This window comes from Nannobrachium achirus, assembly GCF_963921795.1.
Source record: "Nannobrachium achirus genome assembly, chromosome: 20".
NCBI lineage: Eukaryota > Metazoa > Chordata > Actinopteri > Myctophiformes > Myctophidae > Nannobrachium > Nannobrachium achirus.
This window is the reverse complement of record NC_137827.1, coordinates 23,479,526-23,623,704: the sequence shown is the minus strand read 5'-3', so window position 1 is coordinate 23,623,704 and position 144,179 is coordinate 23,479,526. Positions and strand designations below refer to the sequence as shown.

Sequence of the window (144,179 nt, the reverse complement as noted above, 5' to 3'; positions counted from 1 at the left end):
TTCACAGAGTTAAACCAACAATTAAACCATAGTGGAATGGAAACCTTTCATTGTCATTTCAAGTCAATGATTTACCTCTATGTGCAATGATGCAGATCTGTTCTTTGTGTGACTAATTACAGTATTTGCTTCTAATCACCACTGTCATTTTCCATAGAGGCAACACAAAAAACAAAATAAAATATTAATTTAATTTTAAGTATGGCAGGGGCATGATAAAAACAAAAACATGTTAATAATTGATGTACTGAGGGTGTCAAACACCCTGTCTACAGTAGATGTTATCATGTTTCTTTTCCAGAGCAACAATATGGATATTGCAATATAGCTATTGGTCAAGGCCAAGGAGAGATTAACATGCCTTTATTTATGAATTACTCATTTATATACATACATTGACCCTTTTAAAACCTTGTGGTCAAATTAGATAACCATGTATTTAACATTTACTCTCTTTACCACCAAATTCAAAAGGTTTGGAGGAGAAGAAAAGTGAATTATGCTATTTAGAAAAAGTATTCTGTAAATCACCTGTTGTTTATTTTGGCATTTGACAATCTTCCTTGAGGGATCAGTCACCAACAATGCCTCCCCTCTCACTGCCATACATGCATTGTATCTGTGTTTGCTGTGGGTGGAGAATGTTTCTTGTTACCTAGCAAGCCCAGAGGCATCAAATGCACCTGCTATCAGCATGTTGACATTGTGTTAGAAGTCAGAGAAAAGGATAGGCAGTGATGGAGATAGGTTTATATATGAGGTTATTTCCACCTGGGTGACTACCAGAGAGACATTATGTACTTTGGTATTTCATGGAGTAGAAATAATAATATTGTCTGACTAAGACTTAATAAAAGGAACATCAGAGGATGACACTGTACTAAGCCTACACATTGAGACTTTGATACTAGGCTAAACAGGTTCCATTATGTTATATGATCTTGTTTCATCCTATTCTGTGACAGGAGAGGAATGCCCCGCAGGGATGTCTAGTGTCCTTTCACTCATTCAGGGATCATCATCAAAATGTCCACACAGAAGGCTTGATATATAATTATATTTATTTAACATTGACGTGTCTAAAGTTTTTCTTTTTAAGAGTTGCACAATGACTGCTGTTTTCAACCTGATGGTGAAAATGAAAAAGGAACTTGGAAAGACCCTTGTGGATCAACCATGGGACCAACCATGGGACCAACCATTTGACTAAACACTTCCAGCAGACAGAGAACTGAGAAGAAATAAACTAAGGAACTGAGATTGAATTTTTTTTATACAGTATATAATAGCCTATAATAGGATTTTAAGTTGCATAAATCATTTTTGTATTCTTGTTTGATGTGCAGAACACTTTTTTCAGAATTTATCTTTTTTCCCCCCATTCATATTAAACCACCTGAATCTTTAACATTCAATTATAGTAGGCTAAGGCTACAATCAATTTGCCTCCCTCAACTTCCAAATTATGGACAGTCAGAGCATTAGATGGAACAACATTGGCCGTTTTGAGCTATAATTTGAAGGATAAAACGTCGCATGGAATTGTAATCGAAATAGTTTAATTTACATCCACCACTGATTTCTGGAGTTGCGTTTTGAATGCATGAATTGGCTATAATTGGCATGGCGGTATCCTACTCGTCGTATCATCTATAATGAGTCGAGCCTACTTCAAATCCATTGTGGACAGGTGACTGGTTCAGCAATACAGTGCGTAAACTGGTTTAACCGGCTACGCTTTATAATTAGGCTGGAGTCAGGGAAGAAATACATCTTAAATAATGGTCAAGTGAAAGAAGACTTGTCTAGTTGTCTTTACATTGTCATGTTCATCATCTTACCCAATATTTCTTTTCTCCTGGATGTGTGAGGCTGGTCATTGTAGACCCATTCAAAGTCCTGTCTTCTACCCGTCTTCCCCATGTCTGTCCTTGCTGTGTTGTTTGGAGGAACAGACGACTGGCTGTGTAGTGTGGACTGAGTGTGTGTCTTGTGTCATCAACCTTCAGTTTCGGGTCACACCCACAGACACACACACAGGTAGCTAAAGGCATGGCTAAAGGTGTAAGGAGACCACATAAGCCCCTCCCATTAATAGGGAACAGGTGACAGTGGCACCTGTTGCTGTTCATATTTATGTAACTTGTTCTCTGCATGGACCAGCAAGACATTTGCATTAGCATTAATAATTTGTATTTTGTACCTCTGAGTTGGAGAAGGAATTCATAGTTTGTTTTTGCGTTTTTGTTGGTTATATAAACATCAACATGCTTCTAAAGCCCGCATAGGCTACCCTAGAAAAACAACTGTGTGTGAGAGAGAGAGAGAGAGAGAGAGAGAGAGAGAGAGAGAGAGAGAGAGAGAGAGAGAGAGAGAGAGAGAGAGAGAGAGAGAGAGAGAGAGAGAGAGAGAGGGGTTTATACAGTTGATGTTGAATTTAACTAAATGGGATTTAAACACAGAAAGCTCTATGGCTTTGATTGATTGAAGACTTTATTAGAAGTTTGCATAGGAAAAGGTACAGTTTCATGACGGTACAGTTCACTGGTACAAGGTCTACTAAAAGGAGATCCATGAAAAGACTAAGCTTATTTCCACTGGAAACCATTTAAGTATCTCATATAATGCTTGTTTACATTGGGGTCCTTTAAATTGGATGTGAGTGAGTAAATTGAAATCTACATAGAATACAATAGTAAATACTCAAAATAATGATATATCTTTATAACCCATAATGTTTTATGGTCATTATTAAAACGTGTTTTTTTTCCTTCTTTTTCTTTTTTTTTTGGGGGGGGGGGGGGGGGGGGGGGGTCAAGCCCATCATACCAAACACTGTGAAATCACGCGAGAGCTTGGAACTGGAGCATAGTGGCGACGAGAGCAGAACAACAGTGTGTGTGGACTGGAGTTGTGTTGTGAGAGAGGAGGAAGGAGGAACAGACAGGGCAGGCTGAGTTAAAAGAACGGGGGGGAAAGAAGGCAGCACACAACACAAAAACATTGAAAGTGGCGGGGGAACAAAGCACCGGGGATTTCGACATGATGGCGTCGGGGGATACTCTGTACATAGAGACGGATGGCTCGGAGATGCCGGCCGAGATCGTGGAGCTCCACGAGATAGAAGTGGAGACCATCGAGACGACCGTGGTCGGGGAGGAGGACGACGACGACACCGAGGACGATGATGATGATGAGCACCAGCCCATGATCGCGCTGCAGCCGCTGGACACGGACCACCACTCGATCCACCACCACCAGGAGGTGATCCTGGTGCAGACCCGGAAGAGGTGGTGGGCGAGGACGACTCGGAGCTGCACGACGACGGCTACGGGGGACCAGATCCTCATCCCCGTGCCCGCCGTGGAGGACGACTACATCGAACAGACTCTGGTGACGGTGGCCGGCAAGAGCTCGTCGACGGGCCGGGGGGAAGAAGGGGGGGAAGTGGCAAGAAAGCGGGCAAAAAGACTTATTTGAGCGGGAGCGAGATGGGCCGAAAGTGGGAGCAGAAGCAGGTCCAGATAAAGACTCTTGAGGGGGAGTTTTCAGTCACGATGTGGGCATCTGGTAAGTTAGGAGTCCGGGGTTGGAATTCCTCTCGCATTGTTCTCTGGTTGTGTCTGCACCCCCGCCACTGGGCCGCGTCTGGGCCTAGTCTTTTCCGAGCAAATTTCGAATCGTTTACCACGTCGGAACCACTTTATACAGCCCCTGAAATGTTTTTGTTTTTATGGGAAGCCATGTTTTATGTGTTGATGGGCGCCGCCATATTTCCCCGGTTTAGAAAGTATGGCGGCCCGAAAAAATGGCGTTTATTTGGGCAGAGGAAGATGGCGGACGGTGTGGGGAGAGAAGTGCACCGCTGCTGGCTGTGGGGCTGCTGCTAGGCCGCTGTGGCGTAGTTTAACATGAGAGTCAACGGGAGGGGGAGGGGCCTGCTTTAACATGACTGTCAACGGGAGGGGGAGGGGCCTGCTTTAACATGAGAGTCAGTGGGAGTGGGAGTGACTGGTTTAACATGACAGCGAGTCAATGGCAGGGGGGCGTGCTGGTTTTAACATGAGAGTCAACGGGGAGGCAGTGAGGAGGAGGGGTCGGGACGGTTTCCACGGTGTTGAACTGCTGTCTACTGCAAGCAAACAACAATCACAAGGCCCGACGCCCGCCCCCCAGACTTAAACTGATTCAGATCCTGAAAAACAGAACTTGAATATTGTTAAAATAAACGGGTTTGTAAAAAAAGAAAGAAAAAAAAAAAAGATGTCAAGAGTGTGGAAATCAAGAAAGATTTCACCAATACTTGAATCTTGGCTGAATTACCCAAACGTGCCTGCATCCTTTTTATTAGCCACAGATCTGAGTTTAAAGTGTGTAATCCTCTATAGATGCATATCTAGACACACAGCACAACCGCTTAGGGTCACTGTAGTGGCAGTGGTCACTGTCTGTCACTATTACAGGGTTTATTGATTTAGATATTGAGTGTGCTGTGCAAACGAAGGAGCCAGAACAAGGGTTCAACATGTGTGTGTCAACTCTGTCATTGCACATCAGTGCAAGTATTCTTCACTACTTTTGCATGTTTGCCCCAGAATAATAAGGTTGCTGGGGATCAAGTGGTTAAGTACTGTAGCCTATTATTTCCACAAATTATTAGGAATTATTCGCCTCTATAAGATTGCAAGTTAGATTTGTTACACGATCAAATGTCTTCAAATATTCAAGTGTGAAGGTGTCAAAAGCCAATGTGTGCACATTTGACATCATATAAACAGGTGTGTGAAAGTAAGTTCCAGAGCTGTGTGGCCTGGCCCATAGGTCAGGAACCTATCTGCTGTTTACATTGCTGCATGAGGCAACGTGATGTACAAGTACACCCCTTCCCCAGGGCCTTCCCTCAATCCAAAGGAAAGGAGGCATTGGGTAAATATTTTCTGAAGGAACCCCCAACCTCCCAGTCTAAGGGCAGACAAAGTGGTTACATAAAATTATAAATGGGAATCACTGTCAAAGGTAGTGAAAGTGATATTTTATAGTTAAAACAAAAAGGTTTTCATGAAAAAGTTGAAGCTCTATATTGTAATGGTAATATTTGCTATAAGTCCTTTGTTCATTAATAGAGGTATCTGCAGTCTTTGACACAGAAAATGCCAGTTATAATCCTTTCGTTTTCAGATTTACCCTTTTAGCATCCAAATGACCTTTTCCCACATGTCTCAAATATTGCATGTTATTCTTTTTCTTCTTCTTTCTTTAAGGGAAAAAGGACAGTTTTTGAGTGGTGGTCTCACCGCCACTCCTGTAATTGGGTTTCACGATGTCGTGTCTGTCTGTATGTCTGTCGCCTGTCATACCTCTCTTGACCACACACACAGACCACAAACACACACACACACACACACACACACGTTGAAGGAGGGGCGCTATTGAGCAGGCTCACACACGTAGCAAGGAGGGCACGCACGCACACGCGCACACACACACACACACACACACACACACGTCCGCGACTGGGTGGCTGCAACAGCACGCACAACGTTGTGTGTGTGCTCGCGCTAATGTTGCAGCCGGAGACATAACTCTGAGCACGGAGAAAAGTCCGACGCTGAGGTATACGCAATGTTGTGGTTTGATTGGAAGTGGCTGCCGCTGAATGGAGCTTCCTGCTTGTGTTCCCACTACTTTACCTTTTTCGGCGCTGTTGTGTGCAGTCTGCACTGCAGCCTCGTCCGTCCGTCCGTTCAACACACATCACATCACCCAAGTAAATCCTGGCTTATACTTCTTCATCACGGCGTGTTCCGTGACAAAATGTGTCTGATCTACAAGCTCACAACGCGTCGCGGATTGCAATCCATGTATTTGACTCTTTTTATTTGACTATTTTTATTTGACCACCACTCAGTTCACAACAAGGTGTGATTTTTATATACCTGACCCAGTTTTTGTCTCTTCTAAAATATTTGGTTCCATTCACAAGCCTTTTTTAAACCTGAACTCAATCCCATTGAGAACACATGCAAGAAGTGGAGAATGGAAACCTTTCGGGAAATGTCTGGAAGTCATTGCCAAATTTTGTGCAAAGAAGTTGTGAAAGTGTTTATAATGTAATTTTTCATCAGTGGAAAAAAACAATCTATGGATAATGTATAAAGTTTTATTCTGCAACTGAAAACAAAAAAATCTGTTTGGTGACCCAATGGCTAATGGTGCATGGTATAAATAAGATTCAGAATTAAATTCAATTTCAACCTTGATTCCTCACACAGCTTTTTAAACGCGTATTATTCTGCAACGGAAAACAAAAAAATCTGTGACCCAATGGCTAATGGTGCATGGTATAAAAGATTCAGAATTAAATTCAATTTCAACCTTGATTCCTCACATACAGCTTTTTAAACGCGTATTGGGTAGCAAAATGGTTAGGATGGGTGGACTGCTAAATTGTAACTTAATAGCAATATACGATACACATCCTGATACATGGTTGACGATACGATACATGGATGATATTGGTTCATTCATGGTGATACGATTCGATTCAACGACGATTGAGAGATGGAACATAAGGTCCAATCTGCTCAGTTCAAAGCTTGTTGGATGTGTGACTTTGAGGACAATAAGTGCATAATGACACCTTGGATTGGCCCAGTTAGGGCTGGACCTTAGTTTTCAGGCCTGTTGAGAACTCTAGCCATGCTTATAAATTCTTAACTTATTTGTTAAATTCAGTAGACCTATGGGAAAAAAAGATCATTGGTAAATAAATTAGTAATTGGTAAATTAATAAATAAGATGAGTTGAATAATCTTAGTGTTATTGTTGATGTACTTACCTGCAAATTGAACTTTTTATTATTATTTTTATTTAAAAAGATCTTCTCTTCTACCTCATTACTAGATGACAAGAAGGACATTGACCACGAAGAACAGATCATTGGTGAGAACTCTCCTCCAGATTACTCTGAATACATGACAGGGAAGAAGCTCCCTCCAGGCGGCATCCCCGGCATTGACCTGTCAGACCCCAAACAGCTAGCAGAGTTTGCACGGTGAGTGATAACTAGAGAGAAGCCTTTTTGACGGATAGCTCAGCTACAGCTAGAGGTCATTTAGGTGCTTCTGTGTGCCAGCACTGATTTGGAACCCAATCTTAGCCAATGGGAATGGAATATGACAAATTTGACTGATACGTCTTGATTACATGACTCCAAAAAGAATGAGTTGGCCTGAAAACCAGACAAATCTGTAGGGCTGTCACGATTATGACATTTTACATGGCTATATTAATTGTCACTCAAATAATTGCGATTAACAATTTAATTGTGTATTTGTCGTTGAAAATTACATTTCTGTTTGGCTTTTAGGTTTTGAGGTTGCACATGGCAGTTACGACATAACTTAAATATACAAAAAAAGATATTGACATATTTGACAACTTTATACAACGTGTCGCGATGCGAGCTTGTAGATCTGCTATTTCATATTTTGAAATTCTATTAACATTTCTCAACATGGAAACAATTATGACGTTTATGCAAAATAATTGCGATTAGACGATTATGTAATAATTGTGACAGCCCTAGAAATCTGCCATTGCATAGGGAAAGAATGGTACTTATTTGATTGTGTGACCCATGGTTTAAGAGTTCTAGGCTAAAATGTGAAGTGGCTTGTTGTTTTGCATGATGCATCCATAAGGCAGATTTGAAAAATGTGGGTGGAGTTTTTTTTCCTCCTACTGGGAGTGTCAGGTCCAGTCTGTTCTAAAAGTAAGATAACAAAGGTAAATGGTGTGTTAACAAGTTCTATTTTCATTGTAGAATGAAACCAAGAAAGATCAAGGAAGATGACGCTCCCAGGACGATAGCGTGCCCACATAAAGTAAGTTAATTGTTCTCCATCTCACCAGCATTTATTGTAAGGGTGACCGTGTAACAATACATGTATTCATATTGAACCGTTTAATACAAGGGTGTACCGAACCGAACAACCCTGTACCGAACAATAATAAACAATACCACTCCATGCACATCCACATTCTCCCTCAAGGACCCCTAGGGATCTGCAGAGCCCACTTAGAGAACCACTACCCTAGAGGTTGGGCACCGTATTGTTCAAAGTTAAAACAAAAAAAAAAATACGTAGTTATAAAAATACATTTATAAATCAAGGACATTTCTGTTTATTTTTTGTATCGAAAAAGTATCGAACCGTGACACCAAAATATCGAACCGAACCGTGAATTTTGTAAAACGTTGCAACCTTAATTTATTGTATAAGAATCGTTTGATTTATGCATTTGCCAACCAAGATTTTCTATGATCACTCATAAATGAAATGGTTATGACTCATTCATACCATTAACAAATCTTGACAGGTTTGTTTTTAAGATTGGTACCGCTGCTGGCAAGATAACATCAGAATCAAGCGGAGGCTCTATGCACTGGCAATTGAATGTCCTTCTTTTAATGTCCTCCTTTTTACTCAAGGGTTGCACCAAGATGTTCAGGGATAATTCTGCGATGAGGAAGCACTTGCATACCCATGGACCACGCGTACATGTCTGTGCAGAGTGCGGAAAAGCGTTTGTGGAGAGCTCAAAGCTGAAGAGGCATCAGCTTGTACACACTGGAGAGAAACCTTTTCAGGTGGGTTCCTTCTCCCTGCCATTGCAGTTTGACTCCTCCAGGGTTTCATGTACTGAACGTCTTTATATTCTAATGTAACGTGTTTCACACATTCTATGGTCCTTGACTGTCTACCATAACTACTTTGAACCTGGTATCCCTACTTTGGGCATGTCATTATAAATTTGTAATGTAGCAAAAATCTACAAGCTCATAACTTGTAGCCATTTTGCCATCCAACGAAATATACTGTATGTGGTTAAACTGATTTTCATCTCTAATCTCAGGCTACTGCCTTTGTTGTTGGACCGATCTGAGTTGAGAAAATAATTGTTTCAATATTGCTTTTTTCTTTTCTCTCTTTTGTCTACAGTGTACATTTGAGGGCTGTGGCAAGCGGTTCTCTCTGGACTTTAACTTGCGCACACATGTGCGTATTCACACTGGAGACCGACCCTATGTCTGCCCCTTTGATGGCTGCAACAAGAAGTTTGCCCAGTCCACCAACCTCAAGTCTCACATCCTCACACACGCCAAAGCCAAAAACAACCAGTGAATAAACTATTGCTGACGTGACGAACCTAGGAACAGTGCATCGGAGGACCTGTATGTCCACTCCCTCACAGATGACAAAGTCCTGTTGTGAGATATGAAATTTCCCTTTGTATTGTTTCTAGGTAAAAAAAAAAAAAGGTTTTAAGAGAGAAATTAACTTTTGTACAGAGGTGAAGATGAACTCTTGAGATGCCCTGTCCCCCTCCTACTTCCTACCCTGCAATGACATTACCTGGAAGGAAAAGCTTACAGTTTCTTCTTGTGAAGATGTGATTTCATGGATCTGTACCCGAAACATTATTTATACCTTAACAAGGCAATTTCAAATACAATTTTACAGAAGTTTAGTTTCATTCATCCCAATCAATAAATTCATTGTTTTTCAATTTTGTACTTTTCCTTAAGTGTGCATATTGTACACTTTCTTTGGCTTTGTGGTAATAATGTACGTAATGTTTTTCCCTGTTTATCTCTTCATGGAGGAGATTTGTATGTCGCACCCTCTCCCTCCTTTTCCCTGTTTGGAATCCGGGGTAAATAGGGGTGTTCTTTACAGATTTTCATTTTGTAATATGTAATGTTCAAATATATCAGAATGATGTAGATAATAGCAATGTGATTTCAATAGTGTTGATTAAAACTTTTTCCTGCACTATTTCAAACATGTTGTGATTGGCCTTATAATGTGTATCATCTAGTCTGTTAGTTATAGCAGACTAGATGGCTAGTACTTAAAGCCTGAGTTGTAGGCTTTCTTTATCTTTCTTTCTTTATCCAGAGCGACTTCAGTAAGAAAGGTAAACACATGTAGTGCCTCAGTAATCAAGGATCATGCGTAAACCAAGAACAAGGCATGACCATTTCCGATGTGCAGATTTCAGGCATTCGGTGTAAAGCTTTTCAGAAGTCGCGAGTGGCGTCATTTTGTAGTCGAATCGGACCTTTCTGATGAAAGGTTCAGTTTCGAAGAGACTATGGAGAGGCCTTCAGTCTTGACAGCCTGATTTCTTTTCATATTAACCGTTACATAAGAAGGTCAGCTAGGTAAAATGTATTTGCACATAAAAGCCTCAGCATATTTTAAGGTTTTCAGAAAAGAAGGGATAACAAATTCCTGTATCTGCCCAAGTCATCTTTTGACTTGGGCAATTATGAGGAAACACATTTTGCTTAAGTAATATTTATGTGCCAAAGCCCAACTACTCTCCTAATATACACTGCTGATTCATCCTGCATTATTGCCTGTGTCCTCAGCCTATCCGAATGCTTTTCACATTACAAAATAATTTCCGCCTAAGCCATCCTTTTGACAGTCAGATATAGTGACAGGGGAGCACCATAGATGTCCACCCATTGTTCAAGGCTAAAATACAGAAAGAAGAGCTCAAAAGCGCTAGAAGAAACCTGTTGCAAGTCCGAAGGCGCCATGGCGCAATGGTGTGGTGCGCCTGATCGGTTGCCTCTGCTAAAGGTTCAAGTCCCACTGCCATCAAGGTACTTCCTGAGTGGTGAACACAGGGGATTATGCCTAGAGAAAGATCTTTTTGCCTTTTGTAGTCAAATGTATCTCCATCAACCATGTTTATGTAGTTTAACTAACACTTCATTTTCAGTAATCCCTTCAGCCTTCACCTTCTATTTGTGACTAGGACTGACTTGGATGTTGTATGGATGTCGACTCTTTTTGACGGAATTGTTGCGACGTTTCGGTGGTGGTTATGAGAGAGCCTTTACAGGTCTGACTTGGGTGTCTTATGGATGTCCGTTGGTTGTGCATGGGGCCACTCTTCTAGGTGCCCAGTTATTCAGGTTGTAAAAGGGTGTAGCATATTGATTTACTAACTTAACATAAATCGAGCGCAGGATATTTTTAGCCTACCTGTTACATTCAAATCTACTAGTATTATTATTTTCATATTAATTACACTTTAAATGTAGTCAGAGTGTTTGATCTCTTAACCTTGAGATCATCAAACATCAAAGACAAGAGGTTTGTCATTTCACTGGCAGCTGCACTAACCAGTTGTCTAAAGCACCGGGGGGCAGATATGCAGCTACTTGGTCAGATATGTGTTAGATTTATACCAAGATCATGGAAGCAATGTCATTTGGTATCCAGGTGTCAATCAACTCTAGACAACCTAGCAGGTATAAGAGGGGGTGGGGCTGAAAGAAGCAGGAAGAGAAACAGTCTGTGAGTGAGAGAAACAGGTGAAAACAGAGTTGTTTTTAATAATCTGTTAAATGTTGTCACCAAATGAAGAACCAGGGATAATATATATCAGTGTGGATATATCAGCATGTCTGTGTGTTTGGAGCTGGGTTGTCACTCAGTATTTCTACCACAACCAGCTGACATTAATAACTACCAGATGGACTGTGGCTGGTCAACACACTAGCCTGGAGGAGAAGAGTGTGGGAGACATTTCAACAGGTTTCTGACTGAGTGAGTATGAACGCTATCTGACAACTTTAGCCCTAGAATGGCTGTTATGATTTCACTTACATTTCAGGAGGGCATAGGAGTGATCTATGGCTTTATACTGTATATGAAATACATAAATTAAAGGAATCAGTGGGTCCTTTAACAGTGTTGTGGTGATTTGGATAGTGTGCTTCAGGACCTGCTACCAAAGCTGTGCAGTAGAGGTGATCAGGACTTGTTACTGCACACCAGAGTATCCAGGCAGGGGCGTCACAGGGGGGAGTGGGACTGAGTTACTAGGGCCCAAGGTGGAGGGGCCTTAATTATTTTATGCTTTAGCTATTGAAAAATAGCAGATCTGCTATTTTTTACAAGTCGTGAAAATGTGTGCAAATCTTTGAATATATGTGTGTAACTGAAATTTTGATTCTCGGGGGTCCCTGGAACTAAATATTTTGAGATGAGGGTCCGTGGCCAAATACATATCATTTTGGAGGTCCTTCACATGAAAAAGCTCAAAGTGATTCACTACTTCTTTGTATGATGTATGCAGCATCATGTATGATGCTGCTTTAATGATAGGTAAATTAGTCAGTTTGATGTTATTGTTTTGTTACTATTGGTTGGTTGAAATGTCACTGAGGCATGTCACAATTACGATATGATAATCGCCATCATAATCGTCTCCATGTTGCAAAAAATATAGCTATGTATATCTGCAGCGCAATGCGACACGTTGTGAGCTTGTACATTGTCTATTTCCACAACTTTTAATTTTGACTATAACATTATTAAATATGGCATATAATTGATGTATTCCTTCCAATGTTCAAAGGACAAATTAAATTAAATTGTTGTGCAATTATTTGTATGACAATCAATCAAGTGAAATATCATGATGGTGACACTGATCTAGGATCTGATATTTATTTTACTCCTTATTAAGACACCCTAAGGGCGAGAAGTGAGCTTGTGCTGAAACAACAGATTGACACAATATGTCCATACATCGGCATTCCTAGATATGGGCTTAATATTGATGACATCAGTGACCTCCATACATGGTCATAAAAGGGACTGTCTTGGCCACATATGGATTGTGACTGACGCATGCACGCACTCACATGATCTGCAGGTTTTCATACTACTAAGACGCCTCAGGGCGACATGTGACCTCAAGGTCGCACCAATTCTTGGCCATCTGGCCAGTGATGTATATCAGACCAGTTACCCATATATGGAGACCCCTGCATGATGGTCAACAATGTTATGTCAAAACATGCCCATATATGGGCATTACCAAATATGGGCATTCCCAGATATGTCCTTAATATTGATGACATTGGGACAGGGATCTCCATATATGGGCATAAAACGTATGTTAATTAGTAAAGCCAAGTAGGGTCTGGGTTTGATGCCTGGAGATCTCCATATATGGGCATAAGGGGGTACCCTAACAGGGCATCATCTGGGAATGCCCATACTGTATATGGACATTTTATTTATTTTACCCTTTATTCATATACATAAACACATATGGACTTAATATTAACGTTTTCAGGGAAGGTAGGGTGTAAATCAGAGTAAAGCAGGCTCTTGGGCCAGTTAGGGCCTGGGATTGATGACATCAGAAATCTCCATATATGGGCATAAAAGAGATTTTGTTTCTGGGAATGCCCATATTTGGACTTTTTATTTAATTTTATCCTTTATTAATTATAAAAATATGTATCCATATACACATACAATATATTGTATGCCCATACATGGAGATCGCTATCTGAACCAGCCACACAGATATGGGCCATGTCTTGGCCATCTGGCCAGTGACATATATATATATATAGATATATCGATGACATCAGGGATCTCCAAATATGGGCATACAAGGGATTCAGGGGAATTCCCATATAAGGACTTTTACATAGGTGATGTAGGTGATGTCACCTGTGATATCACCTGTGATGTCACAGTGACAAGGGAACCAACCCATAGACTGTAAAAATGTGTACTTACTGACTGACTGACACAGACAGACAGACGGAGACAAGCAGCGAGATTTCTTATGGTAAACTGTGACCTTCGGTCGCAATTAAATGTGACCTATGGTCGCAATTAGTTGATTGTAACCCTTTCTCTCTCCACTCCTCTGTCACTCAGGTTGAAGAGGGCATCGCTGCATGTCTGGCTGACATCTCACAGTGGACGTTTTCTTCTCGCCACCTCAAGCTGAACCCAGACAAGACTGAGCTTCTCTTCTTCCCAGGTAAGTCTGCCCCATGCAGGATCTCTCTGGTGACTTTGGTTCCAACAACGTTCAAGGCACACATCGCAGACTCTATATATCAAGGGTTCCCTAACTTTTCAGGCTGCAAACCTCAAATAATCCCCCCACCACCCTGACAAGCACTTGGAATTGCAGGCATTACATTTAGTTTGACTCGGTTCCACAGATAAATATTGTGAAAATAGCCGATCTACAAGCTCACTTGTATTATGCCAGCTAACTAGAGGCAGAGCTTTCGTCCTACTCCTCCCGCGTAAAGCCTCTGTCATAGTCCAAGGTGAAGAGCTATCACCTCACCACGGTGTAGTTTTCTAGCTATCACCTAAAGATGTCTAACAAAGCCTAGGTGATAGCTAGAAAACTACACCGTGGTGAGGTGTTAGCTCTTCACCCTGGACTATGATAGAGGCTTAATACTCCACGCTGACAGGTGTGTTCATGCAGACGCTCGGCAAAGCCGGATGCACCGATGTGGATTCAAACCCACAACATCTGTGGTGGTGGATGGTTGCCTCTTTCATGTGTAATATTTGGCCAATTTGGTATTTAAAAGGCCTTAAAAGTCATTACATTTTAACTTATGTAATGTGCCGATACCACTGTATACACTTTGTATGTTGGTTTGTTTACTGTTGAGTAGGGATGGGACGATACGCAATATTATCGTTTATCGTGATAAAAAACACTCGATAATCGTATCGTGGAGATTTAATTTATCGTGATATCGTCCTCCATCATGCACTGGGATCAATTCACCTTTTATTTGCAGAGCTGTTTATCCGGTAGCCTACCACTTAAACCCTCTATAATTGGTAAAAGGTACTTATAATATACGTACTTGATACAGTCTTTTTTTCACTCTCTATCAAATGCCTTTGCCAAAAAAAAGCCCATCTACAAGCTCACAACGTGTCACAATGCGACACGTTGTGAGCTTGTAGATGGGCAATTTTTTGGCAAATGTTCCGCCCCAGAATAATGGATTTTGATTAACACAATAATATCGTAAACCGCGATTTATTTTGTCACAATAATCGTGATATGAAATGTTCATATCGTCCCATCCCTACTGTTGAGTGAGAAAACAACATTTGGGGGCCCGGCTGGGGGTCCCGAACATTGTAAGGTTCAGACCCTTCCTCACCCAGGAGTCAGCCTAGCTGACCAGCTTCTTATCCAGACCTCAGTCTCATCAAAACTACTGCTACTCACTATCGCGAGGCGTTGTGTGCTTGTAGATCTGCTGTTTTCACTAGTTTTGTCACTTTTGTGCGATGGTCTTGTGTGATGAAGCAGGGCTTTGCTTTACCAAAAAACGTACACATTTGAAACTTGGAGATGCAAGGTTTCTGCCCGACAGTGACGATATCTGAACTGTCGCTGGAGTAGAGGGAACGCCGCCGTCGCCCCCTGCAATGTTGTGGCCCTTGGCTTGGTACCCTAGAAATAATTCGGCCCTTGGGGAAAACTAATTTTGGACCCCTGCTCTAGGACAACATCAGGGACAACGCTCCACACGTCCCAGACTCTTCTACCTGTCCTGCTCAAACTGTGGATCTACAGTAACTCCCCATTGCAGTTTGAACTGCAGAATCACTCCTGACTTTCCATCATAGTCTGAAGACTCATCTTCAGACTCCACCTCAGCCCGTAACTAGGGGTGGGCAATATGGTGATAAATATCGCTGAGACGATACAATATCTCCATAATATTCCTTTTCAGAGATATCTGTTGAATTGTTAATACAGAGATTCATTGCAGAATGCATTTAAACCTACATTTTGGTCTAAATCAGTAGTTCTCAAACTTTAAAATGTCAAGGTCTCCCCTTAACTTTGACAGTATAAAAATGAAACCAAATGGACCTATTATAAGGGTCCATTTGGTTTCATTTGTACACCAAATGGACCTATAAGGGTCCATTTTGTTTCATTTGTACACAGTCAGAGTTACATACTTGTAAGGGTCCATTTAGACCTCCCAAAAGGAACCCATAGTGTCCCTGGACCCCACTTTGAGGATGTAGATGGTTGTACTGTTAAGTAAATTTAAAAATAACCATAAAAAACAACATGAAAAAGAATCATAATGAGATTGTTTATTGTGATACAGCTTGGAAGAATATTGTGATATTGTATTTTTCCATATCGCACACCCCTACCCGTAAAACACTTCACTCTCCCTGTAACCCTTCACTCAGTGTTTCCACCATAACAGCTGACATTAGTGACTACAGAGTGGGCTGTGGCTGCTCCACTAACACAGTGGTTCTCAACCTGTGGGTCAGGACCCCCAGGGGGGTCCCCACATGATTTTGGAGGGGTAAAAAAAAAAAGACAAAGCCTATCCTTACCTCCGGCTCCCCCCTGACCTGTCTACTGTAAATACCATTAATTTATAAGAGAAATATCATTATTGTATCAAAATTAATTAACTATACTATTTTGGCCAAATTGTCAAATAATATAAGAAAGAAGCAAACATTTTGAAAATGTCCGATCTACAAGCTCCAAGCATTTTGAGCTTGTCGATCAGCTATTTTCACAATATTTAGTATCTGTGGAACCGAGCTTGTCAGGGTGGGGGGTCCCCACTCCCCAGTTCAACTATGATTATTTTGTGTGTCACGGGTGAGAACCACTGGACTAACAAACTAGCCTGGAGGAGAAGAGAGCGAGTCCCTTCCACATTGTGCTGGATTGATGTTAGTGACTGACCTAGATATGACGACCATGCAGATGTACTGTACATATGCTGGTCATTCTTGTGTTTTTGTTACTTAGGCAAAACATGGTTGCTATGGTATGAGCAACTTATGTCTCCATATATGGAGATTCAACTTCAATGAGTAACCATGGCAAACTGTCAACTGCCCGTATGTCTTGATAATTGGTAAAACAAACTTTTGGCCTATTTGTGGAGATAAGCGACCAACGGTCCCTTATCTCCCGATTAGGGAGTCTTACTGGTATTCATGTTCATGTGTATTTTCAGACATTTAACATGACCTTTGGCTACTTGTATTGGTTATGACATTGGTTTTCCCCTCTTCACAAAATCACTGTGACGTGTTGTGAGCATGTAAATCGTCTATTTTTGGCGAATGTTCGCACTAGAATAGGGATGCTGGTTAAGTTATTAAGTGGTTAATGTAAAAAATAAAATAAACAAAAAGGGTTCCTATATTGTTTGTGACCCCCTCAGCAGTATGTGATCATATACTGAAGTACTAACGCTGTCTCTATGTGATCCTATAGTTTACTGAGGCACTACACTATCTCTCTGCATTCTATGTACTGTAGGCCTATGTGTTTACCTTGCTTAATGTAAGTCGCTCTGAATGGAGGATCGTCTGCTAAGGGGGGCGCTCTCCATTCCGACATGTCGCCACTCCGACAGCGGGTTTCCGAGGCTACTCCGACAGTGACTTCTTATTGTCGGAGTGGCAACACTTCCATAGAGGTTAGGGTTAGGGTAAGAGATAGGGTTAGTGTTGGAATGGAGACATGTCGGAAAGGAGACATGTCGGAATGGAGAGATGCATGCCTTTATTGTAATGTCTCTGATGTAGGTTTTAATCTATTGTTTGATTGGGATGTTATTTATCAGTGGTGTAGCGTTACAGCCCCAGTGCAGATGGGACAGATGTTGTTTATAAGCGTGCTCCTGGAATGAGCTAAGCTCCAACATCTAGCTTTGTCCGGGCTCTGAAGCGTGGCCTACATCTGGCCTACATCTTGGCACAAAGCGCGCAATGTGTGTTGTACGCCCAGGGTCACATTGGCCAAGCTTTGCAGGACACTTAACTCATACCCTGCCAAGCCCGAGGAACCCGAGAATTTTGGGATGTCCCTCCCTGCCACGCCCGAGGAACCCGAGAATGGCCGCCATTTTGAAAAAAAAATATATTTTTTTTAATTTTTTTTAATTTTTTATTTTGGACCCCAAAAACGTTAGTAGGCATGATAGCGATCGCGAAATTGCTTGTTTAACCCCCATACAACCCCCATACAACTCAGGTAGCAGACCTCCAAGCTCACAACAGTGTAAAACATAGTGGCTGCTATCTCATGAATGCCTGAACGGATTTCCATTCGGATTCTTTTGTTTGAAAGCTGTGAGCAATGTGGACACACGTGGTGCATTATCTAGGCATGGGTGTGCATGATCCGTGCACTATGAATTACATGGAAGTCTATGGAGACAGTTTGGCAGGATTGGAGTACGAAGGTATTGTTAAATGGCAGCAAATGAGTTAATGAGAATTAGCTCATAAATAGCACAGCTCACTTCACATTGTGTGCACGTGTGCGCATGTACGAGTACAGCTCAAACTTTGCACCTCTGTATATACTCTGTAGTATTTCTGCTTGTGTTTGACTTGATGTAGAGATACTTGTTGCACTAACTAGCATTGACTGTATGGTCACTTTGATTTGGGCACTGTATTATTTTTTGATAGTCGTGCTTTAAGACACTTTATGTATATATATTATTCGTTCCCTTTCCTGTTGTACCTTGCTCTTACTGTACTTACTGTACTCTGTACTCTGTTCTTGTTTTTTCTTTTTATCTTTTTCATACTTCTCTGTAACTTTGTAAATAACCTTATACTGCTGTGCTGCCTCTGGGCAACAAATTTTCCCCCTTGGGATAATAAAGGTATCTATCTATCTATCTATCTACCTCTGCCCCAAATTGAGCATAATTTTGTTGTTATCAGACTATCTATACTATAATTTTGCGAATGTCTGAGTGTCTGTCTGAGTGAGTGTCTGTCTGTCTCAGCGTTTCTCCTCGGTGGCTGGAGCAATTGATCTGAAATCGCATCACCATCAGCATATGAACACACCTGACATAACTGTGAAGCCCGTTTGTCACTTTCACGAATCGTATGCTGTATAATAGCATTTTTATGGTGTATCTATATCTATTTACAGTACCTTTTGTGACCACACATGTTAAGGGAGGGGCGCTGTTGTTCAGGCCATGCACAATCACACACAAACCCACACACAAAACACACACACACACACACACACACACACACACGGGGGGGGGGGGGAGTGTGTGTGTGCAGGCGGGCGGGCGGGCGGGCGGGGGGGGGGGGGGGGGGGGGGGGGGTTCTGGCCCTGTTACAGATGTTGTCCAAAATCATGCAGATCGGTACACAGTATCTCTGTAGCCGTTAAATGGAACGGGTATTTACATTGATGCTCCTACATATTAGCATGCAAGCACCAGTTAAAGTACTTCCATCCCTCATATATTGTGTGCACAGTGCACATCCCATAATCCACACACTGCACATCATTTCGGAGCTCATATCTTTGAACGGGTAAGGGCTAGTTTTACTAAAACAAAGGAAAACCATGGCTGAGTGTTCTAGGGTATATGCTGTATAGCAAATGGCAGTAGGTCACTGATTATAAGTGAATGTGAGTTATAACTTCTTTGAGCACAGGCGTACTTTAGAGTTACAATCTGAATCACTCACACAGGGCCGTTCTCCTCTCATTAAGATTTGAGGCAGAGTTAGACCTCCTAAATCAGGGGTGTCCAAACCTTTTTCAAAGGGGGGCCACATTACTTTTTCAAAGGGGGCCACATTAGAAAATATTAAAACACCCAAGGGCCGACATATCTCCTGACAAAATGTGAAAGAAAGGCTACTTTGACCCCTTCAGATTGAGACAACAGGGAACAAGGAATCCTGAGTAATTATATTTGTCCTCGATGGATTATAGATATAACTGTCTATATCTATAGTATCTGATTATTATTCTACTGTTGAAATGAATGGATTATAAATATAATTGTGCATCAGTTAATGACCTTTGTGTTTGACCTTCAGGGTGGATCCACTGTTGAGGAAGTGGATCAGGATCCTGATGCACAGAATTCCACCTTCTCTACTAGACCACATCCTGTTAGAGTGTTACCAGACAGTAGAGCCCGACCGATACCATTTTTCCGACCGATACCGATATCCGATGTTGGAGAGTGCTAGAGCACGATACCGATACCGATACCGATGTTTTGTAAAAATCATTTTTTATCATTTAAGATCATTTAATTGACTGCTCGCCCCTCGGATAAATGGTCAGATTATTGCTTTTTTGTGCTTTTCATGTCAAACTTTGAGTTTGGTCGCAGTTATCAATTTCTATTGCTTGTTGGATAATAATACTCTTTTAATTTGGGGGTTCTGCTGTGTTTTGTCTCGTTTATGAATTAATATGTGTCTTTTATCCAAACATTTAATATATCGGATATCGGTGGAATAATTCACCGATGTCCGATACCCTTCGATTGCTCCAAAACGACCGATATAACGAATTGACCGTTATATCAGGTCGGGCTCTATACCAGAGGGTAGGAACCCACACACCATACAAATATATCCTAACACCACAAGAATTGACCAGAGGGTAGGAATTTAACCCACACACCATACAAATATATCCTAACGCCACAAGAATTGACCCTAACATCAAGGGCCATTCACACTATAACTATGACTATATGGTTCACCATTGTATTTTATAGTGCTCAGTGTGAACTGCGCTCAACCCCACAAATCAACACCATTTGGGACATTAAAAACGGGTTCTATACACCCATATTGTTTTAATGTTATTTTAATTAAATGGTCAATTGAAATGTTATTAATTAATGTATTGTTGATTTAGTTTTCCTGTAATAATTATATCTGCTCTCCTCCAACAGATACACCACACACACACACACACACACACACACACACACACACACACACACACACACACACACACACACACACTCTACTCAATGGAAATCCTTTTGACAGGTGTTTATTAATATACATTTGTGTCAATAAAGAAATTAAATCAAAAACCCACCTTGCAGTGTTTTTTGACGACATACAGTAGGGTTAGTTAGGTTCATGTTTTTGATAGTATTATTACAGTAGCCTATATGTTGTGTCTTATGATATAGCCTATATGTTGTGTCTTATGATATGTGTTTTCTTTACTATATATATAGAGGGTATGTGCGTGACATCATCATCATACCCGGAAGTTATGTGGGAACACCTATTGAGTGGCAAAAACGACTTTCTGCCCTTGACAGCCCATACATCCAAACAGAAAGGTCCTATCTGATTGCATTAAATGATGTTAAACAATGTTAAACTCACTTTGCCAACACCACTACCGCCAGGGGGTGTTGTTGTGTTCGGTTTGGTTTAATAACCAGGCAATCACATTGACACTCGATTTGCCGCTCAATTAGCCATTCACTTTATGCATGTGCATAGCCTTTATTAACACTTTGTAAGCCGGGCCGTACTTGCCCGTACTTGTCCGGACCACCCAATGCGCCGCCTGTACATTCCCGGACTTTTGATATAAATGATAATTATCAAAAAGAAAAACGATCGGCCATTCTTCTCTGTGTCTTTTTGGAGCCATCTGAAATGGTTAACATCCTCCTCACTCCTTTTCTGGAAGTGGGTGTGCTACTCGTAGCATCCAGCAGGCCGCGCCGTTCACTTACATTCTAGCTGCATGGTTGGCTCAGAAGCCACTCCTTCACTCCACGGAGTAGAAAATCAACAAGAAGCACAAACAACATGGCTGGATTACAAGTGTCTAGGTCTCTGTACGTGGATCGCGGACTCAATCACGCTCTGGCGCCGCTTCCCTATCGCTCCTTTCCCTGCTTCGCCGCACGGAAACGAATGGAGGAGATCTCCCCGCCGCGTCCTTAAAGTAAGAACGTCGACCTCTGCAGGATGAATATACACACTGTACCGAGCACTCCATTACGTGTTGTTATCATGTGTGCTTTGTTTTTTTAAAACATGTTTGTAAATAAATAGCTTATTTCTTCGGCAGTACCTCTGTTCAGGGGGTTCAGGCGCGGCTGCCATAGTTAAATGGTTGAGGTGAGGTTTTTATGTTGTAACAAAAACATGGAATTCAAGTGGTTGGAATCTATTTTATGTAGGTTTCAAGTCAAACAGGCAGAATGCTGTCTAGAATCAGTTAAAAGACAGGATGCTGTCTAAAATCTGTTAAACTGAATGCAGTTGATAACTATGTGTCTCAGCTTATAATTGTTCATTAATGTGATATGCTGCATGCCGTGTCTCAGCTTATAATTGTTCATTAATGTGATATGCTGCATGCCATGACTGGGTGTAGTACGACACTTTATAGCCATTAATTATTTTAATGTAAATACCAAAATGAATGCTTTATGATGGAAAAAACAGAACAATACATTAAATATGCGAATATTTAAATATTTGTATGTTTTGACCTGCCATATGTTGCTTCGACTTTAAATATGATCTAAAAAAAACTAAATGAGCTAAAGTGTGAGCGACCTGGTGGTGGAAAGGTAAAGAACAGGTCTTGTAAGCAGAAGGTTGGGGGTTTGAATCCAGGTGACAGCATTTTCAACTTTTGTCCATAAGAAGACTCCCTCAGGTGGGGAGGGGCTTAAAATGTAAATACATTTAAAAAAAAAAAGTTTTGTTTGCTTTTCCCCTTCTTCGCCTCCTTTCATCTCCGTGCACCTCGAGCGATTGCCGTCGCCACCAATCTCGAGCTGTTGCCGTTACGGTTCATCTCGAGTCATTGTCTTCTCTAGCCGTTGCCGTCACTGCCCATCTCGAGCCGTTGCCGTCCATCTCAAGCCGTTGCCATCCCTGCCCATTTCAAGGCGTTGCCGCCCATCTCAAGCTGGTGCCATCCCTGCCCATCTCAAGGCGTTGCCGCCACTGCCCATCTCGAGGCGTTGCTTTTGGAATTTCGTTAGTGTAGTATACCTTACATGCTGGTGTTTACTGTCTTTTTCCATTTCTCGGTTTTGCATTTTGGGAATTTTCATTTTACAGGATTTTCCCTTGTGCCATCTTTCGCACTTTTCCTTCACCATTGGTGAGGTTTGAACTCGCAGTCTTTGAACTCTGAGGCAGTTTTCTTAACCACTTCACCACTGTGGTTCTTAATAAATCAGTTCTCTTGCATGCTGTTAAGTGAAACATTAGAGGTAACGGTACAAAGAGCCAGGTAAAACTTTGAAAAATCCCTATAATAGGTTTGAACAAGGAACCTTCTGCTTGTTGGCACTGTATCTACTCCACTGCACCACCATGGCTCTTAAAGCAATGGTTCTCTTGCACGATTTCAAGTGAAGATTAGTTAAAAGTACAGGAAAAACTTTGAGCAACAACCTTGCCAGGTTTGAACTGATATCCTTTTGGCCTCCAAGCCTTCACTTGAACCACTACTCCATGAATGTTTGCACGAATCTTGTTCTCTTGCACATTTTCAGTAAAAGGTTAGGTTAGGTAAAGGTGCAAGAGTGAGATAAAAACTAGAACAATTCATTGCTGGATTTGAACTAGGACCATATGAATGGCCAGTCAGGGATCTTACCACTGCACCACTGGAACCATATAATGTCTTATTTCAAGGTTATATAAAGCTTAAAGAAGGAGATGAAATACAGAGAAAATTCTATGCTTTTTTTAAACCCAAAACCTCCTGTTAACTAGGGCTGCATCTTAACCTCCACACTATTGAATTTAATATCAGGTCTGTCCAATTTTGCAGTTTTTAATGAAAGATCAAGTCACACGAGCCAGGCAAAACATGGGAAATGTTCTTGCTGGTTTCAAATCAAGAACATCCTGATTATCCACTGCATCAAAAAGCCAAATAAAAAGAAGAAATAAAGAAAGATAGAATAAATAAACAACAAATGGTTCTGCTTGTGGTAATGCTGGTTCAAACTTGAAAATCACACCTGATGGTTTTAAACCCAGAACCTTCAGATTGTAAGACCTGTTCCTTAACCACAGCTCCACCATGGCTCAACCTGGTCAAATTTCTTGCATGTTCTTCATTAAAAGATTAGATAAAGGTAACAGAGCCAGATAAAAGTGACAGAAAATCTTTAGGATTGAACCAATAACCTTGTGGCAGCAAGGCCCATATCATAACCACTCCTCCAACTATGGTTAACTACTAATTGAGTCTCTTGCACATCTAACATATAATTTTCCGAATGTCTGTCTGTCTGTCTGTCTGTCTGTCTGTCTGTCTGTCTGTCTGTCTGAGTGTCTGTCTGAAACCGCGTTTCTCCTCAGTGGCTGGAGCAATTGATCTGAAATCGCATCACCATCAGCATATGAACACACCTGACATAACTGTGAAGACCGTTTGTCACTTTCACAAATCTTATGCTGTATAATTGCATTTTTATGGTGTATCTATATCTATTTAGCCTACAGTACCTTTTGTGACCACACATGTTAAGGGAGGGGCGCTGTTGTTCAGGCCATGCACAATCACACACAAACACACACACACACACACACACACACACACACACACACACACACACACACACGGGGGGGGGGGGGGGTAGTGTGTGTGTGTGCAGGCGGGCAGGCGGGCGGGCGGGCGGGGGGGGGGGGGTTCTGGCCCTGTTACAGATGTTGTCCAAAATCATGCAGATCGGTACACAGAGTATCTCTGTAGCCATTAAATGGAACGGGTATTTCTTACATTGATGCTCCTACATATTAGCATGCAAGCACCAGTTAAAGTTACTTTCCATCCCTCATATACTGTGTGCACAGTGCACATCCCATAATCCACACACTGCACATCATTTCGGAGCTCATATCTTTGAACGGGTAAGGGCTAGTTTTTACTAAAAGACCAGAAAAAGGTTGCATGAGTAATGTAAAAGGTGGAGAATATCTATGCTGGGTTTTAACCAAGGACTGTATTTGTCTGATTTGGTCTCTTGTGTGTTCTTCAATGTAAGATTAGATAAATGTAAAATATCTAGGTAAAAGTTGGAGAACAGTCAACAGCAGTTTTGAATTCAGGACCTTTTACATTGAAGGTTTGTATCTTAACAACTACACCATTAGCTAAAACAACCGTTCAGACATTTAGTCTGTCTCTATTTCCAAGCCATTTCAGATGCTGTACCAATATGTCCTTTTTTGGCCACCGAGCGCTGCCTTTGGTCTAAAATTGGAACGATACAGAGAAGATTCGCATAGTATCACAATGAGGACCATGTAGAGTCAATCCAATTCAATCCAATTTTAGTACCACTTTACCTCATGATTCCAACTCATATATATATCGTGTCAATAGAATATAGCCTCCCAAAAAGTACCGCCCCTTCTCGAGGGGGCCCAATAGGAAATGAGCTCGATTTCAAAAGAGTACCGTTCAGACCTGCCCATTCAGAAAATCACTGAAATGAAAGGTAAGGCTTATCTCTAGAGTCCAACATCTGGATGAATATCATCTTTCACTTTATCACTGAAGCAGGGAGTTCAAATCTCCCACAGGATATTTTTGCTGTCCATCTAAATTCTAATAGTTGGATTAAGTATTACATTCGCCATTGTGCAATCCATGCCAGCGTGGCTCAAAGGTTAAATCCAAAGCTTACAAATCAAAGGTTCCAGGTTCAAACCTCAAATAAAACTGAAATATCTCAACCAACCAAACAATTAAGATAGCTGGTAAATCAAACTGAAAGTGCACTACAATGAAACTCAAATGTCTCAACAAAACAATTATCAATTAAAATGGTAATGGGAAAAATCAATGACAGTCACATATAAACTGAATAAATACCACAAAACTGCTGGGTAAATCACTAACATAATAATACAAAAAAGCCCCAATAAAGACAATGTTGAATAAAATGATTTAACTTAATATGTACATTTCTAAACCTTCTCCCTCTTCCACCGACGGGGCCTAAACGAGGGCGGGAGCTGGGTTGTCTCCGTCCTTGTTGCCTTAAAAACCCAGAAATTGAAGACATAACCTGACCAAAATTCAAACCCTCAAACTTCGAGTAGTGAAACATCTACTTCACTCATGCACCACCAGGGCTTTCACACTAATGCAATCTTGGAGCTTATATCTAAAGTTGAAATGAGAGGTGACAGGTCAGAAAATGAAAATCCACTGCAAACACCTCTACCCCTCTACCCCCCCCTATAGAATAACTTAAATGATACTGGCCATGATACTGACCATAGTTATTACTGACATGATACTGGACATGATACTGACATTATTACTGGCCATGATCAACATAATACTGAAGCCTGAAGAACCCACCGTGGGTTGAGTATTACGTTCTCTGACATAAAGTTCTATGTCATTGTGGCTCAAGAGATGAACACAGGTTTAACAAACCAAAGGTGTCAAGTTCAAGTCTCCACTGGATATTTACGCTGTCCATCTAAATTCTGAAAGTTGGGTTAAGTATTACGTCCGCCTTTGTATAATCCATGCCAGTGTGGCTCAAGCGATGAACAAAGGTTTAACAAACCAAGGGTGAGGAGTTCAATTCCCCACTGGAACTTTTCACTGTCTATCTAAATTCTAAAAGTTGGGTTAAGTATTACATTCGCCCTGATATCATCCATGCCAAAGTGGCTCAATGGTTAAAACCAAGGTCTATAAGTCAAAGGTTCCAAGTTCAAACCACAAACAAAACCAAAATATCTCAAGTCTCAAAACCACATCAAAAGCCAATAAACCAACCCAAAAGGTGCCTACAATGAACTCAAATGTCCCAACAAAAAGTGAAACAATAAAATAAAAGTAAGATCACCAATATATAAACTGAAAAAAATAAAATGATAAATAAAATGACCACTTACAATTACTGGGGATTACTAACATAAAGAAAAACACAATAAATTAGAGAAAATGTTGAATAAAAAATATATTTAACTTAATATGTAAATTTCAAAAGCTCCTCCCCCTGGAGGTGTGGCACCTGCAGACTCCTCCCTCTTCCACCGGGGCTAAAAGAAGGCGTGAGGAGGGAGCTGGGCTCTCTCTGCCCTCATTGCCTTAAAAACAAGAAAAATGAAGACATTCCCTGACCAAGATTCAAACCCTCAACCTTCAGGTTGTGAGGCATCTGCTTTAGTCTTGCACCACCAGGCCTTTCACACTAATATGATTTTGGAGGTTATATTTAAAGTTGAAATGAGAGATGACAGGTCAAAAGATGAAAATCCATTGCAAACACCTCTACCCCTGATAGAATGACTGAATCTACTAGATCACCCCCTGATGATCAGGGTTCATTTTGACACTCTATTCCAGGTTATTGTTTAAAACCATTTGTACTTTTACTGAGTTTGCACCTGCATTTACACTTGAAAGCACTTTAAAGCAAACAGAGACGTTTCATTTTAGCCCAAGTAATGTCATTCAAATTCATACCCTTTTTGTCATATATGGATTTCTTAGTTTCAGATGATCAAAAGTTTTTCTTGTTTTGCCCTTCACTTTAGACAGTTACATTAAAAAAGACACTTTACATTTGTGACAATCTCAAAGTGCTACATAATACAAGTATCATCACACCATAAACTTTAAAGTTTAACTAGTTTCTCAATTAAATACTACTGAATTATTAAATATATAATTAATAATTAAATGTGTATGTGTCACAACCCGGCCTGTGGGGCCATGACAAATTGAGGAAGACACGTGGTAGTGGTTTTAAATGTAACAATAATTTATTAACAAAATGTTTAAGTAATACTTTCAAGAGTTTGAGCTGTGTGTGTAGGTCAGTAATCAGTAGTGTCAGCAATGCATGGATGTGTGGTAGGTGTAGTTAGCCGGGGACCCAGTCACCAAAATGGGAGGGGACCTGTGATTTTCTGCTGTACTTTTTATTTGTTTTATTAGTTTGGTCATTAAGGTCCACAGAATGAGAGGCCTGCTCTGCTGGAAACATCGCAAAAGTATAGTAAGTTATGGCCATTTGTATATTCACTTTCCCATTGACTCCACTAGAAATGTTTAAAAAAAAGGAAAAAAAAGTCTGCTTTAATTAGCATGTGAGGGGTCAAACTAAGGGTTTCTAAATCCATTGCAAGCATCCGTTTTGCATGAAAAACATTCCTAGGGCTAGATATCGGCCCCCCAAAACAGTCAAAAGTGAGAGTCATCACTTCTTTTCCACTTTTCACAGTTTTGGGCTGCCGAAAGTTAACCCAAGCAATGTTTTTTTATGCAAAACAAATGCTTGATATGGATTCAAAATCATGAAGAACCCCTAGTTTGACCCCTCACATGCTAATTAAAGCAGATGTTTTACCTTTTTTTTAAATATTTCTAGTAGAGTCAATGGGACAGTGAATATACAAATGGCCATAACCTTTTTTTTGCGATGTTTCCGGCAGAGTAGGCCTCTCATTCTGTGGACCTTATAATGACCAAACTAATAGATAAAACACAAATAAAAAGTACGGCAGAAAATCACAGGTCCTACCCTATTCCTTGAGCTTTTGGGCATGTGGGTCCCCAGCTAAGTGTGGGGTGTTGAAGAATGTGCAAACTCAAACATAAGGGAAAGCACACAAAAGAGGTGCTGTCGTCTGGACAGGGAGAGAGAAACTAGCTTGCCACCCAGTATTATGTAGGGCTCCAGGGAGTTCTGGCCAGTTGCTCCCAATGCACCTAATCATCAAGCTCATTGGCCAACACCCATAGGCTCTGTGGGAGAAGCACACGTACAGGAAGTACACCATATATGGACACCACAGGCCCTACAGGCCAGGTCAAAGGGGCTGTGGCATATATAATAAATAATATGTAGATGATTATTTACAAAAAATAGAAATCTCCTGGATTCTGACAGTCCTCTGTTGGCAACCCTGACACACACACATTGATTGATATCGTTTGACAGAGACAGAGGATAAAATCATGACTCTACAGCAAATTAACAGACTTCTCTTCTCTCACAGATTATAGTGAGAGTTATAATTATAATAATTATAATGCCAGTGCTGTCAGTTCTCTTTTCATGACCAGGATTTGACCGAGAAGAGGCAGGCGTGCGTCGACTGGAGTGATTACCGTGGGAGCCTCTATATATGCGCAACGGACGTCCAAATGTAGGTGCGCATATATTCTGAGGTGGCAAAGGTGCATTTTTTTCCAACTGGCACAGCCTATTGCAACAACTGTCAAGATATACAGTCTAATCTTTAAGACTGTTCCGCTGCACCACTGGAACTTGCCACTCCACGCTGCTTTCAGTGCTGGTAAAGTTCTTCTGGAAACCAGCCTTCAAATTTAAGAATCGAGTGAGGTTTGAACCCAAACCTCCTGATCATGGAGTCAATGACCCAACTCAGTCCCTTGGTCCCTGCTCAAATCGCTCTTCCTTCTGATTACATAAACAACCAACAATACGAAAGAAGAAGAAAAAAAAAAAAAAAAAAATTAACAGCATTTGTCTACTGTTTGTTGTCCAGATGTTTGAAGGTTTATGACTGTCATTATCCATTTTGGAATTTGGAACTATTAGAAGCACAGTGGCTCAAGTGTTAGAGAGCATATGGGAGCAGGAGGTCACCGGTTTGATTCCCCAGCATGTCTTTTTGTCTCCATCTTATATTTTTTATCTTTTAATACAAATCTTTCTTATAGGAGCTCCTGGCACTACGTTTTCAGATGGCGTCTGATTAGCTTTTCCTTGACAAAAGCTTGAGAACTGAGGTTTGTCAACAACCACAGTATGTGCACAAAACAAATAGTCAATTGGATGTAATGCGTGCATTTTCCATGTAATTTGAAGAGAAGGTATAAGCTGACAATTCAAAATACATTTAATCTTTATTAAATGTGGACAATCAACACATCATACAGTACATAATTTTGCAGAGTTACATTATTTACAGTATTAAAAAGTAAAAAGAAGTGCAACAATGCTGGTGGATTGATCTACAATTGCATAAAGTTTACTTGTAATTACATTTGGTAGGCTAACCACTGCAACAGTACCTGATAAACATGGGGTCTTAAAAGTACAAACCAATTTAAAATGACATTGATCCTACTAAAATATTTTAATCAACAATTAATTGAGCAATGTTCAAATGTCAAAGTCAGCATAGCATTTTTAGAATTGAAATGTCACAGCTCACACATGCAAACATTGTTACATCGAGTGATGACTATAGGAATAATGCTACCTAACAATATTGCTGGTTCATTAGGCTGGTTTAGTACAGCAAATAATTTGGGAGTAGTCGCCACAAGAAAAGTAGTTTTGACCATTTTAACGATCTACAAACCCAACCTGAGAAGGACTGCATGCTAAAAATATGAAATCGCACTTGAAACAGATTATTCACATAACTATATAAATAGTTATAGGCAATAATATAGAGTATTACATTATTGAAAGAAGCAATAGTATGCCAAATCGTATTGCAGTTGTGAGTTACTTGATGCAAAATAATTGTTCGAGTCATCACAGCAGTAATGACCGAATAGATTCAATAATGATTTATGGAGACCGTATTGCAATTCCAGCCTAAGCATCTCCAGGGAGAGTGACAATGCCATAATGGTGTTAAATAATGGAGCCTTGGGCCAGAGGAGGAGAGGCCATGTGACAATTACAAGCAAAAGTTCACGAGCAAAATAAGGCATGGAGAGGAGCTTCCTCTGCATTTAAAAATCAAGAAAAAAGCCAAAACAATTTCTTTTCTGCGTTTACAATGAGGCCGCAACTATGAGGCCGCAACTATGACAACAGATGAAGATGGGAGCTTGGTTTGGGATTCAAGAGCACTTTCACAAGCTATTCTGCTTGGTACTGCTGACATTTTGGCTTCAAAATTCACAGGCCAGGGTGAAGAGGGTTGGGGTGCAAGTAACCATAGTAGCAGGCAACAGCAGTAGTAGGGTATAATATTGATAGAATCAGTAGTATTTTGAATCCCAGCTCAGTTGTCAGCTACTTGATTAAAAAAGGTGGGGACAAAAGAAAATCACAGAGGACTAGTGGAAGCAACTATGATGAAATCAACCCAAGCAGACCTTAACTTCTATGTCAACAGACCAGGACAGGACCTTGGTTTGGGATGCAAGACCTCTCTGCCATTCCTTTAGCAAGGTTTCACTTATCCAGCAGGGCAGCCAGCAGAGCAGGGTAGTTTGGAGTTCCCCAGCCTGTAACAGGGTCCCATGACGGGGCAGCACAGAAACCCTTCCCCTGAACCTCTTCATCCAGACAGCTCAGGTGACAGCCCTCAGTCACCTGTGAATAGGAAACATAATTCACTGTTTAGTATAACTTACAACAGCGCTACTCAACCCGCAGCCCGCGGGCCGCATGCGGCCCTTTCCGCATGTCTGTGCGGCCCATTATGTTCATGCCAATAAAAATATGATTTTTCTAAGCCTGTCAAAGTTAACGCGCAACGCAAAATGCGGTGATGTTTGAGCCTCGATCAATGCACAGAACACAGCCTGAACACAGCAGTGCGGAGATGCTGGCGGCTACACTAGATCTATTGTACAACGAGACGGTCAGACAGACAAATCTGCTGAGATTTTGCAGCAGACAACCATAGTCGGGCTCACTGGAGTGTTATTGGCATGAGAAAACATACCTTTATATTGCCAAAGTTCACTAACCTTGCATACCCAGACATAGGGGCGGTTACAAAACGATTGAACCAGTTCTGTTAATTTTCACTTCACATTTTGTGAATAAAGCCTAATTTGATCAAATTCGATAATTTCTTCATTCCATCCATAATCTTTTGGTTCAATGAGGTTTGGCCTGGCTTATATAGATGGAAATGTGGCTGTTTTCTGTGCGTTTCTTAATTATTAGACTTGTCATGAAGTGTTACAAAATCATTGTAAATGTCCAAAATGGGACCGTCATTTTTAGCTTGCGGCCCTTTGGACTTTTGGTATTTTGCTGAGTGGCCCCTGAGCCTTCTTAAGTTGAGTAGCCCTGACTTACAATATATGTTTAAAATAAAACATTATGAAATCACAGTAGCCCATGCATAAAAGTAAGACTTAAAATGTGTGTACACACACACACACACACACACACACACACACACACACACACACACACACACACACACACACACACACACACACACACACACACACACACACACACACACACACACACACACACACACACACACACACACACACACACACCTCTTTTGATGATACAGTACGATTTAGTTTCTTTTATAACATGTTACTAGGACATATATATAGTGTGGAAAAGGCAAAGTGCATTAGTGTATGCCCGTGACATCAAATGGGTCATTTGGCAGCACTGGGCATGTCGTTTCTTGTCAATGGCTGTACATTTCATATGCACAATGATGCGAAACGATACATTTGATGCCAAGGGTACTTTCTTATAAATGTAACAGTATAGTTAAAATAATATGATACAGTATTCAGTATGTGTGCCTCCAATAGGAATCATATTGTAACCCCAAACCACGTGTTAAAGCCTTTTTCATTGAGTTACATTAGGAATCAAACCCAAATAGTGTTAAAGCCCTTCTCAATGAGCTACAGTAGGAAACTAGAAAGTAGCAGAAAGTATAATAATTACATCAAAGAGGGCCTGTCCCTTCAACTGGTAGAGGCGAGGGTTGAGGAAACCTAGCACAGGTAGGCCTTTCAGCAGGCGCTGATCATTAATCAGAGACAACATTCCTCCAACCACAGGGGTCGATGCCTGGAAGGTACAGTAGACAGTGTGATTTGAACGGGGAAATCAATATGGGAAATATTACAACAATTCCAATTCTTATTATGGTGAAGCCACGCTATAATACAACATCCAAAATATGACATATGATAAGCCACCCAAAAGACAGAAGTATGCTACTTACTGAGGTCCCAGAGACCCAGGGGATGGGTATTCTGTTACTGACCACCCAGTAGTTATCAGACAGAGCAGCCAGATCTGGATAGGCCCTTCCACTTGTGTTGAAGTAGGTCTGTGGCGGTAGGCCGGCTGCTGTGGCCTTCAGGTAACTGTCCACTGCACTGGTCTATGGGAGCACATGGACACATGAAACACACTTATACACTTTCATCCTGGTGTGCATATTGTGGCCATGACAAAAACAGCGAGTGTGCACTGTGAGCTTGTATTTTCGTGTTAGATTATGTGAAACACCAAAAATATGCGAAACACACCAGTAAGACTCCCTTATTGGGAGACAAGCGACCACATTTTAGATCAACAGACATCAGCATCTTGTAGAATGCCTAGGCCATAGATAAAACGCTGTGGAATACAAGTCTTGGCAGTTTTAATAGTGAGAGTTACGTTTTCCTCTTCGCCTCCTTCCTCCTTACTTTCATTAATATATTCATTTCATTTTTCACTTTGTCTTCCGTCATGTTTTTTCCTGCATTGCTGGTTCCTAATGGAAATTAAATACATTTGTAGGCTATATGATGCTAGATTATTAATTTAAATATCGTGTCGGTGTCAGGTGGAAACCTTTTACATTATGTCCAAAACTGAAAGGAAAGGGAAAACTGTACCAAAGGATCTAATGGAGTTATGAGATGTAATCATAAGCTCTCAAACTTTTCATTTATTAAATATTTTTGTAAAACCCACAGAGAGAGACAAGACAAAGTGTGACCAATAGCATTGATCTATTTGAGGGTGGAGATACGTGGTTTCCACCCGACAGTGAGGACATGTTACATGGTTCAGTTGTTGCGGCCAGATCGCACCAATGCAACTCCTTGCAACTGCCAATGGGGATAGAGGTTGCAAGTAGCTGCATGCAACGGTTTTGTTGCAAGGAGTTGCGACTATTTGCATTTGTGTGGACCGGCCTTTAGAGTTGATACCAATGTCTAGCAGACTGTACCTGGTAGTCGGGCATCTTGAAGATGTTGCTGAAACCTCCTCCACTAATGTAATCGGTTACTTCATAAGTCAGTTTAAATGGGTTCTTGAAGGAAGTTCCTCCAACCGTGGTCACATATGGACTGGGAGGACATGGAGAGAAACAGGTTATTATTATAGAATTACATTCTGACCCAAACACTAGAGGGCGCTCTCCCACAGCGAGTCTTCCAGTGAAGATAAGAAGAACAGTGTAGTTATTTCAATCACAAGCTCTTGTTAATACTTTTCATTGGTTCAATGTTCATAAAGTCCATAGACAGACATAACCACTTTCAATTTAAAACAATTTAAACAGGGCTCCAAGATCTTGTATCTCATTGGGATTTTTCCTCTATAAAAAATAAAGTTAACAGATTTTTCTAAATAGGTTGAAGTGGATCCACGATTTCTGCTACTTTTGAGTGACCCTGTAGTATTCCGAAGTATAGGGCATTCATCTAGGAAAAAACATAAAAGGTTGAAACATGGAGATGCAAGGTCTCTGCCCGACAGCAACACTTTTCAATTATTGTAGGCCATTTTTTCCTCTTTTTAACTTCCAGTCTTGATGTTTTACCTAGATGCAGGGAAGCTTGGCCTGAAGGAGTTCCCTCCTCTGGTCAAATGTCTGCAGCCAGCACCACTGTCACCTACGTGAGATTAAAGTAAATAAAACATTAGGCAAAACACTGGTTTTGAGATAAGAAATAGTAGTCACTGCTATAGAATGTTTGTTTAGTAACAGGGGTCCCCAAAAGCAAATAGACAAGTGGGTGACCCTGTCGGATGGAGGACGGTGGAAGCCTACAGTACATTGATGGAAAATGTGGTCTGTGTGCAGTTTCCCAAAGACTAACCTGAAGCAAAGAGCAAGGACACTCCCCTGACTCCAGCCTTCATGAACTCTGTGCTAATGCGTGTCATGTACGCCGCAGACAGGCTGTCTTCATCATCGCCATAGCTGATGGTGTGTACCCAGGGCAGGTCAGACATGTTGCTGAGCAGAACCATCCACTGGAGGAAAGGCTCCTGGGACTCATGACGACCTAGAGGATAAGGGAACAAGAGGAAAAAACTAACTTCCTGTATACTATAAGTAGGGCTGTCACAATTATTACATAATCATCTAATCGCGATTATTTGACATAATTGTGATTATTTTTCATAATCGTTTCAATGTTGAAAAACGTTGATATATTTAAAAGAAATGTCAAAAAATAGTGGAAATAGCAGATCTACAAGCTCACAACGCGTCGCATCGTGACACGTTGTGAGCTTGTAGATCGGCTATTTCCATTATCACTGTTCTTTTTTAAGTATAACGTTGTCAAATGTCAGTAATTTCATTGTAAGCCTAAAAGCCAAACAGAAATGTAATTGTAAACGACAAAAACAAATCGTTAATCGCAATTATTTGAGTGACAATTAATCGTCATGTAAAATGTCATAATCTTTTAGGGTTAGTCATGCCTCAAACCCGATTTGGTCAAAAACTATTTTGGTCATGCCCTAACCTTAAAGTTTTATTTCTCCCTCATAAACAATAAACCCTGCTGAATAATGTACTGTATAGTTCAGCACGAGTGCTAGAACTACAAAAGCAGTATCCGTGGAAAAAGACGGCACACCACAACTGAATATTTAGTCTGTATTGCCAACATGCTGTGTTGATCATCTACTGTAATACAGACAAACCTACTTACCTGGGTTTGTGAAAACCCATGTAGAGATGTTTGCCCCTGTACTCATGATGTATTCTACGTCCAGGCTAGCCTCCAGACCAGCCCTGCCTTCTTCCTGGGTGCCCACAACCCGATCCACTTTGGACAGGTGCTGGAAGCTCTTGCCAAACAAGCCCATGAACTCAGCCAGGTCTGCAGGATGGTAGTATTGCTCCAGGAACTGGAAATTATCATGAATTCATTAACATTAAATAAGTGGTCTGGCATGTTTAGCCCAGTGTCTACTATTCACAGTATACTTGACACTAATCGACCACTTTTCGTTTGAAAATCATCAGTCCAAGTTGTCAAAGATGTGCCATTACATTTTAACGCATTGAAAAGAGAATTCTAGACAAATTCCAGGAAAAACAGACATTTTATGGTGGGGCTACCCATTTATTTAATAATGATTAAGCCTTCAACAACTTAAGCATAATTTTCCAAATCCTTCAAAAATAGTGATGTTTGTAATTGTAAAATGTTTTCACTAAAAATTAAATGTCCAAAAGAGCGAGGCTAGGGTTAAAGTGTTAAAAGCGCAGGGCAAATGCAGACGTGCAGTACCTGAGCTACAGCCTGGCTGTTGTTGTGTCCTGATCCCACATCAGCTGCAGTCATGTTGTAGCGAGCTCTCAAAATGGCAGGAGTCACACCAAGGTGCATCCCTGGCTTATAGTGTTTGTGCCTCCTATTGGATAAGTCTGTGCTGAGGCGCTGTCCTTTGGGTGGGAAGCGATGAACCCCTCCAACTGTATGAATTTTTGAAAGATTTACCGAAATCAAATTATTAAATAATGTTTTAAGTTACAATCTGTAAGTTGTTAAGTCCGCTGTCTCCCTCTCCCGATGAGAGGCAATTACAACAATGTAAAAATGGTGCATTTATATAGCACCTTTATCCAAAGCGCTTTACAGTATTCATTACATTAACCATGCAATACACCAACTAACCTGCTCATAGGGAGCAGTTAGGGGTTCAGGGTTTTGCTCAAGGACACTTCAACACTAACCCAGGGGAGCCGTGGATCAAAACGGAAACCTTTAGCTTCCCAGGTGGCCTCGCTACCCCTGAGTCACTATCGCTCCCAATGTCTGGACTATAGGTAGAGATGGCCATCTATGGCTTTCTGATATGAATGTCACACCTGACAGACAGTGGGGTTGACATTTCTCAACGAAACCAATGACCAACTCCAACAACTGCAGATATACCAGTTAGTGGTTTTCAACCTTTTCTGGATCAGGGCCCACTTCTCCCAAAAGAGGCCAAATCTCAAAAGAGGGGCGCCCGCTGGCCTACTGGTCCAGGCGCATACCACTTAGGCATGGATGCCTGGCGGCGGCGCCGGTTCGATTCCCGATGGGGACGACCTTTGCCGCGTGTCACTCCCCTTTCTCTCCTCCCATTTCCTGTCAGTCTACTGTCCTATGAATAAAGGCATAAAAGCCCTAAAACAAATCTTTAAAAAAAATATTTTGAGTTTATTTGAATGATCAATCAATAGTTTTTCATCTTGGCGTTTTACCAGTTATTTGGGGGCCCACTTGCAATATCCACACAGCCCACAGGTTGACAATCACTGCTTTACAACACACTGTACCTCATTTGGTTAAAATAATGTTTCATTCATGAAAATACAAGACAGGCGCTTACCAAAGTCAAGGTGCTGATGAACAGTATCAGGGACGGAGTATGGAGATGATGACCTCACCACAGACTGACCGTCTCTGGCGTAGCGGTGGAACTTACTGCCTGGAAGCAGCGTCTCTGCAACCCTGAAACGGGACAAACAGAACCACATAGCAAGTTAACAAAATCAACTATTTATGTACATCCAAGAGGATCGGTTTAACACATTCAATAATATATACGGATACAGATCAACGCTGGAATTAATAATTCAAGTCTATTTGTGGTCTCATTCCATCTCATTTCAAGGTTAGCCATCACAGGTTAAATACGGTCAGAGTGCAACACGTGGGAGCGTCAGGAGTTCTACAGTTTTGTTTATTTGAGATTCAGGGCATACAATAAACCAAGACTTGTTCGCATGCGTCAGGAGTTCTTATTGAGTGATCCAGTGTATTTCATAGGTATTTCAAGTTGAGGAACTTCAATTATATGCAGAAGATAGCGGTTTCCCATTCAGACACAAATCACTGAAAGGGGGAACTACCTCACATGCTCACATAACTGCTTTCATTGTGGTTCTTGTGTAAGCAAAATAAATTATGTTTAAGGTTATGCACTTACTCTGCACTCATGGTACACTGCAGGAAGTCCTGGGTGTGAATAGTCAGGCAGTTTGTAACCCCATGACTCTGTAGCCAATTATGGATCAGCTTCTGAGTCAAGTCAGATGGACGCACAAGGGAAGCGACTTCATTTAGGCTCAGGTGCTTGCCTGTGGAGGACACATTTTAAAGTATGTTTAATTTAGTCATTGTGCTCTCCCAACAATTAAAGTGGGGGACAAGGGCAGGTGTTTTTCACCTCTGAATTAACTGGGGCAGGAAGATAAATGAGTTCAGGTCTAGTGGAATAGCACTGCACAGCTGTTATGCTGTGTGGAATTGGGTCAACACAAGAGAATAATTGTGCCTTGTCAGTATATGCAGATTATACACTGTACAAACAACATCTATCTATAAATGCGAGAAGTCTCTGCGTGCGTGTGTGTGTGTTTGTAATCCGCGTATCTCGAGAACCGTTCGTCCCACCGGCTTCAGATTCGGCACGCGCGTTCCCCGCCGCGGCACGGAGTGCAGTGCCGGGTCTCGACCCGACCCGACGCGCGGTTTTCCCGAACCGGCGCGAAACGTTCGGAATCTCCTTATGCGGGGTTGATTGTTGACATCAGGCTGTTTCTGAGGAAATCGGCGAAAGCTCTGACTCATTGTGACATCACTTCATAAAAGGCTCTGACATCACGTACGCCACATGAGTCAACAAAAAATATCTGTGAGTGTGTATGTATGTAGGTAATCCGCGTATCTCGAGAACCGTTCGTCCCACGGGCACGCGCGTTCTCCATAGACAGATATCTCCATATATGGGCATAAAATGGACCCAGAACTATAACTGCAGTGATCTCCATATATCCATATATGGGCATAAAATGGACGCAGATAGCCAGATATCTCCATATATGGACATAAATGGACAGAGGCAAACAGATGGTCAAAGATCTCCATATGCAGTGCCGGGTCTCGACCCGACCCGACGCGCGTTTTTTCCGAACCGGCGCGAAACGTTCGGAATCTCCTTATGCGGGGTTGATTGTTGACATCAGGCTGTTTCTGAGGAAATCGGCGAAAGCTCTGACTCATTGTGACATCACTTCATATAAGGCTCTGACATCACGTACGCCACATGAGTCAACACAAAATCTCTGAAATGGGCATAAAATGGACGCAAATGGCATATATGGGCATAAAATTTACGCAGAATCACAAAAACTATATGGACGCAAATGGCATATATGGGCATAACATTTACGCAGAATCACAAAGATCTCCATATACGGGCATAAAGGGACACAGACAGACACACAGACAGACGGATACAGAGATCTCCATAAATGGGCATAAAATGGACGCAAATGGCATATATGGGCATAAAATTTACGCAGAATCACAAAGATCTCCATATACGGGCATAAAGGGACACAGACAGACAGATTCAGAGATCTCCATATATGGGCGTGAAATGGACGCAAATAGACAGATATCTCCATATATGGGCATATATGGGCATAAAATGGACCCAGAACTATATCTGCAGTGATCTCCATATATGGACATAAAATGGAGGCTGACACAGACAGATAACAGATATCTCCATATATGGGCATAAATGGACACAGGCAAACAGATGGTCAAAACGGGTCCTATGACAACAGGTATAATGGGGTTTGCATTAAAGGGCGGGGCATTCATTCCCTATTTACATTGTTCCGAGTTGGCCAGGTCGCCGACTAGACGCTGGGCCGCCCGAAGGGCGGCCCAGCTTCTAGTCTTATCAATGAGACAAAGATGGTGCTTGCTATTTGTGGGTGAATTTTGTCAAAACAGAGGGAAAAGAACATTTTCTTAAACTAAAGCCCTACAAGTCACAACCCAGATCTGGAAATCAAAAGAAAAGTGCCAGAATAATCACCCAGGCGTTTTCAGCGTTCAGTTCAAATTCACACGTACCGACTTAAGAATTTTGAGGATTGTTGCTCAACAAGCGCTTCCCTCTTTCACCCAAAATGTGCTTTGAAAAATGCAACGGCGAAAAAGCAGAGTCCTACCATACAGTGGTGATTCTGGGTCCGATGCCAACAGGAGGGTTTCTTCCAGCAGGTCAACATTCTCCTGCTTCAAGGCAAAGGTTAACTCCAGCTCCTCAACGGGGCTGACTCTGCCCACATGAGTCCATTCCTCTGGTACCCTAAAGGAAAGGGAAGCCATTTCAGTAATATCCTTATTCCAATATCAGACTCAGTCTACCCCATAATATCTGTAAAACAAACCTTAAACCAAATAGTGCCAACCCTAACCCTAACCCTAACTAACCCTAACCCTAACCCTAACCCTAAACCTAACCCTAACCTAACCCTGCTTCGGAATAGCGGTGTTTCGGAATGGCGGACTGTTGCCATAGCTATATTGTGATTGTCTAGTAGTGTGTAAACATTCTGTGGCATCAGTGCTTAGGAGTCCACACATACCATTACTGGATCCATTTTCCAGACAGAGCAAAACTATTTGGTTAACATGTATCCTCTAATTTGCCTCAAAACCAGTTTGTGAAAATATTTTGGACCTTTGATATTGCACGCGTTTTAAAAAGAGGACAAAGAAAAAGGGGGTTTGCTTACAGGACATCTTGATCAGCCTCAAGGTATCCACTCCAAACCAACTTGCTGCATATCAGGACAGTGGTAAAGCTCAGCCTGCAAGCCACATAAATAAAACAACACATAAACAAACCAACTCGCACAGCCACACAATCAAACACTTAACGCGTTAACATTTCTTCAAAGCAGGAAGTGTTTACTCTTCCAAGGTTATGACAGGCAAAATCCTTTGTGTGATTTAAGTAGGTCAAATCTATACCACGCAAATAAACACTCATGCTGCAGGCTGTTACCTACTCACCTTCAGCTGGACTCGAAGTTAAAACACTGTTTACTTATACAAATATACTTATTATATAGTCATTAACTCATAACAAAAACACCACGAGTGATAAATACCAGAAATAGTAGGCCTACAGTAGCGATGTAAAATACATGTAAACCCTATTTGAGGAAAAATCACAGAGAAACCAGTTCTACTTAAACATTTGCTTTTTTAAATCATTAAAGAGCACTCACAGGATTGTCATTGTATTCCATGCGTTGTCCGCTTATCCAAGCTGTTGCAGTCAGGCAAACAAGCCTGATATAGAGCTATGGTCACATGACAGCTTTGTCGACATGAATCACGTGACAAGCTAAGAGAGCTCTGGTTCGTGTTCTTTTAAGATATCCAATTTCTTGGCTGTGATTTGTCTAGACCTAAGGCACTGTTTCCCAAACACTGTCCCTTAATTTCCTTTCCTAAAATTAGTTTAATTATTTCAAAATCATTTTCAAAAACATTCCTCACAATTATTTTCATGAATTAAACACATTCAATGATTTTTCAAAGTAATTTCATTAATAAATAAAAGAAAAATCAAAGGAATTCCTTAAATTAGAAAACAAAAGTTTGGGAACCACCGGGTGCACTGTGTTAAAATAATAATGAAAAGACCATAGTCAATATAGACTATCTGACTGTAACAGTCTGGGGTGCCGAGCGACCCTTCATTATTCCCACCATGACACCAAACCTCGCAAATTCGATAGAAATGTAATAACTTTTTGCTGTGAAATAAACAGTTAGAGGGTGCAATGTGCTTTTAGAACAAGAAACCGAGCATTCAGATTCCAATTAACTTTATTCAACTTTTTTTTATTAATTTGAAAACATTCAAGTAAAACAATACTCCCCTCAACTTTTAAGCAACGCTGAATTGTCTGAACTCCCAGACAAGGTGTCATTTTCTGGTAGCAAAGACAGTATCAGGTTTAACATGGCTCATTTTACAGTCTGTATCATATGTAGAATTCCAGTCTGATGAGATGAGTTTGACATCAGAGATTTCCACCTCCTCTAACAAAGAGGGGTATGATGAGGTTATACAGCCAACACCATTTCAACTAGGCTACCCTGCTACAAATGTGCAGGCTCTTCTTTCTTCCTGCGAGGTATTAGTCGGTAAAGTTCAGTGGCTTGTTGTGTCCTCCCCGTTTGTTTACCAGGTTTGGCCCTGGCTCTGTCACAGTGGCGAGGTGATGTTTTTCCCTTCCTTAGAGGAACCACCTCACTGCTGCTTCTTTCACTCCGTTCTTTCTCTGGATATAGAAGACACAGGGTCAGTGTAAGGCTTAATTTATACTTTACTGCACAACCATTTTGACAAAATGTCACAAGAAAAGTTTCAGTTGTTGGTCCTTCCATCCTCCCAAACACCACATCTTGAACTCTACAATCTACACTACACTATGGCTAAACCCAACCTTAGGCCATGGCTACACAGAGCTGGATATTTCTGAAGCTAGACATTTTTTTGTGCTGTTGGGGCTTGCAGCCACATGAAGCTGGATATTTCGGCCACAAAGCTGGATATTTAAACCCAGTGAAGACATTGAAAAATATCCGATTCACTGGATCCGTGTAGACACGGTACCCGGATATCTCTGAAAACTTTACTGTGTGTGTGCGCGCTTGTCCCTCAGTGGAGGTCTGGGGACTCAGATTATTTAGGGCTGCGCTCACACATGTGCGTCACGCATCATCATCTTATCGCCTGAGAATGGCCACTGGGGGCGCCGTACTAATGCATTGTCAATGGAAGGTCGTTTGGTTTTTTGTCGTTGCCGTGTCTCTAGCTCAACCGCAGCCTGTACGCTCTTGAAGAGACACGGCAACGACAAAACACCAAACAACCTTGCATTGAGAATGCATTAGTAAGGCGCCCCCAGTGGCCATTCTCAGACGATAAGATGATGATGCGTGACACAGATGTCTGTACGGCGCCTTAGACCTAGATATCTTTCTTGTGTGTAGCCATGGAACCTCACAGAAACTTAAGCTTAAACCCAACCTCGAAAACACACCCACCTGTACGAAACACCAGGAAAAGAGAATCTGTGAACCTTCATCTCCTCAAGAGGGAGAAACCCCGATTTTGGTGACCCCATGGCCTTTCCTCTAGTATCACCCTTAGGCTTTTAGGATCTTAAGGTCCTTACTGTCTGTAGTCGTCTGGACAACAAAGTTTGGTGTGTAGCCCACTTAAACATGCATCCAACAACCTCTGACACCATACTACAGTACTTGCATGCTTACCTTCACAGTTGGGTCGGGAAACCGCCACCCTTGTCTCGTTGTGCTGCAAAACGTTTACATAAGCCATTGTAAAATCAATACATTTACTTACTTAACTTTATTTGTTTATTTAGTTGGGGCACCACACACATTACAATAAGCTAATTTACATCAGCAGTCCCCACATCATCAAGCATGTATGTGTCGACATGAGGGTAACATCTTGAGCAAAGTGTGTTCAATGTGAAGTTAATAGTAGCTTACTGGGAGAGAAACGGTTGTCTCATAGGAATTATGAATTGTCATGTTCATGTCTTTGTCCATGATGACCCGCCCACCACTCCAGTAATCTAGAGGTGGCTTTATCATACGGCCACTTCGAGACACTTTAGTATCTGCCTCCGAAGAGGAAGTAGGACGACAAGAGACAGCTGGAGAAGAGAAAATAGAATTAAAAACTGTCCTTAAATGTTACATGTGACATACAGACATAGCCTGTATTGGTTAAATAGTGGAGCACCTCCATCTGAAGTACATGTAAAAGTGTGTATGGGGCTCAAGATACAGAACATTTTGAAAAGATTTTATAATCTGTCCACACAATGAATACTGATTAAAAGTGAAAACCTAATTTTCAATCAAAAGCATTCAAGGTTCGATTCTATTGAATTCAATATTAGAGATCTTTATTTCTGACAAGTGACACTTAAACATGCACCCAAAAACATCTGACAATATACTAGAGCTACATTACCATGCATGCTTACCTTCAAGTTTGGGTCGGGAAACCGTCACCCGTGTCTCGTCTTGCTGCAAGATGTTTACACAAGTCATTGTAAAGCCAGTCAATTACATCAAGCAGGTACTGTATGTGTCGACATGAGGGGGTAACATCTAAGAGCAAAGTATGTTCTATGTCGAGCTTTATTAGTAGCTTACTGGGAGAGAGACGGTTGTTTCATAGGACTCATGAATTGTCATGTTCATATCTTTGTCCATGATGATACGCCCACCTCTCCAATAATCTAGAGGTGGCTTTATCATACGACCACTTCTGGACACTTTAATATCTGCCTCCGAAGAGGAAGAAGGATGACAGGAGACAGCTGGAGAAGAGAAAATAGAAATGGAAAGAGAACAATGTACTGTAATGCCTCAAAGAAACTAGGATACCAGGTTAACATTCTAAATAACATTGTTATTATGATATTTGCATGTCTACTAAACAAGCCAATTTCTCAACAGAACCAGATTTCAGTTTGCTTTACTCTAAATTATAGCCTAGTTAGTATATCCTTACCTTAAATACTGTAATATTGTATGGGCTAGCACCAACCCCTCTCACCTCCATGAATTACATTTACTTCAAAACGGTTTATCAAATAGCAACCAGTTCAAACTACAGGGAACCTTCCTCGACACTATTATGTATTAAGTATTAACAGTCTAACAATTTTTAACAAACATCCTTCAAACATGCATCTTCATCTACAAAATAATCACTTAAAATGTCCACAAACTCCAATCTCCATTCCCAGAACACCAGACAGGCAAATCTCCTGCTTGCCCCCAGATGTTACACCACTAGGGGGCAGTTCTGTGTCAAATACTGAGGTGTCACATTATGGAATGCCCTACAAGTATTTATTGGATCTTTGTAAACCTTGATTGTAAAATGTGCTATTAAATAAATTGGACTGGATAGATACTAACAGTAATAGTTTTAAAACAGAAACAAGTTTCAGGTATATTTCTTTCAGTGACTAATGAGGTGTTCTGCTATATTTTATAAATCTTGACACATCTTCTGTTACTGTACGTGGGTCCCTGGCGCAACAAATGGGGGTCCACAGTCAAATATATATGAATTTCAGAGGCCTTGACATGAAAATGTTTGCGAACCACTACTGCAGAACAGTAGTGCGTGTATCAGCTTACTGAATGTGGGTGTTTTGTACTCTGTAACTTGAAATTGTGTACAAGGCCCTAGTATAGACAGCAACTCCAATTCCTGAATATGGCCTTTTATTTAAGCATGTCACATTCAGATTTTATCATGCTATACTTACATGTGTTGACAACATTTCGCCTCTTGCGTTCCACAGACACAGAGTGGTTGGTGACTGCTTTCTCTGATGGTCTCTTGACGACTCTGACTTTGCGATCTTCTTCAAAGCTGGATTAAGCATAGATAATACAAATAAATGTAATATTTGTGACAGAAATCGCACATCATTAACACAGGCTTAACCCATTTAGGCCTAACCTATAGAATAGGGCTAAATCAGAAATTAGCCTACAAAACAAATATGTTGCTACATACTGTACATGTACTGTAAGCCCCTCCCAAACAGCAAAATGTGTTCCCGGCCTGAATAGTTGAAGAACACTTTGATCAAGGTTTGGGTTGTGTATTTATTTTGTCATTATTCAACTAGTGCAATTGGCGCGATATTGCTCTATGGATTAGAAATTAAAGATCACTCTTTTAGAACATAGACAAAAGCAAATAAAGCTGATTCTGCCAATATAGAACTTCACAAAACATTGTACGGATCCAGTCCGGATTTCTTTCCTAAAACAAATATCTAAATCCACTCCGCCCCCACCCACACACAGACTGTATTCAACTTACCTTATTGACTCCGACATGAACTTTTCATAAAACATCCTCCAGTCTTCAGGGAATCCATACGCGAACTTCTCTAAAAACCACCGAGGGAATTCTATAAAAGACAGATAAAACAGGACAACATTATCATCACCAGTGGCAGCTCCACAAATCACGTCAGCATCCAACCCAGATTTGGCTCAAACAAAGGGTTAAGTTCGTTCTCCTGTTATGCCGCAAAAAAATTGGAATTCCCTACCGATGGCCTTAAAGGAGTGTAAATCCCTTCCCTCTTTTAAAAACTGCTCTGAAAAGTCACTTGCAGGTGGCTGCAACTCGAAACTGTTTTTAGACAAACACCCATGTTTTTACTGTAAATACAAATTGTTTTGTATTAAAATATCTTTTGCATACTTCTGTGTTTTATTTGTCTGTAATTTAATGCTGTATGAATTGGGGAAAAAAGGGAGTCGAATTTAAGCCCAAAAGCTTTCTTGCGTCTTTATCCTTTTAGTTGACCTTTTATCAGTGAACAGTACCGTCTTGTATCTTTTCCTATATGCAAACTTCTAATAAGGTAATAAGGTCAAAACCTTCATTTCATCCACTTTGCAGTCACATTTCCTTGGTTTGTTTCATTTCTGTTTTGAACTGTTCTACAAGCTCACAAAACATACAGAAACATCACAATATTTTTACATAATGATATCTGAAAGGTTCTTTGGTGACTTACCAGAGTCCTTCAGCATGGTCATCTTGCCCACCAAATGATATGTCGTTCCAGAGAATGTCTTGAGCACAGAATTGGAAACCCTCTTTACAATGCTACTACTCTCCCAGTGCACGTTGTCCCTGTGTAGGAATTTAAGTTAAGAATTTACATCATTTAATTAGTCGAAATCCTAATAGTGTATGCCTGTGTCTGTACACGTGCTTATGTGCTGGCAGTTTGAAAAATACTATTCTATCAAAGATGGTAGGGCAGTTTATACTTACCGGTGCTTGCGGATTCCACTAACATGGAGGCCATTGGAATCAGACTTCAGCACCCACTTTGTCAAATAAACCCCAGTGACCTACCAAGCAGGACATTTTTAAATAGATTAGCTGGAACTTGCAATATGTCAGATTGTGACGCATAGTGAGCTTGTAGATCTGCTATTTTCAGTAGTTTAATATTACTTTTGGGTCTCGAGCTAAAAGGTTTGGGAACCACCGTTCTAAATGATGACCCGGATGAGAACAATCTTTTAAAGTGTTACACACCTTGCCCTGTTGGTGTGCGTCTTCAGAGGGCTTTGTAGGCACTTTATGCACATCCCGAGTCTGACACCTCTTTCTGAAGCGGACGCGTGGTGAATTGACAAGTAGTGGGTCCACCACAAAAGGTCGGACATCCCCACAAGGGTCATCTGCTCCTTCCAATCTGGACTCGACAACAGGCTCAGCACTTTCAGGAACACTTCCGACATCATTCATGGAGGTTTTGAGCTCCATCGGATGATTAGAAAAGGCTGTGAAGGTTGACCCGTCCTGGGTGCCTTGGGATTTTGTGACAAGACAACCACACATTATTATGGCAATATATCACCATTCAAAAAGTTTATGGCTTATTTATTTATTATATCGTTAGTTTGTGCCTTCTTCCAGTCATATGGAGGATTTCAAAAACATAGATCCTATTTAATCTATACATGGGACATCCTTGTACGACGGATCAGGCTTTACACTTCATTACATGCCATAAATACCTCTCTTTTGGATCATCATTGTGCCATGTTCAGCTTTGCAACCTTTTTGAATGTGTCTGTTCCTCTCCCTCTCTTTAAGGTATACAAAGAGCTTGGCTGGAGACTGAGGAAGCCTCTCCAAAGAAACACACACCCCTGTTCAAAAAGTAAACAAGAAAATATCAGCGAGTTCCATCAGACTGACTGTGGCATTGCTGTGTCAAAAGAAAAAACAAAGCGATGTCAATAAATAAACAGGAGTTGTATGAGGGTTTGCCCAGGGAGGGAGCATCATAAATTAAGTAATTTCTCTGGCAGCATAGCTGATTGATAGATTAAAAACAGTTTGCAAAAAAAAGAAGAAAAAAAAAGCACAGAAAGTACAGTAGAATATACAAAAGATTCTAAAAGTATTAAACCCAAGAAAGCGCTATGGCTTGTTTTCATTGGGGTCCAGTGTATTCACACAAAACATTTAAATGACAAACAAAAACAATAGTACAAATACAATACTATGCAAAAACTCTACTTGGCATTACTTGATGAAAGAACAGCCTCATGATTATTTGAGATGCGGGTCCGAGGCAAGTTGTGGCAAGGAAGAGGGTCATCTACAACTGTTTGGCAGTCAGCAACATCAGCTCGACAATTGGTTATGTCCAAATCGTTGTCAGGGAGCGAATTTCTAACAACGACAAAATCTTCCATGCTGGTGTCCTGCACATCATTTTCATCGTAAATGGAGGAGGATGGCTTTTCTAGTAGATGAGAGCAACCTAGGAACAGATAAAATCAAACGAAACACAATAGCAGATTGGACACAAAACTCAATATTCTGTGTACACAATAGGACATTAACGACTTGTGATTTTTGCAAGTCGACTCGACTCAGTAAAAAGTTGAGTTGAAGTCGACTATCGGTTGATGACGTCATCACATCACACAAGACGCCCCAATTATTTTGGCGGGTCCCCAGATGATTAACTTAATGTGCAACATTGTTCTCTCACTCAACAGTAAACAAACAAACATAAAGTTTAAATATATAGAGGGTAGCTTCACATTTCTAAAGTGACAATTTAAGGACTTTTTAATACCTCTAAAATGACAAATTAAACATTGTCCAAATTGTCAAATATATAGAGGCTGTAGGGTGTAGATCTGCTATTTTCACAATAGAACCATGTTATACCAAACGTAATGTAGCACTAATATTGGATCAACTTTTTTCGACTTTCTCTGGTGGGAGTCGACTTATGTAATGAAGTCGTTAATGCCCTAGTACACAATGTACGTTAGACACTGGAAAATATAAAAAATAATAATTGTGATTTACCAGGATTTGTTGGGCAAGCAGATGACTGCAACTGCAAGTATTTATTTAGGCAATAATGATTTCATACAAAGTAGACATTCCCCTTTGACTACATGCTCACCTTGGCCATTGATCTGTCTTCTCCTCCCACTGCCGACATTTTTGAGCACCTCATCTTTCTTACAGGAAACACGAGGGTCTGACTCTGTGAAACCACCAATCACAATATAAGTACTTATTAATTAAGCTAAAATGTGATTATTAGTTTGCATGGAAATGTAACAAGTGAGTCCTGTCTAGATGAGTCTACTCTAGATCAGTTTACATCGATGGACAACATTAAGAAATAATGAGTGACAACTTACTGTGAAATGAATTGAACTTTGAGGCGACTTCATGGAGAGGATGACGCTCCCTCTGAAGTTGGGATTTCAGCTTTGCAAACACCTTGGCAGGAGAGTCATGTTGTGCCACGGTGTGTTGCATACGTTTTGTGGTTTTGGGGGGAGGCATATGATCTGCCTGCCTGATCTTGTGCCAGTCTGGCACAATTAACGACCCATCATCATCCAACACCATAGATATAACTTCCCTGGGGTAATCTGGAGGATCTCCATTTACATGCCAGTTGCGGGTCGTCCGGCTTCCCTGAAGCTGCCTGAAGTCCATGTTCGACCGAAAAACACAATACCTGCAAGTGACAATGACATCAACAGAATTATTGATTGCTTTTGATTGAATATGTTATTAGACAAAAATGCAGAACAGTACAAGTATAAAAAAAAAGTAGTACAGTACACATACAATTAAATAAACACCCTGCCTAAAAGGAACATCACAAATAAGTCCTTAACGGTCTTGTTTACGTTGGAAGTCCTTGGTATTCAATTCATGGACATGACAAATAGCAAGCAAAGAAAACATTAATATGTCATCACATTGATTGATTGAAGAATTTATTAGAAGTTTGCAATAGAAAAAAGTACAGTTTCATGACAGTACAAATCACTGGTACAAGGTCAACTAAAAGGAGATCCTAGAAAGCCGAGGCTTATTTCCACAGGAACCACACTTTAAGTATCTCATATAACATTGAAAGACAGACGGATAGAACATAGTACTTTATCTAGGATAATATCAGTTTCAAAAGCATAACATCAAATACAAAAGGCAGAATACAAAGAAAAAGGGGGGGGGGAGCATGGGGGCTTAGTCTATTTACAAGTCACGGGTAGCTGCTGTCTGAAGGTGACTTTTCATACCAATTTTGAAGGAGGCTAGGGATTTGCTCTCCTTTAGGGCTTGTGGAAGGGCGTTCCACATGTTGATGGTATAGCAGGAGAACGAGTTAGCGCCTTGTTTAGTGTTAAATCTACGCTGATGATGATTAGTGGAGCTGCCTCTGGTGTTATGATCGTGAACATCCTTGACCTTTAAGAAGTAGTTTGTCAGGTACATGGGAATCTTGGAGGTGTAGTGTATCTTGTACACCAGGCCCATTGCAAGATGCTGTACTCTGTCAGCTACTTTGAGCCACCCCACGCTTTCGTGGTGATGCTCGGTAAGGTGGGTCAGAGGAGGGAGACCAAGCACAACCCTAATTAGTTTGTTTTGGGCTGTTTGGAGCTTTAGCTTTAAGGCAGCTGGGGCGTCGCGATACCAGACAAGGACTCCGTAATCAATGAGGGGCCCAATAAGAGCACCTCCTAGTGTCTTTCGGGATTTAATATTGATCAGTGGGGCAACTCTTTGCAAGAAGCGAATTCGTTGATTGACTTTATTGATTACCTTGGTGGTCATTTTTTCACTGGATAGGTTAGCCTCCAGGATGAAACCCAGGTAGCAGATGTGGTTTTTTCTTTCTATCACAGTGTCACCTACTTTAATTGTGAAGTTCTCAACTAGGCTAAGTTTCTGACTAGATCCAAAGAGGATACATTCAGTTTTGCCTAGGTGAATTGAGAGTCTGTTGTCATTGAGCCAGGTGCAGATCTTGTTAAGTTCACAGTTAAGGGCCTTTTCAACCTGCAAAATGTCTCTGCCTGAGACTAGGAGAGCCGAGTCATCCGCGAACAGAAACAGATTGCAGTCACAAGCAGATGACATGTCGTTTACGTATATTAAGAACAACAGTGGTCCTAGTATACTCCCTTGAGGTACTCCACAGTTTACTGGGAGGGGGGGGGACAGGGTTCCGTTGACTTCCACCATCTGTTCCCTCCCCACCAAGTAAGAGTGCATCCATCTCACTGCTGTGCTATCAAGACCAATAGCTTTGAGTTTTTCGATCAGAATAGAATGATCGACGGTGTCAAATGCCTTCTGGAGGTCCAGCATGACCATGCCACAATATTTGCCATCGTGAATTTCACGTTTGATGTAATCATTCAAATAGATGAGGCATGTATCTGTGGAATGGGACTCTCTGAAGCCAGACTGGAACTCGTAGATCAGTTTATTCTCTTCAAGATATCTAGCCACCTGTAATAAAACATGTAATAATAAAACATGTAATAAAACACCATGTACAGGACAGGGGAAACAAGGGGGTGGGGCTACGGTAAGGGTCACTTCTCGCCTGTCTATTCATGGGTTGCATTTGCACATTATGCCAATCAGACAAATTGAAACATCTGTGTTGGTCCTCAACATGGCCGTTTAGGACTAAAATGCAACCCAGGACATAATTAATTACCTCCGCCTCTGGCCTCCTGAAACGTGAGATTTCAGGGCAGTTTTTTGAATTTGAAGGAGGCCAGCTGGTTTTGTGGCTGTGGGTGTTGCTAGCTTTTTGGAGAAGTTTGGTCAGATATGTGGGTACTGAGGGCAGATTTGCATAGACTATTTTGAAAGTCAATCCCATTTTTAGTTGTTTAACCCAGTCTTCAACGCTGAGCCATTTTAGGCAAGCAAAATGTGTGGGAGAAACGTGGGCCATGGGCCCCTGGTCGAGAAGTAGTCGAATCAGTTTGTTTTGGGAGGTTTGGAGCTCAGTCCTTAACATTATTCCTTATGCCTGGATAGCGTTCTACATTCGTTTACCTTAACATGTCATAACTCTTGCTTGCACTTTCTCGTGCTCGTCTCAGTAACCCAGCTGTATTCGTTTAAAGTGTAAAGTTTGAAAACTAAACCTAATATTTTATTCCACATCTCTTTGTACGAACAGAAGTAAATAGATCTTCATCTTACCTTAACACGCCTCACCAAAGCAAAACACCGCGGGAATCTTTCAAATGCCCACTGTTTATATTGTGATGTCACTTCCTCCATATATAATTCACTCGCTTTTTTGCGGGTTTTATGGCGGTGCATTACCGCCACCAATTGCACCGGAGTGGAACCTTTCCACCTATTAATAGTAGGCCTACGTTTTCTGCTTCTTTTTGCAATTATATAGTGGCCAGAGCCACCCTGACCCACCCAATATATTCCCATCAAGTCCCCCTCTTTTTAGTTATGACCCAAATTAAATCGAGATCCTTGATAGTAAAGTCTTCTCCTCCACTTCCAAGACAAAATAAATGCATCAAACATATGGCTCTCAAACCATAATATAATTCAAGTCTGATGAGTCGAGATGAGTTTGACACTACTTCCACCTCCTCTGAGTGGTAATGGTGGCGTGTTGGAACTTGGTGGGGGCCTGGGGGGGCATCATGATCTGCCTCAACCTCTATGGTTTGATTGATTGATTAAAGCCTTAATATTGGAAGTTTGCTTAGGAAAAGGTACAGTTTTGACAGCACAGTTCACTGGTACAAGATCAACTAAATGGATAAACACCTCAAGAAAGCCTTTGGGCTTGTTTCAATTGGGGTACATTTAATTCACCTCTGCATCTGCATTCTGACAAATCCTTTACTATCACTGTCATTACTTTCAATTACCTATTTTTCAAATTTCAACAGGACTTGGAGGGTAGGGAGTCATGTAGGTATACTTAAAAAGGACAGGGGTAGGCAACAATACATTCCAGAGGGCCATACTGACTTCTATAAAGTGAGCGAAGGACCTCAAGTTGGAAAAAAAATGTTTTATTTTTTTTTATTTGTAAAAATAAAATAAACAGCAAAAAACCTGTGTATGTGACCGTTCACAAATGTCCACAATATAGGCCTACTGTAAATTAGCAAAATATATCAGTAGTAGACTCTTGAATTAATAGTGCTATATAATACAAAATATCTGGTGCTTCAATCTCTGATCTAATGGCATTAAGCAGTTAAACCTTAAATACATGCATACATTAATTGGATTATTGTGAACTCAATTAAGCTGTGGGTGGAGCCATGAGGACCCAAGAAAGATGTCACTGAATATTGTATTTTCACTCATCTTGTAGTGCAATTATCACACAATTTGGTTTGTTACAAATGTCAGACTGTTTTCATATCGGATACTCGGTCACATAAACAGCGTGGGTTTTCATACCAAATCAACTTATATCTTTCATAGATTGTTTTAGGTTTTAGTCTCGGGTTCTTTAATACTACTCAGGCAGGCAGTGTTGATGTGCAGCCCAGTGGCCAACATAGGCTGATGACCCAGTGGTCATCAGCCTATGCCTGATGACCAAAATCCCAATATCCACTTCCATTAGGCCTACTGATCCGTTACTTAGCATGGCCAACTCGTGATTCCATTTCCTTCCTTTTGTGCTTTGATCACAAGCTATGCTAAATTCCAGTCTCACCATCCCTCATTTATATGTACACAAAATTGGAAATGGAAACCTTAGTTTGCATTACATTAAATGTACAGCTAATTATCCTTTAAGAACCAAAAAAATACAATTTGTCAGATTCCATTTACAATAATGAAGAAATTCTTTATTTTGACTAAAAAAAATAAAAAAGTTAAACAGTTAGTTAAATTTTCAATCTTTAAAACATTTCAGTCGTCCTCAAAGTAAAAATCCTCCTCTCCACTTTCAGTCCTCAAAGTAAAAATCCTCCTCCTCTCCACTTTCAAACGATGCGGAATCTGGTCTTGTCTCCCAGACTAGGAAGGAATCATTTTCTAGTAGAAAAGGACAGCATTATGTTAACGTCAGACTGAAATTCTACATATGATAAACAGTTTTACCTAGATAAGATTACCACTACCTCTGACGTATGATATGGATATGAAGCTGACAACACACTTCAACAAGGTCACCTTGCAGCCATTTATGTTGGACATGAAAACCCACCTCCATTAAGACGTCTTTTCTCAGATCGTTTCACTGATGGTTTGGTATCCTGAAAGAAGAAATGCACATTAAGAACTTAGCATAAGTATGCATCCTAATTCAACTCATACTTCACACAGTGATGAAGTATTCAGCGCTGACAATGACAGATTTTTAAGTCAACAAAACATTTTCAGTGAGCAACACCACCATGAGATTAAAGTATACATGGACAGTGTTAGATTATTCTCATTATCCTAATGTTGTACCTTTACAGTGCGTCTATCAAGGTGGACATTAGCCCGGCTTTTCTTCATTCGTTTTTGAAGTTGAAAAACGCACCGGTCATCATCATCCCTTCAAATGGAGAGAAATCCAATTACCACATTGTAATCAAGTCATTAACTAAAAGCCGTAGGGTGCAATTAGATCATAAAAAAAACTACCATTATGAGTTTGCATTCTGGACTAATCATAAATGAACCACTGCTTTTACGCCATAGAAAGTCAGCAATTAAATAGACTCTCTGGCTTCATAACATTGAGATATTAGACGGCCCCTCAAAAACACTGGCAACAGACAGAATTCAGCTTCATTCACCTGTTGACAGAGCGCAGCATATCTTCAGTGTCAATGTGGTGACACTGAGGGGTCTTTACTGTAGGGAAGCCTGCTGTCCCCGGAGTCACAGGCTCCATATCTGGAAACAACTCGTCGTCCGACTCCTCACAAGACAAGGTGGTAGGGAACTATGCAGCAAGACAGAAAGGTTCATGTCATATTACACTATCATACATATAATAACCACTAGAAAGAGCTACTTTGTAAATAAATACATAAACATAAATAAAGTAGCCGAAGAAATTATAAGTTGAGAGCCACAAAGGGAAAGCCTGAAACAGAAAGTGATACCTGGAAACGATTAGCGAACATGGAAGCGTTGGTAAAAGCGTCATCATAGTCTTCTTTGGGCATGGCCTTCATAAGCTGACGAACTTGCTGCTTTCTCTTCAAGGTTCCAACTCCGGCAGTTATCTTGGGAGGTTCTGGGAATAGGTCGACAAGAGGCACAAACATTAACATCTCGCCAGTTCCTCCATGTCCTTTAAAGAAAAAAGGACTCATCATTGCACAGTTTGCAGTTATGTTCTAGTCCAGCTAGCCATTGCAGCTTGCATTGTGAGATTTGCTAGTAAAACGGAGGCTGATTGTGTCTCAGTCAATCAGTCTCAGCCGACCGCCCCGCCACCTTGGGCTACGATCTAATGCAACGGCACTGTCTCGTGTTGGCTCGTGCACCGCGATCCATCCAACACAAGGCACATTTCCTACCTCAAAATGTCTTCAGATATTTTAGTGTACAGTTTAGACCACAGGATATGAAAAATATGCATTTTGTGGACTCAAGGAGATATAATAATAAAGTAATTAACACTGGATTCCCAAATATTCTATCAAATCACTTCACGAGAAACATTACATCAGCAAGCCCCCATGAATAATCATGATTTTGTTCACCCGTGTCACCAGCTTGTTTTTATGGAGACCGTACAGGGACTGCTAAAAATATAGCATTTCATTTCAGCTCGCCATTAAGCTGCAATCCCTATGTTGAGTGTAAAAATGGGTCCAGTCTTACACTCAAGTGGGTCGGATCGGATTGATGTCAATAGTGTTAATCGAGCTTCAATAAGCAACCACAACCTGGCTCAAACAAAACACTGGTTATGTTATGTAGGAACATGCGTACCTGGATCATTTACAGGCTCTTCCTTCTTCTTGGAGGCTTTGGTTCTCTTGGTCGGGACCTTGACAATTCCCTGTGGCATGTGCTCTCTCTGGCACTCTTCAACAGAGCGTGTTCCAACCATCTGGGCCACAGAATCCCAGAAACTCACCAAATGCTTTGGGAACTGGTTGACAGCCCTACACAATACACATGCAGTGTTAGGTACATACTTAAGTTAACAGTTGTTGGTCAGCAAAAATGGCAGCTTCAAACAAACACGATGTAGTGATTTTCTGCCACTAGCACCGAAGTACAACAAAGTATATATTATATATATACATTATTACTCATTCAGTAATACGCAACTTTGGGCCTTGGTACAACAGTTCTATCACAGCAGATACTTTGATAAGGCTACAGCCAAAATGTAGACTGTAGTAATAAGTGTTGATATCTGAAGCATCGACTAAAGAAAGCCTATTGACAGAATGTGCACCCGATATTCAATCCACATTATGTGATTTCAAGCTGAACCATTTATTTTTTTAATTTAGTCTTTCTGCTATAGTGTTGCTATAAGTAATTTATTGTAATACATTTTATTTGTTCCCTTCAGTCGACTTCACAGATCAAAAAACATCTGCATGACTTTTAGTGGTTTTGTTCTACAGTGTGCAAATCAATATGAAAAGGCACACAGATCCAAGTATTGGAATTCATTATCTGGGACAAATCGAGGGACTCTTGGACTCAAAATTCATGACTATTACGTTGTTTTTTTATAGGCCAACTTTTCCAGGAACAAAAACAAATAAGAGTTTAAGAACTTTTGTGAACGAAAACATACTTTTGCAGCCTTGCAAGCTCTGCCACAGACCACTGGTCCTCATCATCCTCCTTTAGTTTGCCTTTGTTCACATTTTTCCTGGCCTTCGATCCAGTTTCTTTGAGAACTTTGGCGCGCTTTCTTTTCACCCGAGATTCATCACTTGAAGCCACCCAAGATTCATCACTTGAAGCCGACGATCCAGTTTCTCTGAGAACACTGGTCCTCTTCTTCTGGCTGTTCCTTTTCACCAAAAAGTCATTACTTGAATTTGACGCATCCTCCTTTAGTTTGCCTTTGTTCACATTTTTCCTGGCCTTCGATCCAGTTTCTTTGAGAACTTTGGCGCGCTTTCTTTTCACCCAAGATTCATCACTTGAAGCCGACGTTTCAGTTTCTCTGAGAACATTGGTCATCTTCTTCTGGCTGTTCCTTATCACCAAAAAGTCATAACTTGAATCTGACGAATCCTCCTTTAGTTTGCCTTTGTTCAAAACTTTCCTGGTCTTCGATCCAGTTTCTTTGAGAACTTTGGCGCTCTTCCTTTTCACCCGAGAGTCATCACTTGAAGCCGATGATGCAGTTATGCTCTTCTTCCGGCTGTTCCTTTTCGGCAAAAGGTCATAACTTGAATCTGACGCTTGGTCGGCAGTGGAAGGATCTGAGCTTGCTGGAGGATTGCATTTTCTTGGCAACCTCGGCTTCTTTGGGCTTTTAGATCTCTGCCTTGAGCTGCGATTCGAGTTTGCTACAGATTCAGGTACACCACCTGTACACAATGCAGGCTGTGTGGCCGTAATTTCTGCAATGGATGTTGATCTGCGAGAAAATCCCTCTGGGATGCTCAAGTCAGTGTTCAGTGGCTTGTTGTGTCCTCCAGTTTGTTTCTCAGATTGGGCCTTGGCTCTGTTACGGTGGCAAGGTGGTTGTTTTACCCTTCTTAGTGGAGCCATCTCACTGTCGTTTTGTTCCCGCCGTGTTTTTTCTGGATATAAATGACACAGTATCAATGTGAGTAACTAAGGCTGAACTCATACTTAGTAACACAACCACTTAGACAAATGTCACTTAATGTCACTTAATGTCATAAAAAATATAACATCGTGTTCAGCACAGTGAGGATGGCAATTTTGGTCGGTCCATTCGCCCAAACAAAAGATCTTTCTTGAACACTGACTGGATTATCATGATAGTAGCTGTGCACCTTCACTGAGACCAATTGTTATTAGTGACCCCACTGTCTTTCCTATAGAGAACCACCCATAGGCACAAAAAGAAAATCATTTTAGAAACTTAAGGTCCTTACAATTCGGCTGACAATATGCTTGTTTCTATTGACTTTATAGTTAATGACCTCAAACTAGAAGCCATGGTCTTGCTTTAGTTCATTTTCACAGAGCAAAAGGTTTATGCAAAAAAATAATTACCGTACTTCCATACATGCTTACCTTCACAGCTGGCCTGGGAAACTGTCATCTCTGCCTCGACTTGCTGCAAAGAGATGTTGAAATAAGTCAATTGTGCATCAATTGTGTATCTGTCGACATGAGAGTAACATCTAAGAGCAAAGTGCGTTCAAGGTATTAGTAGCTTACTGGGAGAGAGAAGGTCGTTTCATAAGAATCATGAATCGTCATGTTCATATCCTTGTCCATGACGACCCGCCCACCTTTCCAATAATCTAGAGGGGGCTTTATTATTCGGCCGCTTCGGGACACAGTCATACCGACATTTGCAGAGGTAGTAGGAGAAATGGACGGGACAGCTGGAGAAGAGAAATAAACTGTAAGACATAGACAACACTGTTCCAGTAGTGCAGTCTCCAGCTACATGTTCTTGAGTTTTAGAATACAATTCATGAGTTGAAGTGCAATGTCATTCTTTTAACTTTAAAAATAATCTTGTCAAGACATTGTCTTTTCAATCTGTCCAGATACTGTATCAGAGTACTAATCCAAGCCTAGTCAGCCTATGCCGTAAGGCCCATTCCCACTGGGCCAGATAACAGATTTTTCCATTCAAAGTGGATGGTAGATACAGATAAAAAAAAGTATCTACCACAGATATTTGCGACAGATACTTTTATCTGTGGCAATTTTTTTTTTTATCTGTATCTACCATCCACTTTGAATGGAAAAATATCTGGAGAAAGAGATTTTTTTTATCTGTTATCTGGCCCAGTGGGAATGGGCCTTAAGGCATATCAAGGTTCCAGTCTGACATATAACTCTGATATTGCACACTCTGGATAAGAGTTTCTGTCAGAGTAAGCATGAATCCTAGTTGACAAACAGGGTAAATGGACAAAAAAAAACGTATTTCCTTAAAGAAAAGAAAAAAAGCTAATGCCAATAAAGTACACAATTGACCCAGCATCTGTCCACACAACATGCCATCTACAGGTAAATAACATTCATGGACAATAAAAACAAACCTAAATAATACAAACATGAAAGTAAAAGACATTGCATATAAACTAGCGTCTATCAAAAAACAGGATACAAGGTGAGGGGCAAGGTGCCATCTGAAAAGGTGAGTCTTCACACCACAACTTAAATGTATATTTTAAGAGTATATTTCACAGTTTTGGGAGCCATGATGAAGAAAGGTCTAGAACCAGTGTGGGGGAATTGTCTACATTGTTCTATTAGTTGTCATACCACCCTCATTAAAACAAATTCCTGAACTTTACATTTCCTGCCAATGTCAACCAACTCACAGAAGCAACCATTGTTCCTTTAGGCAATCCTGTGCTTACCTGTGTGGCGACCATTTGGCTTCTGCCATGTCTGGTTGGCGACGGCTTCTTCAGACGATGACTTGACAAGTCTGACTTTTTTGTTCGTCTTTCTGTGACAGGAATCGAGCATCATTAGCCAGGTTAATAACTGGTAGGTTTTGAACAGCAAATCAGCAGACACTGTCATATTTAACAAAAAGCCAAAACACAAGTGAATTACCAAAAAAAGGATACTATTCAGAGATAAACATGGACCGAATTAAACTTACCTTATGGTCATCAGAATTAACCTTAAACGTAAAGAAAACAGTGTCAATGTGTATCTCAATACGTAACAGGCCTGTTACGGATCCCTTTGAGGTAATAATCAAAAATGAAACAATCTCTGAAATGAGTGAAGTCAAATATTTGGGCATTATACTGGACAAACATTTGAAAAACAGGTAAAGCACATATGCAAGAAGGTCAAACCAAATTTAAACTGTTTCCGTCACATAAGGGATTTAACATGTCAACATGTTAGGCATATACAGCACAGCTGTATATGCACGCAATGATTTTCTCACATCTCTCATACTGCATCACATCATGGTCACAAGCTTCCCAAACTGCATTAAAACCATTAACATCAATATACAAACAAGCTATAAAAATCATGGATCAGAAACCATCACCACTGTGGCATTATAAGAAAAGAAAACAACCTTTTTACGTTTGAACATTTTGTGAGTTTTTGTACAACCAAACTGGTTTTTAAATGTCTACATAATCATGTCTCGCCTCTGTTCTCTGGACTGATACAGAGACGTCCAAGCTCTGGTAGAGCAACACGAGCTTCAACAAATGGTGACTGTATTGTTCCCACCTGCAGTAACTCATTTGGACAGTCTGCCTTCTCAGTTAAGGGGGTAGACCTTTGGAACACCTTGCCTACCGTTTTAAAACTAGAGACGGATGGTAATGTTTTTTACAGAGGACTCAAGTTATGGTTGAAATCAAATCAACTGTGTTCACATGAATAGTTTCTGAATTTCTACCTGCTGTGTGACTTGTTTGATTATGGCTATTTATGATGTTGTATGTCCCACAAGCTGAAGGGTCAGATTGTGGTATGTTAGTTCTTATTGACTGGGTTTTAGATTAGTATTATAGTTTTTGTACTTGATTGGGTTTTAGATTAGTATTAACGTTTATTGTACTTGATTGGGTGTTAGATTTGACTATTGTAAAATAGAAAAGCCTCCTGTGGACAGGTGATGAGAATTAGTACTTGTGCTAAAATCACTTATATCAATGCATCTGGTTCGTCCAATGTGATTGTGATGTCCATATCAAATAAATAAAACATAACATAACATTCTGACCTGAGCTTTTCATACAAGATTCTCCAGTCCTCAGGGAACCCATCGGTGAACTTCTTTAAAAACCACGGTGGAAAGTCTATTTTACAAGGATAAAACGGGACATCAGATCATAACCATCTCAACCACTATGCATTTCCTTGGTTGGTTTCATTTCTATGTTTTGCACTGTTCTACAAGCTCACTAAACATCGAGAATTACCAGTTACGATTTTACATAAGGAAGTCTGAAATGTTCTTTGCTGACTTACCAGAGTCTGTCGTCCTGAACATCTTGCCCACTAAATTGTAAGTCTTTCCAGAGGATGTCCTGAGCATATTATTGGAAAGCCTCTCCACAATGACACTACTATGCCAAGGCTGTTTGTCGGCCCTGTGAAGGAAATATACTGTACGTAAAAAAAATCCACCCTGCCTATTGTGGCTGCCGCCTGCTGCTGGGGGAGGGCAGAGAGTCAGGGAAAATGGGTCACACCTTGGGTCAGGGGTGCCCTAGGTAGGGATGGGATGATAATAGTTTTTATCGTGAGGGGAAAAAAAAACGCTCCAATATATTGTGAAATTGTCCTCCGGCTCTGTGCACTGGGATCAATTCACCTTTTATTTGCCGAGCTGCATATCTGGTACCACTTAGTCTATAATTGGAAATAAAGTATTTTTCATCTCTACCAAATCTTTGCCAAATAATGGCTGATCTACAAGCTTAAAACACGTTGCAATGCGTTGTGAGCTTCAAACATCAATCATTAGTAAGCAGCCAGATTAGAATATCAACAAACAGCAGTGCTTTCTCACCATTCTCAAAGAGCGAGGGAATGGAGAAAATATATTTAGTAAAAAGAAGGGACACTAGACAAGACATGAGCAAAGTAAATATAAAAATACAATTTAAAATGAACAATCTACAAACCCTAAAAACGAATTAAAACAAACTCAATAGACTCATAATAACTAAAGGACAGCAAGAGTTTTAAAAGTTATGTAAAGTGTGAAACGAAGGACTCGTCTTCAAAGTGCTGCACGCCTGCACCTGTCCTTTTATAATCTTTGGAGCCCTTGCCCTGACTGTACTGTACTTACTTGCGTATTCCATCAACATACAGGCCAGCAGAGTTAGATTTCAGCATCCACCTTGTCAAATAAACCCCAGTGACCTACCAAGCAGGAAAAATAAATAGATTAGCTGCGATGACATTTTCAGACCCCTTTTCAGCTGACCAAGTGTATTTATACAGTAGGAATAACATTTCATGGTAAAAACATTCGCCTGATGTGCATTTCATTTAGATTTATACTGAAATCACTAGCGGTGAAAAACACTGGGAACAACAATTATTGAGATGACAAAAAAACAATAAGAATTATTTTAATTGCTCCGAATTCCAATTTTAGAACCTTCTGACCATTTGGGGGACCTCAGATATCCCTAATCTGTGACTGAAAACGCCTATGCAAATGCTGGGTCATGAGTCATGAAGACTTTGACCTTAAGTGTATGCACATTTTTGACACACAAGTAAAATAAAATCAAATTCTCCAAAGACAGATTTTGCACCCAAATTGAAATATGGCCACAACTCTGAACAAATTTACTTAATCAAAAAGCAAAGTCCAAATTATGTGTGTTTATACGAAGATCTCCTAGCTCAACCCATATGACTTGTTTATGCTGAATCAGAGCAGTACACGGATAAACTTCAGACGGGAGCTTTATGGAATCTGTCTTTGTAAAGCTACAATCTTAATTAAATAAAAAAGCTTAAAGTCCATTGTCGCCATCGCCCAACAGAGGCATTAAGGTGGCGCCAAATCTAAATATTCGTTATGTGCCGTCTGCTTCAAATCAATTTATTGACATGTAGCGCTGTCACAAACTCATGATTGTGACATGGCAGATATGATATAACCTAAATATACAAAGAAATTACTGACATATTTGTCAACGTTATACAAAGCATTGATAGTGAAAATAGCCGATATACAAGCTCACAACGCTTCGCATTGCATGTGAGCTTGTAGATCAGCCATTTCCACTATTTCTAAAAATGTTTAAAATGATGTTAACATTTTTCAACATGGAAACAATTGACGATTATGATCAAATAATTGTGATTATGTCAAATAATTGCGATTAGATGATTATGTAAGAATTGTGACAGGCCTATCGACATGGTAAACCAGATAGTGGTGGTCTGGTCTTCCCACATGGGGTGGTCACCTTCAACAACTGCAGATTGTGTGATTGTTATACTGTATAAATATACAGATTGGTTAAAATAGCATTTTACTCATTCAGGCCACAGATTTAAAAATGTTCAACCCGATTGTGATTTAGAAATAGAGAATTACATGCAGGTGTACATGTATGCGCATTGCATTGTTGTCTCTCGTAAACACGTAAAACTTTGTATGGAATTTCTGTACAGTTTTAAAAATGAAGACAGTGATGAGCAGTTTCCTAAAATCACAATCTACTCACCTTGACCTTTTGGGGTGTGTTTTTAGAGGGCTTTGCAGGCCATTTAAACCCATCCTCGCGTATCTTTCTGAAGGAGATCTTAGGTGAACCGACAAGAATTGGGTCCACCACAAAAGGCTGGACATCCCCACCAGGGTCATCTGCTCCTTCCAATTTGGACTCACTGATGGGATCCATGGAGGATTTGAACTCTAAATAAAAAAAAAAGACAAGTGAACATTGGTGTACGGGTGGTGGTGCTAAAGTAAAGGCAATCCATAGGGTTGATCCTGAAATCTGACAGTCATCTTGTGTGCAAGTGGACATTTTGGGCTACTGGTGGTGCTACCGGAGGCCATAGGTTCACCAAGATCAGTAGGGTACATCCTCTGTGGAGCATGAAGCTGCCCAGTCAGTAGTCTGATATATTGAAATGGACACATGTGGTGGACTGACCTCGACATCCTTACAGACCCTCCACTAGTGGGGTCAAACATGTAAACATAACAGGGGGATTTTACTTGAATGGCAGTAGAGGATTCATCCTAAGAACTCCATTACCAACCTTGAAGTCCTTCAGTCATTTTAGTATTGCAATATCATATCCAAACTAACAGCTTTAAAAGTATTCACCACACCAGCAGACAACTCTACGCTACAGAGATGCACAATCCCACTACATCACCTGCAAGCAGAGATTCTGTTTCAAATAAAACATATGATGCAAGACTGGGGCAGAAGAATGCTGTCGTTTTGGGCTTGCCTTACAAACTTGAGCCTTATAACCCAGTGTAAGAGGATATTTGGCATCCATCACGATAAAAAACAATCACATTGATTTTGTTTGACAGATCAGAAAATCTATTCATTATGCTAAATGTATAAATGTATAAACCGTTGTACGGTGGTGTTTAAGAGCAGAAAGGCTTTACACTTGATTGATTACATCCCGTAATACTCTCTCACCTCTCTGATGGAGCGTCATTGTGCATCCATCTTTGGAATCTTTGGAACCTTCGTGAATGCGTCTATTCCTCTCTTTCTCTTTAATGTGAACAAAGAGCTTGGCTGGAGACATCGGAGGAAGCCTTTCCAAATGAACACGCAACCCTGTTCAAAAAAAACGGTAAACGAGAAAATGACAGTAGTTCCAGACTGACTGCGGCACTAGTACTACTGTGCTAAAAGTCATCATCAACATTGTATATGGATGTAATGGATGTAATGGATAGCACAGTGGCACAAGTAGATTTTTTGTCAAAAGAAAAACAGGGATATCAATAAATAAACATGAGGCATGTTTGCTTGGTTAAAGGACAACTTTGTTTTTTTTACAACAAGGATTCATATTTTAGATAGTCATTAGAGAAAAGAAAAAATGTTTTCATTTATTTATTTTTATTGTTTTAGTGATTTTAACTATTTAGATTTTTGTGGCTAAGTAAGTCTTTTTAGACATCAGGTATAAGCCCATTCCCAAGATGCACCGCAATCTTGGGCGGGCAGATGTGACTTATGGGGGCTGGTGTAAATAGTAACAAAGAAATTGCCGGCTTATTGTGTCTAAAAAAAAAACATATTTAGCCACTTGTACGCATGCCCCCACCCACTGAAATCAAAATACTAAAATCGCTAAAACAATAGAAAGCAGTAAATGAAACCATTTTAACACTCATCTTTTCTTTTTTCTAATTACAATCTAAAATATGAACCCTTAATGTAACAAAACAAAGTTGTCCTTTAACCAGGGAGTAGCATGAAGTAAATTCAATTTCTTCATCACTTGAGGAATTAACGAACGTTTATTTGAGATGCATGTCTGTGGTAGGTTGTGGCAGAGAAGTGGGTCAGCTGTAACAGCTGTTTGACTGTCAGCAACATCAGCTCGACTTGCAGTCATGTACGAATTGTTGTAAGGGAGAGCATTTCCTACAACACTGCCAAAACCCTCCATGTTGGTGTTGTCCGGCACATCGTTCTCTTTATAAACCGCAGAACTTGTCTTTTTCGCCTGAGAGCAGCACCCTATGAACATACAAACAAAACCAAACACAAAAGCAGATGATGTACCAGGATTTGCTGGACAAAAACATTTTTATTTGGGTAATAATTTCACAAAAAGGGGACATGCAATTCTCACCTTTCCCCTGGACGAGTCTTCTCCTCACACTGCCAACATTTTTCACGTCATCTTCAGAAAGCCGTTTCTCGCAGGAAAGATGAGGCTCTGTGAAACCATCAATTATAATGACTTATTATATTTAAGCTCAGATTAGATTGGTTTCTGCAAACTCGAGTCTGATGCAGAATGTCTTAAATCGATGGCAAACATGAATAAATAACATGAGGGACAACTTACTGGGAAATAAATTAGACACAAGCGCAGGATGATTTGAGGCGACTTCAGTGAGTGGATGATGCTCCCTCTGAAGTTGTGATTTCATCTTAGCAAACACCTTGGCAGGAGAATCATGTTGTGCCATAGTGTGTCGCATAGAATTCTGGGTTTGGGGGGGAGGCACATGACCTTGATCTTGCACAAAATCTGGATTGTAAATGAACGACGGCAACCCATTTTCATCCATATATATAATTTCACTGGAGTAATCTATAGAGGCAATTGAATCTTCATTTGCATGCCAGTTATGGGTCGAGTCTTTGTTGCGTCTCCATGGAGGGAACATGGCAGGCAGATATGACAAGAAAGCTTTGTTGCACAGTGCACTCTGTAGCTTTTTAACTATGGTTGGTACTTCCTTCCTTTATCTTCACAAGATTGCGTCCATGTTCGACCGAACCACGATACCTGCAAGTGACAATGACAAGGTGAAATCATATATATGTACAGTATATATCTAAAACTCTGACTGTAATAGACCAAGCCCATACTTGCCCCCTTTTCACTGTATAGACTAAGCCTATACTTACCCACCCTTTCCCACTGTAAATATTGTTTCTTTTTGCTTTTATTGGTTTTTTTCTTCTTTGCGAGTCTGTGACCAAACTGACCATTTTCTTTTCTCTTTTGCCATTTATGTTATCCTCTGCATAGTACTGTGTTCTGTCTGTCATTCAATGTTATGACTCATGTATGAGATACATAAAGGTTTCTTAAGCTTAAGAGCTTCAAGGCAAATGCAAACTACTAATAAAGGCTTCAATCTTCGGGGCCATTATCGGTGTAGCTCCGCTTGGAAGCTTGATTGATTGAATAATGTATTAGAAGTTTGCAATAGGAAAAAGTACAGTTTCATTACAGCACAGATCACTGGTATAAGGTCAACTAAAGGAGATCTTTACGGCTTATTTACTTATAGTACTTTGCAGTTTGCATAGGATAACATTAATTGTAAAATAAATCACAAAGGGGCTTTGATTGATTGATTTACTGAATACTTTATTAACAAGTTTGCCAATAATATAGTGATACGATTTTATAACAAAGGTGCTAGAAAATGATGACACAAAAAGCTCTAAGCTAAGGGCTTGTTTCCAGTGTTTTCCTGTGTATTCAATCAATTCAATTCATCGAGAAAGCTAGCTCCTTCCGAAAGGAGCTACGGGAAAGCTAAATGCTAACTGGTCAACTAGTTAGCATACATTAACTTTCTCAGTAACGCAGCTGAAGTTGTATTTTGATTCGCGCATAAAGTAAACTAAATATTATAATAATAGTCCCTGTCGGTCGCTTCGTACAAACGATTCTTACTTTGTTATGAAAGCAGCGTCTCTTCATCGAAGCATCGCAAATATTGTTGTTTGCTTGCAGGGAGAAAGTTCACACTGGATTTTTAAATAGTGAGGCTAAAATGGCTATTGGCTGAGTTTGGGAACGTCACTTCCTGTCATAGACAATGCGTCACCTCCCGTTTAGTAAAACGTCTGAGAATTTTTTTCCACCACTTGCAAAAATAGATTTGATTAAAATAAGTCGATTGAACAGATTTTAAATGTGATACTTTAGTATAACATAAGTACCTCTGAAAATTAGAACCCTATGGCGTTTAGGTTAGAATCAGTTAACATCAGTTAGAATGAGTTAACAACAAAAAAATAATCCAGCCAATGAATAAAATGCAACACTGTAGTTCTTGAATGAACCTCCAGCCTGTGTCCAATGGTGTGCAGAGGCGTCAATTGGGTATGGCAAGCTATGGCAGCTGCCATACCTTGGCTACAGGGGAAAATAATAAAATGTACTGTAATCGTACCTGTTGCTAACGTATGGCAACATGACTGGTGTCGTGCGCGTGCAAGACACCAGTCATGTTGCCATACCTTAGCTTTTTCTGAACTGACGCCGCTGCTGGTGTGCGACTGCGCATGTCAAAATTGTGAGTCGAATGTGCATTGTTACTGTTCACAACAGTGACAACTTTATTCGGGTTCGTTTACATCTGCTGTAAATGGTTTCGCTTGTTTTTATATATATAATATATATAAATGTATATTACTAATTAATACAAATCGGACAGTTACAACAACGGTATCGCGTCATCAAAGGGAAACGTTCCACTCCTGAGTCCTGCTTCAAAAGGAGCAGGGGAAGTAGTGATGCAACATGGCTTCGCATGCTGTCAATCGTTGTTTGTTGACGATCCTCAGAAGGCAACAACAAGCTAAAGATCACCACAACAGGAGCACCTTCAGCACGCTGATCCGAACAACCAGCTCCCCCGTTACTAGGATCTGTAAGCAGAGGCAGGAGATCTCACGGAGCGATGGAAACACCACTGCATGTCTTGTTGACAGAGGAACGCAGACATCAGGAAGTGGCCAGGGTCAGGGTGGTGGTTCTTGGGACAGTGTCCTGAGGTCCGTGGCCCTCGGGTCCGGGTTGGGACTTCTTGGTTGTGTGGCCCTTTTGAACAGGGAGGACAAGGATGATGACGGACAAGACAGAAGAACCAGGGTCTCTGGTTCGATCCTCGAACGCTTTGCTCTGTCCGCCCAGTGTGCCTCTCCTTATAAACCAGACAGCCCCCGTTATAAATACAACTTTATTGCTGATGTGGTGGAAAAGTCAACTCCTGCTGTTGTGTACATTGAAATAGTAGGCAGGTGAGTTGTCTCAAAAAGGGAGTTGCATGTGGGTTAATTTCCATTGATTGATTGATTGCAGTTTTTATTGATATAAACAAATAAATTATTGATTTACTTAATTAGGAGTTTGCAAAAAAGGACAGTTCAATACAAGGTCTGCTAATAGCCTTACATTAATTCTCTCCTGTAGTAGCTTCTGCTTTGATGACGTCTATTGGCTACAGGAGAGTCTTAACGCTTTGACAGACAGGTCGGGAGTATGGTCTGCAAAACTGCTACTGCGGCTCTACACATGCATACATGCGAGACATATCTTCCGTACAAGTTCTGCAAGGTGTATGCGACTTGTAAGGTAGCCTTGTTTAATGTATAAGTCCGTATTGTTAAATAAAATGAGTTTTTACCAAGTGTGTGTCTTTTCCAAATCGAGCAGCTCTGGTTTGGTTAAAGATGGCTGCACTTATCACGTGACGTTCATCCATTCCCCCATTCGCTCATACAAGGACATGACGTAAGTGTATACGGAAGAATGCACAATAATGCTTCCAGCCACCAACGGGCGCTGTTGCAGCTAACATTGTAGCAAACGAGGAAAAGTTGTACACTTGGTAAAAACTCATTTTATTTAACAATACGGACTTATACATTAAACAAGGCTACCTTACAAGTCGCATACACCTTGCAGAACTTGTACGGAAGATATGTCTCGCATGTATGCATGTGTAGAGCCGCAGTAGCAGTTTTGCAGACCATACTCCCGACCTGTCTGTCAAAGCGTTAAGACTCTCCTGTAGCCAATAGACGTCATCAAAGCAGAAGCTACTACAGGAGAGAATTAATGTAAGGCTAGTCTGCTAAGATGATTTTAAACCCAAGAGTTTCCATTGGGGTCCTTAACTCAATTCAGTGTAACATGAATGACAGACAAATATACAATACTATGCAAAATATCATATAAACAGTTATAAATAAATACAATATGTACATATACATAAACATACATATTTGTACATTTCTGTAAACAAGCTTGAGTGTATTTCCATTGTGGTCCTTTGACTGCAAATGTGTGTTGTGTGTGTAAACAGATGCCTAACTCTTAATCAGCAAGGGTGCATTGGTTCAATTTGTTAACTCTGAGTTACAAACAGATAAAACAAAAAGCTTAACCTGCCTTTTGTTAATGCAGACATCCACTTTCTGGAAGGGAAGTAGCAGTGTCCAACGGCTCCGGTTTCATTGTGAGCAGTGATGGTCTTATTGTCACAAATGCCCATGTTGTGGCCAACAAGAGGCGTGTCCGTGTGAAGCTGACTAATGGGGAGACGTACCATGCCACCGTGCAAGATGTGGATCAGGTGGCAGACATTGCCACTATCAAGATCAGTGCCAAGGTACAGCAATGAACTAATTAACACACATGCAGTCAATATATTCTGAGACTGAGGATTTTACTTTGCTGTGTGAAAGGAAATGTAATGATTCGTTCAACACCCATTTTTAGCATTTTCCATATGACCGTGCTCTTCGACACTTCCCTAATTCAAGTATGATTCATTATATTCGTGAACACAGCACACATACATATACAACAGGCACAGTAGTACTGAGTGTCTGGCTCTTTCACTTAGCTGCAAATTGCAACTTTAGATTTTTTATATGTTGAATCTAGAGTTGCAACACCAACCATTGACAGCGCCAGCCCCTGTATCCAAGTGCTATCTGATTATATTAAACTAACTATGTTAAACTCACCAACATTGCAGCTGTACGGAAAGCTTGAGTTATCCCCTCTTTGCAAAGTATTTGTTTGATAAAAATCCACTGTAGACATGTTATGAGCTATTTTCTGTCAAGAAGAAAAAGGTGATTCTTTTTCTATGTGTTGGAGTTTGGAGCGCTCGTTTTCAATAAACAGGTCCGCAGGCCCGTTGAGTGATTTCCCACAAGTGCTTCCAAACTCCAACACTTAGAAAAATATTCACCTGCACGGAATTTCTTGACAGAAAATAGCTCATAACATCGTCTACGGTGGATTTTCAAACAAACACTTTGCAGATGGAAAGAGGATAATTCAAGCTTTCCATACAGCTGCAATGTTGGTTTAGTTTTGAGTTTAATGTTACATCTAATCAGAGTTGGGATCCGTTACTCAAAAAAGTAGTGCACTACATATTACATATTACCTTTGAAAAAAGTAGTGCCTTACACTACTTCATTACTCCCCGGAGAAAGTAACTAGTTACACTACTCGTTACACTACTTTTGAGTTACTCCATAAAAAAGCCTGAGATGCATTGCCATATATTAGACGTATTAAATATTTATTATATATTATTATAATATCTAATACAATACAGTTATGTTGTTCAATGAAGTGAGTCCCAGGGCTCACTGGTGGTCATTTGAATGAGTCTAATAATAATAATAATAATATTAATAATAAGGGTAACAATAAATACAAATTATAATAATGTAATTATTTCTGAGCCCCTGTGGCCTTGTTGTAATTTAGGTTTGTGCAGCTCACATACATTCATGAGTTTATTCATTTATTTATGGACATACAAGGTTTCCACCTGATAATATATAGCCTATAGTTCTGTATCCGTAGCCTATGTCAGTCAGTTTAAGCAGATTTCATTCCATTTGGCTCCTATCCTATGAATTTTACAGTCCAGAGGTGGACATGACCTGGCGGAGATCTTCCCCCCACAGAGCGCAGCAGGTCATACTGTAGCAGGCGAAAGTGCATGAACAAAGGAGATGACTCCAGACTCCAGCAGAAGCACTAAAACAATGTCAAACTGATTCTAGCAGCGGAAAACTTCCCATTTGCTTAAAAAAAGCAACATAACAGCGATGTTTTTGCATAAGGAATTATTAATTGTCCGTCATCATGAGCGTCATGTCAGAGTCGCAGAGCTAGGTGAGGTGCTCTTTTTCCCTCTCTCCCTCAGCCTACCGTGCATTGATTTCCAGTAGGCTTATTCATTCCTGTGGCTCGCAGTCGCTGGATATTTAATAGGGTGTTTTTATTTATCTTGTCACATGTAGGATATTAATCTAGGCTGTGATTCAAACGTCGGCTTTGCGCACCTCGTGATGCACTGCCGTGCCACTCTTTTTTTCTCTTTTCTCTCTCTCTCTCTCTTTCTCTCTCTCGAAACATAGGCAAAAGGTAATTCATTTCTTTGCTTGATATTATAAATCTCCTTATTTGGGGGTTTTGCTGTTTTTAGTCCCTTGTATTAATCTATATGCGACGGTTATCAAATGTCGGGTGGCTGCTGCTTGATTGCCACAGTGTCACCATGACCTGCTGCTGCGCTGAAAATCAAATGTGTAATCAAATGTGTTTGATTACCTCTTCTTTGGTTAGTTATTTTAGGGAAATGGCAGTTCCAATGTTCTAAAAGACATGTGATGATGTTTACAATCGGTTCCTGCTGAAGGCAGAAGCAGGAACTGCAGGCACGAAAGTAGCGAGTAGCGAGTAACGCGACCAGGCAGTATTTGTAGTGTTATTATTATTTCGGATGAGTAGTGCCGTTACACTACTCGTTACCGAAAAAAGTAGTATTATTACAGTAACTCAGTTACAGTAACTCAGTTACACCCAACTCTGCATCTAATACAATCAGATGGCACTTTTATGTTTGGATGCAGGGGCTGTCATAGCCCTAGTTTCATATCCCTTTGAAAGTCCTGGCAGAAAACATGTGTTTAGTCAAATATCTCCACTTTTACACAAGCTTCACATGGACAACTATCTCCAAGTCTAGAGTTGCAATTTGCGGTTATTCTTTCATGTAGCTCTCTCACCTTCTCTCTTCTCTATTTCCCTTAGCTTACTTAGTACTGTTGTTATTCATAAATTATCTAGTATCATTGATTGTTGTTATTGCAGCTGCAGTTTTGAGGAACTGAAATCATGTCATGCTTAATGTGCATTCTCTATACTACATAATTTGTATATTGTGTTCAATTGTGTGTGATGTTTTGCCTGGTAACTGTATCTTAATGGCTGTGCTGAGTTGACTTTGGCAACTGAATTTCACCCACAGGATTTATAAAGATCTATATAATTATCTACCAAATAATTGTACCTTTGTGTACTCATGTATGAAATGTGATGATAAAATATCTTAATCTTGAATCTCTCTTTTCCTCCCCCTCACATTCGTCATTTGCATAGCATCCCTTGCCCACCCTAGCCATTGGGCGGTCCGCTGATGTTCGGCAAGGGGAGTTTGTGGTTGCCATGGGCAGCCCATTTGCTCTCCGGAATACAATTACATCCGGAATTGTCAGCTCAGTGCAGAGAGGCAGTAAGGAGCTCGGCCTGTCCAACTCCAAAATGGATTACATCCAGACCGACGCTTCCATCGATGTAAGCATTATTTTTGTCACTGCCAGGTGGAAACCTTGTATGTCCGAAACCTTTACTTTTGTTAACTATCATTTAATTAGCATTTACTAATGGTAAAATAACCTGTGTTCCAATGGATGTAATGAAGCTTTATTTAGCCACAAGCTCTTGTTAATAGTTTTCATTGATTCAATATTTATCAAACCCAGAGACACAATTAACCATATATTCATACACATATATTTATATACGTACATTTCTACGCACTTTAGTCACATTATTGTATTATGCAGATTAGTTATATTGTATGCTCTTTATGCCTCTCCTCTGTCTCTATGAGATGACTACTTTTACTGCAATGATGAGCCTGCACTGTTGCACAACCAAGAATTTCCACCTTACTTGTAATGTGATGTGAAAATAAAGATTGATTCTGATTCTGAACCACTAAAATATTGAGAAATCTAGTTGATTTAATAATAATAATAATAATAAAACTTTATTTGTATAGCACCTTTCATGACATGAAATGCAGCTCAAAGCGCTTTACAGAGCAGAAAATGAAGCACAAGTGCTTAACAGAGAAACAATAAAATACAAATAAAAAAATACAGAATAAAAACAAATAATTAAAATGATTACAATTAAGCAGAGAAATAACAATTTCAGAACAGTGCGGACGTCAATTAGCAGCACAGGGATTTAAACATTTAGCTAAAAGCAAGAGTAAAGAAATAGGTCTTGAGCTGTGCTTTAAAGCTATCCACAGAGGCTGCCTGTCTTAGGTACTGATGTGATTCAGAAACCCCTGTATTATACCATTTTCTATTGTTGATTCACATGTGATTGATTTATGTCTTCCAGTATGGCAATTCTGGAGGTCCCTTGATTAATTTGGTGAGTCACAAAACACATTTCTTCTCAGTGATCACACTCATAAAAGCCTGTCTGGGATGCTTTCCTTTATGTTGACATACTTTACAGTTAGGGCAAACTAATATTAAAGCAATAATGATGTCCTATTTGTTGAGAGTTGATAACTGCTTTAATACAGAATACCTTAACGTACTGCTAAAGCCTACTGTACATTAACTAACTAAGATCTGAATACTACCACAGTTCTTGTTTCAGAACAGTGATATTTGTTAGTGAAATGATGTCCCATGAGGAATTCCACAACGGATCCAAAGGGCAGATGTCATTTGAATAGATTACTTTACCAATTAGTTAAGGCAAAAATGAAGTACACAAACTCAGTCATCAAAACAAGTGTTCATGCTGGGCTCAGTTGGCTGTTAAGTGATAACTCTGAAAGTAATAACTATGTCTCATCACTTCTAAGGATGGTGAAGTTATTGGTATAAACACCATGAAGGTGACTGCTGGGATCTCCTTTGCCATACCCTCTGATCATCTAAGACAGTTCCTGGACAAAGCAGCAGACAAAAACAGTAAGAATACTAAACTTTATCTATAAACTTTTTTATTTGAACGTTTCTAATGTTTATTTTGATTATATATATTTATTTATTTTTTCCAGAGTTTCTAATGTTTTTACATGTTGCCTTTTGTAAAGTATGAATGAAAAAGACAAGCCATGAATGGAAAACACAAGTGCTTCAAACGGACGGATCCGATTGTCATGCAGGGTGGCTAATAAACCAGACTAGAAACATCAAACGTTGAATAAACATAAATGCCATAACGTATTTCTTTCATTTGTTTCCTAGAATCCTGGTTTGGTGACTCAGAGACCAAACGCAGATATATTGGTGTGAAGATGTTGACCCTGACTCCAAGGTAAACAGTGATCACTTATGGATTATCTTTGTATGGCACTACTGAAGTGTAATCTCATCTGCTACACTTTCTTGTGTTATTGACACGTGCCTTTTCTCCAGTATTATCGCTGAGCTGAAGCTAAAGGTCAATACCTTCGCAGATGTTACACACGGAATCCTGATCGTTGATGTCGACATAGGCTCCCCAGCAAAGAGGTAAGTAACGTCTTTAATACAGTTGAACAAAATTAAATGAATTCGTCAAACCTTCTTACAATATTTGAAACCATGGTGATTGCCATATGTGGAGCATGGCTATTTCAGCCCACGTTACTTTTAACTATTTAGCGCCCTCTGGTGTACAAATGTGCAGACAAGCTGACATACAACAGCCTCATTTCAACTTTGGTGTCATCTTTTATATCACTTCTGAAAACATACTTTTCATAGTATCTATTTTACCCCCTTATTGCCTGTCTTTATACATGCTCACATTGTTTTGATTTAATGTTTGTCTTTTTATTTCTACTTAGTTGGGTTGAGGATAAAGCAGACTATTTTTTAGTTCAGAGTCAGACCCATCATTTATATCTGTGCATAGCACAACCTCAAAGATGGCTTTAATATTGAGTTGTTTACCATACATCAGGGGTCTTCAATGTTTTCAGGCCAAGGAACCCTTAGTTGAGAGAGAGATGAAGCAGGGACCCCCAAAACCTTTTCATAGATTCCATATAGTTTAATTGTTTGACAGCACAATCATCAGTGTATTCATGATTCATGTCAATTTGTGTTTTCAAATATTTAACCACTTGAGCTGTCATTACCTAAGAAACTTGACCTTTTACTCTGAACTTAGTCTGCTCTTTTCCCCCTCTACACCAAACATCTTTGCCGAAAATAGCCGATCTACAAGCTCGAGCTTGTAGATCTGCTATTTTAGGCTACAGTTCTCAGAATATGGAAACTATGGTTCAAGTTGTTAATATTAAAAGGATTGGAAGATTTGGAGGACCCCCTGTAGTAACTCTGAGGACCCCCTGTTGAAGACCCATGCCATACATACTGCTTTATGGGAAAGGAACGTGGGCATTGAACCTGCAGTAGTATGACTGATGCTAATTCACTGTCCTCTCACAGAGCTGGTATGTTGCCCGGTGACATCGTGGTGGAGATCAATGGTGCCAAGGTCAACACGAACGAGGAGATCTACAAGGCCATACACAGCAGCAACAACATCACCGTGCTGGTGCAAAGACAAAATGAGTTGCTACGCCTACAGATCACCCCAGAATGCCCAGAATGACCTGCTGGGTAAGAAGGGGCAGCATAAGGAAGTGTGTGAACTGTGAACTGTACACAAAAAATGGACACTGTGAAACATGATCATTATGGTTGGGAGCCACTTTTTAAATGTAGTTTAATAAAAGATAAATGAAAACTACCAATTCATTAACTTTTTGTATGTTCTCACTATGGTGTTCATTTGGACAGTGAAATGTTTTCTTTCTCATGGTTATCACTTGGGATGTAAAATCAGTTATGAAGGTGCACACTTTCTGTAATGCGACACGTTGCTCACCCCCAAAATGACCTTTCTTCTTCAATCGATTGCTCACCCCATGGAGACTTCAGTTCAATAATATTTCTTAGGTTTTGTTGCATTCCTAAGCCAATAGTTTAGCTTAGGAACTCAATGGGGGTACATTTATTATAATCAAATTATTGGCTTATGAATATGACAAAAACTAAAATATTATTGAACTCAAGTCTCTATGGGGTGAGTAATTGATAGGAAAAAAAAGTCATTTTAGGGGTGAACTGGAATAAAATTATTGGAATAAATTGTTTTTTGGAGTGAACAAACATCCTAGTCATGAAACCGAGGTTGAGTCATCTTGGTCATGACTACAGAGCATTAGCTACATAATGTAGTCTGTCTGCCAGCTAACATTCTGCAAAGTATGAAGGTAAATATGCTCTGTATTGTCACATCTGGCAACTTCAACAAGTGTTTGAAGTGGTTTCATAAGAAGTGTTTTAAACAAAGCAATATATTATTAAAGCAATTTAATGTTAGACAGCAACATGAAACAAGGAACAGATACCCAACACTGCGTTATGGACCAATGGTATAAAACTGAGAAATTAAGTTTGAGAACTGAAATTCCCATGATGATAATCACCAGTACATTATAAACTAGCAAATAAGGATTTTTATGAATCTACTAGTACTGTACTAGAGTATGTAACATTAATTCAAAACTTTAATGGTCAGAACTCAAGTCTTTCAAGAATGAAGAAAAAACATTACTTTCAAATAGTTCAAATTGACAGCAATAATCACAGCTTAAAAAAAATACTAACAAAAGGAAAGTGACATCTACTGAACAACTGCATAAATGTATTTATCTCCGACTGGTAACCATTAAATGGAGATTTGGGACCCTTCAATATTTATGGGCGGATTACACTGGAGGAAAACAAGGATAATCCTTTTATTTCTTTTGTCCCAAGTGAGGTATACCGTTTTTTTATTTGAGTCCATGGGAGGGTAATAACATTTTGAATTGAATTTAAATATATGTACAGTACACACACTGAAGAAATCCATTTCTAAAAACTTAAAATACAATTTAGCTAAAAGATGTTGGCCTAGTCATTAAGAGACTTATGGACTTCCAGTAGGCAGGCTTCGAAATAAAACCAGCATTAACAGTTATACAAGTTCCACATCGTATTATCAGTCTTATTTTGAAGTCTGATACATTTTTACCGAAGCTGTCTTGATGCTGATGGAACCAAGAAGAAAGATGAGATTTTGAGAATGAGAACAATATTTGTACTTCATTTCTGAGAACCATACACTTTGGAATAGAGGAGGGATGTTTGATGGTTAACCGTGTACACAAAAACATAACTATAAAAATAACTCCCTTCTGGGACACAGATCCAGCCCAACCGACCACTTTGACAAGCCTGTCATAAATCACTGCAAAGTCTCTCTGCTGAAGAAAGTCTTAAAAAAGGTACTTGGAGAAAAAAGGAACAGAACTATAGAATGATACGAGTATCAAACTGCTGTTCGTCACTATTTGGTGGGGAAGGTAAATTTCTTTCAACGCTTGGAGAGGGTTAAGAAAAATATATTTGTCACTGGTTGTACTGCCCTAATGGTGTTCTAAACCAAAATTAGACCGCCAGCCAAACAACTTCAGAGTCGGGACATAACTTTCTAGCTCCAGATTTAATGACTCTTGTTTTTGTTGACATAATCAAGGAGTAAAATGAAACAGGAACAAAAATAGAAACATACATTGATTTACTTATACAGTATGCAAATAGTTGACTGTTTCAACATGGTTGCTAAAGCACTGCATATAAAACCAAAATCACACTAATTGTGCTCAAAATACACTGAATGCAAACTACATGCCACTGAGGCATGATGTCATTATCATAGTTATCAGTTATCAGTACGTTATTTGAGCTACCATCAACATGAATCCAATACAAACCATCCCATCGACAAACATTCTTTAAAACTGAAAGATAACATCGCAAACAATAATAATAATAAAAAAGACTTGCAGGCAATGCTTGTGATGGGTCAAATCAGAAGACTGTTATATGCTTGAACACACAAATCTGCTTTAATCTACTTTGCTACTGAAACTGTCCATGGCGGTGCTAAATCATTTCAACACATTAACCCATTTAGGCCTGGAATTATTGAATGCTTTAACCAGTGAAAAATAGCAGATATACAAGCTCACAGCGCGGCACCGAGTGCCACGCACCGAGCTTGTAGATCTATTTTTGAAAAAGTCGTGAAAATGTGTGCAAATCTTTGACTATATGTATTTTCAAAGCAAACGTTTGCTTCTGGGTGGTCCCTGGAACTAGATATTTTGAGATGGGTGTCCGTGGCCAAATAAATATCATTTTGGGGGTCCTTCACATGAAACGGTTTGAGAACCACTGACATAGTAGTCTCTCAAGAACAGACTAACTGAGCTCCAGTTAAGTGAAAAGGACCTTTTCTTTGACGATGGCTAGCCAGAAGGCTGACATAGAGACATAGGTTTTTCAAAAAAACCTTAGGATTCAAAAGACACTTATAGAATCGGGTCAAAATTCAAATTTTCACGATTTTTAAAAAATAGCAGATCTACAAGCTCGCATTGTATATCTGCTATTTTTCAATAGTTAAAGCATAAAATAATAATACACAATAATGTGTACCCGTTACTAACCAAAGATTTGGACATGTAGATACCGCATTGGCTGCTACTGTTCATTGGAGTGATGCGTCAACATGGCCAGGGGTACTAGGGACAAGCTGTGACTCCTAATGCCACATGTACGCATGTCTATTGAAGCAGGTCATCTATTCACAATTGAAACATCACATCTCTAAAGCTGAATTCTCAACCCATTTTCAAGTTTGGTTTGTTACAATTTGCAGAAATGTAGTTACGTTATGATATATAGTATACTTTGTTAAATTTAAAAAGTGAGTTTTCACATCAAAACACCTCACATAGATAGTAACAGCAATGGTTCTAAAAGAAAAACGTTTTAGTCATAAGTACTCTGTACTTGTAAAAAAGACTAAGATTTATTTTGGCAACTGTCCCCTGCGAATATGGCAGTGACGTTGACAGACTACCCCAGTGGCCAATTCGGTGTCTACGTATTCATGTCTGTGAAACTAACTGCCATGATGGCAGAACATCAGGAGGGTCATGTCTTTTTATTTCAGAGTACTCTAAAGTCCTCCAGTAACCCCTCATTCTAAACATCGACCGGTATCCATCATTTAGACCACCTTGGGTTTAAAAGAAAAAAAAAAGAATCAAGGAACTTCTGGACTAAAGACGTTTTGTTAAGTACGAGTACTACAACCTAGGAGTACAGGAGGACCACAAATAAAATAAAATAGTTGAAATCCTGTTAAAACTAAGTTTAAAAAGGCTTAATATATATTGCTGGTAATATTGTTTTTTTAAGAAAATATAAATTGTGCGACTTAAGCTTACAATACACTGCTGGCAGTAGCGCCAGGTTCTATGGTGACCTGCTGGAACAGGGTCATCTGTAGATGGCGCTGTGTGTGCTGTCTATTAGGTGTCTTTTCGTGCCCGAACCCCTTACACCAAAACCCAACAGCTGCTATTGTGTTCATCATGGTGGAATGCTACAGAGATCACATAGTGTGCACAGATGGCAGCCACACTACAAAGTTTAAACTGATACAGACATAAATAAGGAACAGCAGGGTGGGACACAGGGAAATCTTCAGGTTAATTTAACTCAGAGTTGAATTAAAGCGGAGGACTTTACTGTGTAGGGTGAGATGGGGGTTAGAAAAGGGAGTGTGTCAGGGAGAAAGTGTAGTGTCCGGTCAAGTCCAGCAGGAGGCAGGCTAAGCAATGTGTCAGTTGACTTGGTCCAGAGCTCTGAGCAGATCCTCCCCCTGCAACAGGTGCTGGCGACCCAGTACAGGTGCGTTGACCTCGTAGTCGTAATGAGTGAGCTGCGGAAGGGTGAAGGGAGAGGAGCCACCATCCGATGAGCTGCTCAAGAGACGACTAGCCAGGTCTGAGAATGAGAGGAGACGTGGGACAGCATAGTTATTGTAGATAATGTTACGTCAACAACTAGTCGATTCTTTTGCAAGTTTAACTAAAAACATTTTCTGTACGGAAAATGTCTGGGTGGTCATAAAAGGTTTACTGTTCAAGAGAATGAACAGTAGACATTATATAATACTATATAATATTATATTAAAAAAAACGATATAATGTTTTTTTCCACATCATTTAAAATTCCAGGGTTTAAATTCATCTTTAACGTCCTGAGTCTACTCACTCACCTGTAGGTAGGAGCAGTATGGTCGTACGCGAGAGTGACTCTGGTGTTACAGTCTCATTCACCCTCAGCTTTTTCCCCTGCCCAGGCACTTCCTGGAGTAAGGTGCCCTGGGAAATTAAAGTAACTCAAGTTAGTCATCCCTCAAGCATAAAAAGAGAAAAAAGCATTATTCTAACAATAAGAAGGATTTACCAATGCAACAGCCTCCCCGACATCACCCAGTTTTCGTTTGCGCTGTACGTTCTGTGCTGCCAGCGTCCTCAGTAAGACTTCTTTGTCCAACTGCGGGCTTCTGGAACAGAGGGACAGGGATTTTAACGTTAGGCTTCAGTGGTATGGCATCTATAATTAAAAAGGTTGATGAAAGAAGTCATTGTAGCATGTACACAGTATGACATTGTCGATCCAACAGGGCTGTTTCTAATACGCAATTAGCTTACATTTATATATTTATGGCCCATATAATAACGGATAGGATATAAGCTATAAGATATAAGGATACAGCGCCATGTGCTTTGGAAGTCTTGCTTACCCCTTAGACAACATGAACAAAGGATTGGGTGTAACTGGTGGCTCAGGGGGCACTGGGACAGGGGCGGCTGTGTTCTTATTTGTGGAGCTGAGAAAGGTGTGGAGCTCCTGTGTAAGGTGAGGAAGGGAGTTTTCTGAGCATTTGACCGGGTCAGAAGGCAGAAGCTCATCTGGGGACAGAGTGCGCAGCTGGAAATCATCGTCCATGGGGATGTACGGAGCCAACATCTCCAGGTCAAGGTCATCCATGGCCTTGGGGGGAGGAAAATAAAAACAAGCTGTGTTGAGCTTCAATCCCAAAGTGCCTATTCAAGATGATGTTGTAGTTATTGAGAATAGTGATTATGTAATGCTATTTCTTTATAGTCCTGTTTACGGACATCGAGGAGTACAATGGAAATACATATTTCTAATACATCTATGTGCTATCCTCAGGGAAGACACTATTAAGATATTCAAAAAGGGGATCTCTGAGAATAAAATCAAAGAAAAGGACTGTCACTTTCAAGAAAAAAAGAAAGAAAGAAAACATATGCATTTTGTCCTACGCACCTGTCACCAACCTTTGAGGTGTGCATCAGCCTCGTTTTAAAATGTGTGTATAAATAAAAAACTAAACACACTCTGAACCCACTAAAGATCTTCACAGTCATTAAAATACAGTAGTCCTGGGACTGTACCTGTGTCGAGAAAGGGGTCTTGGGTTCTGTATCAATGGCAAACAGCTTCTCTACTAGGTCTAGTTTGAAATCCGAGTCCGAGTCCATGGAGAAAAAGAAGTCCATCGGGCTGTCAGGCTGCAAGGGAGACAATAACAAATCAATTCTCAGCACCAGTCAAATCTACAATCACAATTTAGGCATTTAGCAGACGCTAGTTAACTAAAAGTAAAAAGAAAGAAAGAAAGAAAAGTTGCTAGTGTAACAGGAGTCATTTAATGTTTGTTTTTTTATTTGAATGAAATTCGTCAATATATAGTCAATTGACACTGTTTAAACCTAATGTACTGCCTAGATATTTGCATTCCATGCTGTGTTCTCTATACTACATTGACTGAACAACAGCGCCCTCCCCGGTGGAAGAAAAATTCATGGTTTGCGGTCACATGATGTTGCTCTTTCTTCCTGTTTTGATCTGAGCAACGGTAGGCTGCCGTTTACAGCTCTCCTCCCTTTGCATGATATAAAGTGTCAAAATCTTGCATTTATTGTAATCTGTGCACACTTTTAAGCAGATGAATGATTTAGGCAGACTTATAGAAATTGAATTGATTGCAGTTAGCCTGTACTCATTGAATGTTGTTTGTGTACAGGAGCTGAAGTGTGCAAGCAGCCTATATATGTGACATGCACATATCTTTCTGTCCCCACCAGGTGTGTGTTGGGAGGGTTTTGTATTCAACTGTATAAAAACATTTTCAATGTTATATAGATAATTTAAATACTATGTCACTGTTAACTGTACAGTGTACCTGTTGAAATTGTAATTATTTGTGTTTACATAATCTTCCCATTTTGATCTGAGCAACGGCGCTGAAGTGTGCAAGCAGCCTGTATGTGACATGCACGGTCTTTCTGTCCCCACCAGTTATTACAGATAAATGGGTGAACAGAGACAACACTTGGTGTAATTATGCAAGCTAAAACTAAAGCTAAACTGAAATTAAATTAAACACCAGACTGAAACATTCTATATAAAGTCTTACTTCTGTGGAGCTCTGGCCCAGGTTTGGGTTTCCGGTTGTGCTGGAAGGAACTGGTGTGTAGGGCTCAGCCTCTGTTTTCCTTGAGGTGTTGCTGCTGGTGATCTGGGGAGGCTCACTGGGCGGCATGGGGGAGAAGGGCAAGGCCAGCTTGTCACTGGTGGCAGGCAGCATCACATCATTGTAGAGAGGAACCTCCTTGAGCAGCTGGATCTCAGAGTCTGCAGGATGGAGAGGCCAAGCAGCCAGAATACTGTTATGATTCTGATATAGGTCTAGTAATAATAATAATAAAACTCTATTTCTATAGCACCTTTCATGACATGAAATGCAGCTCAAAGCGTTTTAAAGAGCAGAAGATGAAGCACAAGTGCTTAACAGAAGGGAAACAAAATACATTACAATGATTACAATAAAGCAGAAAAAATAAAAAACATAAAAGATTGAAGAACAATTTCAGAACAGTGCGGACGTCAATTAGCAGCACAGGGATTTAAACATTCAGCTAAAAGCAAGAGTAAAGAAATGGGTCTTGAGCTGTGCTTTAAAGCTATCCACAGAGTAGTGACTTTTATTTCAATCGATGTTAGCCTATTTGTCTGAACATTGCTATAGCTAAAAGTAAGAGATGAGAATAAGAGAAATAAGAAATAAATACGAAACGGGGGCAGTGTGCAAACGTGAGATCGATTATTTTATTTACGTGCTCCGAAATTCGCTCCGATATTCGGCCGAAAACACACACTGTACAATTAATCTCAAGAAACAAAACAGCAGACACATTACATACGTGGAGGATGTGTGTGTGGGTGGGTGTGGGTGTGCTTACCAGGACAGCTGAAATCCAGGGAAATGATGGTGTCTCCAGCAGCTGGGGCCAGGAGCGTGAGAGCTTCAGGCTCCTCCTTCAGCTGGTCATACAGGCTCGTCATTGGTTGGGTCTCCGTTGTGTTGCTGAACAGCTTGATCACATCAAGCATGTGGCCTTTCTCCTTTTCCAGCTGGAGAGCTGGAGCTGGAGACTTCTCTGTCTGGCAGCTCTCTACCACCTGCTCCTTCTCCTCTTTCACTGGCTTAACATCCTCGATCTGCTCCAGAGACAAGACCAGCTTCTCCTCTTGGATGCCACTGTAGCAGAGGAAACACGCATACCATATATTAGTACGGCAATCTTTTGCTTGAATTATTGTACTTCTGTGGGAAAAAAAAGATCATGGAAGGAATGGTATGGCTCTGTAAGTGGCTAGTCATCTATAAAAGGGTCTGTCTTTTTGTCCATTCAGAGCCAATCTCACAGACCACTGGACTGATCTGTGCCATCTTTATCATGTATGCTAGCAGTACGCTAACTGTTGTAATATTTAATTTTCATCTCCAAAATCAATGGGGCTTGGGTCGGGCTGAAACAGTTCCCAAATTGTGGAGATTACCGTCATCAATATCACATCATCAATATGCCAGAGATAAATGATAAAAGCATGTGCCTTTATTATTGGCGTCGCTCTGTGAGTTAGTACAAGACTGACATCACCAACATCACTATGATTACAGAGAGTCACGCCATTATTATAGTTTTCAGATATATCTGTACTTCTTGTCTCTTCTGAACAGACATGCCCCCTGCTTCCTGAACATTGAAAGTACCTGAGCACATAGTTGACGCAAACCACACACTGTGGTTGGGAGTTCTTGTTGTTGTATATGACTGTGGCCTGGGTCTCCACCCAAACAAAGCCTCCTCTCTTGGCCAACATTCGGTACTGGCCTGTGCTGACCTGACCTTTTGTAAATACTGAAGGAAATGTAAAGAAAGAATAGGAGAGATAATGTTTTCCATTAGTGCAGCCATTTGTTTAAGTTTCACAAAAACAGCATCCTCATGGTAACTAGATTAACCTCTTAAAGGAGTAGTTCACCCCCAAAATGACTTTTTCTTTGATTACTCATGCCATGGAGACTTGAGGGAAATATATATTTTGTATTTGTCGCATTCCTAAGAGACAGACAGACAGACAGACAGACAGACAGACAGACAGACAATATAGCAAATTTACCCCCATTGATTCCGGATGGGGACCCAAATGCATTTGGGTCCCAATCCGGACTCAATGGGGGTAAATTTATTGTAATCAAATTATTGTCATAAGAATGTGACAAATACAAAAAAATATTATTGAACTCAAGTCTCCATGGCATGAGTAATCAATTGAAAAAAAGTCATATTGGGGGTGATACCTCGTTATACGAGGAAAATGCAAAAATATCTTTCTTGTTGAAAAATATTCAACTAGAAACAAATCCTATAATAACAAACAACAACAAAATAAGGAAGCCAGTTGAAAGCTTTTTATCTAATGGTGATTTATTCACTGCTAGAGGTGTTTTGTGCTTACAGTTGTGGTGGGTCTTGTTGAGATGGTCTGAGTCCAGGGCATGATAGTATTCATACACAGAGCGATCCAACAGGTCCTCTGGGTCATACCCCATTAGCTCTGTGATTCTATAAGACGCATGACAAATAAAAACAATTTATTCAATTCTTCTGACAGCAGGTATATAAATGCAAGCTCAGCGCATGCTGTACTCATCCTTAACACTAAGTGGCTCTGTAGCACTACACCGGCTACGGTTGCGCTTCCATCCATTCATGGAAAAGTGACAAGCGCTGCACACAGCAGCTTATGATAAGCTTGTTCCTTACACAACCTCATTAAGTGTGAACAATTTGGAGAACGTGAGCAGTACCAACCTCTCGTCACAGTAGGTGAACTTCATGTCCAGGGTGTGGCGGCTGAGGAAGGTCTTGGTATCCAGGGGGGCTTCAATGTTAGAAGGGTGTGGAATGGGATCACAAATCAGCACCAGGTAGGGAACAGGCAACTCCTTGTGTCCGCTGGTTGTCTTCTCAGTGGGGGTCTGAAAGACTCGCACTTGACCTGAACAGTGGAGTACCTGGGGAGATGCAGAAAGAGGATGTTTGTTTGTTATTGCTAAACAAACATGACAGGCTACCGTTAGTGACAGTAATGTATACTAAAGTCAATCTTACTGCAAATACAGCTTTTGGACAAGGGGTTAAGAAAATTTAATTTTGACTTTCAAGCAGTACCACAGGATCTAAAGCCCATTTTCCACTGGCCCAACTCCACACCACACCGCCCACTTGTGCCAGGTTTTTCACTACAAGGACCTGGGTAGAGTGGTGTGAAAGTGGTACTAAACAGGGTACTAAAAAGTATCCACTCTAGAGTAGGTCTGAGCTAGGCCAAACAGGGCCAAACACTTCATAATGACTGATCACTCACTGACTTTTCATTTAGACCACCAGGATATAGTTGTAATACATGATAATAGATTCTATTGTGTTATAACCACTATTATAATCTATTATAGTGTATTTTAATTATCATAATACATTAATACTTTATAATGTATTATAATCACAGTTATAATCCATTAAAGTGCATTATAATTAGGATAGTTGTAATACAAATTTATATTAGTTAAAAGGGTCAATTTGTTTCTTACCGATAGGGGTACTTTTTTGTAATGGAAAATGTAGATATTTTTTATGTGGTGCGGTGTAGTGTAGTGTGGTGTGGTGTGGTGTGGTGCTAAAACTGCAGTCGAAAAGGGGCTTAAATGTCTTAATATAAGAGCAGGGAGGCAAAGACAATTTCGTTAGTTGTAAAGATTGAAAGTTACATAATGTAGCTTTATTTCAGGGATGTTAATGGGACACGACACGACAAGACAAGACAAGACAAGACAAGACAAGACAAGACAAGACAAGACAAGACAAGACAAGACAAATGAATTAGTAACTAGACATACTCAGGGACAATGCAAGTTAGGAATGCATAGTTATTGCATATCCCTTGTACCTGTCTGTCTGTGTCTTTTTTATGCCCATATATGGAGTTCTGTGTCAGGCATGCCCAAATATGGAGTCCAGGTCAGTATATTGTCAGTCCTATGACATTATATTGATGACATCAGGGTACTCCATATTATGGGGATTTGGGGTTTAATCAATATTTTTGGGAGATCCACTGATCCGACTGACTTCCCACTCAATGCATCAGTCAGGGGGTTCTCGAGATACGCTGGTGACAAACTCTCAGAGATTTTGTGAATTTATAGAAGGTTCTACAACAAGGTAAACAAATGTGTGTGTTCTCTTTTTGCTTACCTTCCATGTGGCCGACTTTACATTTACTGTTCGCCCCCTACTAGTAAGGGTACATTTCATTCGAAGGAAAAAGCTGCGTTCTGTGTTTGGTTCCTTGGCTTTTTTGGAGCCTGAAATGACAGCACAGCATGAGAGAAAAAGTAATTATCTGTCTTGTCATCATGGTTGCATGTTACAGAAATACCTGCTCTACATCATTACATGCAGTCTAGTTTGTATTTATGTGTGCATAAGTGTTTCATAACAAAAATGTATTGACTCTCTTTTTACTAAATTCTTACCTTATATTCTTATATAAATGGTCCAAATGTTTTAAATTGACATTGACCCTCGGGAACAAATCATTGAATACGGTAAGCAGTCATTCAGACCTATCCCTAATACTGTTGTGTAAAGCAAGGAAGGAAATATGCCAATGATTCACTGCACTGTGCCAATAATGCTGAGTGCATGCGAGTATAGACCAAACGACATTAATCATACGTGACCAAAGGACTGGAGTGGGAAATGCCAACTCGTTCTGACAGCTTCATAATGTGAATTTGCCAGCTTAGAGCAAATGACGCTCCTCGCTGATTGATGCATTGACTTGTGTGCTTGTCTATGCCTGTCTCTCCATTAGAGGCATTTTAGGATGGGGCAGACTTAATGTTTTCCTCACCTGTTCTGTGGACCAGCATTTCTCTCAGCTCCTCCTGATCACAGGGGTGTGTGTAGTCAAACACACTGTGTCCGGTCATGTCAAACTGCAGTGGACAAAGACAGAACAGAGCGTGTAAATACATCAACAAGCTATATGGAACAGACTGGTCTTACTATATCTTAATATAAGATAAAGATTCAGTTATCAGAGTTTTTTTATCCAAGTGCCGTCTAAAATCAAAATGTCAATATTATCCACATTATATCCGTTATTATAATCATTTATATGCCTCATACTCAGTACTCACAAATTCAAAACTTTTTCTCTCTTGTTTTATTACATTACATTACTACTACTTATTATAATGACCATAATTTATTTCAGAGTAAAGGAAACCAAACCAACCTGCGCCAGCCCCAGGCACTTGTTGACATTCTCGGAGAGATAGATCATGTCTCCGTCCTCAGACAGCACCAGGAGGAATCCCTCCAGAGCCTTCAGGTAGGAGCTGTTCAACTGGCTGTCCAGCTCTGTCTCCTCCACTGCCTGTGGCTCATCTGGAACAGAGAGCAAGAAGGAAATGGGATTTGGCAAGTGACAAACAAAGAAAGGGAAAGGAGAACATGTGGACGGTCGGCATGAACATTTTAATTATCAGGATTCCATAAATCATCCAGCTCTTAACACATTGAATGCCCAGAATTATTCAACATTTAATTTGCTGGTGCCCATGGCAACCCGCCATTTTACCTACCTTCGAGGTACTGGCGAAAAAAGTAATCCGAGTAAATGTAATCCAAACATGTCCTGTTTATTTCGCGAAAATCTTTTCTTTCAGTCAGGACCGTTTTTTATCAATCCTAAGCCACAGCGTTTGTGTGACGGCCAGTAGAAGAGGCCGCCGTTTTGAACAAGTGATTTAAAAGCTAGATTAGGAGAAAACTGCATCTTTGTGCAGCAGCTAAACAGGGCAGTGATCGAGAAGACAGCACTTCCCGGTCATGTGATCCCGCGGTGCATTTTGGGAAATGGAGTTTGTTTCATCACCGCGGTAGCCAAGTACAGTAGCTACAGTACAGTATAGTTTACTGTACAACGCGGCAAACGCGTCGTTGGGCACACGTAGACATCAAAGAGATTGATGCGTTGCCACCTCGTGGGCAACCAATGAGTTAAGAATTTAGTGAGCACGCACACACACACACACACACACACACACACACACACACACACACACACACACACACACACACACACACACACACACACACACACACACACACACACACACACACACACACACACACACACACACACACACACACACACACACACACACACACACACACACAGGGTTGAGACAGAATTGGTGTAATCCAAGCTTTTTCCGTGTTTGGTAAAACTCTGAAAGGTCTTCTGCCCACTGTTCTATCCACTGTTTAAGTTTGCCAACACACCTCTTCTCCCAAGCATTAGAATCACCCTAGACTCATTCCATGTATTCCTGCACCCTCCCCCATGCTCTTACAGTATCTTGTGGTCTGTCATTGTTTAATTGCTATTTTAAAATGTTTTAAGGTTTTAAAACACTGCTTATTTTTAGGTTGTTTTTCATCCTGTTGTACACTATACGCCTTTGACTCAGCACAAACTGTCAATGTGAGTATAGTTAGTTTCCCTTAAAGTTAACAGAAGAACAGGAATATAGTTGCATATAGTGCCAGGTTATTTCTACTAACTACTGGAGCCACCTAGTTCATGTGCTATCCTCGACCCCAAACAAATACACAAAACATACAATAATGGACCCGTCCCATACGGGTAAGTAAGTTGATTAACTGCACTCACCAGCGCTGAGCAGCGTCCTCAAACGCAAGTAGCTGATGGTGAGCCTCATGATGGAGGCCTTGTCCATGTTAGAGGTGACGCTGTGGGGCAGGGGCAGCTCCTGGGCCAGCTCGTAGAACACCTCCGACTCCTTCCCCCGTCGACATCGCGCAGCATCGCGTGACTTCTCCTTTCTCTTCTCCGAGCTCACCCTGCGGAAGACAGGTGACAGGTCAGCTACAGCCTGGCCATGGTCCTGTTCTGAGTCTGACCCGAGCATACACACCACCACGGATACCATCATCTCTGTCTCTCCGCCTGTCTTAGACAGCCTGCTGATTCAGACGTTTTTCCCACACACTGGCCCGCCTGTTGGCTGCAGAGGGCTGCGGTAGCTGAGCGACTGTCTACAAGCAACTGAGCGAGCGCAAGCTACTCTAGACGCCATCCTGCTCCCTCGCCAGCCGTCTTATTGGCTGCTGCTGAGCAAAGGAAGCAAAGTGAACCCCTTAAGTGATTGGCTGAGTGAGGGGGCTCGGTTCACATGGATTCTCTAGTCTGCCTTCTGGTGCACACAGCTGGGCTACTGTACGACACCAATCATCCTGACATTTATGATCTTGGATCCCCAGACTCCACTCAACTGGAAAAAAAACACCCAACATGGACAGATTGCAGACACACACCTACTTCTCTTTCAGAAGACCACTTTTTTTTTAAAATCAAGCTACAGTTCAATAATGGAGGTTACTGATGTCACATCTTCTGTTACACCAGCCAACTGTTTAACAATAATTAAAATAGGCTTAATTATAGCCATGAAATTGTGCTATTGACTTTAGTTCTTCTCACCATAATGTGACATATGGATCGATTACAGTGACTCAGAGGTCACACATCCTGTTTGGTCGATTGTGCTTCTACGGTAGATATACTGTAAGTGATCTGGTCAATGGCTGGCAGGTATCCTTGATAGCTATTGATTAACATTGTGACATTAGTGACAAATATGTCACAATGGGAAGCATTCAGTCTCAAATTCACTCACGCAATGTGTATGCTTAGCCCTGGTTATCAGGATTTGCCTATGACAGTTCTGTTTCTCGTTATTGATCCAATTTGTGATCTTGATTGATTTCCACTGTAGATTGTTAGACTATAAATACAGCTTCAATGCTAGGGTTAGGCATACTCAAATTTGAACAGAAACTCACTTAAAAAAGCAAGTTTATAATCTGTATCTTTGAGATATTTGTATCTATCTCATGTATGCTTAAGCACTTGAAAAGGAAGCATCTATAAGTAAACTTAGCCACACAGTAAATGAACAGCATGTGAAGAAGTAGGATGATAATTATTTGTAGCGCTACATATGTTATCCCCATCCCAGGACTACGCTATTTAGAAGGGAAGATAGCATCCATCAGTGTTCATTCCTTATACAGTTATGCCGCTAGCCCTGCATCCTTATTTTTTAATAAAGGAGCATTAAGCAAAGCATCATCGCATCCACGGGACGCATACAACTTTATCCTGCTATGAAGTTACGAACAAATTCAACACTTATAATGCGAGAGTCCCACAGGTGGACATTCGCTCACAACATCAACGTGAATCCGTTTGCAGGATTAATCTCCTCTCCAGAGAGTGTCTGCCCCAAATGATTTTGGAGGGGTCGCCAGATGACAGTGAAGTCCCAATTCAAGGACTTAAGACCTTTTTAATACCTCACGAAAGAAAATAAAAAGACCATAACTGCATCAAAAGCAATCAACACACTATACTATAAAAACTGTTCAAACTTTAGCCAAATGGTAAAATAATATAAGAAAGAGGCAAACATTTTGAAAATAGGCAATCTACAAGCTCACAAGGCTCAAAAACATTTTATTGGGGACCCATACAATTCCTATTCTGTGACCCATTTGATTTGAATGACCACCTGTGGGTCCCGGGACCCATTACATTGAAAACCTAGCAACATCGCTGCTTATAAAAGGTGTGGCTAATGGACTGGTACCACACAATAGGCTGATCCTCGGGGAAATATTTTAGACAGCGAAATGCAACAAATAATGGAGACATTTCAGCTCTGGAAAAGTACAAAATGAACAGCATGAATCACAACCAATATAAATGTCAGTGCCCGACATTTTAAACCTAACAAGCAATGTAAAATAATTGTAATGTCTAAATCTAAAAATATTAGACCACTCAAAAAAGCATTTATAATACAGAAATCTCCTGTGGTAGATGGCTGTGTTGACTCCGTCTCGACTTGATAAAACACAGTGGAAGAACACCCGCAGATGACATGGCACCCCAGAAAATCGTCACCGACTGTGGAAACTTCACACTGGACTTCAAGCAACTCTGACTCTGTGCTTCTCACTCTTCCTCCAGACACTCTGGGACCTTGATTTCCAAATGAAATGCAGAATCCAAGTTGCTTGAAGGCATCATGGACGCCAAGTCATCTGCTGGTATTGATGCACTCTATTTAATCAAGTCAAGTCACAACACAGACATCGGCCCATCTAACAGTAACAGGATATTTTAGAGCACTTTGAGCTTCCGTTATGTTGGATTAAGCTTTATCGAGATTCTGATTTCCTTTTCCAGCAGGATTTGGTACCACAGTGCCAAAACTCATCCAGATTAATTATGCCACTCATCCTTACTCTACAGTCTACAACAGTGTTTCCCACACCTTTTAGCTCAAGACCCAAAAGAGACATTTGATGTCTGCCCAGGACCCAAGCTAGTGAAAATAGCAAATCTACAAGCTTCGCGCCATGCTGTGAGCTTGTAGATTGGCCATTTTCTTTTGAAAAACAATTGAATAATTTTTTATTTAATGAAAACATTTTGATAATGTTTTGAAATAATGGTCAATAAAAACAAAATGTTGGAAACAAAAAATAAAGGGATATTTTACTGTGGACCCATAAAGATTTGTCCGTGACCCTTCAAATGGGTCTGACCCAGTGTATGCTTGAGAGGCCCATCTGCAATAGCCGATTTGCAACTTTGAGAGAAAGAGAGGGAGAGTAAAAGTCAGGTTTACCAACATCGCTTCCTCATGAACAACTGACAATTTCTACACTGCGTACGAGTTGTACGACTGCCAAGTTTTGGTTTACACAAGTCCTCCAGTACAGATGAATGAGCACCTGTGTGCACAGTATGAATAGCAACCAAAAGTAAGACGTGCTCTTCATTTCTCTACATGCATAATTTAGCCAAATTAATATAGATAATAAATAACTGTGTCAGACATTTCCTGGATCTGCTAGAAACGTCATGTTGTCCATCCAACTGACTATCTCAGGTCTCTCAGCAAGCAGCTGCAATGCTCTGGCGCTTCACCAGGGGGGCATACTTTCTAAACCCTGGGCTATGCTACTGGTAACCTCGCGTCACCAGTCTTTCCACCTCGGAGGAAAGTCTGGTATTCGTGTTAAATGGGCCATGTGATCCGGTCAAGGCGTGGCCTAAACCGGCAACAGGCAGAAGAAGCGGCGTCGCTTTGTTTAGGTCCCCCCTGTTTGTTTACCCAATCCCTATTTAAATGCGAGAGAGAGACGTGTAGTATTGCCAGTCGCTACGAGTTGGACCAAAACTACACCTCATGAAGGGTTTTATTGGGCAGGCCCTAAAATTATCTCCTGGGTTTGGGGTTAAAACTGATTCCGGTTTGGTAGTTTCGGCCAAAGTGTAGTCCGTCTGATGACTACAAAATGATGTAGGCTGTTTCCGCTACCGAACGGATTGGAAGTGATCCCAGGCTATAGGCCTGCAGTCACTAGTGATGGATCAAGTCCAGGCATCTACCCCTGGCACAAGTACAGGAATCCAAAACACTAAGGGTGACTATGACATGAAACAGCATTGCATTTGCATGTTTGCTTTTTTAAACTCAGCCATACTCAGCAACAGTGTATTAGTAACATGACAAACCTTAAAAATAAACAAAATTATAACTTAACGCCATGGAAAACTAAAAGTTCAGTTTGTGTCATTTAGTCTTCTTTTGTACTTTGATCTGATACAAGACAAGTACTGAATATGAATAAAGTTGTTTTCAGTGATACTAGTAATAAATACTATTATTATTTTTATTACCTGGACTTCATAGTCCTTTCCTAAATTGCATAATTGTATGGAACTGGGAGAAAACAGGGAACAAACCTTTGACTGTCGCATAAAACATGAGAAAAAAATAAACAGAAGCCTTAAAAGCAGGTCACCATTACATAACATGTCTACACACATAGCCATGCATGCCTAGCAGCACCGACTTTGTTGCCTTGCTTTGTTTAGATCAGGGGTCTTCAACAGGGGTTCCGGGACCCCTAGGGGGTCTTCAGAGTTACTTCAGGGGGGCCACCAAATCTTTGTGTGATAGGATCACTATTTTCAATGAACAACTTGTCTTGAACCCTTGCATCCCTATTCTGAGGAGAACTTTAGCCAAAAATAGACGATCTACAAGCTCTCAACGCCTCGCAGCACAAAAATAGTTATCTATATAAAAGGGTCAAATTTACTGAGTATCGGCGATTTGGTTAAATGTCTGAAAAAGCACATTAACACAAATCCAACATAAACTATTGACAGTGCTTTCATGAAATCGAAGAAAATCTGCAACCCAATTTTATACAGTATGTACTGGGGTCCCTGCTTTATCTCCCTCTCAGTTAAGGGGTCCTTGGCCTGAAAACGTTGAAGACCCCTGGTTTAGATATCAATAATCATAATATAGACCCTATTAAATCTGCAGGGGAATTCAGTTTCAGCTTCAGCCAGCTGACCCAGGTGGTAATATTGAGCACTGGTGGTAAACTGAACCTGGGACCTTCTGTTTCCCTGGAGGCCTCTCTACCCATTCAGCTATGGCTACTGGCTATTATGATGATTAGCGCCATTATGTAACCAATGTTAGTTCAGAGTCGGACACAAACAAATAAGGTGGGATGTTGGATCTTCAAATGAAAATGTCCAAGTTACGGTCATAAAACAAACCTGTTCTTCGACTAAATTGTTTTGTTATCAGAAGCTAGCCAGATTTGACAGGGAAGCATTCAGTCTCAGTTGCTCTTTCAATCCGATGACCACTCAACATTGCCATGTCTGTTACTGTTACATAACCCACTTCAGGGAAACACACTGCCCAACCGCAGAGGACAGAGTGCTGCTGAAGTCAAGGGCACACTGCTGTTGAAATCAAATAATACATAGCATTAACAGACCAAAACATTTTTTTAATAAAAAAGTTTTGTTTATAGAGTGTTTGCAGTATACGTGACATGTAACAAAAGTGTTTATTTATGACACATTCTTAAACAAAATTAGTATGGGCTAGTAAATAAGACCCAGATTACATTCTCCTGCCCACTGAAACAGCCCTAATTCATCGTAACACACAAGTTAAACTACCTTAATTAAAAGCAAGAACAAGCCTGATGTAGGCAGTCATTTCTTGCATAGGCTTGCCTTGCATGGAGCTAAATGTTGCATGAGGCTAAAGGGATTCTGTTATTCACTCACAAAGCTACTGTATGCACCAATGTCAAAGGCCTCTGAGTCTGAACTTTTTGGAGTTTGTTTAGTTTTTTCTTTATACTATCCCTCATGCTGCACGAGACTACTACAGAGAATGTCTAACCGGAAGTACTGAAAGTACAGCTCAAGGGAGTTACATGGACAGGGCTCAAGCATGCGACATTTTGGTTGCACATGCGCACAAAACGTTTGAATAAACTTTATTGGTTGTACCAGTGTGGCCAATTTATTGAATACCGAACCAACCAAACCAGCAATACCGACTGCCAGGTTGACACACCAAAGGTCTGCCCCCACCTGCCTCTGATTGGCCTACCAACTTCCGTTTCTGTGATGCACGCGGAAGCTTGCCCTCCTGCCCATAGAGGACTGGCTCCCACCTCACGATGCCCCAGAGCCAAAGGAGGTCTATACCTGACGATAGCAGTGTTGAGGGCAGTGAATCAGGAGTTGGTGTTGGCTAGACTGCACTCTCGCATCGCATCGTGTTCTTGTACGTAATACGTATACACACTTTGTAGACTACACACACGACAGGTCATTATGCCTTTTGCACCAAATAGTCTAGACATACTAAATTACTTCCCCACTTTTTACCCTTTTCACAAAACCAGGATATCGTTAAGACAACCCTTCATTTATGATAAATGCCTCCATATTTTGACCAGCAAATAACAGATCACATGATATGTATATAATATAATCATTGGCTAGGAGCTGTCGCCGCTGTCATGGTGACATGGAGTCTATGTCTGTGTGTTTGTTTGCAACTTTGCTGCCTGCATCGTCCTTGCGGATCTCGCGACCCAAAGTGGGGTCGCGGGAAGGTGCCATAGTGTATGTAGTGTCCGCACTGTGTCTGTATTACATTTCTCTGTTTGGAAATGTGTGTGTGTATGTGCGTGCGATGCCTTGAAGCAACAGCTCACTATTACCTCAGTGTTTGTAGCATCCGCGCAGTGAATGTATGAAGTTTTCCGCTACATCTCAGTTTGGAAATGCGCACGTCTGTGTGTATGTGCGCACGATACCTTGGAGCAGCTGTGCACGTGCGTGTGAGCACGCAAACACTGGGATGAGACCGGCAAAGCCAGACGAAATTCTAGTACATTTACATTTAGGGACTTACATTGCCTACATAGAGGACTCTACTACTCCAGATCAAAAGATAATGACATCCATTAACTGTAGTTAACTCTTTCCAATTTCGAACTAGTGTCTTTTGGGGTTGACTGTTATACCGATCAGCAATCCTCACAGTTTCCACACCAGAAATACGAGCTGCTCTCCAATTTAGTCTTTACACAATTAAGTCTAGAATGACACGAGAAGAGTACAGCCATAAAAAGGCTTGCGGTGATGGTGTACTTTACAACTAGTGCACATTAGTGCAGGCATGAATGATAGTCTAGGCTTATTAGAAAATAAATGACATGATTGAAAACAAACGATTTGCAAGCCTATTTTCTTCTGTGTGTTTTTCACTAACATACATTTAAATGTAGCAAATCGGAACATACTTGGCAATACTGATCACCTTATAGTAGCTCGCATCAGAGTAGGAAATTTGTGTTGTGTTCATAGACCAATTATTTGTTTACACACATTGAGACTGCACATGCAGGTGCCGGTTTGTAATCATCAATTCCCAACAGATCCCCAAACCTGTTGTTTTGGAAAGTGTTGTTTTTGTTCATTCAACATAGTCTGTGTATTGTTGGCTTGTGCGGCACTCCCTAGTGTAACATAATACTTCATCATGTGATGGTGTTTGTGTGCAGAGAATAGCTGACATACAAGCTTGTGGAAGCGACCGTTGTGAGTGGCATCCAAAGGTTTGCCGCTCACAGGAAAACAGCATCTGAAAGTTTGATGGAATGCATTTTTGCATGCGAGTGCAGTCACTCGCACGATCATGGCTGAATTGTAACGACTGGAATTAACTGAAGCAAGGCTACTCGTCCAGATGTCCAGACCATCGCAATTTCTGCACCCCCTCACCCCCACCTTTTATCCTTATTTTGCAGATCTACGGATCTCCTATTAGGGCTCTTTGGAGTCCAACTGACAGAAATCCATCGCCAGTGACAAAGGATAACTTCATGAGTTTGAGCTCACAACGCGTTTAACAACTTTAACAATATTTGAGATGACTGTTGTCACCAGGGCAGGAATTTCATGGAGGCTATGAAGGCCATAACAGCCATTGCCCCTCAGTTTGGCCTTGTGCCCCTCAAACCAATGGCATGACCTGAGTCAGTGGCCTTAATGCCCCAGCTGACTGTACCACTTTCTCCTCCGTCTCTTCCTTGTCAATAGACAGTAGACACTAGGGATGTTAATCAACGCATTATTTGCGAATCGGCCGAATTTGGCCGAAAATCGACGCGTCGATCGACTTTTTTCACTTTTTTCCCCCGCTAAGCAGCAGCTGAGAGGAGAGCACAACGGCGCATTACTTTAAGCAACCCAACTTATGCAGCTGCACCCATCAGAACTTGCATCGAAGCCCTAATAATAATTATAATAAATAATTGCTTTTCCTTGCGTTAGCATGGAGTCTGTTCTCTAGAGACTAGAAGCGGAGTGACAAAGTCCATGGAACGTAGTGGGAGCGCTCGCTCTCCCTCGCCGACCGACCGCGTCCACGGGTGTGTCGCATTAACGACGAGTAGTGTATTTTGTGATCATCGCACACAACGGCGACGCTGCCATTAACAAGCGAGCTTTCGTGTCAAGCATGCATGCAGAGGCAGGAGGTAAACAAAACGCATCCAGTCCATAGAGTTGATACAGTCAGGCAAGTCAGCGCGCACTGCTATGACGCGCGCATCAGCCCGGTCCAGCAGTGTTTCTCAACCAGTAGTCCGCGGACCTGACTAGCGCCGGTTGAGCATGGATCAGATTGTAAATATCATCATTTATCATCATTTATCTAATTCACTGCAGATTAGGTTATCATCCCTAACCCTTAAATTAAACAAATTCTTTCAATGGACTAAAATCTTGTTTTATTGTATTGCCTTCCTGCCCTGGCATTTGGCCTTTGTGTCCTCAACAAATGGACAACACCAAAGGCCAAGTGGCCTTGCCCCTAAAATGACGAAATTCCATGCCTGGTTGTCACAGCTGTTTACAAGGCCCAGAGAGATCAAATTCCCTTTTCCATTACCTTTCTGGGATTTTGACACCAATGGAAGAACCCAGACTAAAAAAAGTAGTTGAAATTGACTGCCATAACCACCTACCGAGGGCATGTCTTATTTAACTCTGACAACGGTGCCTCTCTGCAGCCATACACTACTTGTTCTCTTCATGTTTTGGCATGGTCCATAAGACATTTAATCATGATGGTAGAAAAGGTGCAAGCTCATAAATGGATCCCTTGACAGTGAGCATCACAATTTAATTCCCAAAGTTTCTAATATGTAGTCTCTCTCATCATCAAAGACAGTGACAATTGGACTCGTCTAAGTCTGTACAGTGTACATTGTACTAAATTGCTACACACAACAAGCCACTCCCTCTGACGTAAAGCCCTAGTGATTAAGAGATGACACAGAAATAACAAGATCAGGGAAGTTCACAGGTCTCACAAATGCTATTTAAACAGAACCAGATCTACTTAAAACACACATGGGACAAGTGCGCATCAGCTTGTTTCACTTAAGCTGAATTGCATCACTGACAAAAATGCCTTTAAATGTTTTACGTCATAAGTAAGTTAATAAATTTGATTTATCCTTTAAGTATTAAAGGACAACTTTGTTTTTTTACAAAAAGGGTTCATATTTTAGATTGGAATTAGAGAAAAGAAAAGATTAGTGTTTAAAATGTTTTCATTTACTGCTTTCTATTGTTTTAGCCATTTTAATATTTTGATTTCAGTGGTTGGGGGCATGCGTACAGCCCCCATAAGTCACATCTGCCCAAGAAAGATTGCTGTGCATCTTGGGAATGGGCTTATTGTGTCTAAAAATACATTAGCCACAATTGCATGCATGCCTCCAACTTGGGGGCATGCATGCAAATCAAAATCGTTAAAATCGCTAAAATGATAGAAAGAAGTAAATTAAAACATTTTAACACTCATCTTTTCTTTACTCTAATGACTATCTAAAATATGAACCCTTGTTGCAAAAAGTTGTCCTTTAAGTCTAAAATAGTAAATTGGCATCCGAGACCTGACCTAGGGCTGCTATACAATGTTATGATGGACACCACCAGAAACAATCTAACAGTATACACCGCCGGAAAGAGGAAACTGTCAAACTGCAGTCCAAGAATGTTGCATTATTTCCGCACTCCAAATATATTCACTGTGAGAAAATATAAAAGTATTTTTTAAGAAAACCTTAACATTAGTATGCAGCAAGGATGTTTGAAAAGTACCATATATTCATGCCAACTGCTAACATAATAACCTAATATGCTTCTTGATGAGAATACATCCATCAGTCAGCATTATACTATAAATTATGTAAAAGGCTGCCCATTGTTGGCAGAGGATGACAAGTAAAATAAATAAAGCCAAAATCTGATTCATAGTTCATACACAAATGTGGTTGACTTGACTCTAGTTTGGTCCATTGCCTCACGCCAGGGCTCCACTGCAGCCATCGGGCGTCATGCCGGTGTCGACACAGGGAATGTTCCCTTTTTAATCAATGAAGGGTGCTCCATTGCTGACTTTGCGCTGCGTTCGGTGACGGTGTCCAACTTCAAAATTTGCACCGGTTCATTTTTTGACGCCGTCCGTTGCGCAAGCTACAGTTTAGCCCTGGCGTCATAGGACCCATCTCCTATGTTAGCATGTCACCATACATTTACAAGCTGCAGAATTAAAGTTTATTTTCAAACTGGGCAACAAACAAGTAATGGAAAATGTTAAATATAGTTTATGCCAAAAATCAATATTTTGACACAACACCCTTTTTTTAACAATCGCAGAGTATGGCCATAATAGGGTGTGTAATGTTGTGTGTGTCTGTCTGAGTGTCTGAAGCTAATCTTGCAAACTGAAGGGTCTCAAAAGCGCCACATTTCTTCTGCACACTGCCAGTAGGCCACATTTAGTACCTTCACTTATCACCTGGAGTAACACACTCAGGATCCACATGGTAACGGCGACATGGCTCAAATGTAGATTTCAGACCAATCATTGATTGGACTAACAACACTTCGACTAAATCTGGAGTCATCATAATAGATATAGGCTTAAACAAACCAAATTATGTTTGTAGCCTAATCAAGACTGAAAATGAAAAACAGATTTTGGGGAAAAGGAAGACAGTTTCATGTTTTTCTTTTCACTACCAATAAGACTCCCTAATCGGGAGATAAGTGACCGTCAGGTAGCATACACAATCTTTAGAAGGCAATGGTAGCCAATCAGGAGGGAATATCTCTATAAACTCACATGCTTGGTTCCAGCCATTAGCACCACCACGCCGGTACTTCCTATTTCACAATTAACTTGACGTAGAGTAATACTAAAATGTTATAGACACCACTTGTACCCACGCCCTCAAAGGCCCTCAAAGGAACATGAATCGAGACAGAAACAACTTTCACTTCACTGTCAGCACTAGACCACACACACACACACACACACACACACACACACACACACACACACACACACACACACACACACACACACACACACACACACACACACACACACTCTCTACATGGTTGACCATGGACTATGGGGCAACAGTCCGCCATTCCGAAACACCGCTATTCCGAAGCAGGGTTAGGGTTAGGGGTAGGGTTAGGGGTAGGGTTAGGGTTAGAATAAGGGTTAGGGTTAGAAGTCAACGTTCGGAATAGCGGTGTTTCGGAATGGCGGGCATTGGTTCTCAAATTGGTGCACACTGCCAGTAAGCCACAAGGGGTCCTTGGGGGAGTTTCAGGGGGTCCCCAGCTAAATGATAGTTTGGTTGTACCAAATGGACCCTTAGGTGTCTGTAACTCAGAGAGTAACTTTGATTTACAATATAAATTGGTTTCCAGAAGCCAGTAGCCTAAATGCATGGCAAATTGGGGGGTCCTTGAAATTAAAATGGTTCGGAATCACCGCTAGAGCCTAAAAATATCTTCTTTTGTGTGGGTCCCTGGTCATATCTTTTCAAATAGGGGTCTGCGGGGCTATTATGTGTCAATGTGGGGGTCCGTGACACAAAATGGTTTGAGAACCACTGAACAAAAGCAACCGATCCAGGAGATAACGTAACGTTACACTCCAATCAGATGACCAGCCTGCTAGCACGCTAATGTTGCTAGCTGCGACCATAGAGTAGGCTGCGACCAACAGCAGATGCAGCTAGCTAGCAACTGCATCGTTAAACACACATACACAACCTCCAATTAAAACCCACGCCACACAAAGACACAATGTATAACGTCAGTGTATTTATTAACCATCCAACGGAGCGTTCAAAAGTTGTTTTAGTAGTCAACAACGGGCTCGCACGAGCTTTTCGCTCAGTAGAAGTGACGCATTTGGCACCAAAGAAAGAGCAAAAAAATGCACATATTCAATGAAGGAAAAAAAAAGTTAAAATTCCGTTTTTTATTGTTTTGTATGTTTATTTTTCCGCCGAGCGACACTCGGAGGAAGGGAAGCCAATGAGCATTGGAAAAAAACATCTTAATGCAATTATAAGTCCACCAAACAGAAGTAAATATTTAACGTTACCTTTTCTTTTCGGGGACAATGTCTGTGTCCATGAACCACTCAGTATCTAGTCGTTCTACTACCAAGCTTCTTCTCTTCGGTTGCCGACACAATTCCACGTTTTCAATTAAAACCCGCTATTAATCCGTCAGTAGAGTCACAATATGAGTTTGTCGCCGTGTGTATGTTTGTGTCTGTGTTGTGTTTTAAAGAATTAAAGCTTCCGTCCGCTGCAGAATCAGTTGTTTGGAAGGGAAATTCACTGTGTGTGCCACGCAGGACAGAGCAGAGAGGTTGCGCGCAGCCTGCCGTAGTACGATACGATGGATGGATGGGTCACGCGCTCCGCTCCGCCCCCCTGCACGCAATACAGCGGAGTCACATGCTCCTCCGTCTCCATCACGGGGACGCGCATCCCGGTGAACCAGCACTGTGACTTGTGTGGTGTGAAATATGGTGTGAGAACTGAACACATACACATATCAGTATTTCTCAAACTTTTACATTTCAAGGTCCCCTTAACTCTGACAGTAAATGGAATCACATTTGGTTCATTTGTATGCTGTTAGAATAGTTACAGACTTGTTGTTGTATGCCATGGCCATGGGTCAATTTAGACCCTTCAAAAGGAACCCACAGAGTCCCTGGAATCCACTTTGAGAACCACTGCATTATATCACTCACTGGTTCCCAAACAGTGGGTCACAAACCAATTTTTATAACAGTGAAGAGTGTGTGAAATACAATATCTCATTGGGTTAGTTACTAGAGCAGAACCTGCAATATCCAGTGAAATAATTTCTCTGGGACCCCCTTGTAACAAACCTTCCAAGGAACCCCTTGTAGGGGTGGGAATGACCCTTTAAACATAGTCTGATAAAATAGGACTGTTATTAATAAACCCAGTAATAATAATAATAATAATAATAAAGACAGGTATTACCAATAGGACCTACCATTACCATTAATGTGGTCACTGGTCACAAATAACAAATTGTGAAGGTGCGAGGTTGCATTCCAAATATCACACAGTGCTGAGATAGGATATTTCGGTAATTTCCCTCTTGTGGTTATATGCCAGGCAAAGAGAGCTGCTCCTCCCCTCTTACCACAGTGGAACTTGTGGCTCTTCTTTGAAACTCACTGACCTTGCACCATTTTCATCCCTTACCTATATATTTTTTTTTAAACTCAATGTTAATATAAGATGCACAATTCTCTCTCTGTGAATCCGAATCTTGTTATAGTCAAATATGTGAAAATTTATCAAGATATTGTACGTCTTTAGTGAATAATTCATCTGGAAGGTTCTGCCTGTAACTTCCCAGAAATATGTGGTTGGCACAACACCACATTGTGAGTCACTTGAGTGTACAGTCTTTTGCCTTGAGTTTATTCCATTCAGGATCCACACTTGTCTTGATCGTTGTAACCAGTTAATATACTTGGTCATACAATGAAGAGGGAAAATCTTCAAGATCCCAACACACAACACAATGTGAGCCTGTAGATGTTATCGGGATATTAATAAAGATCACAAATTACAAAGTGATTAACAAAGCAAATGTAAAATCTTCGTCTCACTCAAAGGTAGCTCATAAAATTACAGAACTGGAAAATACTGAAGGTGTGCACAGCATTAAAGTTGAATTATCCTGTTATTATAAAGAATGTCTATAAGTGACACTTGGTCTTTGCATGGAAGATTGATGTACCAAAATAACATCTACGGTTCATTTTCACTGCTCATTCTGTGGTAAGCCTATCAATCAAATAGACAGAGCAGCGGCAAGGGCAAAACAGTGATTCAATCAGTCAAGATGTCACCATAATGGCACTTTAAATAAAGCCATCTTCTCATTCAGACATTACCCCAGGAAAGTGTCTAGAAAAGGGATACATTAGAGATAAATCAAATACAGACGGGTGGGTTAAACCTGATATCTGCTGCAGGACACAACTAGTATCTTGGTATAGACATTTTCATTTTAAAACAAAACGTGGACGTCAAAGAGTAAAGCAGATAATTAGCTACGGCAAAATACATTTTCATGTTTGAAAACATAAACCTTTTAAATGGGTCTATGTTTATTTCTTGTTAGGGTGTTTGTTAATATCAGCAGCTCACAGGAAATAAAGTTCAACCCAAGCTGTTCCATAGCAACACAATTACACTGTCAAGGACTATAACCTACTCCCAAGAAGAGCTCATTTCCAAAACCTGAGTTAATAATATGATGCTTATAGTAAACCAGACACTAAACATGATGGTGTGGGATAATAACAGCTTCAGGCAAGTATACTTTCTCTTAAATGTCCACGCAGCAGAGCAGTCCATTTGGCGTTCTCAGAGACGTGGCATTGTTTTAATTCTAAGAACATTCCCAGGTGTGTTCTTACATTTTGAACGTGTTCATTTCTTTAGCAGTAAAATCTTCCACAGGATAGGCAACAGAGAGGATAAGCAGCTGTGTGGAGACTTCCTTGCTTTAATCAACAGGAAGCATCCTTTTTCAGTCCATCAAGTCACAGCCAGCCAGGTTAAAGATAAAAGATGGGACATTTCACATTTCAGTAATACTTCTGGTTATATCTATATACACAGTACACTAATGCCAAACCTATGCTGTACGATGGTGTCATGTGGCAAAAATAGCCTTATCAAAGCTCTCAATGTACTGCTGATGCGATGCATTGTTAGCTTGTAGATCTGCTATTTTTGGCACGTGACACCATTGTATGGCTTTAAGCCCAAACATATTATATAACTGTATCAGCTCCAACACCATTAGTCTACTCTGTTGACTGGATTCCACTGAAAGACAGCAAAGTAATTTCTTTACCATCAACTCGTCTGATGCTTACAAAATAGGCAAGATTCCTGTCACCGTCATACTACTCGTTATTACGACTATAATGACGCTGTGTGGTTTCCTGTTTATTTTGTACCAGTTTGTGGCGACTGATGACTCTCTCATTCACTCCCTTTTTACTTACACTCACTAACACCCTTTCACTCAGTACACGTTTGCAATAAGTTACCATACATACACCAATAAGCCATTCATGTGGTTTAACTTGTGGGTACCATCACTCACAAAGTAAGTAAATGAAGAACATTCAGAAATTTCAAAACAGCCGTGAATCACCATCAGTGCTTTCAACAAAGATGAAATATTGCATCATTCTCTTTTTGATTGACTGTTTCATTGACGTGAAGAGGACCTTAGTCATTGAGATGGATGCCAACAAATTGTCAAAGAATAAAAATAAGCATATTTAATATCCGTGAGCATTATTTGCCAAAGATGAGATTTGTTTGAATAATTTATTTTATAAAAAAGGTTGCACCGATTTCCTTATAAAATATCTCTTTGGTTATTTGTTTTCCCTCTAGGAATAATCTCACATCACCCAGAAGCTATTTCACATGCTCAGTCAGCTCTATATTTCTGGGAAATACCGTCAAAGGTGGTTACAGAATACAGATGCTATTTCTCAATTCTCTGGAACTTGTGTTAAAGCATGGCAACAAAAGTCAAACCATAAATCACAGACTGCCACCTTATACTGCCACCTTATATTCCAAAATGGAAAAGTTCATTCACCTGTTTGAGAGCAAATTCACGATAAAAGTCAAACATTGTTTTGCCATACAGTTGCAGCAAATCTGTTTACAGAAGCACTGTCAGGAACTGAGCGAGATACTTGGGAGTGTCTGGCGCTTTTCCAAAGGCCGGGGAGATCAAAAAGCAACACTGAATCCTCCCTGTAATTTTCTCACTCATTGAAAAGTTGAGGATGAGAGCCACACATGGCTGTTCAATATACAACTGAGTGCTGACCAGATTCTCACAGTGGCCATTTTGTTGCTCTTGTTAATGAAAAGTATTAACAAGAGCTTGTGACATAAAATCTATGTGAAAAACACATTTTTGCCCTATTTGTGGAGATAAGCCACCTACGGTCGCTTATCTCCCGATTAGGGAGTCTTACTGGTACATAACACAATGAAGAGTTCAACAAGTGTTCCAATCCCAGTTCTCATTACTATTTGGCTTGTTCCGAGGGATTGGCTTACTCTTGTCCCCGTGTTGGGTCAAAAAAGTCATTCAAAGTTAAGTAAAGACAATTAGAAGAGCAGAAGTGGACAACAGTTATTGGTGCTTAGCAACAAAGGTGCAGGATGACCCAGGTTACGCTTCAGTTTCACTGAGGGAGTTTCTAGCTTTCCAACAGTTCAGGTGAGGTGAAAGAGAAGCTATTGAACTCGTCCTGGCTGACGGAAGGGATGACAGGGCCATCGATGGGGGTGAGGGTGGGCTCTTCCTGGGTAAAGTCCGGGTCGAAGTTGTTGACGTCTTCTGCTGTTTTCTGGAGTAGGCAAATAAAGGCTTGGTCTTATTAAGAGGAAAAAACAAGGATCACATTTCCTTAAATAACACTTTTAAAGATTCAATCTAGGACTTCGTTTAATGAAATGAAAAAAGTATTTTAACCAAACTGTAGGGTATAGTACAGTATTTTAAAACAATACAACTAGCACAATGTGCAATTGTTGGAGGTGTTCTCTCTACTCTTCCTTTGAAAAATATAGACTTTATTGACAATGTCAATAAAGTTATTTAAAGCAGACAGTTAACCAGACTGTGGACACTATTCGCGCCATCATCTTTATTGTAGTCACAAACAACAACGAGGGAAACAACGGACATAAAACCTATGGATTGTAGCTTTAAAAGATAATAAAAGCTCACAAAGAGAGCAGCAGTGGAGATGATGCATACTTGACAGGGGATTTCTACCAGTAGTGGCACCATTGATTGAGCCTTATCAAAGTTATGAAAGATAGTTGCACATAATTGGTAGAAATATGACTATAAATGTTGTAATATAATATGACTAAGAATGTTGTATTTCAGCATTGTCAAATAATTTATATAAAGAAAATATAATTTGGTGTGTTGTCCCCTTCAAATGAACTGTCAACAATTAGTACATTTCTGAGAATGGCATAAGGACAACACTGTGGTTGTCCAAGAGAAGACTTGAAGTACTGTAAACATCAGGTGGTGAGTAGTAAATTACTCCACAGTCTCATTTACACAGTGCCATGTGATAAATTGTATTAGTCATATCACTTACAATCCGGGGTTTGAAGGGCGGCTCCAGCTCTCTACGGTTCAGTTTCTCCCAATCAATGCCAGTAAAGAAGGCATGGCTGGTCACAGCGATGTCACCGCCCTCCGAAGCGACGCAGCCCAGTCGCCTAGTTGGATTCTTGGTCAGGAACTGTAGAAACAGACAACATACAAATAAACACTCCTGATAATAGTCTACTATAGAAAATTAATACAAATAATAAACCTTGGCCTCTGGAGACAGTGGAGAGTGCCCATACAAAGTTTTACACAGACCACTACAGTTATAGGTAAAAACATGAATCAACCTGTTATGAGGCTAATTTGAATTATTTTCAAGTGGTCTAGTGACACATTCCCCTTCCTCGGCCTAGTGGGAATGTGTGTGTAAAACGTCACAGAAATCACATGCTGTGTTCATGTTTTGAGGCATTTGGTTCAAAACAGAGCACTCCTGCAAACTTTGGAAGCCAATCTTAGCCAATCAGGCTGGAAAATCTGAAAGTTCAACGACTGTAGAGATACTGTGTACCGATTTGTGTGATGTTGTGTGTGTGTGTGTGTGTGTGTGTGTGTGTGTGTGTGTGTGTGTGTGTGTGTGTGTGTGTGTGTGTGTGTGTAATAACTAATCATGGAGTAAAGCCAGATTGGAATCGAGCCAGAATGACACCCTGTCAATCCCTACGTCCCGCCCCCACAGACACTCCCAGGAGGGTGTCTTGACAGTGGCACTGCACGTCATGTCCAGTCAGACAGGGACCCAAGTGGGTCCAGGAAAGTGCAGCTGTGTTGCATAAATTCCCTGGTCTAGTAGAATGCTTAGTGAGCAACAAAGGAACAGTGAGTCACTACTTGGATTTTAAATGAGAACAGTTTATGGACAAGCAAAGGCTGATTTGTGTGTCTGCTGGGAGAGGCCGAAAACAAACAAACGCAAATTTAAAACAGCTTTTCAACAAGGCTCTGGGAGGAATCTGCATAAAAAAACACGTGCCATTTTGGAGAGCACCAACAAGGAGTGCAAACACGCCTTGGGGCTGCTGGTGGCAAGTAAAGGCAGTCAAAACAAAATACCACATTCTTTCTCAGTGGAAGGGTGCCCAGATTCAGCCCAGCTGTAGATAATATATATAGACACAAACAGTTAACTAAAACCTGACCAGAAAAACACAGACATCTCAGGAAAATGAGTCAAATGTAGTGAATAATTACAGAAATGGGGGAATAGCACACAAGAAATTAAATCATGGAGAACAAAAGCGATTCCTATTTGTAAAAATACTTTTTCAATGTGAAAATCAATAAATAAATGTTTTAAAAATGTTTTAGAACAGAGGATGAACTATGAAAATACTAGAGCAGGGAAAGGCAGCCCTGTTATTAGAGTTCCGATTGTGGGGTCACTCAGTTTGTGAGCCGTACGCAATTCCCTACCACTTTATAGACCACAAAATGAAATAAAGACTATTTAGCTGGAGTTGATGCCACATTTCCATGACTACACCTCGGCTGTGCCATCCACTAAGCCTGCCATGTCAGCACTTTCACAGAAAAAATGTGAACCAGTTGTCCAGTTGTCCGATATACATACAATTCCCAGTTTCGTAATCTTGGACAATAACGTTTATTGTTCAACTGTAGAATATCCTGCCTCTATTACATATCTTTGTCACAAGTGATAATCACATCTGAGGGATCAAATTAAATCCACGCTTCAATTTGTTTTTGCAAGTAAGTTTCCCTTAGTAGAGAAAGACCACAAATATGGATAAGGGATGTTGCATGAGACATGAAACATCATGAGACTTGCTTGCTTGGACATGAACCAGGGATGAGCTTTCAGTATAAATAGCGCAGCACGCTTCAAATCCACTCAAATGCACTCGTCTTTACATAAGGTTTGTCGCGAGGAGTAAACAAGTGGTGGAACTTGGACCAGGGCCATCGCACTACAGCATGTAGGAAAAGCAGAGAGGCGGGAGGGAGAGAGGCATGGCAGTAGCCTACAGTAGGGGGGATATATTTACACTATATAGCATAGCATACATGCTCTGTGGGAGGGCACTGGAGCGCGCCTTAATATAGTTATGTAAGGGTCAAGGCCAACAGCTGTCAGAGCTCTGCCAGTCATTCTGCAGACAGAACAACAACATACTGTAATACAGTATAGCAGGTACAATGCCTTGTACTTGTAGATCACCTATTTTCACAATATTTAACTAGAACCAAGTCATACTAAATTGAGTGCCTCAACTCCAAAACTCTCAAGTGCTTGTCAGCTTGGGGGGGTTCCCAGTTCAAATATGATCATTTTGGTGGGTCATAGCCTGAAAAGGTTGAGAACCACTGGCACTGCAGTATTTGACCTCCAGATCAATCCAGAGCAAAAGCCTTTCTCCATGGGCCCTCATTATCCACTTCCATTATGATCACATGAGAGCCCTGCCACCTGCCATTAGCATATACAATATGTAGTCTTTCTGGTGGCTGTTGGTATTGTTTTTTTTACCCTACCTAACACTGTTCTAAATACAACCTGCAGTGAGAAATTGATTTCCCTTTGCTTTTATAATAGTTCACACTTCAAAAAAAGCGCTCACAGACATTTCCGGGAATTGTACAAGGACAATGATGTCATGACCTGTCTGATTGAGCCAAATTCCTGCCACTGAGACAAGAATATCTTTATTTATTATGCTGTAATTCAGAGTGGTCACGGTCGATCCAAAAATTATGAATCAAACCCAAATTACAATACCCTGCTATACTATACTCACAGCTTTGAGTATATCCACCGCGTCCGCACTCAGCCAGGATGCGTAGACGATCTCCTCACTGAGGATGGATTCAAACAGGTCATCTTCATTCTCTGCCTCAAAGGGGGCGTGTCCTGAAAGCATCTCATACAGCAGCACCCCCAGAGCCCACCAATCGACCGAGGGTCCATAAAGCATCTCCTGTAGGATCTGTGGGTTTGTAAATCACATCAAACTGACATGTTAATGTACTGTGCCGTATGTGCCACGGCACGGTGAGCACAAGAGAGCTTAAGGGATCCTTTATACTTCAACAACAAAAAAAACTGTTGCTTTCACCGAGTCAACACGGTTATACACATATTATGAATTAGGCTTAACCTGTCGCACATATCATAACATCAAACTAAAACACACGGCGCACACGCATGGTGCTCGCTTGGTGTGCATGTGCAGCACAGTGAGGAATGGGTGTCGAGAAAAAGCAAAAGGGGCCATTCATAAATCCAGACGTGCATACTTCCACCATGAATTTAAAAAAAAAAAGAAAAAAAAACTTTCGTGTGGTAAAACAAAGCACGTCTTTCATGGTGCATTCCGATGAGGTCATCAAGGTACACACAGTGGTGGACATTAACTAAGTACATTTACTTGAGCACTGTCTGTACCTAGGTAAATCCTTTGCACATGACATTCACTCCACTACATTTTGAATAGAAATATACTCTATACTCTATTAGAATATATTCAGCAAAAAAATTTGCAGATCTACAAGCTGACAATGCATCACAATGTGGTGCATTGTGTGTGAGCTTGTAGATGTGCAATTTCACTATTTTTGCACATTCTTTTATGTCAATACAGTAATGAATTGATAAAGACAAAATTTACTGTAATTTGTACTTTTGAATATTCAAGTATTTGCTGCACGTTGTCCACCACTGGGTACACAGAGAGCAATTCAGAAACACAGCAGACTCCCTGGGCCTCAAGGTGGCCTATGTGTGTGTGCTACCTTTGAATAAGTCAGCAAAGAAGAAATGCACTCTACGTTGTTGAGAATGTTGTGTTTGTTGAAAGAGGTGGAGAGGGAGAGAGGATGGGCCTGAAAACTGAGTTATGTGAACTCATTTGACCTGAATTATACTGTAGAGAGCCAAATAAAGAAAACAAAAAATAAATAAAAAATAAATGTATCCCTAACCTTGATTAAAATGTGAAATACACACAAAATGGATTCCCAATGCACTGCAATGATTTATAAATGCCCTATCAGAACCAGCTTTATTATACTTGATCAACTTTATCTCAGATACTGTATGTTGATAGTGCAGTTTGTAGTCACAGCATAATATGGGTACTGTAATTAGATGATGTATTGTGAGGTACCGTTTCTCAGTACCCTATCATGGCTATGTCATAATAGGCAAACATCTGATGACAATAGGGAAATATTCCACAAACATAGCAGATCTACAATCTCACAACGCATCAGTATGGCGTATTGTGAGCTTGTAGTTTGTCTATTTTCAGCATAAGACAATAGTGTAGAGTAAAAAAAAAAAGAGGGGACTAAGTTCAACAAAGTATATAGGGTTTAAGAGGGTAACTGACCTCAGGAGCAATGTAATCAGGAGTACCACAGAAGGTTCCTGTGGCAACACCTTCAAATATGCCCTCCTTGCACATGCCGAAGTCTGCCAACTTGCAATGGCCATCTTTATCCAGAAGAACATTGTCAAGCTTTAGATCCCTAGGAGGCCAAAAAGAAACACACAGAGTGAGATATTCATAAAGTGTATACCCTGCAAATGTAACTCATCAATATTTGTACCCAGACAGCAACAGCCCCAAAAATCACATGGTACCTCAATTTGAGTTACCCTCACTATGGTGAGAAAACATTGTCAAAACTGGGGACATGTCATCAAGGATTCTCAATTTCTCGTAACGCATTTCAAAAAGTTGAAATTAAACTCCCTTGAGAGCTACTGACATTTGGGGTGTACGCAACCTTATCTGGGAAATTTTTAAAATGTTTAATTCTGTCTTATAAGTAGCTTGTTAGGTGCCAAAAAGGTGTTTGATTGATTCCTTGGTGGAAAGTGGGCATGGTGTTTTCCTCAAAAGTGTGGTTTTGGTGCACAACAAATGCTTGCAATTATACAGTAACATAATGCATCATTTGATCATGTCTATTCAGTCTTCATTTGTAGGGAAGTTCTGTCTCTGAAGCTTATTTGTCTTGCAGCAGTTATTGGATGCTTCCCTGTGCTTGACAAGAGTTTGGATTAGAAGATGAGTGAACACACTGTTTTCAAGTGTGTAATTGTGCTTGTGAAGACGTGGACCACTGCCAAGTTTATATTATTCTGTTATGAATGACTGTTTGACAGAGACACAGCGTGTGACAGAAGTGCAGGAATGTTCACTGTTAATACTGCTGTTAAAACTGATAAGCCTATTCAGGTCTAATAATAGACGCATGTACTACATTTCTTGCATTGAAATTTGACAGTTGATGAATGTGTGCTCTAGGGGTATTCATAAAACACCTAAAGATAAAAGTAGCTCCTAACAGGCTTAGTTAAATTTAAACAGTAAATAACACATACCAAGTCTTTCAGAATGCTTTCCCAATTCGATCCCCTCCACTGCTAGTGCGTGATGACAAGGTGTAATGCACATTGTACAGCGCTTTGGATAGAAGCGCTGTATAAATGCACCATTTACCATGTACACCTATGGTTATTGTAATTATTATAACAATTTTCTGGCTATTAAAACCCTAAATCTTGACAAATCTTCTCTTATCCGTGGCACAAACTCTGCCTCCCTGGCACAAACTCTGCCTCCAAATACACATTCATTTGGGGATCCTTGACATGAAAATGTTTGAGAACCACTGCACTAGACTAGACCACTGGATGGATGGTTGGGTTGGCAAGAGGGAACCACTTTTCTAACGTAAATATTTACCTGTCAAAACCTTAATAGGACTTCCAGTCAAGCTGTTGAGTCCAGAGTGTCACTTTATCTCTTCAGGGTATACGAATGTAGCCAAATGGATTTGTACAGGTTTCATTGTGTAGACATTAGGCAACAACTGTGCAGTGTCAGTTCATCTGCCACTAATACGATAGACAATGGTGCCATTCTAACTCGATTATGGTCAACTCTATGAAAACAAGACACTTTTGTCCAAATTAAATAAAGCAAATATTGAGTGAAATATGTGCTTACATAATATGTCTCTCTCACACACACACACACACACACACACACACACACACACACACACACACACACACACACACACACACACACACACACACACACACACACACACACACACACACACACACACACACACACACACACACACACACACACACACTCTCTTACTTTTTATCTTACTTTCTGAAGCAAAACATCATTAAACCCATCACACAGTAGCTAACAACCTTTTAAATTTCCTTCCGTCTCACAAAAGACTAAGGAGCATTAAGACCAGACAATCCAGGTTCCAGAATAGTACTGTACTATTACCTAAAGCTGTCTGCCTCCTTAACACTCATGCGACCTCATGACGCACATAGCAATGCAAGCCACAACAGGTTAAACTATTTTAAAGCACTTTATCTAGACTAGAGCATTGGTTCTCAAAGTGGGGCCCGGGGACCCGTAGGGGTCCTTGGGGGAATCATACTTTTTGAATCATTCTACGACACTACATACCAATATTTGAATGTGAAGCTTATAAGACATTAAGACAATTCATGCTCATGTTGTGTAAAATCCCTGATAGAGATAAGTGGTAGCTAGGGATAAAACTCAAAAGTCATGTTTCCATTAGTGTTTCAATTTAGTCAATGATGTCTGTAATTCATTAAATAAATGGATTACTCAAGAATCATCTGAACATCTTTGCCTACTGTATGTAACTCAATAGTAACGTAATGACCCCCTACTGTCCACCGAAGGTAATCATTTTCTTCTAATTTACTTGAATTGAAAGTTAATGTAATATATGCACTCTATAACTCTGTGAAAGTAGCTTCCCTGATACTAAGAAGAAAGCACTCTGCTCTCCATGCAGGCCCATGGAGCCGGTGTCATCTGACTAACAGCTGAATCTGCCCACTGCTTTGAACAGGTGACCAAGCCCTGCAACAAGGCCATTGAAAGGTGTTCGTGTGTGTGTTTGACATACAGTATGAGGGGGGGTTGTTCTATAGCTGTGGGCCGATCCGTATTGCTGTATTGACTTTGACCTCTAAGGACCTTCCAGGGAGAGTGCTCATGTGCGTCTTGCGGTGACATGCTTCCTAGTTTCTTCTTCTCTGAGCTGTTTTTTGTTTTGTTTTTTCGCACTGTTTTTTTTTACTTTGCACTATTAGGTTGGAACTATTGCTGTACTGACTTTGACCTCTAAGGACCTTCCAGGGAGAGTGCTCATGTGCGTCTTGCGGTGACAAGACGCACATTGTTGTTTTTTTCGCACAGATTTTTCGACATTGCACTATGGTTGTGTTGGTAGTTTCTGAGTATTTGTCTTGTTTAACAATGACAGTGAGATACTTGTTGCACTAACTAGCATTGACTGCTTTGGTCTCTTTTTTGTAAGACACTTTATGTATATATACTTATATTTAATTTGCCCCCTCTATTGATGCACCTTCTCTTTATTGGTTCTGTACTGCTCTTGTTTTTTACTCTTATCTATCTTTTCCTACTTCTCTGTAACTTTGTAAATAACTGTATACTGCTGTGCTACAACGGGACAACTGAATTTCCCCCTTGGGATAATAACGGTATCTATATCTATCTATCGTAACTCTCCTATTTTACAATGCAGCATTTTCTTCTTAGAGGAGAGGAGAGACGGGAAATCGAGCAAGGTCAGAGAGAGAGAGAGGGAAAGCTACAAGTCTCCTATCTCCGGAATCGAACCAGGGAATTTACAATTATGTGGTCCATGTCATTTAACTAGAGTCCCCCATGGGGTCTACATGCACTCTATACTCTGCCCCCTCTACATCAAATATCTACCAACCAGGGTGTCCCTAGCCAAAGTAATGAATACTACAAAATAGCCATATTTTATACTTTGGCTATTTAATGGTGAAAGTGAAAGAGATGGCTGGACAGACAGTCAGACAGACAGACAAACAAGCAAACCTGGTGTGGTTGGATTAAGCCGGTTTGCTCTTCCCTACTATAATCTGATTGTGTAACACTGACTCAGATGCTTATGGCCACTGTGCCACTAAAGCCTAAGAGACAGGCCGCATAAGGGCAACTACTGTATGCTGCACTGTATGTCAGGGCCACTCAGCCATGGAACACACCAGTCAGAGCCAAACATCAGTAAAGATTTCAAAGGTCATGGTGGGGACGTTGACAAACTTCAGTCTACTCTGAATTCCATCTTCTTATCAGTCATATCATCGGTATCTGGCAGAAACCTTGTATGTTAAAGGTCTCATCATGACATAATTTCTTTCCCCTGACCTCAGTTAGGCTCAGAAAAGTGAAATGGTTGGCCCCTGGACATTGATGTCAAAGTAGAGGTGATGATTAAAAGGTAAAATCCCTCAACAGCGACACCCACAGCCGCAGGCAATAGCTTTTAATTTGAATTGCAACTGAAAAGGCCTTAGAACCTAAAAACCTGCCATGGCACACTGTAGCGGATTTTTCTGTAAAACCATTTAATATTGTCATGAGACCTTAAAAAACGGTAATGGAAAAATTTAGCTGTGTTCCAATGGATCAATTGTATTAATAATAATTTAGTTGCAAGCTCTTTTAATTCATCTCTTTAATATTTTTAGAAATGTGTCAAAGGATATTAACACAAACAAGAAAAGCAGCATTTCCATTGTGGTCCTCATCACAACAAGCAAGTAGAAATACCTTTCTCTGGATAGGGGATGGAGTTATGTTGTTTTTTTCCATGATTAAAACATTGATACTGCACACAGCACACATGCCTTCTCAAGAATAAAGTAAAAGGAAGTAGAGGCAAAGAAAATTACAAAGACGGTGGCTATGATTAGAGGTTACAACGAATCTATGCAGACCTGTATTTCTTTGGAATTAGTTTGCAGATATTTGTATCTGTCAGTGACAACTTGAGAAAACCAATACCACAGTTACACTATCTAAACAAAGTAAACCAACCAACACTGACACAATGTAACACTACTGATGAAAGGTTGCATGATTACAGATACCGTATCAAGACTACAGGCTAAATATTCCTCCCATTTGAAGCAACCCTTTACCCTGAAAGTCAAAGAGCACTGGAGATATAGCTACAGTAGTCACAAGAAAGCAACCATGTTACGTAATACAGAGATCAATGCTATAACCATTATTAACCATTATGTCCAAGAGGGGGCACAAGGGTAGCTATGGTATAATTACTGACATGGCCTGCTAGCTGCCAATAAGCTGACTATTTCAGCTCTAACATGCAAGCCATGCCCGACACGCCAGGCAGTGGTTATGCTGCTGTGATGGGCAAGTACCTAAATATAACCCAGAATCTAACTCTTAGTTCACATGATGGTCCCTTATCTAATCATCATGAGTGCTGGTGGGGTGATCTTTTGGGTTGCCAGTCAATTTAAGTGCACAGCAGCAGCAACTTTAAATAGGATAATAGCGCGCAAACAAACACACAAAACAAACTGTTTGAATTGAAAGCATAAACTATCATGAGCTTCCCTCCCTTTGAGTTCAAAGAATATATGGCAATATAGAGAGAGGCTAGGCCTGCAATATAGGCAATACCCTTTTAGTCTTATTCAACAAAACTTTGTTAATTGATTAGTCTTTTTAAAATGATGAATTATTTATTATTAACAACATTGGCATGTTCAGTAGGCCAATAGCAGTTGTGAAATCAACATGAGAATGATCAGTTCTCATCCTCACAATTTTGAAAAGGCCGCTCTCTGCAGGATTGTATGTGGAAAATACCAATTTTACTGAATCGTAAATCAAAGAATTGATAAGTGCACAAATTCCTATGTAGTGATAATTTCTTTAATACAACAAAAAGAGAGATGTTAGGCCTGCAATAAGAGTTACAATAAGCTATTAATATCATGGTCCACCCATAACCTAATTGAAATATTGACATTTTAACACACAGTCAAATCCGGGATATTAATTTAGCTCTGAGGATTGTGAAAATGGGCCACAAATTTACACATTATATTATGTGTATGAATGACTGGAGATTCCTGTAATAGCAAACTCGTATGGCAGGCTTATGTCTGTCTGTGTCTGTGATTAGTGTGTTGTTAGTGTGTGGGTGTGGTGATTACTATCACTGCAGGGGACACAACACATTAAACCCTAAACAAACATCTACCAGAAAATGGCTGTGCTGCGCTAGTATTGATCTAACCCCCAATCCAACAACCACTGAAGCTGAGTGCCAACCAGAGGCATTGGATCCCATTCATGCAGTCTTTGGTATGACCCGACCCAGGATCGAACCCCGACCTCTCAGTCTCAAGGTGGACACTTTTAACCACATGGCCACTGAGCTGGTTTGAGTATGATTATGAACGAGTTTACAATCACTACTAACCTTACAGACCGGCTTCTGTGTATAATATACTGTACTGGTAAATGATGCATTTATATAGCGCCTTTATCCAAGGCGCTTTACAGAGATTGTGCATTACATTGACCCATTCACACACACATTCATACACAGATGGTGGCGGAAACCATGCAAGGCCTGCTCACCGGGAGCAACTAGGGGTTCAGAGTCTTCCTCAAGGAGTCTTCGACACTAACTCTGGGGAGCCCGGGATCAAACTGGGAAACCCTTTGAGAACCCTCTGTGTTCTAAGACGGCAACTCTACCCCTGACGCCATGCTGCCCTGATGTACAATGTACATGTCCTGGCTGTGAAATCCTTCTGTGTATGATATACTGTACTGTACATGTCCTGGCTGTGAAGTCCATAACCTTTAGTTGGTTCTGGATTTATTTCGTTTCAAGAAGATATTGAATAGAAATATTTAATTTCTTGTCTAACCCTTAACATGGTAATTTATTTTGGTGCCATTTATATTTGTTCCATGTAAAGGTATAGAGTTTTCATTGGCAAATTGTCAGAATTGTTAAAAAGAAAATACATTTTCAACATACGTACATGAAAATACCCCTGTAAGATCAAACAGGACTTAATTCTTGCAATGTGGCCCAAATTACACAGGACAGAAATGTTCCCTTGGACGCATATGCTGTATTATACAGTAGAAGACCACCCACCTCTATTATATGGAAAACCTAGGAACATAACCCTGGGAATGGCCCATGTCATTAGACAAACCCAAGAACCAATATGGATTCTTAGGACACGAAGGCACAGAGGAGAGATGATGATGATGTGAAATCTATAATGTGAAATCTACAGTATGTGCTTCTCGTAAATTTCACAAAATGTATTGCAGTTTCATGTGTGACTCTGTGCAGTTAGCAGCAGGATAGAAAAGTATGTGGGTCAAAACATGTCGATTAAAAACCCATAAATCATCTTTATTATTAAAGGTTATGGCCACCCAGCAAATGGGGTGACGTGCAGATGTGGTCATGAAGCTCCCTGAAGCAAACTGCACCGTGTGTGCACTGTGTGTGTGTGTGTGTGTGTGTGTGTGTGTGTGTGTGTGTGTGTGTGTGTGTGTGTGTGTGTGTGTGTGTGTGCGTGTGTATGTATGTATATGTATGTGTGCGTGCGTGCATGTGTGTGTGTGTGTGTGCGTGTGTGACAAACCTATAGATGATGCCTTTGCTGTGAAGGAACATGAGTGCCGAGGTGATCTCTGCCGTGTAAAAGCGCGCCCTGGGCTCCTCAAACTTCCTGGACTTCTGAATGTGGAACATAAGATCTCCACCATTCACAAACTCCATCACGAAGAAAAGACGGTCCTGTAAAATAGAGTAGGAAGTAATATCAACACTCACTGGGCAATTAACCAAAAATACATTGTAATGGATATTTAAAACCAATAACCACATTATAACCGAATAATAGAGAAGGTTTTTTGGGAGATTTTCTGATTTCCATAGTTAATCATGATTAATCGCAGGTTAATCGCATATTTTGTACCTGTTCTAAATCTACCTTAAACTGACGTTTTTCATCAATATGGGAGTAGACAAATGCTTGCTTCATGCAAATGCATGTTTATTGTCATTAGAACAATGACAAATACTGTCTCAAGCCCAACAAATGAAATAACAGATGGGCATATTGATTTACTAACTGTAACAGTACATAGTAGTAATGATTACTAACACAAAAGGATGACCCTCATGCATTGCATCAAAACAAACTGTTTCACCCATACAAGGGCTGAGGACTCACTGACCCACCCCCCCCCCCCCTAAAGGTTTTACAGCAGTGGCGCTTATAGACTCGCAGAAGGCAGACAAACAAGTTTTGGGTTTAAAAATCTGCCAATTCTGCTGCTGTGTTAGGTGCGCCACCGTTGAAGGACAAAATGTAAATCAGCAGAGAGTGAGCGAGAGAGAGAGAAATGACAACGGGGATTTAACTTCTAGGTCTACTTTAAGCTATTTTGTATTTTAATATCCAGCCTTATAAACTCTCACTCATACGCACACATACAATTGTTACATAATTGCCTGATAATTATTTGAGATAATTGCAATTATTTTTACATAATTTTTTACATAGTTAGAATTGTTCCTAGAATTGTGCATATACGGTGACGATTTTCAACCAACTTTTCAAAAAGAAAACATTAAAATAATCAATCTACAAGTTCCCCACACACGTTGCATCAAGTAAAAACTACTAGTAAGACGCCTCAGGGTGACATGCGCCCTCGCCCATACATGGAGATCCCTGTCTGAACCAGCCACACAGATATGGGCTGTCTTCCTCCATGTCCTGTTAGATATGGGCTTAATATTGATGACATCAGGGATCTCCATATAAGGGTATAAAAGGGATTCTGTTAGAGTGGTTCCCATGACATCACAACATACAATCCCTTTTATGCCCATACACGGAGATCCCTATCTGAACCAGCCACACAGATATGGGCCATGTCTTGGCCCTCTGGCCAGTGATGTATATCGATGACATCAGGGATCTTCATATATGGGCATAAAAGGGATTCTGGAGAATACCCATATATGGACTTTTACACAGGTGATGTCACCTGTGATATCACCGGTGATGTCACCTGTGATATCACCTGTGATGTCACAGTGATGTGTCAGGGGAACCACATGTAAGGCGTGACCTTCAGAGATACACAGATACGTGGACACGATGTGCCGGCTTTCATAGTAAACTTGCAACCTACGGTCGCAATTAAGTATATGGTCTCTTCTGTACACATATATGTTTCATTATTGGTACTGGTCATTGTCATATCTGCCCTGTGTACATTTAGTTTACCAAGGCTTAAAGGCAAACAGAAATGTTTAGTTTTTAGTTTTTTATATGTTCCAATGTTCAAGGGCAAAAAAACACAATCACAATTATTTGTATGACTATTAATCGTCTGCATGATGGTGACAACCCTACACACACCCTGGGGAATGGCCCATGTCATTAGACAAACCCAAGAACCCATATGGATTCTTAGGACACAAAGGCACAGAGGAGAGAAGCAATCAGCGCTGGACAAGCAGAAAGCCAGCAGTCATCACCTCACTGCCCCGTGGTTAAAAGTGATGTGTTATTTACCTTTTGAAATAACATTTATGGTGTGCAATCATACTGTGGTAGCGGAGGATGCATCTTGAATCGATCGGGAATGGCTATGGCGCTCTACAGACGGACAGCGGTTGCCGCCGGGGCTCCCGCTTGGATCTGCGAGGAACACGCCGCGGTGATACACAAACACACTCGCTCTTTGAGTAAACGCTGCGCGGTATTTCACAAAGATGAACACAATCCATCTCTCACCGCCCGCGTACGCATGCACAAACGAGCACGCTCGGGGGGATTTTCACGGGACTGCGCCCGCTCGCCTCGCCGCCTCTAAACTTCGCTGCGCGGACGAAATAGCCGCCCGCCTCTCATTGAAAATGAATTACTAGCAGGCGGTGACCGCGTACCGTGTGCAATCCCCTATATATCTTAACTGGACATACATCTTTGTCAAATCCATATGAACTCTACTCTACACGTAATATGCACGTTCAATCATGATAATGGCCACAACCATAACATTTATATTTACTGTATAGCTTTTTTTTTCCTGTATCTCTAAGGCAGAAAGCTAGAAACTTAAAATGTGCTTTGTTAAAGATGAAAAAGAATCTATGTATTAATTGAAAAGTCATTGAGATACTATTTTAAAGCAAAAAGAAAGATGCGTTGGAACACAGGTTAGTTCTTAGGTTTGTGTGTCTGTCTGTTTGTCTGTGTGTGTGTGTGTGTGTGTGTGTGTGTGTGTGTGTGTGTGTGTGTGTGTGTGTGTGTGTGTGTGTGTGTGTGTGTGTGTTTTATTGATTGATTATTTGATAAAAAATGGAGAACAGTACAAATATAGTCAATACAATAGAAATGTAGTACAGTACAAGTACAGTTATACACCCTGTCTAAAAGGAACATCCCTAATAAGACCTTTTACGTCTTATTTTACCCATTTCTTTTACGTTGGAAGTCCTCTGTATTTAATTCACAGAGATAACAATGTGTTAAAGGAGGGACAAACGCATTATGTAACTGGGATCCTTTAAATGAAAACAGTTGAGAATTACTTCTCTAGGCTGATTCACTGTGAAGGTGGTTACTTGGGGTTCAAATGAATAAATCAGATTACACTGACCTTTCTGCAGTTAGAAGAATAGCTCTGGTATTTAAAGAGTCATTCGCTCTCTCAAGCTCCTGCACATTGTTATTATACAACTACAGACACAGACAGGACTGGGAGAATGCTGCCACCAGCAGGACATTTTGTGTATAAACAGGTGCTCTGCCTGTATGGTATCTGTGCTGTGGGAAGATGTTTCGCCCAAGCTATTTTATAAGACAAAGACTACACATTATAGTAAAACAGGGAGTATAATATTATGTATGCCTTCATACTTGATGCATGATATAAACAAATACATCTATGAATGTAAATTACTGTACTGTATGTAACTGTATTTTGATGAGGAGTTACCAAACTTCCATTCCAAATTATGGACTACTAATTTCTAAAGCTTGGATAATTGTGCAAACTAGACTGTATAGCCTAATTATAGCACATGCATACAATATGAGATCAGTTTGTTTGATGCAGATCAAATACGAAGGCATACAGAATATTATACTCCATGTTTCACTATAATTTGTATAGTCGGGGCCAAGTGCGAAACGCAGTGAAAGGAGCGTCTTCTGTGTGTTGTGCGTGTTGCGTGTGTGTACTGACTGGTGTCTGGAAGCAGCAGTAGAGCTGTGTGAGATAGGGATGGCATCGGGCCAGTGACAGAACCCGCTTCTCCGTCATGGTGCACTCCACGTCATCGTCTTGCAGAATGATGTCCTTCTTCAACACCTTCACCGCAAACACTTGATCACTGCCGTTCAACTTCGTCAGCATCACCTGACAAGCGTGCACGCACACGCACACACACACACACACACACACACACACACACACACACACACACACACACACACACACACACACGCAGCATTTCCATTTTTAGATCACAAGTAATATCTAAAGTACTATATCACATCATTATGATTTTTCATATATAAAAGCATCAACCTGAAATGAACGAGGCATCAACAGAGTGAATAGTTTGTAGCGAAATATTCACATAGACATTCAGATTGTTCGTCACACTCCCGGTGTGTAAAGACCTTTAGTCTACTGGTTAACAACCTTTTCTGGATCAGGGTTCACAGCCCTCCCATCTGCGCACTTAACATGGCTGCTGTGTTAAGTGGTCAGATGGGTGGGCCGCATACATTTTGATTTAAAGATAGATCAAAACAATTGTGTTCCGGCTTGGATCAGTGGAACCAAAGTAACAAACGTTCTTGTTTATTGGTATCACCATGAAAACAGATTCATTTTTTTAAAGCAGGGGTCTTCAAAAGGGGGTCCTCCAAATCTTTGAGTGATATAAGCTATTTTTCTCCTATTCTATATTAACCACTTGAACCCTAGCGTCCATATTCTCAGAACTTTAGCCAAAAATAGCCAATCTACAAGCTCACAACGCCTGGCAAAGAGCTTTGGTGTAGAGGGGAAAAAGAGCAGACTAAGTACAGAGCGAAAGGTCAAGTTTATTAAGTATTGACAGTTCAACTGGTTAAATATCTGAAAAGTGAAAACACAAATTGGCATGAATCCAAAATACACTGATGATTGTGCTGTCAAACGATGAAACTATATGGAATCTATGATAAGGTTGTGGGGGTACCTGCTTCATCTCTCTCTCAATTAAGGGGTCCTTGGTCTGAAAACGTTGAAGACCCCTGTTTTAAAGGTTTAAAAGAGAATAGTATAATACCATGACATTTTTTTTACCAACAGTGGGCCCCGGACCACAGGTTGAGAATTACTGCTTTAGTCGACAATAAGCGTTTCCATTTATCCCCCACCTTGCCAAAGCTGCCTTTTCCCAGCACTTGGAGGAAAGTGAAGTTGGAGATCCCCAACCGTCTGTTTGGCTGCTGACTTTCCTCATTCTCTCTCTTGACCGAAGCAGCCCTTGATGGCTTGATTGGAGTCTCGCCTCCACCGTTAGCCTGGGACTGGAGCAACATGACATGAGGCGTTAAGATTCGGACTGTTCACTCTCTACTTTCTGCAGATGTTTTTTTTTTTCTTTTCCTAGGAGTACTGTAGTGTTTTGTTCAGTGGACGTACAACCGAGTTGCGTTTGGAGGAGAGCGCCCCAGGCTCCAGACCCATCTCTGCCAGCTTGTTGGCCAGTTCCACGCTGTTGACTCCGCAGCTGGGTGCCACGTTGCCCTTACAGCGGATGTGCACGTTCATCTTACAGACTGAAGGGAGAGAGACAGAGGCACCACTTTTAAGCACTTTCAACATTATGAGATTGTAGATCGGCTATTTTTGCACCACGCCATCGAATGACTCAGTATAATATAGGGCTCAAGTGGTAAAAACAACACTGATAATTTAACAAATATGCGGAAGGAAGTGAGACAATTTTCTATGGCTAATTAGCTTTTTTATTAGAGCATCATGTACAGCCAGTACATAGGCTTTCAGCATCTAAAATGGATTTACAATCAAACGTAGCACTATCTGTGTTTGGTAATCTCATACAGCCAAGTAACTCAACATTGACATGGACAAAGTTAGGCCTACTGATACGTTTGCAAAGATGAAACATAACAAAACACAAAAGAAATAATGAAATTGAAATTGCTTAGTGCAGTGTGGATTTCTAGAATACCTTTCCAAGTTGATGTTGTTAAAATCAACGAATTGTGTCTAAACACCTACCGGTATTTGAAATGTATCAGTAATACTTTGCTATTCCATAACAATACAGATGTCTTACTTTAATATCACTATGTTTATACTGTATATACAATTTCATCTGTACTATATCATGATTGGGAATATGATTTTACAGAATTAAATGACCCAGAGATTGGTGTATAGACAGATGTTGGCACTTGTCCTTACTTTTGCAGTGCAGACCCTGTTTCACTATTCCCCATAGCAATGAGCCACAGTGGTCACAGAACGTGGGCGACTTATAGTTGTGGGTGTTGAACTTGTGAGGGACGTTGATGCTGAAACCCTGGTTTATGGACTGAGAGAGAAGAAATGCAGTGACATTTATTTATGAAGCAGTATGTTAATACTCACATGTTTGCACAGTATAACTTCTAAATGATCATAACTTGGCAGAGTGAAAAGCAAAAGTTTTGTTCCCATTTTTACTCACACAACATGATCTATGGCCATATATGGGAGGGAAATAATAAAACAAATTCTGTATATTATTCAGAATTCCCCCATAGAAGAGGAACTTGTCATGTTCACAAAATGTAGCAAAACATCGCCAAGTACTTACATTCTCCAACAAGTAATTATTCAGCTAATCAAAGTAGAGGTTACACAGTGTTCTAGCTCAGTGAGCATCTCAACACAAAAAGGGGAACTTGTAGGGCCCATGGTTGGTGGTTTGGTTCTACTCATATATGTAGATGTGTTTGCCACTACTGTCTGGTCTGAATGCATTCTTGAATCAATTAAATACAGCTTCATATACTGTAAAACATTTGATATGTGTTAACAGCAGGAATCTGGTGTTAAGAGAGAATATGAGAGCAGCCATGATGTTTCGCGTGTCATTCCTGACAGTTATTTTAGTGGAGTAGTGTGACTTCTGCATTAGCAGGTTCTTGTATAAATTAAAGTGTTTTTGAGTGTCACTAGTTGCTCTCACCGGATCTTTTGTAGGCTTCTTCATGCGTGGACACACCGTGACAACCTGCGTGTGACATCGCTTATGAACAACGCAGGTGCACACTGTAACCAAAAGAACAACAACAAACACTTCATATCAGGTCTACATACTGTAGTCCAGTGATTCCCAACCTGTTCTGGACCAGGTCCGCTTCTTCTTGACGGCGCTCAAGACCCACCCAGACCACTCGAGAATGTTTATTTTAATGATCAATCAAATGATCCACCTTGGATCAGTGGAATCAAGTTCTTTAAAATCTTTGAGTTTTGACAATTAATTGGGAGCCCACTTGCAATACCTTCACAGCTGACTAGTGCAGTGGTTCCCAACCTGTGGGTCGGGACCCCCAAATTATTTTGGGGGTTCCCCAGATGATTAACTTAATGCGCAACATTGTTTTCTCACTCAACAGTAAACAAACCAACATAAAGTTTAAGTGTATAGCGGGTATCTGCATATTCCTAAAGTGACAATTTGAGGACTTTTTAACACCTCTAAAATGACAAATTAAACATTGGCCAAAATGTCAAATAGTAGTGGCAGAAATTGTGAAAATAGCAGATCTTGCTACATGCTCACAACGCCTCCAAACGCGAGGCGTTGTAAGCATGTAGATCTGCTATTTTCACAATAGAACTGTGTTATACAAAATGTAATGCCTCAACTTTTAGTGCTCGTCAGGGTGGGGTCCCCAGTTAAAATATGATAATTTTGGGGGTCACTGCCTGAAAAGGTTGTGAAGCACTGGACTAGTGGGTCCCGGTTCACAGGTTGAGAATCACTGCAGTAGCCCATGTACATTTTTTGTTGCATCAAAAAGCGTCAAAAAGCATTGAGAGACGGTGTGAGACAGCATCTCTGGGCAGAGTCATACAGAGACCAGAAGGGCTCCATTAGCAACAAGGAAGTTTCAGAGTATGAAGCTTCTGAGGCTCGCCGACTTCCTGTTTGGGGGATGGGAGGTGGGGGGCAGGCAGGCGGGTAGGTGTGGGTGGGGGGTTCTGGTGGTCGGAGCATTGCAAATCGAGACGAAAAAACAAAGACAGAAAGAAGACAGACTGTGCTACAGAGTTAAACCCTTAAGTCCAATATACTTTGCCGTTTAACTAGCCAACGCGACATGTTTTGAGTTTGTAGATCTGCTGTTTTAGCCACTGTTGACGTTTGATTTAATGTATTTGACATTTTTGAGAATATAATGACCTGCCCAAAATAGGGATTTCAAGTTTAAAAGTAATTAATACCAGAGAGAGGAAAGATAGAAATGACAAGCTTCGATTTTTTTAAAGGTGTCTTTTGGCTTTTTATGCCTTAATTGATAGTATACAGTACATACAGTATTCAGACAGGAAATCGGGAGAGAGACAGGGAGTGACTCGCAGCAAAGGTCGTCGGGACTGGACAGACTGGGTGCATGGACCGCTGGCGTAGAGGTCCGTGCACCCAGTCTGTCCAGTCCCGGGATCTGAGAGATTAATTTAACCACTTTCAACATGGAGTCTCCATTTTGGCCATGTTATTATAAGCAAAAATCTTCAAATATATTTCAAATAACATTTTTTTTTTAAATAAATCGTCCATTTTTGCCATTTGTCGTTCAACAAAGTATATATGGGCTTAAGTGCTTCAAGAGTAAATAAACAAATGTGAGGGTTAGGGTAGGGTTAGGGAAGCTGCTCACCTTGGCACTGGTAGGCCTGTTTTCCAAACACACCCCTACAAAACAGAGAAGACACCATCAGATCGTTCTCACATGGAGAGTTATAAGCAACACAGAGAGCATAATTGTTTCCATGTTGAAAGATGTTCATACATTTATTTTTCATACATTTTCCAAAGATAGTGTAAATAGCAGATCTACAAGCACTGTGATGCGTTGTGAGCTTGTAGGTCGGCTATTTCCACTATTTCTTTCACTGTCATTTCTTATGGTGATACACCAGTTGAGTTTTAAGTGATTGGTCCCACATATCGGTCGGTAGGCTCTTCTGGACAACCGCCATTCTGGCTGACTCGACGCCAGACACTGCACTACCTTGGGTGCTACGTGTGCAGCAAATTTTAAGTTGGTCAGTCGGACGGTTCGCGAGATACTTAAACTACAGACGCACACGCACAAAGATTTTGCACATTTAGAGCATTTAAATGTTCCAATGTTCAATGCCAAAAACAATTCAATATTTAATTGGAATTATTTGTACATAAATCATCAAGTAAAAATTCATGATCGTGACAACACTTGGGCCTGATTCACTAAGCTTTGGTCTGTCGTCCGCACATAATTTGTACAGTCCGATTCATTAAAAAAGATTGTCCATGGATTTTGGCGGACATACACTCAAACAGACTTATATGCCTCCAAAGTTGAGTATGTTATTAGGATGCCTTGTTCTTTCTTATTTTTTTATAAATAGGTTTTATCCCACGATTGTAACCCATTTTTTCACCCAGTGCCAATTACCTAAGCTATGTAATCCTGGGCTCTGCTCTCCCTCTGCCGCGCCTGGGGAGACAACGGACTGACCTCATGCTTCCTTCAATGCATGAGTAGTCCAAGTTGTTTCTTTTCACCCGACAGGGGGGATTTCCCCGGTATGGACGTGGCGCGAGGAAGAAACACGTTATTCCAAGGCATTATTGAGACCAGGATTACTGCATGTTTTTGTGAGGGTATCTACCCTAGGCCTTGTTCTTCATGCAAAATCAATTACAATAGTGCTAAACCTAAATAAAATATTTATGTGCCCAACATTTGTCATCACATATAAAAAATATCCATTTAATGGATGTACAGTTTTCCATATTGGACAACTCCAATGTCACGCTATTCATTTATTGCGACCATAGGTCGCAGTTAACTATGAAAACCGTCACATCTTGTCCGTATCTTGTCCATATCTTGTCTGTAACGCCTAAATGTCTATAGCTGCTGACCTGTTGTGACATCACATTGTTGTGACATCACATTCCGTCCTTGTTCCTTGTATGCCCAACATTGTATGCCCATATATGGAGTTCCCTGATCTTTTCGCACTTAGGTGTCTTACTGGTAATATTGACCACATCACATGAATGCAGTCATACCATCTGATGAGGATACAATATGGATGAAATCTAGCTGATATCCGTGGATTCTAGCAGCATCTTTTTACCTCGGCAAAGGTTAGCGAGCAAATGTTCAGTAGAAAGGGCATATAATAACCTTTTCAAGTTTTATTTGCCTTTGGTCGTGAGGTTAAACTTCTTATTCTCGTTACACATGAGGAGTACGCTATTACTTTTGTTAAGGTTCGGCGGATCCATCGTGCGAGGGACTCGCTTGCCAAAATACAATGATCTAAATGTTGTCAAGGCGCTGCGTGGCGACATGTTGTAAACTTGCGTCACTTGTGATGCAAGTGATGATGTTGACGTTGGGACGTTAACGGTTGCCTTTTATGGTCTTAAATGGGGTGTGGAACAACAACAGCGCGCTAAGTGGCAAAATGTGATACGCCGGTTATCCTCACAAATCAAGGCTCTGCACACCTTTCATGAATCGCATGTCGGAATTGACTTACACAACAGTATGCGATGTACACATTTTTTTACACTCAAATCTGATCGGCGATTTGTGAATGAGGCCGACTGTCTCACCATATGAACTCTTTGCAGTGAAAGCAGAAGGTGGGCTGACGGAGGAAGGTGGACATGAACTTGTGACCATTGACCTGGTGAATCCTCCTCTTCACGGCCCCCTGACGTTTCCTCGTGAACTGCTTAAAGGTTTTGTCTTTCACAGTAGCATCATCTGAAATACAAGATCAGAGGGAGAATTTGTTCTGAAATGCAGCAGTGTATTTTTTTGATAGCAACCTTTAATGTTAAACCAAAGGGATGAGGGAGACGCAATACCCTTGGCTTACAAACTATGAAACAAATGTGCCTGTTTTTTTAATGGTAAGAGTGAGGTGAATGTTTTTAACTGGGTTAAAAAGCTGGGCACCCATCATTCTTTGGACATTGGGTTTTCCAAATTCATCATTGATAAAATGACGAGCCATTATTTTACACTTGCATATGGTTTTACACGTGAGGGCTACGTATACAGTACGGTTTGACTGTGCAGAAAGGCTATTTTTGAGGCACTGGAAACCACACATGTACTGCACAACAGAGAGCTGTCTGTAAACTGAAGTCTCCACACCTCCAACAGTCATAATGTAGCTGTGATGCTGAGAAACAAGAAACCTCAGAGATAAGATAATTGTGCAAGCCCTTTTTTACAAAAGAAGACAGTTTTGTCATTTGTGATTTCATAAGAACTGATGTAGACTTTAGATGCTGATGCCTAAAACAGGAACATACAACACAGAGGTGATTAGTGTGTGGATTTCTTCGTTTTTTACAAGTGACTGACGAAGCAAGAAGACATTAAATGAAGAAAACATGTGTTTCACACACCAGCTCCATATGCATGTGTCTATATTTGATTCTTCATGATCACAAAATGAAGACAAACAAAACCATGCATGGTACAAGTGCTCTCCTAAAGTTTGTAGAGATACTGTATATAAGGGATTGATTTTTTGCTTTGTTACATGACTACAATTCCATGGCCGTCTCTGTGACTACTGTATAGCTCTGTTGACAATAGCTATATCTACAAAATCAGACTTGTGACTAGGTGTAGATTTTCTTTGATTCATGAAATAAAATATGTTTGCTGTTATGGAGCCCCCTGCTGGCTTTGGTTTATGTCATCTGAAGCTGATCGAAAGTGAATCCAACTAAACATCCTGCTACGTTATCTGAGCTTGGTGGATGCATAATTTTAGGGGGTTCATTTAATGCATGCTAATATTTAGCTCTAAAACTATAGCTAAATATACAAGGGTACGGTACATAGAGTATGTACCCTTCCATTACTATTCTGTATTAAAAAAAAGCAGGCTATAAAACTGGACCTGCAAACAGTGCAAAAAACAAACAAAGAGAACAGCAAAATAGCGGTCAATGACACCACAGTCACAGTAGACAGTACTGCATCTTTATACATAAACTTAAGACAGCAGATGAAAAAGGGAACTTAAGGGAGAGCGTGGGGGTGGGGTGACAAATGAAACAAACGATCTTCTAACCTCAAACAGAAAAACAAGCAGGAAAGGCATGTTGGCCTGTTAAAACCTCAATATGTAAAACCTCCTCGCATGCTCATCTGCAGACATTGGAACTGACAAACCTCACAGACTCTAAAAGTGCTGCACACGTGACTTAAAGGATTATTGTCTTTGTAGCCTGTCTGTCTGTCTGGTCCATTATGCAGTGCCATATAGCTGAGCTCTGTACCGCAACACAGGAGACAATAAAGCCTACACATACTACACATACGTAGGTCTGTAGGTGCATGACACTTATTTGTGACGATAACAAGCATTCGTCATGACCAATTACCAGACAAAGCACAACTACTGTAGTGAATACCCAACCTACCAAAATATGACACACACTCTATGACACATACTGTACTGCATCATTCCAATACTGAGAAAGACAAATGGAAATGAAAAAAGACACACACACACACACACACACACACACACACACACACACACACACACACACACACACACACACACACACACACACACACACACACACACACACACACACACACACACACACACACACACACACACACACACACACACACACACACAGATAACGTAATCTCTGATGTAATCTCTCATTACAGAAGACACTTTTATACAGAGTGCTGTCATTATGCTGGCCTTGCATTTTTACACAGACCCAAACAAACCCAAACTCCGTGTGCTTTTACATGGCATGCCACAATGGCTTGTGACGTGTCACACAACAGCGTCAGCTGCCGTCGGAGACAACTATATATTTATTTCACAAATACAAGACAAAAAAATTGCCAAATGGCGTAGCAGTCACAAAGGATCTGTTTGCTTGATTCGTTCCTCTAACGCACACGCACACGCACACACACACACACACACACACACACACACAGAAAATAACATGCATGTGTGATCAGAAATACGTTGGAGAAACGGAATAGAAGCAGCACAGTTCAAGGCAGAAAGAAAAAAGGTGACAGACTGATATCATGAACCTCAGAGATGAAAGGACGTGGTTACAGTAATTCTAACTGTAATGTTAACAGAGTTGTACAAACTAAGTGGAAATTATTACCATCGTCATCAATGAAAAGACAAGAATAGGGGAAGTTAACGGTTACAGACGCTGCCACAAGACCAATGTGCAGTAAGCTACAGAAAAGTTAATTCCCCAGGCAATCAGGTTATGGACGATTGACACTGAAGACTTGTCACCTGTCTGCCTAGTACAACACATACGCACACACCCAATCTCCCTCAAACACTAGTCTCGCGTGGCCAGACTGTTGCCTCCCACAATTTGAAAATGCTCCCGTCATACAGTCTGGGTGATGGAATTTCTGATCATGAGTATCCGGCTTGAGAATTAAACACATGCCACACATAGGCACCTGACACTTAACATATACAGATTTAACATATTAAGATTCCACACAAATGTATGCACACATAAATGTAGACACCCACCCACATAGTGTGTCGTATTTACAGTGTACACACACACACTGGATATGTGTATAGTATGAAAATACTGTAGATACATACACACACGTACTGTATATGCATATAATATTTTGTGTAGGATCCCTGCACATACTGTAGCACTTTCAGGTGCCTCAAAGTATGCGATGATGATTAATATACATAATTTGCTATTTTAATTCTACTTTCTTAGTCACTACTGGAATCAAAACCAAATAATTTCTACTCTTGTGTACTAGTATGAGATTCTTTTTGAGCGGTGGTTACACCGTCTCCTATACGTGGCCGTGTGTGTATGCGTGCGTGTGTGTGTGCGCGTGTCTGTATGTAGCCTGAAGTACCTTTTTTGACCACACATGTTAAGGGAGGGGCGCTGTTGTTCAGGCCAGGCCAGACACACACACACACACACACACACACACACACACACACACACACACACACACACACACACACACACACACACACACACACACACACACACACACACACACACACACACACACACACACACACACACACACACACACCCCACACACACAGGCACCCCTCCCCCCCCACGACCACCGCTCAGTTCACACGGGTGTGATTTTTGTTTTAATGAACTGTTGTTGAGTTGTTTCTTGTTTTTGAACGGTGCTCCTGGAACGAGATAAGCTCCAACAACTGGCTTTGTCCGGGCTCTGAAGCATACATCTTGGCACAAAGAGCTCAAAGTTTGTTGTACGGCCACTCGCCGAGGGTCACATTGCCCATGCTTTGCGGGACACTTAATGAAATTAACTCATAATAGCACCGCTCACTTCACACTAGGTGTGATTTCGTTTTGTATGTAATCCCTGTCAATGCCAACTCCTACTGTTGGTCATGGAGAGGGTGTAGAGACAACCACATGCCTCTTCAGATACACATGACGTCTCCTGCTGCTTTTTTTCTTCTGACAACGAGGAGTTTCACCGGGAGAGGAACACACCATCCTCCCAATTCCGCTCCCTTCTGAGCAGGCGCCCCGACCAACCTGTGGGAGTTGCTAATACAGTGACAAACCCTGTCCGCTTCGCACCTGTGAATACAGCCAAGTGTGTTTGTTGGAGCACCTGCCCAGCCAAGCCGGAAGCACAGCAGAGGAATTAAACACATTCTCCACAGTGCTGGGCAGGAACTTTACGCTGTCTGGTGTGAGGCTTGTATTATTGAGCCTTACCATCAGTGAACGATCCATTCAGCGAAATAATGGCATAGACCTTTCCCTCTGGCTCTAGGTCCATCTGCACATAGGAGGGAGAGGGAGGGAGGGAGGGAGGGAGGGAGGGAGGGAGAGAGAGAAAAAAAGATAGATTAAATACATTGTGTTGCTATTGTATTGCATTTGCATTTAGCATGATACAAATGTACTTGAGTGTGCTAGCTGACACTGTATCAGTCTCTTCTCATCCTCTGTTGATAGTCCATACATATCCATTCATAGGTGATAGATATACAGTATATTATTCACTGGTGAGGTGACAGCTTGCAAATTATGCTTATCGATAGAACAAACGTTAACTCAGTCAGAATGAGAGCAGATGTCTAGTTTCAGAGTCTATTTATTTTATTTCATTTTATTGCGACTGTCAGGTCGCAAGTTACTATGAAAACCTCCACCGGCTGTCCGTCAGTCAGTCCCTCCGTCTGTCCGTCACGTCACGTCACACTTTTGGTTCTACTCTTATCTCCGGTATCGTTGCCCCTATCCATGCCAAACTTTGCGCACACACACTCCTTGGCTGGCAAACCACAACCACCGCCCCTGATGTCTCACATGCCCCTCTTCTAGCGCCACCATGAGGTTGCTAGGGCCAATTTGTGTATACATGCGACCTGGCTGTCGGTTATCTCCCAATTAGGGAGTCTAACTGGTTTATTCTCTATTATTGCCAGTACCTACACTGTGTTTCACTACTGCAGTTGCTCCAATGACACCTGAACTTCTCCATGGGGATCAATAAAGGTTTATCTATCTATCTCAGGGGTTGACACTAAGGTCTCAGAGGCACTTGCCCATCGTGCAAGTACAGGTCATGTTCTACTTGCCCGAAGGTAATGCCCACTTGCCCGAAAAGTAATTATCCATTATTGTCCATTATAAAATGATAGGTACGATTTTAATTACCGCTCAATCACTTATTTCTTTACTTTCTGGGGCTGTGCGATAAAATGTCATACCTCAATACCTCCAAATCCAAATGCCAAATACTTTAGCTATGATTGAATATGTCTATGGGTTCACACTTGTTATTTTTTATTTTTAAATGTAGCAACAGTAAAAACAGCACATTATAGGTAAATAGTGCTCTTATTTTACATTCCACAGACCAGAAGACACAGCGCACTGGCCACGTTCAGGTGTAAGACAGATATCTCGTGTTGTGTTTATAGACATTTGTGTCCCCTCTCAAATGAGCACTTGCCCTGTCGGGCAACCTGAAAGCCAACTTCACCTGCCCTGATGTTTTATTTACCTGCCGGGGGCAGGTGGGCAAGCCTTAGTGTCAATGCCTGTATCTATCTATCTATCTATCTATCTATCGGTATCTATCTATCTATCCATCCATCCATCTATCCGTATCCATCCATCCATCCAGCTAGCTACAGTAGCTAGCAGAAGACATAATGGTATTTATTTTGTCACAAGAGTAATTTGTTCTTTAAATGTCTGCAATGAGATGTAAAGCTTGATACACAAACCAGACATTAGCAAAGGCAGTTGTCCAGACGTGTTGTGGGAAGGCTGACAGCTTTGGTCGTACCTTTACAAAACATTGCGATCATACTACGATTACCATTTGACATTTGTACGTCTGCCCTGAATTGTCAGCATTCTGAACATGCAGCAGTGTGTGCGTAATGTGGGGAGAGACAAGAGAGCAGGTCTGTCAGGTTGTGCTGGGTGCAATCGTTTGGAACACACTAGAGTAACGCGTTGCCCACACCAAGGGCCGTCAACGTCAAGCAATATAACGATAGCCATAAATATATTGCTTGTAAAATCGTTCTAACTCAAGTGGATAGCAGAGTCAAAAATAGGGCTGTCACAATTATGACATAATCGTCTAATCACTATTTGACATAATCGCAATTATTTTGTGATAATTGTCATAATCGTTTACATGTTGAAACATGTTTATATATGTTCAAACATTTAAAAAATACTGGAAATAGCAGATCTACAAGCTCACAACGCATCACATCACAACGCGTTGTGAGCTTGTAGATCGTCTATTTCCACTATCAATGTTCTTTTTAAAGTGTAAAGTTGTCAAATGTGTCCTTCTTTTCTTTGTATGTTTAGGTTATGTGTCATATCTGCCATGTGCAACTTCAAAGCCTACAAGCCAAACAGAAATGTAATTGTCAATGACAAAAACACAATTAAAACCTAGCCCTAGTCAACAACACAACAGTAATGATGACAGTGGCCCATCCTTGAGACCGCTGCTGCTTTGCATAGGAAGGAGCCATTTGAGGTGGTTGGCATATCGGGTAAGGAGGATGTCTCCTGGGCGCCTGCCATCCAGACACACCCAGCTGGGAAGAGACCACGAGGTCTCTTCGTACATGTAGTGGTAAGACTAATTCAGCCAATACAGAGGCCAATATATCGTCACTGTCACAAGTTTCAAATGTGTACATTTTTCCGTAAAGTAAAGCCCTGGTTCATCACACAAGACTATTGCACAAAACTAATGAAAATAGCTGATCTACAAGCACACCGCGAGGCGCTGTGTGCTTGTAGATCGGCTATTTTCACTAGTTTAGATCATTTTTAAAACGATAAATAGAAAACGAACGGTTTCCACCCGACAACGGCAATATATTTTAAAGAAAAAAGAAAATAGTGTGACTAAGTATAAACTACGGCACGGACCAGGGTGTGGGTGGTGATGGAAAATGACCTCCACTATGAGGATGTGAGCACACAGGTGGGATGATGACAGTGGTGAACTACTGTATATATTTATAATGTTTGGTGTCAAACTGTAATGCACTCCCCACGCACTCATACCACACTTAACACTTACCTAAACTTAACCTACTAACCCAAGCGTAAAGTTAATTAAAACCACAAAACTACAAACTACAAAATACACAGTATTAATTAAGCCCATGAGTAAATTAACTCCCCAAACACGGGCCAATTGTGTTCGCATGACAAGGTCGGATGCACCATGGTGGATTCGATCCCACAACCTCTGTGGTGGTGGGCAGGGACTTTACCACTGCGCCACGCGGGCACCCTAGATGCATATTTTTAATACAGACTTGATTTCCATCTAGATAACGGTCTAGACAGATCTTTGACATTCTTCATTCTATGGCTTACTTTTACAAATGCTTTCACAAATGTCAAAACAAATAGCGGAAATAGCCTATCTACGATCTACAAGCTCACAATGCGTCGGCTATTTCTCGCTGTGAAAACGACTGGCATCATGATTTTCTGCAAAAGAGTCTCTTGCTTTCTCTCTGTCTTTCTCGTAATACAAGTGAGGTGGGAAGCAGACTTGGGTCAAAAGAAGATAAAACAGTGCCATTCTACAGGTGTGTGTGTTGCTGACAGGATGCAACTATTTTTAGAAAAGCAGAAACTCTGTTACATCACAGGTGGGATGTTTTGATCTTTTTTTAGTGTGGGGAAAAAAACAATTTCTAATATTCTTGGTGATTTCTCAACATTTAAAGTCTAATAAATGAATGTGGAAATATTTAATTAAAGAGATTAAATCTAAGTTAATAGGGGTTTGACAAATAAAATTCAATACTGTAACATCTAGGAAGAAAGCTTGTCGTACATGTAGTGGTAAGACTAATTCAGCCAATACAGAGGCCAATATATCATCACTGTTGGGCAGAAACCTCATATCTCCAAGTTTCAAATGTGTACGTTTTTCCGTAAAGTAAAGCCCTGGTTCATCACACAAGACTATTGCACAAAACTAGTGAAAATAGCCGATCGCGTTGCGAGGCGTTGTGTGCTTGTAGATCGGCTTTTTTCACTAGTTTAGATCATCGGATCAGCGGTTTTGGACATACAAGGTTTCCACCTGACGACGACGATATATTTAAAAAAATATATATATAAAAAAATAGTGTGACTAAGTATAAACTAGCAGGGCCAGGGTGTGGGTGGTGATGGAAAATGACCTCCACTATTGAGGATGTGAGCACATGGGTGGGAGGCAGGCACATGAGGATGACACAGAAGCAGGACATGAGAGAGGCATAAATGACTGTCTCGTTCTATTGTGAGAAGCTATCATGTATGTGGTGAACGACCTCAAGAGGCTGCTCCTTTCGATACTACGGCTTCAATCACATCCTGATGATCTTAGAAAGCGACCAGAAGAGTTTTACACTGCTGCTGTGCTGCTTGGATGCCCCAATGGGATTTTGGCATAGACATGTATATTTAGTGTGGTTGCCCGACAGGGTATCTAGAAAACCTTATTCTAGATAAACCTTATTTTAGATAAACTTTATTTGTGAATCAGATGCCATTGGAAATTGATGGAAATCAGATGCAATTGGAAATTGATGGAAAAACATTTGAGGAGTGGTGCTGGCTCGAGCTTCACATGACAGTTAGCTTGCTGCAGCATATAGTCATGTCAGAAACCACACTTGCGATTTCCAATTGCATCTTTCTAGTAGGCCTATAACATGTTATCTAGCAACAACTGTATGTATGCATAGTTGCATACAATTATTTATAAGTAGGTTCTGGTCATTTCACTCTGTAGACCACTATGCTGCAGTAATTTGGTTTAAATGCATATGATCGGGTGGTAGACCCATATGCAGTGCAAGTGGGTCTCACCTTCACATTATAAAGACAAGACAGAGTGATATGAGGTTTTTGGCTATGAGCCAACAGAGAATAAGCATTGTGACATTAAGCCCCTGAGCGTTTGCACAGACAGTGGTAAAAGCTGCAATGAATTTAGCAACGTGGGCGTGCGGAGGCCTGTGTGCCCTACACTCTGTTGCTTCACTGAAGACAACACTTTATTTGTAAGGGCTAACCAGGGGTGTCACACAAAATTCTGGGCCCTGGGTACAAGGATTCACTGCGGGCCCCCCATGAATGTTCTTTATAGGGGGAGGGCGTTTAACCCATTTAGACTGGAAACGCATTATTACTCATTATTTTGTGCTTTAACTATTGAAAAATAAAAAGCAGATATACAAGCTCACACCACAGCGCTGCGAGCTTGTAGATCTGCTATTTTTGGAAAATCTTGAAAAGTTGTGCAAGTCTTTGAATATTTTTGACCCGATTCTATAAATGTCTTCTAAATCCTTCTAAGGTTTAGAAACTTTTTCATGCGAAGGACCCCCAAAATTATATCTATTTGGCCACGGACCTCCATCTCAAAATATTTAGTTCCAGGGATCCCCCAGAAGCAAAATTTGAGTTACAAATGTTTGCTTAAAAATACATATACATTCCAAGATTTGCCCACATTTTCATGACATTTCAAAAATAGCAGATCTACAAGAGAGTGCCGCGCTGTAAGCTTGTAGATCTGCTATTTTTCAATAGCTAAAGTATAAAATAATTAAGGCTCCTCCACCTTGGGCCCTAGTAACTCAGTCCCACTTTTACCCCCCTTGTGACGCCCCTGGGGTTAACCAAGTCTAAAACACCCCCACAGAGGAGACCTAGCAACTTCAGGCTTGCATCCTGAAGTGAGAGCACTGCTTCACTAACCAATTACACCTGGTTTTCCATAGTTTCGTATGCAGTTCCATACTCCACTGTAAAAATGGAATGCAATTCCAAACTCTACTGTACCTTATTGTTAATCCCTGTACGTTATCACCTGTCATCACTCCTTTCTTCGCATTATTCTTTTTTACTTCTGAAGCTTAGCTGTATCTCTCTATCCTTATCTGTATGTCCTGTGTTGTATTATGCTGTAGTGCTGCAACTGATGGGATCAATAAAGGTCTATAAATATATCATTTTACCCCATGGCTTAAGTGTTTTGACAATTATGAATATTAAGATATGCATAGGAATGGAGACCATAAAGTCCATGTTGGTGCTAATCTGCAGGCTAAAATGTCTACCTCCTCCACTCAAGGAAAGACACATAGGATAATTGTCCATAAAACAGCATAACGATGAGTCCCATGGCACACAGTCGATACCAGCTGTCTGCTCCAGGACTGTAAAGGTTCAGGTTTCATTGCTTTGACACCTGCAATTGCTTTCTCCCACGGGGACGAAAGTTAACCAGTGGAATGAAACTTCATTATGAGGGGCAGCTTGCAGTAAGAAGTGTCATGTTGACCGGGGTGTTCACAAAAATGTCTGAGGATCAGATGGATGGATACCATTTACTGACTGCACTCAGGATTGGAAGCCAAGCTTATTCTTCACGGTACAACAGAATCTCATGCCAAAAGGAACTTATTACCAAGGGTTAAACGGTCACACCACATTAGGGCAGGGGTTCTCAAACCTTTTTAGGCTGTGACCCCCAAAATAAGCATATTTGAACTGGGGACCCCCACCCTGACAAGCACTCGGAATTGTGGTATTATAATGTGACTCGGTTCCACAGATAAATATTGTGAAAATAGCAGATCTACATGCTCACAACGCCTCGGCGTTGTGAGCATGTATGGCATTGTATGGCATGTATGGCATTGTCTAGTCTACAATGCTGTGTGTCTAGCTGTCTAATATGCAATTAGCCCACTTGGACAAGTCTTGCAGAGTGTAAATAGTTATGGCCCAAAGAATAACGAGCAGATAGAATCAAACTCAAATGTTTTCCAAAAAATAGCCAATCTACAAGCTCACAAATGTGCCACAGCGCTTGTAGAATACACTTTGACATCATCAAAGTGTATTTTGCAAGCCAAACCCCACAATCAATCCTCCAGTTCTAGGCAACACAGAAGGGGGGGGGGGGGGGTTCTTATGTCCACACAACAACTCCAAGGTATATTAATGACATCAATGTTTGAAAATGAGTGGTATTCCCCTTTAAGTGGTTAAACATTTCACTCCAGTCAACTGTAGTAAGAGGGCTGTGTTGGATTAAAGATGGGGTATTATCGCCTATCTATTGTTTGTACTCGCTGTGTCGCATGGAGAGTAGGGCAGGCCAAGGTGCTGTTAGATGTGGTTTCAAGTGCGCAATGCTTCACATCAACACTGCTTAGCTCACAGAAAGCAGAATTAACACCTTAGTACAGCAGAGGCGTGACCTATTTAAGATGTTACTTAAGGGCACGGTAAAGGACTGTGCTTTTCAATTGAGAACTAGGGATGTAATGTATGAAATTTCACAGTATAGTACCAAAATACAATGGTATACAATATGGAACGGTATTACATTTTTTCCCCTTTCAACAAAATGTACAATGGCCTATCAAAAGGGGAGAAAAAAAATATATATTGTCACAACACTCCACCTAAACGAGACATTGCAATAACTTATTTTGTGTCTAAACCTGTGTTTTTTCTGTCATCCTGTGGAGACAATCTTCAGTGTACTTTTCTATTGAATGCTGCTTGAGTAACATTATAGAGATAATTAATATATTCTTTTTTTTTTAAAGATTTGTTTTTGGGCTTTTTATGCCTTTATTTGATAGGATAGTAGGCTGACAGGAAATGGGGAGAAAGATGGGGGATGACATGTGGCAAAGGTCATCCGGATCGGGAATCGAACCGGCGACGCCAGCAGGCATCATAGCCTTGTATGTGGTATGCGCCTTGACCACTAGGCCAGCTGGCGCCCCTGATGATTAATATGTTCTAATTTCATTTCCCGCCCAGCCACCATGAGTGTAGTGCTGGCTGTGGAGTGGAGCAGCACATATTAAGCACAAAGCAATTTCAACAATGCGTTGGGCTGGGCATGACAAGGCGTGCTGCTGCAGTGTCAATACTACGGTTGTCTGATAGTTTGGTATATCTTAAAAATCACACCCGTGTGAACTGAGCGGTGGTTTACCCCCCCCCCCCTGTGTGTGTGTGTGTGTGTGTGTGCGTGTGTGTGTGTGTGTGTGTGCCTGGTCTGGCCTGGCCTGAACAACAGCGCCCCTCCCTTAACATGTGTGGTCATAAAAGGTACTGCAGGCCTGCAGGCTACATACAGACACGCACACACACACACACGCACGCACGCATACACACGGCCACGTATAGGAGACGGTGTAACCACCGCTCAAAAAGTATACCTTCGTATAGTCTACTGAGAACAAAGCTGAACCACAGGGTGCAGACGATTGTGGGGTCCCTTCTGCATGAAATGTCCCTTACTTAAAACTGTAGAACATGCGAATAATAAGACTTTTCCCTGTGTGCAGACTGCAGACCTAAAGCTGGAAACCTCGGAGCAAGAAGGTCCTGCGTGCAAGTGAAGACATGCATAATGAGGACAACGTTCCTATGTGGGTCACTAACCCTAACCTCATGGAGAAGTAGATATCCACTTCTCCTAATGGTCACCATGCAGAGCATGCAAATTTATCCACAGCGATCAATCAACTTTATAGTACATAAAAATGAACAATATAGGCCTACCTCCTCCTCCCCAACATCACAGGCTGGATGTACAAGGTAAACCCTTTTTTTTAAGCTTAAATATAGGCAAAATGACATCCTGCTACCGTGTTTTCACATAGCCAAAGTGCAGGAGTACTAGTAAAGTGGAAATTTTGAAATCCATCTCATGTGAAAACAGGCACCGATATGGGCACTGGCAGCACTAGAACACTTTCTGCAAGCTTCCTAGTAATAATGACGGTGACAGTGGGGGGTAATAACCATGTAGTTCTAATGTAATGATGGTTATGGTAATAATCTAGTTTATGCCAACTTATACGGTCATTGGGTCAAGTATTTTAAACTGGCTGAGAAACTCTGGACAGGCCAGTGAAAGAGAGATACATGTTTAAACAATTACCGGTACAATGGGATGTACATGAGCAAGAAGTTAAATTGACTGTTCAGTGGTTCTCAGCATGGGGTCTGGAGGGGACCCATGGTGAATGTTGTTTATATATTTTCCCTCAAGGACCTGGGCCTTGAGGGAAAATATATATGATAGACAACATTCACCATGTGTAGGCCTACATGTGCAAGTAAATACAACGAGGTTACAAAGAAGAATGATTATTTTTTAATTTTGAGCCGAATTTTACTGTTATCTGTAGGAACTAGTAGCCTACACACTACACAGACAGTAAAAAAAAGAATCCTGGACCAAATCATATAAGATATATAGGCTACATAATAAAGTATGGTTCATATTATGGTCAGACCAAATCATCTCATCTCATCATCAATATTTGTTTTCTTATGTTGGGGTTCCAGATAAAACATCTCATCAAATCGGGGGTCCTTGAAATTAACAGGGGTGAGGATGGTTGTACTGGGCTGTTCCAAATGTTAATTGGATGTAAACCTCCCTCTATCCTGCCCTTAGTGCCCTTAGTGGGTATTAACGTATTAAGCATTAAAGGGCTGAATCCCGAGGATACACACACAACAGCCAATCAGATCCGCCTGAACTCACCCATCCCTCGAAGGTCTCCTCTGTGTTGGATGTTTTGATGAGGTCCTCAAACTTAATTGAGCAGTTGGCCACAAAGTCGTCGTAGCCGATCGGCGTGTCGTGGAAGACTGCCAGCTCGATCAGCTTCCCGTCGTTGACCTGCAGGCAGAACTCCTCGTTGAACGTGGGACTGTTGGTCTTCAGCTTGGTGTGCGTCTGTCCGATCTTGCAGTCGTCCACCTTGATCACCACGTATGGATCCAGAGTGGTGGAGGAAGCCTTGTTGAAGAGGACTGCATGACGGAGGGAGAAGGTTGTTGGTTTGAGATCCACAGCCTCGCCGATCCTCAGTTTCAAGTATCCGTTGAACTTCATTCTGTTTAAAGTTTAGTAAACTACAATAAAAAAATATATGTACACGTTAAGAAAATAATAAATAAACAAAACGCGCGGAATCAAATAGCCTCTAACTCACGCGCTACAAATTAAGACTAATAAATTAGGGAATAATAATATGGTCAATTCTTATTTGGTTTGCTCTCCTGTGCCTTGCTGCGTGCATGTTGCATTACACAGGTAAAGTTGTCTGTGTATCTCACTCTCAGTCAGCTTCTGAGAGGCGTTTGTTCCTTGAACAAGCCTGCGACTTCTTTTAAAACAAGGAAAACAAAAGGAGAAGCTCGCTTTGAAGCAACCGAGGCGAAAGTTCCGCATAACAAGCAGCCAGTAACCTGTCTGCTTTCAGCGCCCGTCTGTCAATAATGCTTCGACACACAATCACGTGGATTAAATTGTAGTCCTCTAGGCGAAGGACTACAAATACCATAGCGCACCCTAGTATAGGCCCACAGGCTGTTGTGGTCCTGATTCACCTGTCCCAGGTTATGTATAAGGATACAGCGCCTCCCTGTGGACAAACCTATCTAGTGACTGGATATAAAGAAGATGTGACTTGCAATCAAAAAAGGGAATAATTAGACCTAATAATAGTTGTTTTTCTTTAAAGGAAAAAGTCCCCCAGATAGATCTATTTTCATTTTCATGTTACATCAATGAAGGTTCTGAAAAGCACCGTTCACAAATACAAAGCAAGTAGATCAGGGTTGGGCAACTTTGATGACAGAGGGGGCCACTGTATTTCCACACTCACTCCAGGGGGCCACATTGCATATTGTTGCTGTCGACAGAAACCTCTTATCTCCACATTTGAACCTAACTTATTTCCCACTCCATCATTCTACTGACACAAATAAGTAGCTACAAATAGACAGTCTACAAGCGCTAGACGTGTCGCAATAAGTGGTGTTCTTTATTTAGTTATCATACTTACAATATGTAAACTTCATGAACTTTATTACAAATAAGTTGGACATAAAAAGAGTACAATTTTAATACTAGCCATCAAAAACTACTTGGCCTAATATGGACTAAACTAAAATAATTAAAGGAGGCCTTATATCTATGCTGTTGTGATCCTGATTCACCTGTCCCAGGTTATGTATGAGGATACAGCGCCTCCTTGTGGACAAACGTGACTGGATATAAAGAAGAGGATGTGACTTGCAATCAAAAAAGGGAATAATTAGGCCTAATAATAGTTGTTTTTCTTTAAAGGAAAAAATCCCCCCCAGATAGATATCTATTTTCATTTTCATGTTATGAAGGTTCTGAAAAGCACCGTTCACAAATACAAAGCTAGTATATCAGGGTTGGGCAACTTTGCTGACAGAGGGGGCCACTGTATTTCCACACTCACTCCAGGGGGCCACATTGCATATTGTTGCTGTCGACAGAAACCTCTTATCTCCACATTTGAACCTAACTTATTTCCCACTCCATCATTCTACTCTCACAAATAAGTAGCTAAAAACTCTACAAGCGCTAAACGTGTCACAATAAGTGGTGTTCTTTATTTAGTTATACTCACAATATGTAAACTTTATGAACTTTATTACAAATAAGTTACATAAAAAGAGTACAATTTTAATACTAGCCATCAAAAGCTACTAGGCCTAAAATGGACTAAAGTAATTAAAGGAAATCCTGTTTTGCATGTTTGGAATTAATATAATATATCAGTATTCCGATATTAACCTGTGGGCCTCATAAAGTGAAGGTGGGGGCTGCATGTGGCCCCCGGGCCGCCAGTTGCCCATGTATGTAGTAGATGGACGAGGAACCATTGAAGACTTCATACATATTCATTCATTTTTCCTTGTTCCTTGTTCCATGCTCTCTCTCTCTCTCTCTCTCTCTCTCTCTCTCTCTCTCTCTCTCTCTCTCCCTCTCTCCCTGTGCGGTTGGAGGAGGGTAGTCCATCCATAAATGCCACGATCAAAGTCTTGACTTTATTGGTGTTAGACTTGACCTCTCACCCCCTTCAGCCAAATGTCAGCACACCACATATTCCTCCTCCAGCTGTTTCAAATAAAGAGGCCGGGCTGCAGATCTTACACATCCCTGGGATAGAGACTGTCTTGTAAACAACCTCGTAGACATGACCTTAGTGAGAAGAGAAGAGAGGGGAGTCATGATAACATAGTAGAATAATTTGGTGCACTAGGCTCTGTATTCATTCATTGATTTATTATGTTTGTTTTTTTTGTTTTTTTTTTTACTTCATTTTTATCCCACGATTTTGCAACCCATTTTTCACCCGGTGTCAATTATCGAATGAAATCATGGGTGCTGCACT

General features: G+C 40.7%; 8 protein-coding genes across 8 annotated transcripts in view; 2 read left to right on the top strand and 6 right to left on the bottom strand.

The window, feature by feature from the left end:
* degs2 (delta(4)-desaturase, sphingolipid 2) overlaps window positions 1-1,923 on the bottom strand; it is a gene marked incomplete at both ends in the record, with an annotated part of 5,107 nt that extends 3,184 nt beyond the window's left edge. Inside the window, one exon of the mRNA XM_080750441.1 lies at window positions 1,842-1,923. Within this exon, the coding sequence (XP_080606567.1) occupies window positions 1,842-1,923 (82 nt within the window). The remainder of the gene's footprint in view (window positions 1-1,841) is intronic.
* Window positions 1,924-2,939: 1,016 nt separating this feature from the next.
* Window positions 2,940-9,788, top strand: yy1a (YY1 transcription factor a). Its single transcript, XM_080750038.1, is given in 8 exon segments — window positions 2,940-3,280; window positions 3,283-3,332; window positions 3,334-3,426; window positions 3,429-3,570; window positions 6,904-7,054; window positions 7,826-7,886; window positions 8,495-8,653; window positions 9,006-9,788. Coding segments are annotated over 8 exon segments (1,077 nt in total). The 5' UTR covers window positions 2,940-3,042; the 3' UTR covers window positions 9,189-9,788.
* Window positions 9,789-29,573: 19,785 nt separating this feature from the next.
* tpp1 (tripeptidyl peptidase I) lies at window positions 29,574-40,833 on the bottom strand. The gene is made up of 13 exons (XM_080750416.1): window positions 40,758-40,833; window positions 40,260-40,334; window positions 39,690-39,829; window positions 37,649-37,799; window positions 37,049-37,170; window positions 35,959-36,143; window positions 35,374-35,572; window positions 34,528-34,716; window positions 34,248-34,320; window positions 33,651-33,771; window positions 32,649-32,810; window positions 32,366-32,491; window positions 29,574-31,024 (listed from the first exon to the last, which is right to left on the bottom strand). Exons 1-13 carry the CDS (start codon window positions 40,766-40,768, stop codon window positions 30,884-30,886), a joined length of 1,695 nt encoding a protein of 564 aa, XP_080606542.1. The 5' UTR covers window positions 40,769-40,833; the 3' UTR covers window positions 29,574-30,883.
* Window positions 40,834-41,435: 602 nt separating this feature from the next.
* On the bottom strand, window positions 41,436-46,771 carry LOC308305602 (uncharacterized protein). Its single transcript, XM_080750421.1, has 10 exons — window positions 46,676-46,771; window positions 46,406-46,485; window positions 46,143-46,261; window positions 45,434-45,524; window positions 44,868-44,974; window positions 43,738-43,904; window positions 43,566-43,608; window positions 43,063-43,229; window positions 42,820-42,862; window positions 41,436-41,822 (listed from the first exon to the last, which is right to left on the bottom strand). The coding sequence occupies exons 3-10, from the start codon at window positions 46,162-46,164 to the stop codon at window positions 41,641-41,643; spliced, it is 822 nt and encodes a 273-aa protein (XP_080606547.1). The 5' UTR covers window positions 46,165-46,261; window positions 46,406-46,485; window positions 46,676-46,771; the 3' UTR covers window positions 41,436-41,640.
* A 6,512-nt stretch (window positions 46,772-53,283) lies between these two features.
* Window positions 53,284-65,533, bottom strand: LOC308305594 (uncharacterized protein). Its single transcript, XM_080750413.1, has 19 exons — window positions 65,102-65,533; window positions 64,883-64,969; window positions 64,543-64,767; window positions 63,709-63,852; window positions 62,764-62,954; window positions 61,365-61,438; window positions 60,536-60,657; window positions 60,288-60,363; window positions 59,193-59,213; window positions 58,942-59,033; window positions 57,779-57,948; window positions 57,632-57,674; window positions 56,205-57,168; window positions 55,379-55,554; window positions 54,541-54,674; window positions 54,229-54,377; window positions 53,897-53,984; window positions 53,649-53,697; window positions 53,284-53,476 (listed from the first exon to the last, which is right to left on the bottom strand). Exons 1-19 carry the CDS (start codon window positions 65,424-65,426, stop codon window positions 53,388-53,390), a joined length of 3,219 nt encoding a protein of 1,072 aa, XP_080606539.1. The 5' UTR covers window positions 65,427-65,533; the 3' UTR covers window positions 53,284-53,387.
* A 1,623-nt stretch (window positions 65,534-67,156) lies between these two features.
* On the top strand, window positions 67,157-75,358 carry LOC308305598 (serine protease HTRA2, mitochondrial-like). Its single transcript, XM_080750417.1, has 8 exons — window positions 67,157-67,803; window positions 68,972-69,176; window positions 71,981-72,175; window positions 73,019-73,051; window positions 73,497-73,605; window positions 73,885-73,954; window positions 74,056-74,151; window positions 75,076-75,358. The coding sequence occupies exons 1-8, from the start codon at window positions 67,304-67,306 to the stop codon at window positions 75,239-75,241; spliced, it is 1,374 nt and encodes a 457-aa protein (XP_080606543.1). The 5' UTR covers window positions 67,157-67,303; the 3' UTR covers window positions 75,242-75,358.
* A 1,805-nt stretch (window positions 75,359-77,163) lies between these two features.
* Window positions 77,164-101,224, bottom strand: hif1aa (hypoxia inducible factor 1 subunit alpha a). Its single transcript, XM_080750414.1, has 15 exons — window positions 100,976-101,224; window positions 88,729-88,919; window positions 87,286-87,437; window positions 86,899-86,983; window positions 86,238-86,347; window positions 84,795-84,997; window positions 84,439-84,545; window positions 83,690-83,837; window positions 82,875-83,173; window positions 82,049-82,266; window positions 81,024-81,140; window positions 80,345-80,595; window positions 80,005-80,104; window positions 79,814-79,919; window positions 77,164-79,539 (listed from the first exon to the last, which is right to left on the bottom strand). The coding sequence occupies exons 1-15, from the start codon at window positions 101,005-101,007 to the stop codon at window positions 79,376-79,378; spliced, it is 2,283 nt and encodes a 760-aa protein (XP_080606540.1). The 5' UTR covers window positions 101,008-101,224; the 3' UTR covers window positions 77,164-79,375.
* Window positions 101,225-104,414: 3,190 nt separating this feature from the next.
* prkcha (protein kinase C, eta, a) lies at window positions 104,415-141,959 on the bottom strand. Its single transcript, XM_080750423.1, has 14 exons — window positions 141,506-141,959; window positions 132,130-132,193; window positions 127,954-128,107; window positions 125,999-126,033; window positions 124,297-124,379; window positions 123,528-123,657; window positions 122,739-122,875; window positions 122,471-122,623; window positions 121,284-121,457; window positions 117,656-117,810; window positions 110,466-110,604; window positions 108,873-109,061; window positions 106,100-106,246; window positions 104,415-105,328 (listed from the first exon to the last, which is right to left on the bottom strand). Exons 1-14 carry the CDS (start codon window positions 141,857-141,859, stop codon window positions 105,179-105,181), a joined length of 2,064 nt encoding a protein of 687 aa, XP_080606549.1. The 5' UTR covers window positions 141,860-141,959; the 3' UTR covers window positions 104,415-105,178.
* Between the last annotated feature and the right edge of the window lie 2,220 nt (window positions 141,960-144,179).

What these genes read in the sequence shown, in the direction of transcription:
- tpp1 (XM_080750416.1), bottom strand. An exon ending in CCCAGAATCACCACTGTATG is followed by an intron (nt 37,800 to 39,689) that starts GTAGGACTCTGC and finishes TGTCCTCCACAG; the next exon opens with GCAAGCACCTGAGCCTAAAT. An exon ending in GTCCTTGCTCTTTGCTTCAG is followed by an intron (nt 34,321 to 34,527) that starts GTTAGTCTTTGG and finishes AATCTCACGTAG; the next exon opens with GTGACAGTGGTGCTGGCTGC.
- LOC308305602 (XM_080750421.1), bottom strand. Translation starts at nt 46,164, where the DNA reads ATGACCATGCTGAAGGACTCTG. An exon ending in TTCATGTCGGAGTCAATAAG is followed by an intron (nt 44,975 to 45,433) that starts GTAAGTTGAATA and finishes TGCTTAATCCAG; the next exon opens with CTTTGAAGAAGATCGCAAAG. An exon ending in TTCCCGACCCAAACTTGAAG is followed by an intron (nt 43,230 to 43,565) that starts GTAAGCATGCAT and finishes TCTCTTCTCCAG; the next exon opens with CTGTCTCTTGTCGTCCTACT.
- LOC308305594 (XM_080750413.1), bottom strand. Translation starts at nt 65,426, where the DNA reads ATGTTCCCTCCATGGAGACGCAACAAAGACTCGACCCATAACTGGCAT. An exon ending in TTAATTCTGATGACCATAAG is followed by an intron (nt 59,034 to 59,192) that starts GTAAGTTTAATT and finishes TTCCTGTCACAG; the next exon opens with AAAGACGAACAAAAAAGTCA. An exon ending in AGAGCCTGTAAATGATCCAG is followed by an intron (nt 54,675 to 55,378) that starts GTACGCATGTTC and finishes ACCTATTCCCAG; the next exon opens with AACCTCCCAAGATAACTGCC.
- LOC308305598 (XM_080750417.1), top strand. Translation starts at nt 67,304, where the DNA reads ATGGCTTCGCATGCTGTCAATCGTTGTTTGTTGACGATCCTCAGAAGG. An exon ending in GAGGTCCCTTGATTAATTTG is followed by an intron (nt 73,052 to 73,496) that starts GTGAGTCACAAA and finishes ATCACTTCTAAG; the next exon opens with GATGGTGAAGTTATTGGTAT. An exon ending in CAAAGCAGCAGACAAAAACA is followed by an intron (nt 73,606 to 73,884) that starts GTAAGAATACTA and finishes TTTGTTTCCTAG; the next exon opens with AATCCTGGTTTGGTGACTCA.
- hif1aa (XM_080750414.1), bottom strand. Translation starts at nt 101,007, where the DNA reads ATGGACACAGACATTGTCCCCGAAAAGAAAAG. An exon ending in TGGGCCAGAGCTCCACAGAA is followed by an intron (nt 81,141 to 82,048) that starts GTAAGACTTTAT and finishes TCTCCCTTGCAG; the next exon opens with CCTGACAGCCCGATGGACTT. An exon ending in CATACTGCTCCTACCTACAG is followed by an intron (nt 79,540 to 79,813) that starts GTGAGTGAGTAG and finishes TCTCATTCTCAG; the next exon opens with ACCTGGCTAGTCGTCTCTTG.
- prkcha (XM_080750423.1), bottom strand. Translation starts at nt 141,859, where the DNA reads ATGAAGTTCAACGGATACTTGAAACTGAGGATCGGCGAGGCTGTGGAT. An exon ending in GAATGGATCGTTCACTGATG is followed by an intron (nt 128,108 to 132,129) that starts GTAAGGCTCAAT and finishes CTTGTATTTCAG; the next exon opens with ATGATGCTACTGTGAAAGAC. An exon ending in CGCCCTTCAAACCCCGGATT is followed by an intron (nt 105,329 to 106,099) that starts GTAAGTGATATG and finishes TGCCTACTCCAG; the next exon opens with AAAACAGCAGAAGACGTCAA.